General features: G+C 36.9%; 4 protein-coding genes across 4 annotated transcripts; 2 read left to right on the forward strand and 2 right to left on the reverse strand.

The window, feature by feature from the left end:
• Positions 1 to 3,594: 3,594 nt before the first annotated feature.
• Positions 3,595 to 4,928, reverse strand: LOC6042625 (cytochrome c oxidase assembly factor 7 homolog). Its single transcript, XM_001870652.2, has 2 exons — positions 4,699 to 4,928; positions 3,595 to 4,621 (listed from the first exon to the last, which is right to left on the reverse strand). Exons 1-2 carry the CDS (start codon positions 4,796 to 4,798, stop codon positions 3,906 to 3,908), a joined length of 816 nt encoding a protein of 271 aa, XP_001870687.2. The 5' UTR covers positions 4,799 to 4,928; the 3' UTR covers positions 3,595 to 3,905.
• Positions 4,929 to 7,544: 2,616 nt separating this feature from the next.
• LOC6042624 lies at positions 7,545 to 9,819 on the forward strand. Its single transcript, XM_038252610.1, has 4 exons — positions 7,545 to 7,740; positions 7,815 to 9,195; positions 9,331 to 9,525; positions 9,588 to 9,819. The coding sequence occupies exons 1-4, from the start codon at positions 7,655 to 7,657 to the stop codon at positions 9,705 to 9,707; spliced, it is 1,782 nt and encodes a 593-aa protein (XP_038108538.1). The 5' UTR covers positions 7,545 to 7,654; the 3' UTR covers positions 9,708 to 9,819.
• Positions 9,820 to 12,157: 2,338 nt separating this feature from the next.
• LOC6042623 lies at positions 12,158 to 73,298 on the reverse strand. Its single transcript, XM_038252609.1, is given in 5 exon segments — positions 12,158 to 13,145; positions 13,148 to 13,915; positions 18,964 to 19,225; positions 71,756 to 71,787; positions 71,790 to 73,298. Coding segments are annotated over 5 exon segments (1,887 nt in total). The 5' UTR covers positions 72,268 to 73,298; the 3' UTR covers positions 12,158 to 12,798.
• A 39,101-nt stretch (positions 73,299 to 112,399) lies between these two features.
• Positions 112,400 to 115,550, forward strand: LOC6054402 (lactoylglutathione lyase). The gene is made up of 5 exons (XM_038252620.1): positions 112,400 to 112,547; positions 112,630 to 112,735; positions 114,728 to 114,864; positions 114,930 to 115,016; positions 115,078 to 115,550. The coding sequence occupies exons 2-5, from the start codon at positions 112,664 to 112,666 to the stop codon at positions 115,319 to 115,321; spliced, it is 540 nt and encodes a 179-aa protein (XP_038108548.1). The 5' UTR covers positions 112,400 to 112,547; positions 112,630 to 112,663; the 3' UTR covers positions 115,322 to 115,550.
• The last annotated feature ends 6,941 nt before the right edge of the window (positions 115,551 to 122,491 follow it).

Consider the following 122,491-nt stretch of genomic DNA (forward strand, 5'->3'; position numbering starts at 1 on the left):
AGTAATTCCCATGTAAACTTTAACCCTGATGCGCGCAGCCAGTTTACAACCAAATGAGCTGATATTTGGCATGAGAGTCCCTATGGGCATGCCCTACAAGGGGAACTATACTAAAACTTGATCCGAGAACTTTTTGAAAAACGTACCCACCCTACTAAGTATACTAACGATATTCCAGTATACTTGTTAGTATACTAACCGAAAAGCAATAAACTGTCAGTATACTAAGATACTCTCAGTATATTGGTAAGTATACTGGCGATATGTAAAGGAAATAATAAGTATACTAACATATATTTTGATATACTGGTCAACATAATAATTATAGCTCTAAGAGTTTCCATCCCCTTGGTTTTTAGTGATTAAGGTATCGTTTAGATTTATCCAAACCAATCTTCATATAGAACTAATCAACCTGAAACTATCATTTTTTTTTAAATTTTACATTCCGTAGCCCTTTAAATTTGAATATAATCGTAAACCAGCATATAGAAATTAGAAATGTCAAAGAAATTAATTTAAAACAATCAACATTAGAGTCTAGTTGAACGCCAAATGTTCAGTGATCAGATTTTCATCAATTCGAATATTGAAATAAATTTATCTAAATTTAAAAAAAAAATAAAGGTTTTGTGAAAGTTCTCATTGCTCACATTCCTTTTTGAGTGTTTTGACATTTTAAATCCCTCTAAATTTATGAATCCCTTTAAAAACTCAACCAACCATGAAAGTTACTTTGTTTGTGCCTGACAGGTAGACATGCAAGTATGTCCAAATTACCCCCATAGCATGTTCTATCAAAAATTGCAATTTTTGATGATAAAATAGATAAAATGCACAATATTTATACGTACATATCTCAGGCATCGGCCAAGTAACCCCCTTAAACAAAAATGGTCCACTTTGTTGCCATATAATCCCTGCAAAACCTTATTTCCCAACCCTCAAAAATTAGAACTTATGGCAGTGCCAACCTGGCTTTGGAAACTTTTACATATTATACCAACACTATTTAACCTATTCCAACTTTTTTGGTTTGTCCATACTCCTAGGCCATTACTAGTACTAGCCTTATCACCTCAATTGCCGTTTTCACTTTATATCCGAAGAAAAGGTAATTTTTAAAGGGGTGTACAAATTACCCCAAACTCCCCTACAAACACACAAGCTCAAACCGAACTATCAACCTTTCTTTAAGCAGGACTATCTCAGATATTTTGATGGAAATATTGCGCCTTGCAACAATTTCTAGAGTTTTGTGTCAATCGTGCTAGGCCTAGATTTTTTCCTCACACTGCTTTGCAGGACTGAGAACTGTCAACTTTGCGCACTTTGCACCTCAGTAGAGTGCTGCGGGAAAATTTTCATCACAGTTGGCAAACTGATTTTCCATCACACTATCAAAACAAAACAAGTGTAATGCATCGACTTCTGACCACAATCTAGTAACCAAGCTGTGGTAGCCGAGGCAGTAAGTCATTGAGATGGTCTGTTAAAGGTTCCTGGCTCGATTCTCGTAGTTGAAACCTTTGTGTTTTATTACAGGTTATTTTTTTCTAATGAGCTCGAGGGCATAATTCTATCGGCCACCTCGAGATGTGTTTCGCTTAGTCCGTAAACGATACCATGAATTGGCTATAAATTTAACAGAGTTCTGGTTAAAACCAATACTTGGTAGACGAAAGATGCCTTTACATTTTTCAGTAAAAACAGTTATTACCCTATTGGTGCTAGAACCAAAATAACATATTTTTAAAAAGACTTTATTAGAAAAGATTACATGTATTAAATGGCATTGGTACATCGGACAAGCTCCAGGGTAGCGAAGGGTAACAAACACCCTCTCCATCGGCGAAACTCCGAGCATTCGTCCATCTCGTATTGGTCATATTGATCGGTAGCGTTATCCCGAGCAGCTTCCCTCTGACGCTGTATGTCGCCTCCCCATATGAAGACCGTAGAGAACGATAACCCTCAAGCCACTGGTCTTCATCGCCATGAAGGGCCCCCTCTCGGCAGCGCAGGATCAGCGGGTGCTGAAGACGCCTGTCCGCAACGTAGCCAGCAACGCCCGCTGGTTGTCCACCACCCGTCCGGCAAATTGTCAAAGATCCATCGTAAGCCTCCGCAACACCGCTGCATCCCAACAACGGAGACCACGATTCCGGAACAAACCTTCGTCCTTTAAATCATTTAGCCAGTCCGTAAAACTTTCTCTGGGCTGGACGAGCCAATAGTTTCTGAATTTCCAAAAATAAATAAATAAACATAAACAGCCTGCCATAGCAACGGATATCTTCGTCATCACTGTGAACAAAAATCACTGTGATGAAAAAATACTGTGATGAAAATAATTGCGCAACACTCTAGTAAAGTGCAAAATGCGCAATATTGTCCGAATCTTCCATGCGAACTATCGCTGGATAGGTTTTTATCAGACCTTGCTGATGAGCCAGAAAGAGGATTGTCAAAAGAAAATAGTAATAAAGATGGTTTGTTGAACATGTTTAGAGGGAATCTTGCTATTTTGACCGAATTAATTGACTTTATGAACTTGACTTTTTTTTAAACTAGTAATGATTTTTTGAGCAATGTTTTTTGTCTAGAATATTTTTAATAATGACAATTTTGATGATTTTTTTGTGTATATTTTCTAAACTATTTTTTGTAAAATTAATGACACGAACAAAATCAGTTATATTTTTAAAACTAAATCGACGGAGTTTTTGCCTTCCTCACCTTACTGAGGAAAGGCTATAAAATCACTCGAAAACTGAACTTCTCAATTAGACCTCCTAGACCCACCTTCATGTATACCTATCGACACAGAATCGAATTCTGAGCAAATGTCTGTGTGTGTGTGTGTGTGTAGGGATGTGGGTCTGTGCACCAAAAAATATGCACTCGATTATCTCAGCACTGGCTTAACCGATTTGGACCGTTTTGGTCTCATTCGATTCGTCTTGGGGTCCCATAAGTCCCTATTGAAAATTATGAAGTTTAGTAAAGTACTTCAAAAGTTATGCTAAAAAAACGATTTTGACTAAAGTCCGGAAGATTGTAAAAAGGGTGGTTTTTGTAAGAAACCCCAGCATGTTATACATTTTTAGAAAGGTATTTAAAAGACCTTTCCAACGCGACCAATACATTGAAGATCTGACAACCCTATCAAAAGTTATTAGCAATTAAGTGTTATTTATGCACTTTTTGGAAGCCGGATCTCAGATATCACGATGAAAACGTTGTCCGGATCTATCATGCAACCCGTCGTTGAACAGGTAATCAAAAGATCTTTCCAACGCGTCCAAAACACTGAAGATCTGACAACCCTATCAAAAGTTATAAGCACTTAAGAGTTATTTATACACTTTTTGGAGGCTAGTTCTCAGATATTTAGATGAAAACGTATTCCAAATATATCATGCGACCTATCTTTGGATAGATAATTTAAAAACCTTCCCACGAGCGTGTCTATTTTGGATAGCATTACCCTTTGAATGAGAGGAAGGCACCAACCACCTAAGGGTGGATTAAGTAACGTTTTTTTAATAGACGTTGGGCTTTCTTTCCATCCTGTTTCTACGTAGAACACCATTTCTCACGCACATTTCTAAGCGATATTCTATTTGCCAACAACGAGGGGGGAACCGTTCCAGTTCCAACAACTCCATCAAGAACTGAACGACAAACATTGATCGTCTCCATTTTGTTTGAATAAACTCAGTTAATCAAGGAAAAAAAAACCGCAAACCTTTGTTGACTTTTTGTGATTTGAGACTGTAGCCGGAGCAAAAATGTGTTTTCGTGGATTGTAAAAATATACTTGCGTGTATTTCCGGATTGACAAGCAGACATACGCTGGGAGGGAGGCGACGTGGAATGTCTTGTTTTTCCTGTCCGCTCGTCTACGTCGGGTTCAGTCCCTGCTGGAAGTTGAGCTTCTGCTGCTCTTTCTTGATTTCGTCTTGCATTTCCAGCGCCAGTTGCTTGTACTTTTCCGCCTTTTTTTCGTCCCGCGGGATTCCGTCACCCTTGGCGTACATCTGACTGAGGTTGGCACACGCGTACATGTTGCGCAGCTCGCACGCCTTGTACGCAAACTCGAACGCCTTCTGCATGTCCCGCTCGACGACGTACGCACCCTCGGGAAGGGTTGGCAGCGAGGCGGAGGATGCTGGTTTGTCTTTCTGGTGGGCGGACTTTTGCTGGTGCAGTTCCTGCTCTTTCGCTTTGAACTCGTCCTTGACGACGCCGGAGATGTGCATGCCGGACAGGTAGAAGCAGGCGTTTGCGTTGTTCATTTCACAGCTCTTGGTCAGATATTGGAACGCCTTGCCGACGTCTCGTTTCATTTCTTTGGGAATCGATTTGGACACGAGGAGGAGGCCCGAGTGGAGACACGCGTCCGGGTCGTTCAGCTGGCAGCCTTTTTCGTAGTACTGGTACGCCTTCACCGGGTCACCTTTGTCCGAGGCACGGCCCTTGCCCAGGAAGCTGTAATTTCCATACTTTAAGCAACTCTTGGCGTAACCGTAATCGTCACAGTTGGACCGGTAAACCTTTCCCGCCTTGTCAAAGTCCTTTTTGATTCCCTCCAGGTAATCGCCCAGCAGGTGGCACACTAAAAAGAACCTCAAACAATCAAAATCCCTTCTCTTCCAAAAGCTGTTGTGTAACAATGCGAAATGTTTTGTTTACCGTCAGCTTTTTTCTCCGAGTAACAACCGAACCGGTACTCGATGCCCAGTTTGTCCAGATACTCCTTGACGTCGGACTCGTTTTTCAGGTCGAACGACATCGTTCTCTAGGTGTGATCTATGTGGTCCGTAGTATCCGGATTCCGGCAGAATCGGATCGGGTGATTGTTGTTTTGCTCCACGGTCCGGCCTGCGCGACGATTTCACGAGAATGACAGCTGACTTCTGTCAGAATTGATTTGCTCTGTTCAGCCGTGGTTGCACTGAGCACACTATGCAAAAAGAATAGACAAATCCTGGGATGGGATAAACAGAGAGAAAAAAACCTATTGTCAAACTAAACCACTTTCAACATGGCCGCTTCTGTCAACCTAAACCACTCCTTTCTTATTAGGAGAAAATGAGAAGTATTGTAATTTGAGTTGAGAAAAATTAAAAAAAAAAATAAATCAATTTCACAAATAATTGTAAATTGCATTAATAGATTGTTTAAAATATTTTCAATTGAAAGGCATTTATTACTATCATACACCAAATGTTGACTTATCAGCATTTTCATTTTAAAAAACAATACATTTCATGAACTGACTATTCTTTTGCCCATTTAAAACTATTGTTATTTTTTCGCGTTACATAGAAATGTCATCTAGATTGAACAATATTAAACCTGTGATTCCCATGAAATTAAAATGTGGCGTGAAGAAACAACATCGTACTGGATTTAAAAAGCAAACACAAATAATGGCCACAGTTTAGCCTATTTGATTTTTTTTCGCACTTTTTTATTTCAACTCATTGCCACAAATTGAAAAACAAACTTTTTTGCTCTTTGAAGTGAATGAATTGGTACAAATTTGAATTCTTGCCAGCCATTTCTTTCGATTCTGACACCTTAGGGCGTGCGACCTATGGAATGTTAACTTTCTTCAAAGTTGAGTAAAAATTGCCGTTGAATTCGACGTGCTCCTCTTTGAGGAACTGGGAAAGATTTATTTACTTTCTTTGCGTAACGGGACAACGACAGGAGCAGATCTAGGAAAAAATCTCCCCTCCCATTTAATGACTTGCAGGCTCGCTTGTAGGCTTTTTAGGATTTTTTTAGATTGAAGTAAGAAAACGCATTTAAATCGTATTGCATTTTTCACATCCAAATGAAAATTAAAAAACTTACTTATAAAAAACACATAAAAAATGAAGAAGTGAACATTTTTTGACTCATCTTTGATTTGCCAACCATTTCAAGTGATTTGTATCCGGCAGCTCCTTATGAACGGATCCACCGTAAAACGATGGAACATAAACTCAGGATTCTCCACCCACGTCCAACCGCAAATTTTAACAGCCAAATTCAAAAAAAATCTGCGATGGAAAACTAAACAACATTTCAACCAAAGAAAAAGTCATCCGCATGCTTGAGCACTGAGTTGAAAAACATCATCAAGAAAATTTGAATTGTCAAGCTATCTGAATCACAGATTGCTTGATATTTGTTTTCGAACACAAATTTTCTTGCAAAAAACAGAAGAAGAATACAAACGTAAACACTCAAAAAGAAGACTCTATCCAGCCGTCCCGTCCCAGGACAAATCCAGCGAAAGCTCAACGCTGCTTTTTGATGGTGAGAAATTTGACAGCTCCCATACTAAATGTCTCGATTTTCATACTTTTTGTTAATTTTCTTCTAAAATAAAACACTTAACATATGAAAACTATATATTTTTGGTGCCCAAAATTCCTGCTGAATCGAATGGTGTACTTATCTCAATTGCAAATTTTTTGAACAGGTTTTATTTTAATAATATTCTAGACACATTTTGTGCACCTAATCAATCAATACTTTTATCATAAATAATCATTTTATTGCTTAAAAATTTAGTTTTTCTGAGCTCCCATATTCAAATACATGGAAGCTGTCATTTCTAACACCATTGGCCACCTAGCGGCCATTTCAAACTGGATACGTCTATACTTATTTAATGTTTATGTTATTTACCCTCACTGATACTGAAAATCGCACTTTTCATACGATTTTTTCAGTTCGACTACGATTATGACACTTGGGTCCTAAGGGAGCGTTCTTTTATTACGTAACGCGAAAAATCGGACTTTTAGACCCCCTCCCCCCCCACGTAACAAAATTTCCATACAAATTTTAAAAATTTTGTACGGAGCGTAACACGGCCTCCGACCCCCCTTCCCCCTACTGCGTTACGTAATAAAAGAACGCTCCCTAAAGCCCTAGGTCAATTTTTATGTACAATGGTATACATAAACCACGCTAAAACACCAATTCTGATTACTTTTTTTTATTTTAACGCAAAAAAAAAAAATGACAAGACAACCTTTTTTCGATGGATCATCTTGTCTGTTTGTCTGTGATTTAACCTCAAAATTTTGCACTAAGTTAATTTACGGGTACCACGATATCTCCAGATTGGATGGACCAAATTGGCTAAAATTTTTGATAAAGTCCAAGGAAACGGCCGTCGAAATAGGCGGCAGATCAGATGAGATCATAACAATGTCAAACAATTATTCCTGATGTCAGAGAAGCGATCAAAAATCAAGATTTCAATCCATAATTTTTCCATGAATTGAAAATTTCACACCGATTGGAAACCGCTAGGTCTATCAACGACCATTTCCAATGTACGTGAAAAGATGCCAGAAAATTCAGTTAGCAGCAGCTAAATCCACAATAAATTGTACATAAATAAGAACCCATAACTGTCTTATTGCAACAAAACTCATTTCTGAGTAAAAGCAGTGATGTTGTTCGATCCAACTTTAATTCAATCACTAGTTTTCTTTCAACGTGTAGTAAGCAATCTGTCAGAATGAGTTTTTTTTAGATCACGTCATGTGCTTTTTCACAGTTGCATCGCTTTAATTTGAAAAATACACGAATTTCAATTTAAATTTGAAAGAATTTGGTGACAAATAAAAGGTGCTTCATAATGTCCAGCTTCATTGGCAACTACTTGCGCTACAACCGGCTCTCGAGGAACGTCTCGATCCAGCAGCGAATCATGGAGCATCGAGAGTAAGTTTGCTTATTTTAGTCTGTCGATTCGTCGGCCAGAATTTTATGTTACGGATTTTTCTCGTTATACACAGACAATACAACAGCAGCCCGCTGATCATAATCGACCTCATGTATTATGACCAGCTGGGTGGCTACCTGCACCGCTCGTCCAACGAGGTCAAGATGCGCGATCTGTGCGGCATGTCCCGGCAGCGATTGTTCCAGCTGGAAAACTTTGTGGCGCAGATGAAACGTTGGGGCGCCAAGCTGATCTTTATCACGAACGGACCCTTTCTGGACATAAGCGGCCAGATCATTCCGGACGAGGACGACTCGAAGGGCAGCAGCAAGGACTGGCGGTACGCTTACCAGTGTGGGATTTCGGATTACTTGGTAGAGGCGCACTACAGCCGGGTGGCCGCGGATGCCCGTTTCATTCCGATCGAGCGCATCTGGACGGAATCGGTGGCAAAGATTGCCCGCCGGTACGGGAAGATCTTGTGGTCCTGGGACAATACGCGCCACCAGGAGATTGCCAAGTACGCGAGCGTGCACGAGGCGTTGGCGATTATATCGAAGAACTACGCCCTGTTGATGTACAGCGGGCTTGCGTTTCCGCGGTACAAGCTGTGGTCGCTGGTCGATTCGAACGAAGCGACAATGGAGACGGAGGAGTTTGATCCGTTGCTGGTGCGTCGCACGCTGCGGTTGTCGGCGAAGCAGCTGAGGTTGCTGGGGGCTTTTGTGGATTATTACAACGGGACGCCAACGTTTGCCAACTTTTTGGAACGAATGAAGATCGACGACAATAAGCGCACCTTGTTCAACAGCTTGGCTAACTTTGTCAAGAAGTCCGCCGGGAACCTGCAGGAGCTGGACTATCTCAAGTTTGCGCGGGATCTGTTTGGCGAGGAGCGATACATTGAAAAATTCGATGAGCTCAAGTCCGTTTGCGAGAGCTATAACGTGGACAAAATCTTGCTGTCCACGGAGCAGAACAACGACTCGATCAGCATGCAGCTGAAGAAGCAGGATTCTTTCAACTACGACATCTACCATGGAATCAAGATTACCATTTCTATTACGTTCGTGGATTACCGCTACTGGCAGCTGAACGGTGAAATTGACCTGTTCGAGATCTTCATGACGCTGTACCAGCGCATCAGCGGAGTGCTCCTCCAGCACAAGAACGACCCGCAGCTGGTGCGCTACGTTAACATAAAACGTAGCCACGAGGAAGAGTACGGCACCGAAGAGCTGATCCCGGACTTTCCCAAGGACTTTGTCGTGCCCTCGCTGGAGTACATGTTCGAGCACGCGGGCCTTATGCGGAGCTCCATTCCGGACTTTAACATGCGACTGCTGCGCTTCATCACGGGGCTGCAGTTCGGTGCCGACCAGCTGGAGTTCTTCTGCAAGACGGACCAGCGCAGCCAGCTGCAGGACAGCGTCACGCTGCGGTACATGGTCTCGGTGAGTTGGTGGTGGGGCAAAGTATTTTGTTCTAAAGCGATCTAGTTTTGAAGAAATTAAGAAAATGAGCTTTCCGTTCACTGTTGTGCTGAACGAGAAGCAAGTTGCAATACTAACCATGCACACCTTTGACAGCTCAACATGCTGACCGCGTTCGAGGCGGACATCTTCCTGGTGACGATGCACAAGTGTCGCCTGGAGCCGCCGTACAATTTGCCGCTGCCAGAGGAGCTGAACCTGCGCGCGTTCCATCTGTACTTTACGTACATAAAGCTGCGCACGCTCATCAAGCACAGCTTCTACACGGCCGGGCTGGACGATTCGTTTATGGTGGGTTGCTCTCGAAGGCGTTTGATGAGTTTCTCGTTACAAATGAGCGTTTGGTTTTGCAGGACGAATGCTACCTGGACGGAGTGGCGTTCCAAACCATGTTCCAGAAGTGGAGTGAAGCCGGAGCTAGCGACGAGTTTCGCTACGAAGTCGATCGCTTCAAGAACTATCGGCTGTACTGAAAGATGAGGAGGATGACGTCGATTCTTAACAGGTACCGTTTATTTGCGTACATTTCGAACTGACTAATAATAATAAGAGCTGTTGACAGCGAACTGAAAATGCCGAATTTAACCCATGAATTGAATTGTTTCTAGTTTGTAGATGTCGTTATAAGTGTAACGTTTCGAAAGCGTTAGACGAACGTGGGTTTTTGGTCGATGGCTGTGATATAAAAAAAGGAAAAAGTGAATATATTTGCTGTGTTTTCTGCTAGACACTTTCTAGAACTATAAACAGTATTTATTCCAACATTTTTCGGTTTCGTTCAGTTGCTGTTTCAGGATGGCATGACAAAATAAGTATAATTTATTATCTTCCTTACGATTTCTAGAAAATTATCCTAAAATATGTTTAGTTTTTAGTTGCGTGGGATGAATACGATTCTTTGTGTGTTCAGGAGGTCGCTGTAGGGGGTAAAATGGGGCGGTCAATAAATTAACTTGTACATCATCGGTTCACATATATACAAAAAATACAACTCAGTTTGCTGATCGTATGTGTGTGCGCGCACACAAAACAACCCTATCAAAACTTAACTTAAACTTCTCTCTCCCTAACTATTGTTCCTTTGGCTAACTGTTTTTCACACTACTTAATCCTGGCGAGACATTGCGAATATGGAAAGTTTAACTTACACAGTCTAACTAGCACACACTTGATTCCTCGAAAAAGTAAAAAAAGAAAGCTTCTTTCTAGCGCACATTTTATTCACAAATAAATATTTCTTCTTTCGACCTATAAATACACAATAAACGTGGCAACATTCACACAACTACAGTCAGGAGGGCGATGAATGATCTGTTTGTTTTTTTTTTGACGAAGCACACAATTACACAACCTTAATAAATACGCGCTCTGTGTTCGTGTGAGTGTCTGAATTAAGATAGAGAGAGAGAGTGAGGGAGGGTCCTAGAACCTATCGCAACACGTGTGTGTTCTAAGTATTCTTGTTTGTTTGTGTGTGTTTGCTGTTTTGGAGACATTTGTTTTTTGGCATTGTATGTGTTTTTTTGGGTTCTTTCGTCAGTGTGAGTGTCTTCGGGATATTCCATTTATTGTTCATCTAATTGTTAATATTTTTGGTGGAAATTAAAAAAAAAATGTTATTTTTTTTCTTTCCTTACAAAACCAATCGAGTCCGAATTCAAAATTGTTTGCTTAAAAACTTTTCATTGTGTTTTTTTTTGCAAGTATACTGAAGAACTGGCAACAGTATCTAAAGATTAAAGCGATTTAAAATTTTCAAAATCCCAAAATAACGGGTGTGGAATCTTTAAAAATATAACTTTCAGAATCGCTCTTGAAGTATTTTTTGCAACTGTAATAATTTCAAAGCCTGTGTCTTTCCTTTCTCATTATCTTTTTTCAAGAAATAAAGGCAAAATTTTTGTAAAAAAATAAATATAGTTGACCCTTCTTAATTTTTTGATCTCGAAAATGAAATTAATTTTGGAAATTTAGAAACAAGAAATCTTAAAAAAATGTCCATTTTTTTTGGAAATAAAACATTTAAGTGCATCAAGATTTTTTTTATATTCTTAGAAAAGCCTTGAACAAATACTCACTATAAATTTTCGACTCTTTTTTGAACGTGAAATGGGAGTTTTCTGAACATATTTAGACCCAGCACTGAATTGTTGTCTGAAAATTCATGCTCAAACTCATTTCTATTCAACGAATCATTTTTGCGGTTAACTTTACGCAGTTAGTCTGTTTAGAAAAGATGATCAGGGAAACTGAATTTTTTTTATTTTTTTTTTAAATATTAAAAATAACTCACTCATAAATTCTAGATACTTTCATTTTAGCAATTATAAAAATGATTTTAAAAATTTGAAAAAAAATCAACAATCCTAAAATAAAAAAAATAGGGATTTCAAAAAAAAAACAAATATTTAAAATAAAAATTTAGGAATTTGAAATTCAGAAATTTTAAAATATATTTTGGGGGAAATCTCGTATGTTTCTCAGGTTAAGAACTCGATCCTAATTCCGTTAATTTTCTTATACTCTCTATTTAAACTTTTTTTTTGCAAAACTATTGATAGAAATTTGCTTGCTCACTTCATATAAAGCTATTCATTGTTTGATATGATTTGAAAACGCTTTTTAAAAGCTATAATCGAACGCCATAATGGTGATATGCCAAAAATTTAAGAACCTAAGAAAAAATACAAAAATTAAAAATTTCAAACAGTAAAAAAATAAAATAAAAAAAATAAAAAAAAATGGACATGCAAAAGTTAGAAAATCCAAATTAGAAAATTATAAAATTCAAAAATTACAAAGTTAAAAAAAATTGCAAAAAAAATCCAGAAAAGTGTCTACATGGTTTTTGAATAGTTAATGGAATAAAAATAGTTGCATTATTTTCTAATTTAATAATTTTTTTTATCATGCACTTGAAATTTAAAAGGGAAAGTTTTTATGAAATTTTGAAGGCTCAGCAAAATTTGAATAATTTTAAGTTTTAAATCTTATTTTCAGTGAAAACTAAAATACTGCAAAAGACTCAAACTAAATTGATTTATTTCTGTGACCTTTTTCAAATCAAGATTGAATTTTCAAAAGGTCCGATCTGCATAGGAAACCCATGCCGGATAGGTTGTTTTGAAATTGTAATCTAGAAATGATCGCTGAGTAATTTGAATCGATCAGCAAAATTATAAAAGTTTAGTAAAATGTGTTTCATAATGTTACATATTATGATCTTGTTTTGAAGATAAATTTTCAACAGTTTTTTCAGGTATTTAAAGTAAAGTGAAAGCATTTTTTCGAGGATTTGAAGACGTTGAAATTCAATACCAAAAGGAATTCCAAATCTAATTGTTTTATCCTCGAAAACTGCACATCACTGACGAATCTCCTAACTCTTGAATGTTTCCTTAAATCTTTATCAGTTTGTGTAACTTTCTTGTTTTAAATTGCATTTTCTCAGACGATAGGTTTGTGTGTTGCTTGTGTGTGTTGCGTCGTAACGATTATAATACTATACGTTTCCATCAGCTCTAAATGCACAGTGATAAGTCGTCCAGTCGCGCGTTCCGCACCTCACGAACAGGCGCACTCCGTAACGCGCATGCCCACCCAGGTGGTCACTTTGAGCCGCTGCGGATTTTTGGGGTCCGCGTGCAGCACATCGATGTGGTCCAGCCGAACCGGCGCGCAGCACGGCTTCGGGACATCGTACTTGACGTGTTCGTGCAGCAGCGACTGAATCAGCGCGTGGTGACTGCCCGGGTTGTACTTGTACGGGCACCGGCCCCGGCAGAAGCCCGCGTCGAAGATCTTCGGCTGGATGATGAACTCGAAGCCCTCGATGTCCCGGAAGTCCACCAGCAGTGGGTGCCGGCAGCAGCGCTTGTTGTTCGGCGTGCAGGTCGCCGTCTTGGGAGGGTCATGTAGTCACGCATCGTTGGGCGGTACCGCTGAACGCCGGCCTTGGAGCGTTTCTCGCGCTGGACGAGCTTGCCGACCACGTTCAGGACGGGAGTTTCGTCGTAACCGGCGAAGAACGGCGACGAGTCGTGGATCACGAAGATGTCGTTGTTGTAGCAGTTTTCGCAGTAGATTTCCAGCCCGAGATTCTTGCGCGAGCCGTCCAGCCAGGTGCGCACGGCTTCGTCCAGGGGCAGCTGGAACCACTTTTTATCACCGTCGGCCAAATCCTCCACCGCAATCGTCCTGGACGTCAGCAGGTGGCGCTGGTACGGCTCAACCAGCTGGTACACAAACAAGTGGACGTTCTTGCCCGACGACCCGTGGTGACCGTTGTGCTGTTGATTGTTGTGCTTGAATTTGACCCGACCCCGGCGGCGTCCGTGATGGGGCGGACTCGTCGTCGGCGTCGTCTTACCGGCCGATGTGCTGCGTTCGCTGTTTGGCGACCGCGTCAACATTATGTTGAGTGATGATTCTTCAATGTTCTCCGGTGAGATTGGCGGCAGATTGGACAGGGTCTGCTGGTGGTGACGGTGGTGGTGCTGGGGATGCTGCTGATTGCCGTTGGAGGTGGGATCGTGGAAGAAGGAGGGCGAGCTGAGAGCGGGCAGGTCGCCGCCGGTGCTGGAACTGTTTCTGGTTGGTATATCGAACCGGATATAGACCAGGTCGTAGTCGTTCTTGACCGAGCGCTTGCGGCGCAGGTTCTGGTGATTCAGCTTGGAATCTGCAATGAGAGAGGGAGAAGATGATAAGGCTGAGTAAAGTGATGATCGCAAATAGACTTTTTCTTGATTTTTTTTTGAATTCGACAAATCTTCGTTCCTCCGTGCATTTTCTTTGTCGTTTTGTTTAAGAGCGAGTCCACGAGCAAAGCATACCCATCTCGCATCGACCTCACCAATCTGCCTGAAATTTGCAGGGGTTGTTTGTACATATAAAACTAGCATCTGGCCAAAATATGAGCACTCTAGGTCAACGGGAAGTGGGGCAAATCGGGACACAAAGTTTGAAGGTGCAAAAACGTAAAAATCTTAAAAAGGCTATAACTTAGGCAAAATTCAATTTAATTTCAAAATTCAAAATGCATCTTAAAGGGCTTCAAAAATGCAACAAAATGCAGGGTAGAGCATCCCAATTGGTTAATTCTAAAAAGAGTTATTGGCATTTTAGTGAAAAAATAGCATAATTTTCAAACTCAAATAAAAAAGTGTTCCATCCAGATATCAACTCGGTTCGACCTGCAGCTTGTAGGGGACATCTGGGACTACCATCTGAGACTGAAACCGCTTTGGGTTAGGCAGTTTAACATATTGAATAGACACTTTTACTTTTAGTGAATTTTGTGGTAGTAAATTTTTACTCGGAGGACCCCTTAGATCCCATTTTCTGGTGATAATTTTATCATAATCGTGTTCCTGAGACAATTTCACATTAGAAACATGCATAAAAATATTCATTTTCATCCATTTTAACCCTTTAAAAAATGAAAGTGAAAAAAAAACTTTGATTCACATTTATTGAAAATCAAGTTCGTTTCCAAGGATACTAGATGACACCAGAAAAAAAGCAGCTTCTTATTTTTTTATCTTTCATTTTTTAAAGGGCTAAAATGGATGATAATATACATTTTTATGTATGTTTCTATAGTGAAATTGTCTCAGGAACACGAATATGATAAAATTATCACCATAAAATGGGATCTAAGGGGTCCTCCGAGCAAAAATTTACTATCAAAAAATTCACTAAAAGTAAAAGTGTCTATTTGATATGTTAAACTGCCTTACCCAAAGCGGACTCAGTCTCAGATGGTAGTCCCAGATGTCCCCTACAAGCTGCAGGTCGATCCGAGTTGATATCTGGATGGAACACTTTTTCATTTGAGTTTGAAAATTATGCTATTTTTTCACTAAAATGCCAATAACTCTTTTTAGAATTAACCAATTGGGATGCTCTACCCTGCATTTTGTTGCATTTTTAAAGCCCTTTAAGATGCATTTTGAATTTTGAAATTAAATTGAATTTTGCCTAAGTTATAGCCTTTTTAAGATTTTTACGTTTTTGCACCTTCAAACTTTGTGTCCCGATTTGCCCCACTTCCCGTTGACCTAGAGTGCTCATATTTTGGCCAGATGCTAGTTTTATATGTACAAACAACCCCTGCAAATTTCAGGCAGATTGGTGAGGTCCAAACGACGTCCCATACAAAGGGGTATGCCCTGTTCGTGGACTCGCTCTTAATTTGTTTCATTGGGGTATTCAAACAATTTTGTTATAATACAAAATGGGAATATCTAGAGTTTTTTTTATGAAAGACAATAGCTTATAGGATCTTAAAAAAAACTCAAGATATGTATTGTGAGATTTTACAGTTTCTTTCCTTTTTTGGACTAAATACAGTAATTGTTTGCTAACCGGGTTAAACGAAAAGTTACGAGAAGTCCACCGATGAGGTCGCTAATAAAATTCAACAACAAAAATTGATAAAATAAACCACGTGGAAACTTTTTGTTGGAAATCTCTACCCCTTCGTGGATAATTGGTTCCTAAAATAAGGTTTAGATTGCTGATATGATTGTTCACAACGATAAAGCTTATTTTTTCGAGTACAATGACCCTTTGTATGACAACAAAAACTTTAAAATGGATTTTTAAATCAATATAAAAAAAATCTCGTGGTTCTTCTTGACAGAAAATGTCCTACTTGACAGCTCGTTCCAAGGGGATCATAATTGATTCATCGAAAAAATATTGTCTTGTCAATAATTAAGGTGAAAAAAGTGATCAGAAATGGTTTTCAATCGTTTTTTTTAACAGTTGTATATAAAAATTGACCTAGGGCTTTAGGACCCAATTATCTATAAAAACTGATTTATTTAATTTACAATCGAAAAATCCTTTTTTTAATGTGCTTCGTTTAGAAAACTTTCATCAAGGTTGAAATTTTAAATCAAATTAAAATTATTTTTCAAGGAAACTAAATAAAAGTTTTTTTTTTAAGTTAATTTATTGGAATTTGATCTGAAAAGGGCATAGAAGACAAATATTTATGTAGTTCCCAAGCCAATTTGTTGTTAATAGCTTGATCATTAAATCAAACATCTGCGAAATTAAAAAAAACAAAATCAGCAAAATTGGATGTTTAAATTTCTATTTAAACGGTAAAAAATAAGTTCTTTCGATTTGGGGATTTCAAATGTCCAAATGTCCAAAATGCTCTAAATATGCCCCAAAGCCACCAAAATTGTCAAAAATTATACAAGAAAGTAATAAAATAGAACACAGAATATTTCTGAAGATTTATGTTAAGATACAGTCCAGACTCGATTAGCCGAAGGCATCGGATAAATTTCACTTCGGATAATGAAATCTTCGGATAATCGAATCACGAAATTTTTTTTTCGTTGTCTTATTTATGATTAAGTATTTCTTATTAACAACTCTTAAATTAATTTATCATGCTAATTCTTCAAGCCGAATGAGTACAGAAATTAACAGTGCGAGGAAAAAGCTACCGCACATCTGGCGCGCCGGGGAATCGAACCCCGCTCTTTCGCATACCGTGCGAGCGCGTACACCACTTCGCCAACGCGCCGTGCTTGCCGAGGCAAGTTCAGCTAGTTGTTTTGTGATCTACCGTTCTCCACCGATCGTACAGTTGCTTTGGAGAATTTGAACGGTGCGCGTCGCGGTCAACACGCCGGATTTTCGTTGCCGTTTCCGTCTTTGTTGTCCCTCCGATTGTGTGTGTATTTCGACCCGGGTGATTTCGCGATGTTGACAGTTGCTTTGGAGAATTTGAACGGTGCGCGTCGCGGTCATCTCGCAGGATTTTCGATGCCGTTGCCGTCTTTGTTGTCCCCCCGATTGTGTGTGTATTTCGGTCCGGGCGGTTTCGCGTTTTCGCATTTTAGTTGGTTTTATCTTTCCACAGACGGCTGTCTAAGATTGAATCATTTATGCTAAACTCAACACCAAATAACCGGGAATAGTCTCATCCGCATACTCCGACTGTTTGCCTTGAGAATGCATAATACATCACACCATTAAACAAAATTTATTGATTATTGGGTCGCATCATCATCCTCTATGTTGAATCCTGGCCATTACCCTTACCCACTAACAATATCCCAAGTAGAAGTAGTTTTCCGGCACACGTGGGGTGTGGATATCGTATAGAACCCACCCTTTGTAGCAACCTGTGCTAACTAACATTCCCGTCCCAATCCCCCGAGATCTACAAACTGACATGGCGGGCGCCGTTGGTGGCCAACGACTGTTACCTATTTGCTCCAGATCTAGTTTTAATGATCTTGATGTTTTATCTTTTCAGCGCATTCATACATGCTGTTGATAAGGGAAACACCATTAGATCGTTCAAGCGTATGGTCGGTTGTATTGATAGGATATTACGGTCCTGTTCAGCAACGGAGAAGGACAACCATGGGTGGTCTCTCATGCTCATGCTCATGCTTGTCTTTTCCTGAACCATTTTTTATATTTAATTAAAAAAAATGGTTTTTTCTAAAATTTTGCATTTTTTCGATTTTTGAAACAATGAAATTGTAGAATTTCTGAAACATTAACTGCCGCTCGAAGCTAGTCCGTCCCATATGTAATTTCGTCAATTTTGAGGTAATAATGCAGTTTGGTTCGAAATCATGTAAACTATCAGAAAAACCAATAAAATGTAGTACTTTGTTCTAGAAATCCGAAGAAAATCCACTTTTTCGTGAAATTCTAACACGTAGCCTTATGGGCGGGACAACTCTGACACGCGTTTTTCTCGGCTTGCTGTTTTTACATATGGGACGGGCACGATTAGAGCGGCAGTTAATAGCTTGTTAGAATAGTGTTATTTTAACAATCATTGTTAAGAAATGAGGTTACAGTTTGCAGTTTTTTAAAAATAAAAATGAAGTCGTGTTTTACATTTTACACATGCTGCCCAATAGGGTGACAAGAAAATTTGAAAATTTAGAAAAATCAGAAGAGATATCCCCTGGCTCGATTTTTTAGGCATTAATAATTAACTGTGCTAATTTTTGAGCCAAATCGGTTAAGGTTAAGGGGTCTCTTTTTATCGTTGATATTTATATGGGGAAAATCGCCAAAATGTATGGAGAAATACATTGCTTCAGGACTTTGGCAGCAGGTGACGCAGGTCTCGCTCAAAATTGTCCAAGAGAGATTTTCTTGTAAAAAAATTAATTTCCTACAATTTTGTTAAAGGGTGCAAGAAGATCCGAGTTGATCCTGATGAGTTATTAGCAATGCGAGGAGAAGAAATCGGCTTATAAACTTGAACGTATATAAGGGGTATGTAAGAAAATACTTTTTCCTAAAAAAATCACAAAAAATCAGGATCAACTCGATTCGTTTTGCACAGCTCAAAATTAGCACAGATACTTATTGTTGCCTAAGGAATCGAATCAGAGGGTATCCCTGACGTCGATTATTTTTTATTGTCAGTTGTCACCCTACTGCCCAATCATTCATAAACATCCCAGATCAACCATTCGTTCATGCATCAATGGACAGCGTGAGACAATCAAACAATCCGCCTCAGACATTCAGTCAGCCGGCTCTCACGTGATTCATGAATTGAAGTCCTAAAATCTCATTGGCTTTTTACGATCGGGCCATATCGAACCAATATTTTTATTTGCCAACTAAACCGTGACGATAAAGTAGGTATTTAATTAAAAGTCATAAACATGCGTCATAATCCGCAAATAATCGGCACTTCTTTCTGAACTTTTCCCCATTCCGTACCTGAATTCGGGAAGCTGTAGAGATGCCGCGTCTCGACGACACGCTGGCTGCTGTCGTCTTCGTCCTCCACGATATCTTCCTGATCTTCCTCAATTTCCTCCTCCTCAAACTCCCCATCAGTCTCATCATCTTGCTGACGCAAGGCCTGCCGCCGGGGCCTCCGCTGGCTCCTCGGGAGTTCGAGCTGGCCGCTACTGCGTCGATTAACTCGTTCCAGGTACTCTCGATATTTGGTTTCGTATTCTTGCTGACTAACGTTCATCTGTGCGGAGAGAGTAGGGGAAAGAGAAAGCAACATGGTTAGGACGTTGGGCGAAGAAGATCATACGGTTTTATTGGGGCTTTTAAGCATTGATGGAGGGCAATCAAAGACCAGAGAGAGTCACGCGGTCTGTCTGTTGTGTTGTGTGATCGCTGGGGTGTTTGTTTGGCAAACAAGGTTTGCGTTGCAGGTTCGAGAATCCTTTTTTTTTGCTGGAAGTCGGTGCTTGTTGACCGTTTTATGCTAATTGGTTTGACTTGGTCAATTTCAATTTTAAATCTTGATCCGAAAGCACTTGGCAACCGGGGCTTGGGACTTGGGTAATCGGTTTGTATATTTTGTTTGTGTTGTGTGCGCAATCCTTAATTTGCAGGCGGCTTTCCCTGGAATACCTGATGGAGGAAATTTATACGCATTCTATGTAGATGACCCGGTGACATCGTAGCTGCTGGTGATTTTTCGTATCACTTAAATTTGGGAATAAGAATTTATAATGAGCACTGGTCTTTAAAAAATTTCACTAGGTTTTGCATGCCTTCATTTATGAATGTTTTTAAAAATTAGGTTATCAGTCCGAATCTGTACTAATATTTAAGTTTAGGACAGGTATTGATATCATACGAGACATATTCCGGAAAAAAGTGAAACATTTCGTGACGTTTCAATGCCGAATTTTAGTAGAAAATTTTAGTTCAAGTAAGAAAAACGTTTGGATATCCTGAAAATTTCTACAAAATATTTTAATATTTTGATTTTTTATGACTATGGATAGAGATGAGAGGTAATAAAAAAGCAATATTTTCCAAAAAAGATTTTTGTAATATTTCGACGATTCCACAAGCAGTGGTTGTAAATGAGTGATAGAATAAACTATCTTTTGATGATTCCTGCGCCAAAACGTCAGAAGGTAGGGTTAGTGAATTTTCACGATTTCGCGGACAGCGTGAAATTCGTGAAATTTGAAGATTTCCGTGAAATCCCGTGAAATTTATCAATTTTTCTCAGACCAATTCTTTAAAATAATAATGTAATCGAAATTTCATTCATAAAAGACTTAAATTTTATTAGTTTTCAATTGAAATATGTGATATGAACCATTTAAAAAAATGTTAGCAAAACCAAAATTAACATGAAATTGATACAACATTTACTAAGAAGTGAATGCTGCGAAAACTTAAACGATGTTAACAAAAAATCAGTCAAAGAAAAAAATATATTCACGTATTTTTTACAAACTCTGTCTTTTTCAACCGAAACATGTTAAATTCGATTAAACAAGTGAATTGTGATATTTTTTTAAAAATTGCACAGTTTTTTTTTCTTTAAATGTTATTGATTTTTTTAGAGATCAATTAAAAGCATACATTTTTTTTAAGTAACATTCAGTGAAAGAAGTCGTCTTTCCCTTTTCCTCCGGTCAATGAGTAAACGGAGGAGCAAAAAAACAGATAGAAAAATTCTAATTCATCAGAGCAAAGAAACATATTGAGAAAATAGATTGCTCTTTATTTGATACTCTAAAAAATATTTCATAAATTCTATTTAGGAAACTAAATAAATTTAGCAATATTTTCATTAATTTTGAAAGATGTTAAAAGATTTATGCTTGGTTATTCAACATTAAATTAATATTTATTAGTTGTTTTTTTTCTATTCAGTTTTTTTTATCTTTAAAGTCACCTTTAAGAAAATTTCACCTGTTTAATTTTCACGATATTTAAATACTTGGGTGGATGGCTCCCGTGGAAATTTATAAAAAAATGTTTATTTTCTGTTCGGATTTTGAATAAAATTTTGATTTTGTTACAGATTAAATTACTTTTGCCTATCGATTTTAAATTTAGTTTTTGAAAAGTGCGATGAAAACCGATCCCGATGATGCTATGAGACGCGGGTTCGATTCCCGCCTTATCCACTGAGCTTCTATCGGATGGTGAAGTAAAACGTCGGTCCCGGTTTCTCCTGTCTCGTCAGAGGCGCTGGAGCAGAAATCCCACGTTAGAGGACGGCCATGCCCCGGGGGGCGTAGTGCCAATAGTTTCGTTTTTTTTCGATGAAAACTCTAAAAATATGTTCAACTGGGCAAAATGCCATAAAAAAAAGTTAAAGCTGTTTTGTTGAATTTGGCTTTGATATGAATTTCAATAAAATGTAAAGGATAAAATAGTAGCAAATCAGCGAAAACTGTTTAGCTATATAAGTCGAACATTAAAAAAGCAGCTCAATTAATGATAATTTTCATACCCTACATTTTAGTTTCAAAGTAGATATAGAGCCCATCCATAAACCAAGTGGATTTTTTTTAAATTACTAAAAGTTTTTTTTATTGCCACGTTGAACGTTAAGAATTTTTATTTTTATTGAAAACAATGTATAATTAAGCAAAAAAAGTAGTTTCTGTATGTTTAACATAAGATTTTGATAGTTATTTTAACATTTTTCACGTTCCGCGAAATTTCCGTGAAATTTGGTGTTTTAAAATTAAGGTCCCCGTGAAATTTATAATTTTTTAGCGTGAAAAATCACTAAGCCTAGTCAGAGGGTATAGCGACCGTCACTATAGCTTGTGAGATCTCTTTTATCTCGTGCTTGCCAGCAAGAGCATTCTCTTCCTATCACTCTTTTTTTTTCATTTGTTTTCTCTGGAAACACGCAATAGAGACCGGTAATTTTTGGTGTCGAGAATTTCGCGACGGAAAAAAAGAAAAGATAAAGTTAAGAGACGAAATTTAGGCCATGATGATTGTAGTTGTTATAAAATTATTTAAATGTTAAAAAATTTGCATCTTTAGCAAAAAAAAATCTGATCGATTTCATATCTTTGCATATCAGGCACAATATTAAAAAAAAAAAGATTATAAACACCCATTTTTACGATTATTTTTTTTTATATTATAATTCAAATTGCGGAGAACAATTTTGGGATTTTGGAGATTTTTGGAGATGTTTCAAATGACAACAATGCCATATTCTAAGCTATGGCACAAGTTGATAAACATTTGTCAGCCCAAGTTATGATGTTCAAAAACGTCGAAATCAAGGCTGATTTTTTGATGATTTTTCATAGTTTTGAACTTTGAGTCACTTTCAGATAAATTCTCTCGGGGAACTGTTTTTTTTCAACAGTGACAATTTTTCAACCTTTTTCTCAACAAGTTGCTTCAAAAATATTGCTGATTTGACTAATATTAATAGTCATTTCTGGAGCAACACGAGACAAGGGCGGATTAGCATTTTGACAGTTTGAACTATATTGCTATTTCTCAAGCTTCAGGTAACTTTTTCTCAAAATTCCAAGTGGGAATTGTTTCGTGACCTCATTGCTATCATTGAACACTATTTATTTTGAAAAATAGTTGCACTTTGCCTGGGAAATTGTAAAATAGTTGCAGCGGTCAAAATGCTTACGCGCCCTTTTCAAATGTTGCTCCAGATTTATAGTATATTCCTCAAATTTATGTCAAATTGATCCATTGTATTTTTTCTAAATCTTTCAGAAGGTTCAATCACGATATGCTGCGTAATAAATTGAGCAAAGTCAAATTTCCAACGACTAATAAGCTGAAAAACATCTCGCAACATTCAATGAACTTCTACGAACGGAGTCATCGAACCCGTCTCCGGCTGAATGCTCCCTTCTTTTTTCTTCTAACATTATTTCGTAAAGTTTATTCTACACCAAAGTATCAAACAAAAACGCATTCAATCACACCGCTGTGACACCAGCCAGCCAGCAGCCATCCTGCGCATCCATTCATTAACAAGAGTTTCTACTCAGGAAAAAAGGTAGACCCTCGTAATCTCGGCTGGACGTAACGAATCTTCACTACCTTAAACTAGTTCGTTCCTGCGCTGCACCGACAAGTGTCCCCCGACATTGACGACACCAACCTGTTGTCGCATTCTTGGAACAAGAGGAGGCATTTCGTCACACCTTGCATACAGCAAAAAAGTAAGGTGCTTAAGAAAGAAGCAGGTTGTAAAAGCCGGTAACTGCTAAAATATTTACCTACTCATGCAGGACCGGCCTCTTTTCTTTGCGATCGTTTACCTCAAACTTTTTTCTTTTCTCTCTCTTGTTCTTATGATGCTTATGAGATGCAAAAACTGTCTCCCCTGTGGTTCCTTTCACCTTAAGACGACGATATCATCAGCCCATCAAACACGACATGACAACACTTATCGAGCCTTTTTTTCCTACCCTCCGATGTACTTGACAAGCTCAGTTGATCCCTAAAGGCAATTACTTCTCAGAAGACGACAAAGGTAATTGATTTTACGGAAAATTACTATGTTTGTGCAAATTTTTATAGCCAAAAAGCCTTCCAAATTTCCAGTACACATCCACTATTCCAAATAGTTCCCCAGGTGATTTCATTGCCAGCTGGACCACACGCAGCAACAGGCACCTTCAAGTTATCACATGTTTCAATTAGAGAGAAGAAGTGCACAAAAGAGTGACAATCGCCGCGCTAATCAAGAGTATTTCCAGCTAACTCGACATTGCGTCAAACGACGAACCCAAATTCGAAAAAAAATCACACTTCAGTTGGTTCCCTCCAGATGTTACTGGCAGAGGGCCTCAAATTTCGAACGATACACAAACCGTTGATTTCCAACACAAATATTCGATCTGGTTTCGCGCACCGCACACGTTACACGCAGGTTCGATTTGGGATTCAGATGTTCTCCTCGCACCGTGTCATTTGAATAGTTCCACTCGCTCTGTGGCTTATCAGCAAGTTTAAGCGGTTCACTTTGCATGCCGAATTATGCAATATTAAGAGAATGGAAATTTGGGCTGCTGTCCAGCGACGGAATATGGAATGCATCATTACACGGGATCACAAAAAAATAATAAAAGATTTTAGAGCAATTCTCTGAGATTTCCATACAAATTTGGCAGCTGTCCATACAAAAATGATATATGAAAATTCAAAAATCTGTATCTTTTGAAGGAAACACTGAAAAAAAAAAATTATACAAGGCAAAAAATTGTGATTTTTATTTTTAAGTTTTGTCACTGATTCGAAATATTGGTCGCAACATTTTTTCAACATAATTTTTAGATGTTAAATCGAATTTGCAATCAAGAAGTATTCTAGTGAAATTTTGATAAAGTGCACCGTTTTCAAGTTATAACCATTTTAAGGTAACTAGACTGAGAAAATTTTCTATAATTTTCATTTTTGAACTTTGTTCGGATCTTTTCCGAATACTTAATTACCTATTTTTTTAAATCAAGACTAACATCTCAAAAGGGCGTAATATTGAATGTTTGGCCCTTTTCAAATGTTAGTCTTGATTATTGTTTTTTGAATATCTGGAGTTTTTTTTTATAACTTGAACACTTTTGAAAAAAAAAATTGAATAGCTGAGTATAGCTTCTCAATATTTTGCTTTTTTGAACTTTGTTGATACTACCCTTAGTTGCTGAGATATTGCCATGCAAAGATTTAAAAAAGAAAAAAAAATCATGTTTTCTGAGTCTCACCAATTAATCTATTATTTTCTAATGTCGATATCTCAGCAACTAATGGTGCGATTTTCAATGTTAAAATATGAAACATACCAAATTTTCAGTTTTTGCTTTTACGGTGTTTTTTAATACCCCTGACTCTAGGCAGTTTCAAAAACACCCAAAAAACAAAAACTGGAAATTTAGTTTATTGGACCTTTTCAAAAAAAAAAAAAAAAACCAGGACATATTGTTTTCGAAAAGATAACAATTTTACGAATGTTTCATATTTTCATTAGTTGCTGACATATCGATATTAGAAAATAGTGGATTGTTTGGTGAGACTTAGAAAACATGATTTTTTTTTTAGATCTTTGCATGACAATATCTCAGCAACTAGTATCAACAAAGTTCAAAAAAGCAAAATATTCAGAATTTTCTCAGCTTTTCAAAAAATATTTTTTTCAAAAGTGGGCAAACATAGGCACTAATTAAAAATGAAAAACTGCGACTATTTTCTAAAAAGCTACCTAAAAATGGTTATAACTTAAAAACGGTGCACTTAATCAAAATTTCACTGATATACTTCTTGATTGCAAATTCGATTTCACATCGAGAAATAAAGTTAAACCAATATTTCGATTTTTTGAAAAAATCAGTATTGATTTAAAAATTATGCTTAGTTAGAGATTTTTTTGGCAGTGCTGGAAATTTCTGAAAAGTTGGCATTTGATGTCTCCTAAAACATCATGAAAAAATGAAATGAAAAAATTAAAAATATTGTTTTTTTTTAAATCAAGTTTTTGTGACAAAAAGTGAAATTAAAAATCACCATTTTTTACCGTGAACCATTTTTTCAGTGTAGTCCTTATTCATACCTAAAACTTTGCCCAAGACACCAAATCGATAAAAGAATTTGATTTTGAATTTTCATATATCATTATTGTATGGACAACTGCCAAATTTGTATGGAAAATTATACGGACAAACTAATGATGCAAAATGGCTCTTTAGACATAACGAAGGTACCAAAAAAGTTTCAGCCGGATTCAAAAATTAAAATTAGTAAAAAAAAGACCGATTTTGTAGAGAACTGCTTTTTAGTAAAAATTGTTAAAATATAAGAAACATTAAAATTTGAGTTGGGTTCTAGATGTTTTTTTGCTAATATTCTGTGTTCAATTCCAAAGACCAAATTTTAAAGCGATCGACCGGGATTTGATCCCTGAACCATCTACTTGTGGGGACAGAATCTACACGAAAAAAAATCAATTCCCGGAATCATGAATTATGTTCATGAATTTGAGAACCACGGAGGAATATATTTACGTTTATAGTGCAAATGCACGATACTCATGAATAATTTCCTTCGTGGTTCCCGCATTTGTGAACAACAATTCACAATTAAAGGAATTGATTTTTTCGGTGTATGGAGCTGGCTCCCAAAATTCAAAACTTGCCAACGTTCGTCAACAAAATGAAGAGTCTCTTCACCAATTTCAAGTCAAGAGCCTACAAAAAAGTGACATCGAATCCATCACAGCCTCAAACGTGTCAATCGGTCTCGTCGACGCTTTTCAACGCTTCAGTAATCGCTCGAGAGGCAATTCTACCTTAAAATATTTTGACAGCACCTGCCACAGATTTGTTTATCTACTCGGAGTGAAATATTTTATTAGCACTTGCGTTGCGTGAGTGACCCTTAAGACTTTAGCCTCTGCGAAATGGTCAGTTCTCGGTCGATCTCGGTCCAAGATGTGCGTGTGTGAGCATAACCTTGGGGGACCATCACTGTCGCGCTGTACCGCGCTGCACAATCCGGTCGCGATGATCGCCAAGGCCACAGGCAAAACGAGATATGCCTTCACCGATACCTTATATCTGGACGGACATCTCATTTCTTCCACTTTTATGCGCCAACAACAACTACAAAACTGTTGTTGTTCAAAGTGGCTTCTTCGGTTCGGCACTTTGGCCTGATGTCTCTCTGTGTTGTGATGTAGGTACTTCTGGGTATTAATAGTCAATATTTTAACTGTCACTCATGTGTTGAAATGACAAAGTCCGGCGCGGAACGGTGTCTTCTTCGGGACGGTCCAGAGGTTTCGAGCAATGTCCATCTTCCCTTCAGCCGTTGTCGTTTATTATCTCATCCAACTCATATTGGTTTTGGAGATGAAATGATGATGTACTGGAAGGGTCATTCCCTTTGGCCACGAGAGGTATTGCTGCAATTGCATAACTTTATTTATTCATGAAAAAGACGGCGAGGTTTGACAGAAACGCCGATTTTGTTGATATAAATCAATGAGTCTGGTTTATTCCGAGTCATGATGCAATACACCGACTGATAAGAGTTGATTTCGAAATTTTTGAGGTGGCGTGAGAATTCTATTATCTGACAGGGTTTGTCATTCACAAAAGTGCGTGAGCTTCTTAGGGAGTGTGTCGGATGTAACCGAGTTTCACTTGATCGATTTTAACTGTTACTTATCTGCACACTCATTGTTTTGGGGTTAGCGATTGCAATCCTATCTTACAATTGTAAGGTTTAGTGAAATGCCTTTGAAATATTTCAAATCACATTTGAGCAGTTCTCTACGGAATCGGTCTTTTTTCTTTAATTTTATTTTTTGTTTTTTTTTAATCCGGTTGAAACTTTTTTGGTGTCTTCGGTATGCCCAAAGAAGCCATTTTGCATCATTAATTTGTCCACATAATTTTCCATACAAATTTGGCAGCTGTCCATACAAAAATGATATGTGAAAATTCAAAAATCTGTATCTTTTGAAGGAATTTTTTGATCGATTTGGTGTCTTGGGCAAAGTTGTAGGTATGGATATGGACTACACTGAAAAAAAATGATACACGGTAAAATTTTTTTTGGTGATTTTTTATCTAACTTTTTGTCACTAAAACTTGATTTGCAAAAAAAACACTATTATTATTTTTTTTTAAATTTTTGGTATGTTTTAGAGGACATCAAATGCCAACTTTTCAGAAATTTCCAGAATGGGCAAAAAATCTTTGACCGAGTTATGATTTTTTGAATCAATACAGATTTTTTCTAAAATTCGAAATATTGGTCGCAAAAATTTTTCAACTTCATTTTTCGATGTAAAATCGAATTTGCAATCAAAAAGTGTTTTAGTGAATTTTTGATAAAGTGCACCGTTTTCAAGTTATAACCATTTTTAGGTAACTTTTCTGAAAATAGTCGCAGTTTTTCATTTTTTAAAATTAATGCCCATGTTTGCCCACCTTTGAAAAAAATAATTTTGAAAAGCTGAGAAAATTCTCTATATTTTGCTTTTCCGGACTTTGTTGATACGACCCTAAGTTGCTGAGATATTGCCATGCAAAGGTTTAAAAATAAAAAAAGATGTTTTCTAAGTCTCACCCAAACAACCCACCAGTTTCTAATGTCGATATCTCAGCAACTAATGGTCCGATTTACAATGTTAAAATATGAAACATTCGTAAAATTTTCCGATCTTTTCGAAAAAAATATTTTTAAAAATTTTAAATCAAGGTTAACATTTTAAAAAGACCAAAAATTCAATATTACGCCCTTTTGATATGTTAGTCTTAATTTAAAAATTTTCAAAATATTTTTTTTCGAAAAGATCGGAAAATTTCACGAATATTTCATATTTTAAAATTGTAAATCGGACCATTAGTTGCTGAGATATCGACATTAGAAACGGGTGGGTTGTTTGGGTGAGACTTAGAAAACATCAATTTTCTTGTTTTTAAACCTTTGCATGGCAATATCTTAGCAACTAAGGGTCGTATCAACAAAGTCCAAAAAAGCAAAATATAGATTTTTCTATATAATTTTCTCAGCTTTTCAAAATTATTTTTTTCAAATGTGGGCAAACATGGGCACTAATTTTAAAAAATGAAAAACTGCGACTATTTTCAAAAAAGTTACCTTAAAATGGTTATAACTTGAAAACGGTACACTTTCTCAAAAATTCACTAAAACACTTTTTGATTGCAAATTCGATTTTACATCGAAAAATAAAGTTGAAAAATTTTTGCGACCAATATTTCGAATTTTTGAAAAAATCTGTATTGATTCAAAAAATCATAACTCGGTCAAAGATTTTTTACCCATTCTGCAAATTTCTGAAAAGTTGGCATTTGATGTCCTCTAAAACATATCAAAAAATAAAAAAAAATAAAAATAGTGTTTTTTGCAAATCAAGTTTTAGTGACAAAAAGTTAAATAAAAAATCATCAAATTTTTTTTTCCCTGTATCATTTTTTTCAGTGTAGTCTATATCCATACCTACAACTTTGCCCAAGACACCAAATCGATCAAAAAATCAAAAGATACAGATTTTTGAATTTTCACATATCATTTTTGTATGGACAGCTGCCAAATTTGTATGGAAAATTATGTGGACAACCTAATGATGCAAAATGGCTTCTTTGGGCATACCGAAGGCACCAAAAAAGTTTCAGCCGGATTAAAAAATATAGAAAAAATCGAATGACCGAAATCTCAGAGAATTGCTCATTTTCAAACCACCATATTTATGCATATTTTTAATCAGTTTAATCAAAATAAAATTAGGTCATGATTTTTTTACCGTTTCTGAAACAATTGAAGTAATTTGTTCCTTCAAATTGACTTGACTGGTTTAAAGAGGTCAAAATGCACTTGGTGAGTTACGCCAACCAAGCCAGAACTGTCGAGTTTATCTGAAAATCAACAAACAAAATTGGTTTTGTGCATAACTATTGAAAGACTGAATTCAACTTTACAATTTTCAATGTCAATCTATGAGACCAAAAACTGGACCGAACGGAACCATTCCGGACAAAATTCGTTCAGCCAGTGTTGCCATATCTTCAAAGTTAGCCATATTGTTTTTATAGCATTATAGGTTGTAGGTTAAAAAATGTAGAAATAGTTTCAAGAGGAAAAATTTATAACACTAAAATATAAAGTAGAGATTATTTCATAGAGTAACATTAAAACTATCTTTTGTTGATTTTTAGAAGCTGGAAAATTATTTGCATGTCTTAAATGGAACACAAACAAAATTCCTTCATGGCCCTTACCATGATTCCAGATGTCCTCTCTTTTTCAAATTAGTTACTTCAATGTGCAAACACGACAATTAACGTTGACAAATCATCCGCCAAATCCCTCCATGAACGCACTAATGTTCAATGCATATGCTCTCTCTCGAACCGACTGCGTCTCACATTCCTCACACACATCTGTTTTCAATCCTCCCATGCCGATGGGAGGACCATTGTCGCCCGGCCAGCCTGGCCAGAGATATTCCAACTGCGATAAGCTTTTCTGGCCCTTTGGTCCGAAAAATATTCAAAAAAACGGGCGGTAATTACCCAAAATCCTAAAGTAAACATCCCGTGCGCCGGTGCCTGTTTTCGTTGTACGAGGTCCAAAACTGCACACTTTCACCCAGAATCTGTGACGCCTGACTCGACTTTCCCAGATCGACGATCCGGAAGATCATGTCCCGGCCTTTCGTTAGAATAACACCCGAAAATGCGCAGTGTTGTTCGGCGTCGGCGGCGTAACGATCCAAGGGGATTATCCCTGTACTTACAGACGGATTAGGGCCAGTCTGCAGAGAGATCGGCGGAGGAAGCACGCGAGACTTGCAATCGCTTGGTGGAGATCAGCTTTTTTTTTGTTTTTCTTTGCGCCGAAACCCAATTCGTCACGGCTGTGTAAATTTTCTTCCCTTTTTTTAGACATTCTTGTGTTTATGGCAGAGACCCTCAAGGGGAACTCCCGCTGGTTGTGCTGGGTCCCTCAACGGAAGGGAGGAGAACTTTTTTAGTGCCCAAAATTGCAACCCGTGACGGTTAGTAGACCACCCTGCAAGGCGTTAATTGCAACGAATTAAATTTGACCTTGGATTAACTTGAAGTATTCCGTGAATTTAGTTACTGGGACACGATCGTTGGAAACATTTCGAGATTTACCTAAATCATACAAACTTAGGCTATTGAACAACTTTGTTTACGACGCGGCAATCAATCATACCAGACTTACCAACTCGTAACTCGGCCCCTCGAAATCGGTCAATGGCCACTATGCCCGCTAATGAGCACTTCCAGCGCACTATTTTATTGGTTTTCGTCGAAGGTGATAAATTTAATTGCAAGTGGCACGAAAAGTGCATTGCACCTCAGGGCTGTAATTTTCCCTCCAGTTTCCAGGTACGGGCTAGTTTGTGCCAGAAGAAAGAACTTTGTGGCTATAAAACCGGAGAAGTTGCGTTACGCACTTTTTATTTGTTTAAGGGGCGTTGATTTCAGGGAACTCTCTGTGTCAGTGGCGCTTTTCCGGAATGCACGTGGTCGTTTATTTAGAGCTATAAAATTGCACTAGAATGGCACTTAAAAGCGGTCATGTACGTACACGCGCTGGAATGTAATAAAAACACGACGCTGGACGGTAATTAGTCCTCGGGAATGATTGATCTCGGAATCGATGAGAGGTTCCGGAACAGTCACTTTGTGTTCCAGGTAAAAAGATTTGTCATCAGAGATTCGGACAAAAAATGTTACTTGAGTGCCAAACCAAACAATTTGCTCTCATTTTGAGAGTGGCAGCTCCCAATGAGAGAGAAAACGTAAGAGAGCTGCCGTTTGACATCTCGTGGTACAATTTTCTCGTTTGGGTATAAATACCAACTTAGATATTTTTGCGAGCCATAATGGCGACGCCAGTTCTGCCAATCTTATCAGAATAAACAATAGACCAATCTACAATGCTTAAAAATTGACAATCGGAACCGATTACTTTGATTGCAATCACGACCACTGCGAGTGACTAGCAATATCAGGACGAAACTGAAAAAATACCTGGAAATTCAACAAAAATTTACTCATCAAGTTCCGGAACTTCAGGGAAGCGCCCAAAACCCTGGTGACAGCGCGCAGGTCAGCTCGGCTTAGTTCTTCGCGCCAATCGATATATGGCGTGACAGCGGCCCGTAATGCAGAGGTGTGTCACAAGATCACCAGCGACGACGGTGTGTCAAATGATTGATGGATTCTGCCTGAAAGCCCGAAATAAAAGCCGCGGGCGACCATTGTTGGGTATCTCCAAGGGAGAGTACTACTTTTTATTTCTTGACTCGTCGCCGATCCGGGAATTCCTCCCCGCACAATCAAGCGGGGAATGGATGATGGTTGAAAATATTTGCGATACGATTATGATTGTTGATTCATTCACCTAGGGCGAGAGTTTATCGTTTCCACAGAAGACACCTCTGTAAAGATTGACGCGTGCTAATTTGGCTTCCGGATTTCCGTGAGGCACAGGTGTCTGGTTTTGACGGATCTACTGCTCTCTTGTTCAAAGCTTGCTTGGATACTTATCTCGTTAGCAGAAGAGAGCACAGAGGCATTGAAATGCTCTGAAAAAGAACTCTCTTTATCACAGCACTAATCCTAATGGTAGCAAACTGTCAAACTGCAAAGAAGACTATATGATCTCATCATTTGTTGACAGAATAGCTGACAGTGGATATCAGTAGCATGGTAATCACTAAACGTTACCGGAGTTTGGTTTGGGTGTACACTAGATGAGATTGGTTGACTAGTTTTAAACTTATTCAAACAAAAATACCCATTTCCTCAACATGTTCTCACCCATATCCCTACTGTTGATTTAGAACTTGAATTGACAACGGGAAAAAAGGTGTTCCGAACGTGCCCGGTAGCCCTGCGTCAGGATTACCACTATTTCCGGGCCCGATCAAGCGTAACGCGCACCGCTTTGTGGCCGATGCCTTCTAAACCCAGAAGTTAGTTTTCCCCCTTCCGTCAAAAACCTTCATATACGTGATAGCCATATAGCACCAGAACGGCTTTTTGGAATTTTTATTGACTTTTTGCCTAAAACCAACAGCTTCTAAACCACCCGCTAATGCCAACGACCCTGGCCTGCAACGTGATTTATTTACCTTTACTATGCGCATACATGCCGTGCGTTAAAAGCTAGAAGGACCACTTTTAGAACCCTCCACCCCGTCCAGGCGGTGTGGCCCAGATCTAACACCCCAGCTTATTTGACTAATCTCCGATAAACCGCCGGAATCATATACGAGCGCGTGCCTCCCCAGCCGGTTGCTGATCATGGCCCGTGTCTTCAAAGTCAATAAAACTCACATTCGAGGGCCCTTGCCTAGTGACCTGCGGCAATAACCCCTCCAAGACTTGGCGGCAGATGCGCCGTTCGGTTCTGTTGTGACGGCAAACTTCAACATATTTGCCACACATGGAACGACGCCCTTAAGAGGTGGCTTAAATTATAAATCAAACAGCTTTTTCGAAATGAAATACGAAACTCGTTTAATCGGAAGCTCCCGAGCGGGGCTTGGAGGTGTTGAAATTCAATCATCATCTCGTCAGACGCGAGCCAAGAATTGGAGCTGCGGTGAGGAAATGAGTCGCTTCTTAACTGCCGTTTTACGGCGATATGATGTATACGCCATTTTGGACATTTTCAATTTTTTTGAACAGTCTGATAAAGAATCTTAAAAGCTACCTCCTGACGAAAGAATTTTTCAAAAAACTGCTCTGGGGCTCATTTTATTAAGCAAACAAACAATGATGTATGCGCCAATTTTACTCATCATGATGTATGTATACATTGATAAAAGTCAAATTAAATACTGTTTAAATGTTGATTTGTGGTTTTGGGACCAAATCAAGACTTGGCAATATTTGATTACATTATTTCGATTTAATTCTTAAAGGGACGTCCATTAGGCGTCATCCATAAAGTACGTCACGTTCTGAGGGAAGAGGGGGGTTTTGAGCAAACGTGACATTGCGTGTTAAAAGCATAGGGAAATCGTGACAAAGGGGGGTGGAGTAGATTTTGGCTGATTTTAATGTGACGTACTTAATGGATGGCACCTTATCCACATCCACGTAGACACTTTTTTGAAAATTCTAGACCCACCCACCTCCCTTGCGGACAATTGTTCATGCAAAAAATGTGTTTATGGAGCGTAGACAATCGCTAAGGGAGCGTTCTTAAATTACGTAACGCAAAAAATCGGTAACCCCCTCGTAACAAAATGTCCATACAAATTTTAAAAATGTTGCATGGATCGTAACACGGCCTCCGACCCCCTCCCCCAGCTGCGTTACGTAATACAAGAACGCTCCCTAAAACCCTCCCCCTTAAAGTATCCACGTGGACAATTCATTAAAGAATCCGCTCAACTGTAAAAATAGCTGGCACAACAAATATAGCCAGCTTTGATCGAGCAATGTATACATACATCATTGGGAAGGAAAAGTAGTGATTTTTTATTGCTATTTTTTCGGCCAAATGATGTTTGTGGTTTAAAATCGTAGAGAATAGGAAAAAACAAGAAATTTTGTAGGGGCCACATTTTTATTGTACTTTTCAACAGTTTCTACAGAGCAGACCTTAAATTAGTCATTTTAAATTGAAAAAATGAACAAAAACAGTAAATCGTGTCTACACCCAGAACTGGGCATCGGCATACAAGAGGATAAAGAGCACGATTCGGTAGTAAAATGGTACTGTGTGCGGACGGAGAGGATAAATCCCGAAATTACCGAGAGTACTTTACTCATGGTTTATTTTCCACAAAGGTTCATCTATCAAAAAAAAGTACCGGTACCAAAACTCGAACCCAAGACCTTCGGCATATGGAACCGTGCCTTTGCCGTATGGGCCACCATGGTTCGGTGACTAAGTGGTGGTCGTTTGTCCATATAAGCCACTCATAGGATGAACTGTTCCAATGAACGAATGAACACGCGAGAGGACTATACTCTCGCAATATAGCACTTTCCTCACGTTTCTTTTCGTGAGGACTATCCCCTCGTTCTTTAACTTTGGGTGTACAGCAAAATCACCTCAATGGCGTATACATCATATCGCCGTAAAACGGCAGTTAAGTGAGTGATCATTTGGTCGGGCGGGCTGAGCGATCTTGATCTTGGGTTGATGATTTATGATGCTGCCGGCCGAATCTTTGGCGTGGTGTTTGATAGATTGGCTCGTAAAATTGACGCTAAGAATATCGTAAAATGGGAATTACAGCATTACTTGATAATCTAAGAGAAGTGAATCTGCAGAAATTGATTGTTTTCGTCGTTGCACACTATGATAATGGCAGAAAAGTTGACAACTTAAGAGCGAGTTTTTCACCGATGTGAAACAGGTCGTATCGAGGTGCTCCGATTTGGATGAAACTTTCAGGGTTTGTTTGTCTATACATGAGATGAACTCATGCCAAATATGAGCCCTCTACGACAAAGGGAAGTGGGTTAAAACGGTGCTGTATCAAGTAGGCGAAAACCTGTTTTACCCCTAATCCAACAAATTGTTAAAAAATATTTAAATTCATTCTAAATGGCAATTTTTCTAATCAAATTTAAAACTCCAATACTTCTAACTTACGTGAAATTGTCCGAGGATTCCGAATATGACAAAATTGAGACCAAAAAGTGCCGTCTTGCTGGCCTACAGGGCAAAAACTAACGTTGTAAAATGTTTGTTTTAGAAAAATCGTAAAACTATGAGAAAAACTGCGATTGGCCAAAAAGTTAACACCGTAGGCTTATAGTCGATGAAATTCCCTAACTTTTGACCTATGGGAGTATGGATGTTGGAGGCTGTTGCCAAAAGTTATTAAGGTTTTAAAAAAATCCATTTTTAACAGTAATTTGCAAAAGCTATGAGAAAAAGTCGAACCAATCTTGGATGTCTATGGCACATTTTGAAGTGCTTCAAAAGACCTTTCGAATGCAGTTGAGAGAGTTGGAATTGATGAAGTTTTACGGAAATGCGAGCAACTTTAAGATTTTTTATGTTTTTTGGACCTCAAACTTCAACGCCCGTTTTACCCCACTTCCCTTTGTCGTAGAGGGCTCATATTTGGCATGAGTTCATCTCATGTATAGACAAACAAACCCTGAAAGTTTCATCCAAATCGGAGCACCTCGATACGACCTCTAGAACAAACCGAGCAGAATCTACAAATACTGCCTCTTAAGATACTTCTATGGCACGTTCTGAAATGGGAAAAGATGTTTCATCTAGAGGCATTCATTTCGAGAAATTTCGGATTACTGAGATGAAGTTCATTATCAAAACATAAATAACAAAAAATCTTCTTCACTGTTAAGCTGTATGTTTTCATTGTATAACTTCGTTTGTTACTTTTTAGAGGCAGTTCTGTCATTCGTTCATCGAAAAGAATCTTAATTACCATCCTGTTATCCCGCAGTGCGACTGGATCGTTTAAGGGGGGCAATTACCGGTTACGAAAGGTAAACACACTCTCGGCCCGCCGCTAATCATTGCATGCCGCCATCGACCACCGACACCGCGGCCGCCAGTACGCGATGTAATAAGTTTATAAATTTAAACATCAATCGCTGCTAATTGATATTTATCGAGTCTGCAGTGTATACAGTTTGTCGCGGCAACGGCGGCAATTTTTTTCTCTCCCTTGTCAAAACTTTCAAATGTAAATTTATGCGTCAATCTTCTGAGATGACCAACGCAACGGTCGCACCGGCAAAGGGTGATGACAGGACCCGGGTCACCACAACTCAATTCCTCTCAGCCTTAACCCTCTGCTTTCCATTTTGAAGAAGCAATGTGTAAATACATCTGCTGGGTATTATTTTAAAAAAATCGACTGTCATGTACACGGAGAAAAATGGGTTTCCAAAATGGGAACGTTCGTTCATGAAATGGGGAACCACGAACAAAATGTTCGAATTTCATGGTACGGTTTTCACTTTTTTTCGATTTTGGAAACTCATTTTTCTCCGTGTATAGACACTGAATCCCAGTTATATTCACGCAGAAAATATTTTGTAGAATCAGCCTGTACGAGGTTTGAATCAACAAAATTTTTGTTGAATATAATCAACGCCGATTTTGCGTTGAAACAAACCTTGATTTTCTCGATTCCACAAAAGTCTTTTGTTGTTTCGAAAAAGCTGCTTTGACGTTTAGCGTTGATTCAACAAAAATAATGATTTTCAAATCAACAAAACGTTTTGTTGATTCAAATATGCCTTATTTTTCTGCGTGTTGACATTCAATGTCAGTAAACCGCTCGTACTTGATACTTGTCGGCATCAATACAGCTTCACCAAAAGGATAAAGATAAAAGATAAAGATTCAAGTTGTTGTGGCTCAGAGGTAAAGAGATAAGTATGCATGCAAAGAGCGTCGGTTCGAATCTCGTTAAAAGTAAAATGTTTTTTTTTTTGCTCTGACGTCTTTTTTTTGACATCTGTGGCCAGAGTATCGACTAAAGTCTTCAAATCTCAGATTGAAGTCGTGGAGGGTTAACTAAGTATTCACGCGACACGCAGATGTTTGTGTACAGTAGATTTCACTCAGGTATTTCTAATATGGGCAGCGTTTTTCTCAAGCAGTTCGAAGCTTATTAGGGCCGGTCAAACGCACCTTCACGCCGCCGTGGCACCCTTTTGTGTCACCCTTCTCTTGTCCAAGACCCTCGGAAAGGTGTTGCATTATTAATATGTCCGCGCGGCTCTTTCTAAGCGACGAAGGGGAGACTTGTGTAGCACAACAGCAAACAATAAATATAAATTGTGCAACAAGTGTGGCGATGATTGCGCCGAGTGACTAGTTGAGCCGTTTCAAAATGAGTAACGACAGTTTTGTATCAAGATGGCAGGCTTAGCGCGGTCTTCTGGTAGGAGGAGGTAAGCGAGCATCTAATCCGATGAATTTATGGTTATCGGATTGGACGTTTAATGGCGTGTTCTACCACGAGGTGAGGTGTGGACACGCTAATAGTTGCGGATGTGTTGTAGATCTTAAAGAATTTATTGTGATGTTGAGAATTGTAAACAAACAAACAATAAACACAACCTATTCTAGTGTTTTGAATGTAGTTGCACCATTTTTTCAGAAAATATTCTACAACATGAACAGTTTGATTAGTACCAAAAATCAGACCATTATATTCTTCGATTGGTATACCTTTTTTTTCTAGAATAATTATGGCTTATTTAACCCTGCATCGCTCCGATGTATTATAGAATTTGTTTCAAAATCGATTAATTTGTAGATCCAAAAGTGTCAATCCAATTCAGTTAAACTGAAAAATATTTCTTGATTTTATCTGAATTCATTACACTATCGAAACACGAAAAAGCTGTAAAAAAGGTTCTTTCTTCTACTCCAACTTCACAGGCAGGGATTAGAAGAAAGGCCTTATTATCAACCGTCAAAATCGTAAAACAAATATGGAAATGATTAGCTTGATGGTTGCTGGTCATTCCCAAGCCTAAAACCCCATCTCAAACACACCCGCAGGATAACAGATCCTTCAAATTAAGCCACTCACGCCGGCGGCGCTAATGGATCCTCGAGACTTCCTTTCCACTGCGCTGCACACAAAGCCAAGGATTCTTCTAATCCGCCAGCATCCTACCGTCGAGCAGGTAGAAAGAAGCCTTGTGGGATTCCCCTTTACCCTGAACCTTCAATCCTGACCTGACGCGATAAGTCCGCGCCGACACGACGACGTTATTGACGTAATCTTCAGGAATTTCCCAAACACCTGAAGAGAAGCACTCAAAATTTCAAAGTCGGACGCCACCGTCCGGACATCATCATCGTTTCGTCATTGAGGCGTCGTCATCGCGGGGGGTGCTAATCATTAGTGTCAACGATTTTACGCTTAATTGAAGGTGTAACACTCGCCTTCCCCTGCTGACTCTCTCTAGTAAGGTCCCTCGACCGTAGCGATGGAGCGCGCGCACGCGCCTACCGGAGAATCTCAAGGGGGGATCACCCGTCGAAAGAATCAACATTAGCAGTGGGGTTAGGCTAGCGCCTAGGTTGATTTCATTGGTAATGTATTCTATCGCAATTCAATTTCACCCCATATGGCCCCACAATGGTTAATGACTATCGAGAATTGATTAGTTGACAAAGAGAAGGAGGTTGGAACACTTTTTTATGACTAATGTTTGGTTTGAAAATATTTGTACGGATACATCCGGATATGGATAGTGGTGATGCTTGGAGCTATTCTCGTTTAATGATGATGGAGTTACTTACATTAGAAAATTACGAAAGGTAATATCATTCGGAAGAAGTTATATGATTAATTCAAATAGTTTAAATTCTTATCGCGAGAGTAATTAAATTTAAATTAAAATCCGGCTTCAGAAAAGTACATAATTGGGTCCTAAAATCAAGCTTAAATTGCTGAGATTATTGTTTACAGCGAAAAAGCTTTTTTTTCTGAGTACAATGACCATGTGGTCGTACAACAAAGGGTTTGAAATAGATTTCATTTCAAGTATTTGTCTTCCAAAAATATGCTACAATTTTAATATTCATTTAAAAAAAGCATTAAAAATTTGCAGTAAACTTTTGTAAATACTTTTTTGACGTTTATTTATGTTTTCGAATCTTTTCTATTAATTTTGAATTTTGGGACCAAAGATTGGGAATAGCTGTGAAACCTTGATATATAGGAATAGGTACAGTATGGTAAAAAAGTATTGACACCCCTTGGGCACTATGCACATTTTGTGATGAAACATGTTAACAATTCAAAGTTTGCATTTTGCTACAAAAAGCTCATGAAAAGATGATTTCTATAAAAAGTTATATAACAAATACTACTACAAAAATCAAAAGAGGTGCAAAAAAAGTTTGTACACCTTTCGAAAAACTAACATAAATAAAGCTATATGTTGACAAATCACCATAAATCCAGTCTCCCAATTCTAAATAGGCATCCTTGACTGATTCAAAAAATAATTTTGAATTGAATTTAAAGTTTACTAACTACTTAGTATAAGAGTTTATATAACTCTGGAAATTTTATATAAAACTTATCTTAACTTAAATTAAAACTTTCAATTTAACTAAATGTCAATATATTACCACAGAATTGCTAAACAAACATTTTTGAGTGGGTATAACACCGCTTGTATTGATAGAATAGATTTTTCGTTGGAATTTCGTACCAACCCATCTGTATCTTTTGATATCTTTTGATACACCCATCTAGGTTTTCTATAAAACCCATCCCATTATTCTACTAGATTCATTTTATAAATCTAGTTTAAAAAAGTAACATTGGTGAAAAATCTTATCACATAAATTGATCAATAAATTACATTCACCGAATTTTTTATCAACTGGTTGAATCTAGACATATAAATTGGTGATGTAAATGTAACGATCGCATTTTTTAGATCGTCAATCTACTGAAAACGAGTTGAAAGTTAGATTTTGATGGAAACCATGAAAGGTCGCACCCTGTAAGTCAACAACTTCAAAAGATAGCCCTCATCAAGTAAAACAAGTTTTCCTGAGATATTATTGGGCTAGGAAATTAAATAAAAAAGGTAACAATTTATTTAACTTAATTTCCCCATTCGGAACCACGTGAAATGGTAGCAAAACTATTTAAATTGTTATAAACGACTTTTTTTGCGGTAGCATAACTTTATCTAATAGATACATGATTTAAAGTTCATTAAATACAATTTACAATTTAAAAAAATATTAAAGTTAATAGATTTTTTTATTTATCCTACAGGTTATTCTTTATTTTTTTCTGTATTATCATTTTATAAATCTAGTTTAAAAAAGTAACAGTGTTAAAAAAATTTATCACATAAATTGACCAATAAATTACAATCATCGTGTCAATCAAATGGTTGAATCTAGACATATAAATCGGTGATCTAAATGCAACGATCGCATTTTTTAGATACACAGCAAAAAAAAGTTGAATTTTGGAATGTTGAAAATTTGGCAGGTTGAATTTTACTCATTTTTTGAGTAATATTACTCAAAAAATGTGTAAAAATGTGAACCTGATAAATATTCATCAGAAACTGATGAAAATTCACAAATTCCTGATGTAATATTACACATTATTTTTGCCACAAGATCTGTCACCATTTCCTGATGAATATTACCATCATTTTTTTTTCTGTGTAGTCAAAAATAATGTTCAGAGTTAGATTTTGATGGAAACCTTGAAAGGTCGCACCCGTAAGTCAAAACATTATAAGATAGCCCTCATCAAGTAAAAAAAGTCTTCGTAAGATACCATTGGGCTATCAAGTTAAATAAAAAAGGTAACAGTTTATTTAACTTAATTTCCCCATTCCGAACACTGTGCAATGGAAGCAAAACTATACAAATGGTTATAAACGACCTTTTTATATAAAATATATTTTCTCTTAACTTTAACTTTCAATTTAAATTAACATCATTTTTTTGTCAGTTTCAGTTATGATTTAGAAATCATAATTTTGATTTGATTTTATTTAGAAATTCATAATTTAGAAAAAAACATCGTTTGAAGTGTATTTTGATCATGTAGGTAAATACTTCAACTACAATGTTAAAATTTTATGTTTGCTATTCAAATTTTTCAAGGAGAAGTTGTTTGGTCCTCATCTAAAAAGAAAGCTCTGGAATGTTGCAGAATGTATAAAGATTAGATGATTCAAAATCCACAACAGGTGAATCAGAATCCATGAGAAATTCAAGGAAAGTAATGATTTACTTTGAAACTTTGAGTTAATTTATTTATCCTACCTTTGATGGACAACCCGTTTGAAGTCCGGCCATAAAGCGACTTCCAAATGTAAATTCACCCAAGTCATACGATATAATGTACCCAATACCTGAGCGCTTAGTCACTGGGCCCCCAAATACCCACAACTTAACAAATAGACAGATCGATGATTACGCCAGATGACAGATCACCTCACCTCACTTTGGGGGCGATGGGTATTTTTGGCATCTGCGGCTGCTGCTGATCTGGCTTTGACCATCCGATCATAAATCATGTGGCCACGAGGCACGCGTCATGCGCTTGTTTGGGGGCGCTTTCTTGATGCTTTGTTGGATGAATTGGGGTTTTTTTTTTGGGGCTTCCCCTCAATTTTTAAAGTTGGGCAATTGTTTTTGATGTTTGTTCGATCATTTATTCTTCACATAAATGAAAAATTAAAAAATAGCTCAGATTATCTTGCGTAACAAAAACTGAACTCAAAAAAATCCGATTGACCCACCACAGCGAAAATCGACCCTTATTGCACCACCACCATGTCCCACCAATGAATGCTTGTCGTCCGTCCCACGTGGGCAGCCGCCACCCAGAAGTGTCGTGAAGGTGTTAAATATTTTAGCGCATCGCATCGCAGATCAGGTGAACCGCGCGCGCGAGGGAAAATGCGATCCACGCGAGACATCAAGACGCTACCCACGGCCGGCGATGGCGTTGCGTTTTGAATATTGGGACGGTCAAGATGACTGTCGTAAAATTGAGTAAAATTTATGCTTACTTTATATTACTTTTTTAATCAATGTAAATATGATTTTTTCAAACATATTTTGAATCATCATAAAAAACACCGAACAATATTTTTTTAGGTCTCTCAAAATTGCTGACTTATATTCGTCAAATTTTATCGACATTTTCACAAGAAACATTTTTTTAAATATTTGAAAGTAAATCAATTCCTCCTCATTCCACAGTACCTCCGCATTGTCTAGCGCGATCATGGTTGAAAATATTTTGATTATCTCCACGTTTTCACAACCAATCTGGGGGTGTGAATTGCCTGTGACCTTCCCATTGCTTCTCCCCACCCGCAAAGTCCACCGCAAAAACGACCGCCCAGCCGAATACGAGGGGGTAGTGAATGGCCCCGGAAAAATGCACGGAATTTCCACAAACCCCGCGGCGAAAAACACGCACACCTGCACGGCAAATGCTACCTTCTCTAGATTTGCGTGATCTGATCGCAAATAGTTTTGTTTACAATTTTGTATGGAAGCCTTTCATTTTTGGTAGGGGGAAATTGCGTACGTTTAGCAATTTCTATTTTCTGAAATTTCCAAAAAAGTTACACGTGGTTTATTGATGGTCCCACTGATTTTTGTCATTTTTGACACCTGAACATTTTAAGTTGCCCTGATCCTTGCTTTGAGTGCCTATCACAACCCAGTAAGAATTGTAGGCCCGTTTCAGGTCTAAGGGCACACATTAGGTAAATGTAGAGCGTCCAATTTCCCGGAGTTACAAAATTCCCGGGAAATCCCGGGAATTCCCGGGAAATTTGAAATTTAACGAAAATTATTCTAATCCTGTTTCTGATTAATCTTCTGCAACGAAATTGTATAGAACAACAACTTTAATGGTCAAAATGAGTGTGAGGATCAATTAATGGCTTGACTGCTTGTAAAAAATCATGCAACTTTGAGAAAATATATAAACTTTCTTATTTTGAAATCTTTCAAATCGTCCCAAATGAAAAAAAATATTATTAGTATTTTTGTTGAGAAGGATTTTTTTAAATCAATGTGTTTGGACAGTGAAAATCTATGCTCCACAACCATAAAATTGCTTTTAAATTTGTCTCAGTGACCATAAAGTAAAATAAAAAAAAAACCAAAAAATCAACTTGTGAATAAATAATCATTGCATTTACCTTAAAAATCTAATTTCTAGCGCTTTTTAACCTGAAACACTATTTTTCAAGTTGAAAATTTGATACGAAGTTGTTTTTTAATGGTTTTTCATGGTTGTATTATATTACATTAGTTACACGGAACAAAATCCGGTTTGCGGAATCGCAAACTTTGCTTCCGATTTGCTCTACCAATCGCAAACCTCCGTTCACACCCGTCAGCAGGAAACATTGCTTCCAATATCGCAAACGGTGATTTTCGATATTGCAAACGTAACGCCGTAACGCATGCCTGCCAAAAGCACGCAGCACGCAGCCACTACAATATTTACTGTTTTGAATTGACCGTTGCTTTTCAAATTTTGGATGGAAATAAGAAGAAGAAGAGATTTCAATGTTTTTATTTATTTAATCGTTATTCAAAACCAAATCAAAGCAATTCTGTGAGCGGTTAACTACGGATTTTTTTTTTTTTCGATGTGTTTTGCCTTTGGTGAAGGTTCGAACGAGTCGATTGTTCTGATCTGGCCGTCCTCGATGTCCGTGATGCAGCAGGTTACCGCTGGGTGTCGGTGCCGCCGTTGGAATGTTACTCCCCGTGACGTGAGTCCCGGTGCTAGCAGTAAGAAAAGAAGGTGGCGTGGCCGAAATGCACTCGTTGATGCTCCACTTGCCAGTCTTTGTGGCCGGCACCGCGGCAGCTATGTTTTTTTTTTTGGTAATGATTGTACAGGTCCTTCCCGTGCTCGGTGACGTCGGCGGCGGGGTCACCCGGATAGAGGCGCTGAGACCGGTGCAGCGTGCTCGGGTCGTCGATCTGGCTGATTTCCCGCGTCGCGCAGCGAGCTGTTTCGTCCTGGAGGTTGACCGCCGATCTTCACCTGGAGAATCGACTTGAGCGGAGTGGCCTCCACTAGAAGACCGTCCGACTGGAACAAGTCCCCAGAATCTCCGCCAGCAGTCGGATCTGTGAAGGTGTTCGCCGAACTCACGCTGCAATTGCGAGCCGTAGACTGCGAATGAGAAAATATATCAAAAAATCTTAAAAAGTTCTCTTAAATTATCCAATTTTTTTAAATTTTATTCTCAAAAATTCTGAAAAATCTCAAAAATTCTCAAAAAGTCTCAAAATTTCAAAAATTCCCAAAAATTCTCAAAAAACTTCAAAAATTCTCAAAAATTTTCAAAAATACTCAAAAATTCTCAAAAATCTAAAAAATTCTCAAAACTTCTCAGATTCTCAAAAATTCTCAAAAGTTTGCAAAAATTCCCAAAAATTCTCAAAAATTCTCAAAAATTCTCAAAAATTCTCAAAAATTCTCGAAAAATCTCAAAAATTATCAAAAATTATCAAAAATTCTCAAAAAATTTCAAAAATTCTCAAAAATTTTCAAAAATTCTCAAAAGCTCTCAAAAAATGTGAAATTTTTTCAAAATTTTCAAAAATTCTTAAAATTTCTCAAAAATTTTCGAAAATTCTCAAAAATTATCAAAACTTTTCGAAAATCTCAAAAACTCTCAAAAAGTTCTCTAAAATTATCTAATTTTTTTTAAATTTTCAAAAATTCTTAGAAATTTTCAAAAATTGTTAAAAACTCTCATTTTTTTTTCCAAAATTCTCAAAAATTTTCTAAAATTCTTAAAAATTCTAAAAATTCTAAAAATTCTGGAAAAAAATTCCCAAAATATTTAAAATATTCTTAAATATTCTCAAAAAATCACAAAAATTCTTTAAAATTCTCAAAACTTTTTCGAATTTCTCAAAATTTCTAAAAAACTCTCAAATTCTAAATTTTTAGAAATTTTAAAATTTCTAGAAATTTTAGACATTTTAGGAATTTCAGAAATTTCAGAAATTTTAATAATTTAAATTTTTTAAAAACAATTTAAAATTTTTAAAATTTTTAAAAATTAAAAAAAAACTTACAAAAATTCTCAATTTTTTTCAAAATATATCAAAAATTCTTAAAAAATTATCTTGAATTATCCATTTTTTTTTATTTAATTCTCAAAAATTCTCAAAAATTCTCAAAAATACTCAAAAATTCCCAAAAATTCTCAAAAAATTTCAAAAGTTCTAAAAAATTCTCGAAAATACTCAAAAATACCCGAAAATTTTCAAAAATTCTCAAAAATTCTCAAAAATTCTCAAAAAAATTCAAAAATTGTCAAAATTTTTCAAAAATTCTCGAAAATTCCTCAAAATTCTCAAAAAATCTCGAAAATTCTCAAAACTTTTCGAAAATTCTCAAAAAATCTCAAAAAAGTTCTCTAAAATTATCTTATTTTTTATTAAACTTTCAAAAATTCTTAGAAATTTTCAAAAATTGTAAAAATTCTCATTTTTTCAAAAATTCTCTAAAATTTTCTAAAATTTTTGAAAATTCTAAAAATTCCAAAAAATCTCAAAATATTTCAAATATTCTAAAATATTCTCAAAAAAATCACAAAAATTCTTTAAAATTCTCAAAACTTTTTCAATTTTCTCAAAAATTCTAAAATTCTAAATTTCTAGAAATTTTAAAATTTCAAGAAATTTTAGACATTTTAGGAATTTCAGAAATTTTAGAAATTTTAAAAATTTTAGAAATTTTAGAAATTTTAGAAATTTTAGAAATTTCAGAAATTTTAGAAATTTTAGAAATTTTAAAAGTTTTAGAAATTTTAGAAATTTTAGAAATTTTAGAAATTTTAGAAATTTTAGAAATTTTAGAAATTTTAGAAATTTTAGAAATTTTAGAAATTTTAGAAATTTTAGAAATTTTAGAAATTTTAGAAATTTTAAAAATTTTAGAAATTTTAGAAATTTTAAACTTTTTTAAAAATTTTTAGAAATTTTAAAATTTTTAGAAATTTTAGAAATTTTAGAAATTTTAGAAATTTTGGAAATTTTAGAAATTTTAGAAATTTTAGAAATTTTAGAAATTTTAGAAATTTTAGAAACTTAAGAAATTTTAGAAATTTTAGAAATTTTAGAAATTTTAGAAATTTTAGAAATTTTAGAAATTTTAGAAATTTTAGAAATTTTAGAAATTTTAGAAATTTTAGAAATTTTAGAAATTTTAGAAATTTTAGAAATTTTAGAAATTTTAGAAATTTTAGAAATTTTAGAAATTTTAGAAATTTTAGAAATTTTAGAAATTTTAGAAATTTTAGAAATTTTAGAAATTTTAGAAATTTTAGAAATTTTAGAAATTTTAGAAATTTTAGAATTTTAGAATTTTAGAATTTTAAATTTTAGAATTTTAGAATTTTAGAATTTTAGATTTTAGAATTTTAAATTTTAGAATTTTAGAATTTTAGAATTTTAGAATTTTAAATTTTAGAATTTTAGAATTTTAGAATTTTAGAATTTTAGAATTTTAAATTTTAGAATTTTAGAATTTTAGAATTTTAGAATTTTAGAATTTTAGAATTTTAGAATTTTAAATTTTAGAATTTTAAATTTTAGAATTTTAAATTTTAAATTTTAGGATTTTAGAATTTTAAATTTTAGAATTTTAGAATTTTAGAATTTTAAATTTTAAATTTTAGAATTTTAAATTTTAAATTTTAAATTTTAGAATTTTAAATTTTAAATTTTAGAATTTTAGAATTTTAAATTTTAGAATTTTAGAATTTTAGAATTTTAGAATTTTAGAATTTTAGAATTTTAGAATTTTAGAATTTTAGAATTTTAGAATTTTAGAATTTTAGAATTTTAGAATTTTAGAATTTTAGAATTTTAGAATTTTAGAATTTTAGAATTTTAGAATTTTTGAATTTTTGAATTTTTGAATTTTAGAATTTTAGAATTTGAAAATTTTAGAATTTTAGAATTGTGGATTTTTAGTATTTTAGATTTTTAGATTTTTAGAATTTTGGATTTTTTGAATTTTAGTATTTTTGAATTTTTGAATTAAATAAAATACGAAATGACAAAAACTGTAAAGAAAACTTGTACAAGCCTTATTTTTTAACAAATTTGAAAGGCTGATTTCCTTTTTAATAATCAATCTTTTATCGTCGCCATTTTGACCGCTATCTTGAAAAGTCACTTTGAAGTTGTTTAGTGGTCAAGGCCAAATAATAGAGTTTGTACTGTATCGAACATTTCTTAAATAAAAAAAAAATCTTTCATTTGTTTAAATTTTCTTTGATTTTCCAAGCTTTTTAAATCACGGCGTTTATATATTTAGCTCAATTTTTTATATTTTTTTATAATTTTACAAAATGAGGAAAGTTTTAATTATTTAGCACTTGCCTTATTATTACATAATAATTTTTTTTTTAAATTTTAGATTGCAGAAATTTTAGAAATTTTAGAAATTTTAGAAATTTTAGAAATTTTAGAAATTTTAGAAGTTTTAGAATTTTAGAATTTTAGAATTTTAGAATTTTAGAATTTTAGAATTTTAGAATTTTAGAATTTTAGAATTTTAGAATTTTAGAATTTTAGAATTTTAGAATTTTGGAATTTTAGAATTTTAGAATTTTAGAATTTTAGAATTTTAGAATTTTAGAATTTTAGAATTTTATAATTTTAGAATTTTAGAATTTTAGAATTTTAGAATTTTAGAATTTTAGAATTTTAGAATTTTAGAATTTTAGAATTTTAGAATTTTAGAATTTTAGAATTTTAGAATTTGAAAATTTTAGAATTTTAGAATTGTGGATTTTTAGTATTTTAGATTTTTAGATTTTTAGAATTTTGGATTTTTTGAATTTTAGTATTTTTGAATTTTAGAATTAAATAAAATACGAAATGACAAAAACTGTAAAGAAAACTTGTACAAGTCTTATTTTTTAACAAATTTGAAAGGCTGATTTCCTTTTTAATAATCAATCTTTTATCGTCGCCATTTTGACCGCTATCTTGAAAAGTCACTTTGAAGTTGTTTAGTGGTCAAGGCCAAATAATAGAGTTTGTACTGTATCGAACATTTCTTAAATAAAAAAAAAATCTTTCATTTGTTTAAATTTTTTTTGATTTTCCAAGCTTTTTAAATCACGGCGTTTAATATTTAGCTCAATTTTTTATATTTTTTTATAATTTTACAAAATGAGGAAAGTTTTAATTATTTAGCACTTGCCTTATTATTACATAATAATTTTTTTTTAAATTTTAGATTGCACCCAAAAACGACTGTGAATGCAAAAAAAACTTATAAATGCGCACGTGGTTCGTTTTGTGAAACTGTACAGGAAGCCACCTTTTCCGAAAATAATCGTCAATCGGATACGTTGTTTTTTCCCGCAATACCATTAATGTCCTCCTCGCAGATTTCGAACAGCTTCTGGTCTACTTCCGGAAGGGGATCGGCGGATTCTTCCGTTGTGGCCGATTTCGCTCCAAGCCGAGCTCGAAAAGTAACTGCTCTCATCATCATCGTCGGGGCAACCGGGTAATGTTGAGCAGCCAGCTTGGTTCGGCGGAGCGGATTTTCTTCAATGGCAGATTTGGTGGCCTGAAGAATGGCCGGAAAAGGAAAGCTGCAAATAAAATAGGTTTCAGTGAAAACAAGTTTTAAAGACTCATGCAACGGAATCAGCCCGACTGAGCCAAAGTCGGTTCCGACTTTTCGAAAAACGTAAGCAGCTGCTGCGTGATCATTTTTTCTTGGTTCTGGCCAAATCAATTATATTCAGCAGCTTACCTTGTTGTACTCATGGCGATTGTCCTTCTCCAAGTACCGCAGAAATACGTCGGCTGCCATTACTGCCGTGGTCAAGACGGCCCTCAAGGAGCAAACGGAACGTCGGATGATCAGAACTCCCGGCGGATGAGCAAACTGCAGGGTACCGAGGATTGACCGGATCCAGTCACGAAGTTGGATGAGGCCGTGGCTGTTGACTAACAGACCGGGTCGGGAACAGATTTTGACGAACCGAAATCGCGGCGGACAAGTCGAAAAAACAACAAAAACTTCAACGCGAGACCAACTTTTGTTTTGTTGTTTTCCTTCTTCGCGGCTGATTCTGACAGTTCGTAACGCATTGGCTGCGGCATGCTACACTCTCAAATAAGCCGGCAACAAAGCGCTTTCGATTTTGGAAGCAATTTCTTTCGTTATCGAAAACATTTTCTCCAGAATCGGCAACATTCGCGATGAATTCGCAAACGATCAATGTTTTCGGATTCATCGCATTATTTTTTCGGATCCGCAGCCCGGATTTTGTTCCGTGTATATGGTATTCAGCCTAATAAATCAATTAGATTAAAATAGTGTTGAGCATTTAAAAGTGGTTGAAATTCAACGATATTTTTTTCATATATAACCCTCTTACGCCTTTGGTAGCTCAAGTGCTTCATAAATTTATAACTTCAATCTGTAATTTCTCGAATACTTAGAAACGAATTCTTCTTACACAAACCTTTTTTAAAAATTTAATTATATCAGTTCAGTTTCCATCCATCCATGTTCAAGGTAAAAAAAAGTCAAGCAAATCTCAATGTTGATCTTGGCCGGAAGATGTAAACATCTTTTTTTCAAATGATATAACAAAAAAAAAAACACATTAAAAAAGGTTGTCAAAAATAAAATAGTTTCTATTCATTCCATAACAGCGTAAGTTTTGTTGTCCAACACATAAGCAAACAATATTCCTAGTGGTGAATGCATCAGAAATAAATATTATCTGAATTAAATCTTGACATGAAATTTACAGACAAGCTGATTTGTTAAAATGAACAGTAGATGGAACTAAAAAAAATCACATCTCCAATTATTATTTTTTGTATAATTTCAAAACATTGGTGCCAAAAAGGTAGGGAAATGTATACTTCTGCTTGAATTTCGGGAATTCCCGGGAAATTTTCAAATTTCCCGCGAAACGGGAAATATTTTTTTCCGGGAAATCCCGGGAATTCCCGGGAATTTTTTTCCCGGGACCGGAAATTGGACGCTCTACACACAAAAAAATATTTCCGAATGTTACATCATTTATGATGTAACACTTTTGCACGTCATTAAACATTTAAATTTAAACGCATTTTGATGTAAACTTGCAACAAATTATACGTAAAAACATGATTTTACGTGTGATTCAACCGTTTACGTCGAATCTCAAGTTTACATCAACTGAGTTTACATGTGATTCATTTTTTCCGTGTCGAGTAAATTCACATATTTTTTTCTGTGTAGGTAAATGTCAAAAATCAATGCTCCGTTCAAAAAGGTCAATAATAAAAAGCTTTGAATTGACAGTTTCCCCTTTTTAAACACCGACAGGATGAAAATTCGATACCAGTGCGTAGCACAATTTATGACCAACACCCGGTGGATTTTTCCTCAACCCCGAAATAAAAAACAAGAATGATAAAATTTATAAACAAAAATCCGCCCGCAACCGGAACAAGATCCGCAAATATTCGCGCACGTCACATTAAAATTCTTACTTTGTGTGTTTGTGTGTCTATTTTGGGAGTGACCACCGGTTATTTCGGTTCGCGGTCAGATTCCAGGGATGTCTGTGGCCGTGCGGAATCTGTGCCGCGCCGGGCGGGTATTTTCGGAATACGGGTAAAGAATGACGATCTTCAAAAGAAACGGGTTGGTCTAATTTTAGGAGAGGAAACCGCGGGTCTATAATTGGCAAGGTGATTAGCCGTGTAATGGCCATCTGCTAATGAATAAATTTAAAACTTATGTTTTTTTTATGAAATATGACCATCCGCTTACCCCTTGTTACCAAAAATATTGCGGAGCAAACTGTAACGCTTAATACCCTTATCGTTGTTTACAAACAATGCAGTGTTGCCAAACAAAACCCTTTTTTCGATTAGCTAGTCATAAAAGGTCATAAAGTCGCTTTGTTCAAATGTTTTGATTCATCCAAAAATTCTGATGAGCTGTCACTTTAGGCAAAATGACCTTCAGAGAAGATTGAGAGTATTTCGCTCTCAACATGTTTTATCAAATCTGGAGCTAGAATTCTCGTGAAATCCAATCCTCTGAGAACTCAGTAGGTTAGAGCAAACAGTTGTAGCAGCCCAGCGATTTGTTTGTATCAATGAACGCTTATACTCCGCGCCGCACTGAGTAAATTTTGTTTGTTTACGTTTTTGCTCTTAATATTTCATCGATCGCGCGCGGCCACAAACGTCAAAACGGGCTGGGGCATGCCACGGCCGTTGGTCATCTGTTGGTTCAGTGCGGGGCGTTTTTAATTTACGAGTTCGGCAGCTGATCCGTTGTTCCGAATTTACGCGCAGGTAAATCGACGGAATGTGGAAGTAGGAGTTTTGGTTTACAAATATCACCGGGTGAATCAGAGGGTACTATTTTGGCAGCCTCTTGCATCATACCACAATGGCCCGTTACCTTAAAAGGAAAAGTTAGAAGAATTGGTGTTGTTTAGAATCATTCAATTCAAACCAATTCTAATTTAGTGCGTTTGGTTGTCGAATTCTACAGTTCTGTTTGCCAAGGGGTATGACGAAGCATTTTTTTAAATTTAATTCGAGCAGGTGGATTTTCCTTCAAAATACCATCGGGAATTCAGAAAAATCCAATTCAAACTGCTTCGGGAAAAAATTATGTGTTTTCCCAAAGTGACCGTTTTTAAAATTAACCATCCACAACTTTGTCACGGCCATCCGCGATCTATTTCGAATCGTCCGGTTAAAGAGCGCACAATTTATGGCGGGCTAATTGCGACTATTTCTGGACCACCTCGTTCCGTGCCAATTTGGAATCAAAATATTTGCGGAATTCAAAACATACAAAACAAACGACGGTCGTTTCAATTCAAGTCTCGTTAACACTTTTCCAACCGAGTTTTTTTTTGCCTCCTTCGAAGAAACGCTCACATCCGTGATCCGTGGGGAGTCAAAATACGGCAGGGAATCCCCTATTTTTAAAGCCGGTCATCAGCGCTGTTATTTCGGGTTGACTGACAACACTGTTTACATCAGCGACCATCAATGTCATCGGGCGCGCGATGACAGGTCACCGCGCGATTGACACGCGATCACGGGAGTTTGTTTCACGTGCGTGCGACACAATGATAACTGTCACGCGAAGTGATGATACTGACATCAAAAAATTCTCAATTGAGTCATTCGCGTGATTTTATCGCAATGTTACGAAATGAGGTGGTCCAAAACGGCCCCAAATTATGTCATCGGCACGAAAAGCGATTGAGTTTTCACGTGGTGGTGCCGACAGTTCCCACGTGCTTTAGCCGTCAATGCTACATGACTGTCAAAAACACACCCGCGCCGTTTATTGGCTCCATGTGGGAAGCACGCGGTGCCCGTCATTATCACGACCGAAAAACAGCTGATTTACCAGGCACTTACCGCAGTTCTAGAGTCACGCACGGAATTATATCGAGAGGTGAATTAAAGAGTATTTTTCAAGACCTTATATGTTATTTTGAAGCTGGTTTAACTCCTGATCCTATCCATCACAGATTTATGCCAAACTGATTCGGCTAGCATCGATTCTGACAGCCGCCAAAAGTTACAGAGTTGCCATATTTTCAAAAAATCTGGACAATTTGGCCTCTTTTTGTGTCTAGAATACCAATCTATGTTAGAACACAGCTGTCATTCCCGACCGCACACACGTCAGTGGCGATTGAGTGCGGTCTTCACACAACCAATCAGATCGATAACCTCATTTTTCGGCAAAACGATACCAACGATATCGCAGATGGTCGTTCGGAAGGAAAACGATTCTGATTTTAGGAGGTGTGTTTGCATCAATCGGTTACAAAGCAAGCCCAAGGGTAATGAATCGGAATGTTGGCCTAGATAAGATTTAATAAGGATAGCGGATCAAAGTAGGCTCAAACAGGGTCCAGCATGCAATGACTTGCAAGTGCTTCTATCACAACCTAAATTTGTGAAATTTAGGCCAATCCAGCTGCAAGCAAGGGTTGTCAAAGTGGCTTACCAAATTGACGTTTTGACAAATGGCCAATCGGGTGGCGTTTGCACTGAGGAACTAATTAATTTTTTTTTTCTTTCCCACTGCAATTCAAAGCATCAGCAAAAAAAGCTAGCGTCCCCCTGGGAGTTAAGGTGAAAGTGACCAACGGCTACATTGATGAGGCCCACTTTGGTCCCGTCATGTGCATGTGTAGAGCACGCGGTTATTGCCCTACGTGATATCTCCTATCACACCTAGGAGAGGCATCATGCAGCGAGCGGACGATGGAGATGATTTATTATGGGTTTGGGCCCAAGCTGTCAAAGTCGAATTACCGGGCTCGGGAAATAGGGCACTTTGTGTAACTAGTTGACCGGAGTCGATCGCCTGCTGCGATTTAATGGCCAATTCCCTGTGCTGTAGCTTTGGTGGCCAAATGGGATTGTTTAATTGCATTCCGAACAAAATATATTGTCAGCGATTAAAGAGCTCCAGTGAAAGGGGCCTAACAACGCTGCACTGATTTTGACAGATCACTGCCATAATGGAGGTCAGCGTTACACTGAGTCATCCCTCTAGAAATGCTCAATGAAGTCAGTCCTTCTTGGACCAGCTGTCGCAAACCTTGTAACCTGTGGTTCGGCGAAAAAATGCGACACAAAAATATAAACAAACGAACGAACGCTGACAAACAAACATGATTTGCACTGTTGACGTTTGTCGCGGAATTATAGCAAACGAGCGCCCCCGCAGCTTCCGGCCCAAGTCAAAACAGACAGCGGAACGCAGGAATCTCTGGAATTTCAAATATGGCGCGACAACGGCGCCTCCTGCCGGTGTGGAAAACACATTGCTCACACACATTTAGCACGTCGCTTGGCCGCCTACTGCGATGAGCGGTTTTCCGCGAGGATCGTAAAAAAGTGTGATTGATTGGCGGTTGGGTCGTGCGATGACTTGGGAGTTTTTCTTCGCCGTCGGGGAGATCGCAACATGTTGCTATGGCCCCCGGTTAATGGTTTGATGACTTTTGACACCCCGGACAGGGGATCGTAAACAGTTTTGTTGGAGAAACGGCCGACAATTTGTTTTTTTATGGCATCGGCTAATGGTAGGCGATTTGGTGACAGTTGCGCTATAAATTTAAAGAGGGAATTTCCCAAACATTTCAGGTTTATTTGGGGTAGGAAAACATTGTGGCGACAAGTCAATTTGGAGGGAATTTCAGGAGATTTCGATCTGCGGACCGGTTTGTGCTATTTTGAATACCGCCAAAAAGATCACGTAGCAACGATCGCGCCTACGCGTCGCAGATCGTGATCTTCTAGTTTACGATTCTGTGACGTGTGACTTGTTTGCGTGACTTAAATGGTTGTTGTTGAAAACTGAAAGTTAATGAGATACGCATGCTGCAGTGAAACGTCACTTGTTCAGAAAATGTCACAGACAAGCTGACTGGATCGCTTTTGACAGTTCTTGTTAAAATTAGTTTCACTATGTGGCGCCAATGAGCAGCATACTCTCAAAAATTCATCCCAAATTCACGTCCATTTGTCTGTGCTCCTACCGCGAAACTGTTTAAGATACTTGCACTTGACTAGCAAATTATCGGAAATAGTGGGTCACGCATTCCGGAACGCACAATGGCTTGTAAGCGGCGGCTACCGCTGTGGAACCTGGAACCGGTGCCACTGCGTGTGAGAAGTTTGTTTATCAAATTACCCACGATCGCTCATTAGCACGGTCCAGCCAGTCAGTCAGTCGGTCGAGCGGGGCGGCTGAAAAACGAGTGCAATTGAAAAACGTGCTAATGAGTGATGACGCGAAATTTGTGACGTTTGCTGTGGTAGACGCCAAACTTTAAAGTGAGAGGTTTGCAAAAAAAAAATAGTTAAATAAAACTTTTGGAGAATGTGACTGTCGCTCCCCTTGTTTGTTTTAAACTGTCACAGTGACATTTAGCAACTCTCCTCTCGTTTGTTTTGGTTTTTATTGGTTAAAAGTTCGACGTTGTCAGACTAACAGGGCCTTACTGCTTTGACGCCCCTCGTTAATTTCCGAGGGGCCCGACAGTTCCATTTGAATTGTTATTGTGTTGCAAATTTCACCTCTAGGCGGATCGCGGAACGATCAAACGCAGTTCTGGGAGCCACAAATGGCGTTTTTTCATCTTCCCAAAAACTTGGACCGGCAGGTGAAGAACCAGTCCACGGCGGTGGCGTCCGATAAGGTCACCAACAGTCGTGGAGGAATCCCCGCGTGATGCGATGCTGTCGCGTTATCGTGTGGAACCTGTTTCGGGTCTTTTTGTGCAGTGGTATCAAGCAACAGTGTTGTTGTCATTTTATCACGAGTTTTATCGAGATTTTGTTAGTCATGGGTGAGAAATGTAACGTGAGGGATTTTCTATTTCGCAATTTTCGTCATTTAGATTTGACGCATAACCTTCGATAATTATGGCTATTTGACAGGTCGCGTGCCATAATGGCGTCTGCTTCAAAAACGTCTTTGTCCGTAAAATCGCGACGTTGCTGTCCGTTAATGAGCAACATTTCTGCACATCTTTTTATCGGCTACCACTTAGCGCGAGCACACAGTTCGAACCTTCGAATCTGTGATGAGCGTCAAAGTCTGATGAGCGTTTTTAGTGCCACACATTAGGCTTAATAAATTAGCAAACACTCGTACAGTTTGACAATTATTACACGTGAAACTCCCACAGCGGCTATAAAACGTAACAATCGCTTTCGTATTTACAATTATTTCGCTTGGCAAGAAGTACGGAGTTTCGCATCCGGGTTCGGACCCTTCAATTGTTTCCGAGAACTTCTATACGCTGGTAGCAAAACAAGGCACGACATGACTTGGGACCGGGTCATAAAATCGAAGATGAGGTTGTGCGAAAAAAGGAAGAGCGCATCCTTGAATCGTAAGATAAATGCAAAAAAAGTGCAATGTTGCAATTGTCTTCCAAGGACTGGAGGTGATATCCCATTTTTTTGCGTCACGTAATTAAAGAACGCTTCGAAACTTGACACATTGTGACGAGGGGTAGCTCAAAGTTAGTATTTTGTACAGATCTGAGCAGTGTTCCCAACTTACTCCTAAACAATAACTCGATCTTCACGGGGAGGTTTCCGAAACCAATGAGTTCGACAATCCGCAAGTCACGGTCACTAAATTACAACGAAAATCTTTGCCCACTCATTACCGATGTCCGGCGGTTATTGGAACCGTTCGCAAGCGTCTCGAGTCAAACTAATTATCGATTGTTTTTGGTGCATCCTCCCTGCTAATAGGGTTGTTGTCCAGCAGCCGTACAAGAACTGCACGATCGATGATGGTTCGATATTCCAAGAGAGAGAGGTGGCCACCGTCTAGACGCGGCGATCTGTCGCCTGTAGCCAGCAGTCGTCCAATGGCTGCTGGAATGCAATTTTCTGCTCTCACAGTCGTAAAACTATAATGATTAACGATCTGGTAGTTGTTCCTGACGGCTTGCTGAGTAGCCGCCGGGGTGATGTACGAGAGTCCGGGCCACCTGCTGAGATTGGCCGAAGACATACTCGAACGCTGAGTTTCCTCGGGGGGTTCGACAGGTTCGCGCTGTAATTGGCAGCTTCCCAATTCTGTTTAGGCTGAACGAGAGTCACAATCCGAGCAGGCGCTGAATCGAAGAACAATATTGGCACTAGAGCAGCTCTGTGAACACGTATAGGTTTGAACACAGGTTTGAGCTGTCAGAACTTGGACAGCACCCCAGATTTCACATGAAACTCTCTTTCAGCCCAACATCTGGTCAATCCAGCATCTAGACGTAGTGGCAGACGCCGTCCAATCAAAGGCCAAATCGATTCGATCTCTACTTAATCGGTGTGTTTACATTCTGAATTACCCCTCGAAGCCGGATCCTGTGTGCTTTTTTTCTCTCTCACCGTCTACGAAACGCATGTTCTCGCGAGCATGCACCGTGAAGCACAGTCCCGACGTAAACAAACAAACAGCGCAGAGCACAGGCACTTGCTCGCTGATCAGTCGCTAATAAGTCATGTTGCCGCGGCCGTAAACAAACTCTCAAGAATGCTCAAACATGTGTCGGAGCGATAAATGGAAAGAAAAAGAGAGAGTAGAGAGTACGCGCGCGGGATCCTGCTCATCGTCTCGTTGTTCAAGTGCACACACACGACCTACTGCGATGCGCTGCGTCGATCCTTGTCCGCCGGTTGACGGGTTACCCCGGTACCGGATAGCTTGGATTAGCGTTGGTGACGTCGTCGGCTGAACATCGCGAGGCACGGTGAAGCTGCCGTCATCAAAAGGGAACCGCGGTCGGATGCCGCACGGAGCAGAGGAAGCTTGTGGTTTGTTTTGAAATGAAGCGTCGCGTCGCGCGTCTTGCAGATCGGGTTATTGTCGGGTTTGATGTGGCGTTGGTCGGAGAGGATCGAGGGCGCTCGGAGTTGACCAGTAGCCGGCATTTTTGGCTTGATGTGGTTGAATAATTGTTGATCTTTTAAGCATCATGTGTAACCCCAATTATGATAATTTTATATTAAGTAAATTTGTTTAGGTTGGATTATGAACTGTTATTACTCTTAAATGCAGTTCACAGACTTCCCACCGTGATTACAGGTCTCACCTTACCGGAGCCAACGTCCCGAGCTGTTTGTAAACAAAGCGCCGGGTACCTCCCACCGCGCGTCACTTTGCGCTCAAACTGTCATCCTAGGGCACTCGCCTGTCCTGGCGTCGTCGTTCAAGTGGAGGAACTTTGCATAATTGAACCGATTGAACCCTGTTAATATTATATAGTGCAAACAACATAAACTAGTTCAGACAGGTCTGTCCCGCAGGGAGACCTGCTGCTGTCCCGCCATTATTGCAGTTTAAAGTGATCAGGGTAATTTGTGGCTCGGTTGGTCTCCAAGTGACAAATCTAGTTGCATGATTTATCACCTCACGGCGTTCGATTAATTGGACCAGATGGGGTGACTCAGTTGGCAGTACAAATTTTCACAGACAAAGTTGACGTTTTGGCAACATTACAGGATTTTAAACGATTTGCTGGCAACACTGCCAGATTTTGTTAGAAACTCGGCATTACCTTGACGGTTGAGAGACCTTGATCTGTCAAGGTTAATCAATCGTCAGGTAATATGTAGAGTAGCAACCCGTGAGAATCTCCCAAACTGACAAATATGTGACAAAAGTTTAGAAAAGATTACACTCAAGCTTCAAACGTCAACAATCGTGTTTTCAACGTCCGGATCGCCGGATTGTTTTGGCGATCCCGGGCTTGATTATTTTTGAGCGTTGAAAGTAGAGTAGGTACGTGCTCGATTAAAGCGGGTATCGGATTCTCATCGTTCCGTTCAACAATTGTCGTCGTTCTGTGGGAATGATTGACCGGCGCACGCCAACCCAAGCCCCATTGCATCAATTAATTTGATTCCCACTCCTTCGAGAATGGTTGAGCATTCCAGCTGGTGCACGGTTTTTAATGGGACATTTTTTACGGGGTTTTGTCTGTCCGGTAAACATGGTCCGGATGTGGCATCACAATAATCGCGGTTCGGTTTGTTGTGGGAACGATTATTGGATGATTAATAACCGAATAGAATAATAAAAAAAACATAACGATTTTGGCAACACTGCATTTGACAGTTGCATAACGTTACAGAGCGAACTCACTACTCCGAAATGTTTGCTGATTCAAATGCAACGTAAGAAGACGGAACTGTCAAAAAAGTTGCCATTTCAATATCTGTTCAACGGGTTTTGTACATTTGACAGCTGTCATTCTAATTAATCCAAATGCAGTTGTATTCGTGAATTCCGCTCATTTGAATGTTTGCTAGACACATAAACGTCAACAATTAGTTGTCAAACTGATGCCCAACTCAATTTCCATTTCATACATTTGACAGCTGTCAGTAGTTCCAAGGAACGAATCAATGAATCCGCTCTGTACTCCCTATTTTTTGTTGAGTGGCAATGCCTACTGCGTAAAATTTACCGCAAAGATGATTCGTTGAGATGGATTGAGGTTGAGCTCGAATATTCAAACAATAAGGCTAACTGTCAAATCAGTGTTGCCAAATTGGCTTCAAACGTGCTTTTTCGATGTGAAATTCTTTTTTGCCAAGATTACTCTTACAGTGTCCCCCAATCAGTCATCTTGCTTCCGAAGAAACTCTGCACTTCTCGGGACGTGATGATCTTTGCGTTAGTGGCGAAGATCTGACATCCTGTCGCATCCTCCATCGAGTCTCATTAGCAAATCTTCTCCGTTTGAGGACGGGGAACAGATCAACATTATCCCGAGCATAATCTGTCAGTGCAATGCTCGGTTGTGATGTGTGTTGTACAAAATTAATAGCATTAGTGTTCTATTTATAATCGGAATGAGAGGTGTTTGGTCGTCTTTTTGAAAGGATTTTCATCCGATTTTCCACTTAAAGGGGATGGGATCAAATCTTGGTACTTGACATTTCTCCGATTGATCAAGTATCAGGACTTATTTAGTAGACTGTATACGCACAATCAATCACTGCACTTGTCCAAAAGTACACCCCTTCACCCTAGTATCGAGCACTGAAAACACTAATATAAAACATGGCTGCCCGGTCGGCAGTGCCAAGGTTTAGTGCACAAACACACACACACAAGTCGTCGTCGAGGACTGCGCGGGAAGAAAATTATCTCAATTACGACTGCATTGAAATTTTATTTATTTATGCTTCTCTGGTCTGCCCAGCGTTTCTCTAGGCATTCTAGGCGAAAACCCGATAGGGAAAACGCCACACGACGAGTCTAGCAGGAGTGCGGGTAAGTGCTTGAAGTGTTTCATTGACTAATCAAGATCACTGAGAGGTCATGAAAATTTTATGAATAATATGGAGACTGCTTTGAAAAAATTGTTTATTGTTTTTAAAACAATCATTTGAAGAGTTTTTGAATTTTTAAAATCCCAACCTAAATTTTAGTACATCTCTACCCATAGTCCAACCACATAAGAGCATTGCTAGTCGGAGATCGTTTAAATCATGATGCACTCGAAAAAAAACTAGGAACGAGACGCGGTTATGGAATCAATTGGCTCAGCCCCACAGGGAGAGGCTGGCAAAAAAGATGGGCAAACAACTTCTTTTGGAATCGGCGGAAAAATTGGCAGCACTTGACGAGCGAAAAAAAAAATCAGCCGTAGAGAGAAAATTCCGGAAACGGGTAAAGGACGGATGATCGGAACAACACGGTTTGGTATGCCAATAATGCCGGTTGTAAGTGGAAACACTTTTGGCAGGTGCAGCAAAACCAGTGCACGTGAATGTTAATGGTTGTTGTTTTGCTTTTTTGGATGGGAAAGGATATTGAAAGTGACATGATTGTAAGGCGGTGGTCACGAAATGGTGCAATTTTCGTGTCTAGGTTCAATTTAGAGAAAATCTGAGCAAAAAGTACTAAGTACAAATCGATATATCTAAAGTAAACGAAAACATTCCATTTAGTTAATTAAATTATCGTAAACTTCTCATGTTCTTATGCATTCCGCTACCCGGAATCCATACCCGTTACCTGCTACTACTCTCTCTCTCTGTTTGAGTAAGCAATTTTGGGCCATGTGTGCGATGCACTTCAATCTTCAATCCCAAACTATCCAAACATTCAATTAGCACTGAGTACCCGAATGGCCCAGATTTCCGCCGAGTTCGATTAGGCCCGGTGCATTTACTACAATCACGCAACGGCAGCCTAACCAGAATGTCTTCTGGTAGATGTTGGTTTATCCGACTTATGTTGGTTGTATTAGCAGTTTTGTCTAATTTTTTAAGTACACCCAAACGAGGGGAGCCAAAATCAGCGATTCTGCAAAAACGAAAATGTGCAGTGAAAGATGGAGAAAATCTCGAACGAACTCTCAAAAGAACATCAGTTGTCAGTTAAACTCAGGGATGGAATAATCGCGAAATTGCGAAAAATCAATTTCACTTGCGAACTTTCTTCACCCGCGAAAGAGAGAGAGGAGGCAAATCACGCAAAAGAAAATCGCTCCCGAAATTCTCCATGAAAATCAATCTGCTAATGATTTTTTGTGAACATCCTTACTTACACTGAAACCCCAGTACTTTGACATCGATTATTGTCGAACCATCTGGACAAATTATAGCAAAAAAAGTAACTGAAGAAATGACGAAGTCGTATCTAAACACGCATTTGCCTTTATGCCCAGCAAAACTTGACAGTGTTTCCAAGCTCAAAAATACGTTTCCAGATTGATTTAGCCAAGTGTGACCAATCTCCCTATTTAGGGTCTCTATTACATACTTGAAAGTATCAGACGAAAAAAAAAAAAAAAAAAAGTGTCCAACCACTGAGATTGCACTGTAGAGCGCCATCAGATTCATACTGAAACAATTTGAAAGGATCAAAAACGTAAACAAAAATGCTTCTCTCGTTTGTGGATGCTTTATTATTATTTACATACACTTTTAGATCTTGTTTATCTAGATTTCTGGAGTTTTTTTTGAAAAGCTTCAATTAACCAAATTTTCAGTTTTTGCTTTTTGGGTGTTTTTATTGATCCTTTCACTGTAACTTGGATTTTGCCCGCAGTTTTCTCTCGCACTTTTGACAACAAGAATTCACAAAACTAGGCAACCGCTCGTTGTTTATTTACATTTCCAGTCGCAGTTTCCACCAAACTGGACTTTCGCACCTCAAAATTGCGAGTGAAAGCTGGAAAACAAGCGATTAACCTCGAGTTGCTTTGATCATTTTTGAGGAAATTCAAAACTTCCCAAGCCAGTCTGACAAGTCGCAATAGTGCGATCAGTAGCAATAATTTAGTGCGAAGTCCAAGTTAGTGGGAATTGCGCAATGATACCCCTGACTCAAATCAAAATCAAATTATTCGCTCTACAGCATTGCCTTGGCGTTCTCGATTGCGAGATTCCTACTCGAAACTAGGTGTTCGAAGGCTTGATTGTTGAGGCAATTGCAAACCTCTTTTTACACCTTAGCTTCCATCCACCCCGGGATTCGAACTGACGACCTTTGGATTGTTAGTCCAACTGCCTACCAGCGACTCCACCGAGGCAGGACCGAGGGAGACGACTCCTACACCTGGACTGAGCTAACGACCTAACCTTTTTTAGGTTAGTCCGGGACCAACATTTACTTCCCTTCCGACGGAAGGCGTGATCAGACAAATCTCGTCTCGAAAAATGCCACCGGGACCGTCTGGGATCGAACCCAGGCCGACTGGGTGAGAGGCAATCACGCTTACCCCTACACCACGGTCCCGGTACCCCTGACTCAATGCGCTTTCAAAAAAACCCAAAAAGAAAATAAATCGTAAATTTGGTTTATGTTGTTTGGTGTTATCTAAAAAAAAAATCTCCAGATTTGATTGTCACAATGTTTGCAAACAAAATTCGTGGTCGAAAAGTGACACATGTCGACATATTTGGCGGCGTTTGACCTTTTTCATGCAAAAGTGTTACATTCTAGACTTGATATCCGAAGCCTAAATTTTCCGAGGTCTCATGGAAATTTGTATCATGATTGTTTCAATCGAATGATCCTTATTTTTTACATCAAATTTGAGTTCAGCATGGTCGAGAACAAATGTTTTTTGAGCCTTTTCGAATGATAAGGTTGACTTGAAAATCTTGCAAATAGTTTTATTTTATTTTTGCTATTTTGGTGATGTAGAAAAAATCTCGTTTTTCCTGTGTATTTTTTTTATCGTAGGCTGTGTCTCAGCAACTATTGCTCCAATCTTCAATATCTTTGAGGCATATTTTTAGGACATTTTCTGATATTTTCGAATCAAATATTTTCAGAGATGGTCAATTTTAGTTATGGCCTTATGACTTTTGAATGTAATTAAAAAGTAACAGTATCAACAACAAATCAATTTTAGTAGATATTACTTAAAAACTGTGCACGATATAGAAGGTTATGTAAATAATCTAACAAAAATATATTTTTGAAATTTTTCGACGTTTCATCACGTTTTTTAAAAACGATGTTTTTTCGAAAAATTGGCAACACTGCCAAATGAATTGTGACCAAAGTGTGCCATACACAGAAAAAATAATGTAAATTTGGAAGCTGTAATTTTTGAAGGTTGAATATTACCTCTTTTATGATGTAATTTTACCTCAATTTAGACTGAAAAAGTGACATTACACCAGAAAAGTGGTAAAATTACACATTTCCAGAGGTAAAATTACACCTTTTTTCTGACATAAAAGATGTACCCCTTCCCAGATGTAATATAACCATGATTTTTTTTCTGTGTAGCTAAAGAGATTATTTTTTTTGTCATTTCTAGAGTTTTTTTTCCTAAAAATCTAAAAATGATTTTTCAAAAATATTTACTTTGCGGAATCCATTTTTTGTGTGTGAGAAGTCGAATTAAACCATTAAAATTTTTATTTCAGCTTCCTTCCCAAAAAATCAGATAGTTAAAAATAATATCGCTGAAAATTATTTAAAAACTTACCTTTGAGTTTTTTTTGCAAATTTTAAATTTTGTGACTGATTGGAAAAAGCTTCAAAATATCAAAAGTTGGGTTTGAAACTTGATTTTTTTTAACGAACTATTTTTATTTCTGAGAAGTCTTATGCATTACTTACGACTTAACAATTCTAAAGACACAGATTTTTGAATACTTTAATAGCCCTTATTGTATGAATAGCTGCCTAAATTGTATGAAAACTTGTATGGAAGTTCTAATGATGCAAAATAACTTCTTTCATCATTGGAAAAGTACATACAAAATTTCATCCAAATCATAAAATACAAAAAAGCCAAGAAAATTGCTCCATGTTCACCCAAAATTCAGAATCGAGATAATCGTTCTCTCAAAATTTATTGAGGGCTCAGTGCCAAAATCGATAGAATAATGGTACCAACTCACACCATCATAACAAATGAGTTCATTCGTTAGTTGAATCAATAAATCTCCAACAAGTGTCATACATCGACTTTTGACTTCTCCATGGTCACCAAGCTGTGGTGGCCGAGGCAGCTAAGTCATTGGATTGGTTTGTCAAAGGTCTCTGGTTCGATTCCCGTTGTCTACACTTTTGGTTTTTTGTTTGACGGATGAACTTTTTTTGCAAATGAACCTCGAGAGAATAGTTCTATCGCCCATCTCGAGCTGTGTTCTCTGCGTCCGTGAATGGTACCACTATTCTCTCGACTCGAGACCATCATTCTCTCGGACTAGCGCTGCCAGTTTTGGGTGTTGAATTAGGAAATTCCTAGATAGTTCATAGCTGAGCTCAATGACATTAGACAACCGAATTTTTTTTTCGTGGTTCGATCTTCCGAATATTTTTTTCCGAGGACTTCGGATATTGAAATCTGTACTGGATGGAATTCTTTTAGAAAATTTTAAAATCTCTTTAATTATTTTCTTTTTCTTTCGTGAGATTGTTTGGGCACTATGCCTAGCAGTCAATAATTTGGTTTGAATGTAGCATACGCTGTCAAAGAACTTTCATTTGAGTGTATTCTTCCGAATATCACTTCTCATCTCAAATCTGAACATTTGCGCCTCCTCATCCGTCCGTGACTTGCCGCTCCAGCTATAATGACATCCCCAAATTGGCCGATTAAAGGGCACGCGGAGGAGCTGGCTGAGTTAATCATCTTGCAAAATTAACCAATTTTGAATTCACGGGTTTAATTTGGCACGAACAATTACGATGAGGTGTGTGTGTGTGCGCAGCAAAAAAAAAAAATCACCATCAAATCATGAATGATAGCACACGTGGCCACACACACACACCCGTCAAGATTCGTTCCGGAACCAATTAAACACGCTCTGCCGTGAAGCGATTACACAATCGGCGAACCACCCCCGGGGGACGTGGTTCAATTCGATAATTGGCCCATTTTGCCCCACTTGTGTTTTCGTTTGGGGGATGACTTTCTCCGCGCCGCCAGGTTTTACCTTGAACACCGTCAACCGCCAACCACGTTGAGGTTAGGAGAGCCACTTGTAAGGGTGATGAGGGTATTGTTGGCGTGATTCTATTCTCGGCACAACTTTAGGCTTTCATGAGCAGTATGTTGCCATAGGTCGAATTAATGGGTCAAATGGTACGAAAATGGGTACATAAACCGTCCAAAATAGGTTGCTCTCCCCTAGTGCACCTCTCTATATAGAAAACCGATCGTTCCGTAAAGTGTTAGATGATGAATTTAATTTTAATTATGCATAAACTAGTCCAGAGGCGTATTGCATGTAAAGTGCATACATGTAAACAAACAGACACACACACACACACTTGCACTTTTTACGACGACGACTCGTCTTGACTGGACCAGTTTCGCCCGCTTCCTCCGGCCATGTGACGTGACGTGACGCTGCGCGGGAGAATATTTTCTAATTATAATTGAATCAAATTAAGAAGCCGGCGGCCTGGCTCGTCTCCGACGACACCGACTGACAGATCCCGCAGGAGATGAAATTGGCCAGTTGATCGAATAAAATCAGATTAGTCGCCACGCCGGTGAGTGTCAAAGAGGCCCGGGATGTTCACACCTCCGGTCTCATTTCCTGGGAGGGACGCCCCCACATTTCTCACCACCTGCTTTGTTTTCGTACAAACAAGACGCTGCCTAACTATAGGCGTTTTGCGCTCGGTGAGCGCCATCTAGACCTAGAAATGCAAGCCTGGCAATCAATTCGCGTTTTCCCGCCGGACCAGTCAGTCACAGCAGTCGATGGAAGTGTGCTGTCAATCATCATCATCGACGACGTTGTCGTGTCTGGTAACGTGATGCCATTTTCACTGCAGCAGGTTGCAGGGTAGACGGAACGAACGAGCGTAAAACTCGGTGACTCGGTCATTCCGGTTGATGGGCATCATGATTCGTGTGCCAGTGCAATGTTTTGTGTGCGCTATTTTGTTTGCCCCCATCATGGACCACCTTGAAGTGGTTGGGCCTTTTTTTTTGCTGCTGCCGTTCTGTCGGGGAAAGCATGTGAACCAAATAAATCGTTCTATTGGCATCATGGGTTGAATCGATTTTTTGTTTGCTGTCGAGAACTATGACGACCATAACTGGGATGCACTTGAACTTGCAACCCACTTCTGGTCTGGTCTGCGGGGATGACGGAGGAAGATGTGGCGGCGGCGGTGGCAGAGAATATGCTGATTCGGTTCCAAGAGTTTACAGGCTCTTGACATTTTGGTTGACCATTTGGCTGTCAAACAATCAATGGAAAGACATTGTGCTGGTCTTTTTTGAAAAAAAAAGTCTGTCAGTTTTGCTTGTTTATCAGTCAATGCAAAAGACAAAAGAGCAATTCCTTGCCAACTAGGGAATCAGTTGTACCTGACCCTCTCCGATATCAATGAAACTTTGTGGACATGTCATCCTGATCTTACATAAGCCACTTTTTTATATAGAGACACATGTATCCGAGATTAACAATTGAGAAGGGCGTAAGTTACTTAAATATTTTTATATTGCGTTATTTAAATATTGCTGTATCTCGAAGATGTTGCATCGGATCAAAAAGCGGTTAGAGACAAGGAGCGAAATTTGACGGGCTTTCTAAAAAAAAAACACACTGAAAGAAAAATACACGCTACTTCTATGAGATTTTTTGATTTTTATGTTTAAAAGCCACCTTTTTCAAAATTTTTGTGAAGATAGTTTAAATAGCATAGCACATTGATAAGTTAATAAAATTAGGTAAATTTGCATACTAAGTTACTTTTTCACCGAATCCAGTCGTTGAGAAAAAGTTTGAACGGTAAACTATCTGAGCAGTTCTCTCAGATTTCGGGCATTCGATTTTTTTTTGTATTTTTTAATCCGACTGTAACTTTTTTGGGGCCTTCGGTATGCCCAAAAAACCATTTTGCATCATTAGTTTGTTCATATAATTTTCCATACAAATTTGGCAGCTGTCCATACAAAAATGGAGCCTAACATTTCAAAAGGGCACATAACTTTTGTAAACAATAGTGTATCCCTTTCACTCAAATGACAGTTTACATAAGGTGTGAAAGGGACACACATTTGGTTAAAAAAGTTATGTGCCCTAATGAAATAGCAATCACGAAATGATGTATGAAAATTCAAAAATCTGTATCTTTTGAAGCAATTTTTTCATCGATTTGGTGTCTTCGGCAAAGTTGTAGGTATGGATGGCGTAGTATTGAATAATTGACTCATTTGAAGTGTTAGTCTTGGTTGAAAAATTTGAAAATATTTTTTCGAATAGATCGGAAAATTTCACAAATGTTTCATATTTTAACATTGAAAATCGGACCATTAGTTGCTGAGATATTGACATTAAAAAATGGTGGGTTGTTTGGGTGAGGCTTAGAAAACTTCAATTTTCCTGTTTTTAAACCTTTGCATGGCAATACCTCTGCAAAAAAGTTCAAAAAAGCAAAATGTAGAGAATTTTTTCACCTTTTCAAAAATATTTTTTTCAAATGTGAGCAAACATGCGCACTTATTTAAAAAAATGAAAAACCGCGACAATTTTCAAAAAAGTCATCTAACTTGAAAACAGTGCACTTTATCAAAAATTCACTAAAGTACTTTTTGATTGAAAATTTGATTTTGCATCGAAAAATGAAGTTGAAAATTTTTTGCGACCTCTAAAACATATTAAAAAAAAAACAAAAAATTGTGTTTTTTTACAAATCAAGTTTTAGTGATAAAAAGTTAAATAAAAAATCACCAAAAACATTTTAACGTGTATCATTTTTCCCAGTGTAGTCCATATTTATATCTACAACTTTGCCGAAGACACCAAAATCGATGAAAAAAATCCTTCAAAAGATACCGATTTTTTTAATTTTCATGCATCATTTTTGTATGACCAGCTGCCAAATTTGTATGGCAAATTATATGAACAAACTAATGATGCAAAATGGCTTCTTTGGGCACCAAAAAAGTTTCAGTCGGATAAAAAAATACAAAAAATAAAAGACCGATTTCGTAGAGAATTGCTCATCTGTAAAAAATAACGATAGAAAACAGTAGGTTTTATCTTTATACGATGACCGAAACTCTTGGGAATTGCAACAGCCAAAACTTTATAAAATGTCAGAATAAATATGAAAACACACTTTTGAAAAAGTTTTATTTGATATTTCTTTGTTTTCAACTTAAAAAAGTGGAGCTTAAAATAAAAAAAATAAACTTGTTCAAAACGAAACGTTTGAGGATATTATTTTGCGTTGATTTCTCACTTACAAAAATATTTAAAAATAGATCCTTTAATTTTCAGATCAGTTAAAAAATGCAAGCCTACAAAAATCAAATTTCAATCAAAAAATTTCATTGCGAGGCTGGCAATTTTAACAGAAATATATTGAGGAAATTTTCAAGGGGCCTTTTTTCTATAAAAGGTTAATAAAATGAGAAAAATCGGTCAATTTCGAGAAATTCTAACCTAAAAGTGACTGTAATTTTTTGCTTTTTGATTGCAAATTTAATTTTGCTTTATAAATCAACTTTGACCGGATTTTTGATATTTGAGCAATTCTCTACCAAAACCGCAAATGGATTTTATTTGTATTTTTTGATTTGGCTCAAACTTTGTGTGGGCCTTCCCTATGGCCAAATATGCTATTTTGTGTCATTGGTTCACCCATACAAGTCTTCATACAATTTTGGCAGCTGTCCATACAAAAATGGTATGTAAATATTCAAACAGCTGTAACTTTTGAGTGAATTTTCTGATCAATTTGGTGTCTTCGGCAAAGTTGTAGGTATTGTTGAGGACTTTTGAGAAAAAATAGGTAAAAAAAAATTGCAGATTTTTTATATTTTCGAGATTTTTGATATGGTTTAGGGACAAAAAAATCCGCAACTTTTGAGCCATAGAAAACACGGTCAAAAAATCTGCCGCCGAGTTATGAATTTTGAAAAATAGTGATTTTTGAAAAAAATTGAAGTTTCATGCAAAAACAAGTTTGACATTACTTTTAATGCAAAATTGAATTTGCAATCGAAAATACAGATTTTTGATAAAGATATAGCCACCGAAAGTTTGATTTTAGTGAAATATTTGCAGTTTTTCAATTTTTAAAAATAGTTACCATGAGTGACCATTTCTAAAAATATTTTTTTTGAAAAGTTCAGAAAATTTGCTATAAAATTGTCTAAGAGACATTGAAGATTGGACCTCTGGTTGCTGAAATACAGCGGCTAAAAGAAAAAGAAACACGAAAATTGAAGTTTTCTAAGTCTCACCCAATCAGCCCACCATTTTCTAATGACGATATCTCAGCAATTAATGGTCCGATTTTCAATGTTAATACATGAAACATTCGTGAAATTTTCCGATCTTTTCGAAAAAAATATTTTGAAAATTTTTAAATCAAGACTAGCATTTTAAATGGGCGTAATATTCAATATTTGGCCCTTTTAAAAAAAATTCGAAAAGATCGGAAAATTTCACGAATGTTTCGTATATTAACATTGAAAATCGGACCATTAATTGCTGAGATATCGTCATTAGAAAAAGGTGGGTTGTTTTGGTGAGATTTAGAAAACTTCAATTTTCGTGTTTCTTTTTCTTTTAGCCGCTGTATTTCAGCAACCAGAGGTCCAATCTTCAATGTCTCTTAGACAATTTTATAGCAAATTTTCTGAACTTTTCAAAAAAAATATTTTTAGAAATGTTCACTCATGGTCACTATTTTTAAAAATTGAAAAACTGCAAATATTTCGCTAAAATCAAACTTTCGGTGGCTATATCTTGAAAACGAAGCCCTTTATCAAAAAATCTGTAAAGTACTTTTCGATTGCAAATTCAATTTTGCATTAAAAAGTAATGTCAAACTTGTTTTTGCATGAAACTTCATTTTTTTTTTCCAAAAATCACTATTTTTTCAAAAATTCATAACTAGGCGGCAGATTTTTTGACCATGTTTCTCTATAGCTCAAAAGTTGCGGATTTTTGTCCCCTAAAACATATCAAAAAATCTCGAAAATCAAAAAATACGTATTTTGGGAAATTGAGTTTTAGTAAAAAAAATGTTGATAAAAAAATCTGCAATTTTTTTTTCCGTGTACCTATTTTTTTCTCAAAAGTTCTCAACAATACCTACAAATTTGCCGAAGACACCAAATTGATCAGAAAATTCACTCAAAAGTTACAGCTGTTTGAATATTTACATACCATTTTTGTATGGACAGCAGCCAAAATTGTATGGAGACTTGTATGGGTGAACCAATGACGCAAATTAGCTTATTTAGTCATAGGGAAGGCCCCCACAAAGTTTGAGTCAAATAAAAAAATACAAAAAATAAAAATGGTCGAAATCGGCCGATTTCGTAGAGAGTTGCTCATTTGTAAAAAAAATCATAAAATAATATTAATTACATTACAAAATTTACATTCCTGTTACGGGTAAATCCCATTTAAAATTCATTCGGAATTTATCGCCAAAGTTGCGTCCAAAGAAAGTAGATTTGCGACAACTTAGAAAATTACTCAAATGTGGAGTTTATTCACACAAAATCAATCTTAAAATTCGTTATACAGATTATGTTATTGATTTTAATGTTTGAAATTTAGGAAAGCTTATGTGGAAAATTGTTCTTTGGGTTATTTTGAGCATCGGTGGCAATTAATTAGCCTAACTGGTGGATATAATTATTTTAGCAATTCCGTCGTGAAACTTTTTACTTTTCCTGTCATTCTTGAACGACGAAATAGCCTACTTTTCTGTACCAAAAATAACAGAATCGAATAGCAACACTTTTCAAAATAAATGCTGAAAAGTTTTACTTTTCAGCACTCAAATGGGTGCTGAAAAGTTGAACTTTTCAGCACTTGTTTCGAAAAGTAACACTTTTCAACATTTTTTTGATTTAAATGATTTATTGACAAAATACATGAAAATTTTACATGAAATTTCACTCAGTGTGTGTTTTTTGGAATTGCAAAAAATGTTGTATGGAACTCGTTGCAAAACTTGATGTTTTCAGCACTCTTCGTATTTATCCAACTCGGTGAACCTCGTTGGATAAATGTACGACTCGTGCTGAAAAAATCCTCTTTTTGCAACTTGTTTCATAAACTACTATTTCATGCAAAAATGACTGTTTTTATACATACTTAGGTCCTGTTCTGGTAGAATTGGTTTTAATTCCCTTCAATCTATTTTAGCAACCCGCTAAGATCACCATCTCCATGCAAACGCAAATGCAATTTTTTCTCTTGGGAAAAAGTTGTAGAAAATTCTACAAGAATTTCTTTTTGGATTTCAATCACAGTAAAGATACTCAATATCGTAAATTACAATTTTCATTTTAAATGGCATTTGCCATCTCAACAGTCTTTGTTTCTAACACCCCACCATTCTTTTGACTGTTTTAGCAGGATATTCCACAAGCAGATCCATTTAAGATGCATTCCAATTCCCCCGCCGCGGTATCAACATGATTACGTGCTTTTCGCGACCACTCGATAAGATTCAGCAGTCGAAACCCTGCCAATCGTTTTCGCATTTCGCTAATTCGACTCGCTTGTTTTCTCTCCACGCAGATCAACGACATCGTTCCTATAGTCTATCTTGATCTGATAATTAAACCCTGCCCGATTATGAAACATCCCATAGGGTTATGATCTTCCAGATCTCGGTGACGTCTGGCTTTGGGACGCGCACTCCACAGGAAGCAAACAATTTAATATCCATTCCTTGTCGTATAGAACTTACCGCTCGCACGTCGGGAATCGCGCTCAGCCCGAGCCCTCCATGACGATCTCCTGCAGCCTGGTGCGGTTCACCGCCGCAGTACCGCTCGCTGCTGCTGCACTTGCACTTTCCACTTGAGAGTCGTCGCGGTAGACTACGTTACTAAAACTACTAGAAGAACTACTACTGGTGAGTTGACTGCCGCCGCTACTGCTGCTGTAGACTTCGGCGGCGGCGGCCGCGGCCTCCGCTACGTGGGTTCTGCACGCCCGGTTATCACAGATAGATAGGAACAATAAAATCAGGAATTTCGATAAATTACTGCTAGTGGTGTAGTAGCAGGCGCTACTCTTGGATGGATGCTGCTGGTGCTGGTAGTGGTGCGGATACCGGCGGGAGTGCTTCTTGTGTGGCAGCGGATGTGACGCGTGCCGTGTCCGCTTGAAGCAGAAGCAGTACACTTCGGCCATGGTGGCGGGTAGATTTGGGTTCGAGTTCTGGTGGGCACTACCGTTTCGCGCTAGTTCATCCATAGTTCATAGCTACTTCCGATAAAGTAGAGTCTCAGTAGGCGCTGCGATTAAAGCAGGCTTTGAAGTCTGGAATGCTGCACCGCTTGTTACGATCTGCCGTATTACTCGGAGCAAGTTGGCGTAGTCGTTCTGAATGTTCTTCTGGATCGACGGCGGCGCATGGGAGTACCTCGTTGGCCGCCAAACCGAATTAGGTCCGTCGGTTGAGGTTATGCTAATTCGACGATGATAATAACCAGCTATCTGCGAGACTAGCGTGCGCTCGAGCACTGCAATTTGCCGGAGTTGTCGAACTGTCGAACACGCACAATTCTTCGTCTCACGCTCGAGTTGCACAGTTTCTTCTCCGGCACCTGATCTCTTCAAGTGAAACTTGTTTCTTCCTCACTCCACGCGATATCTTGATAAGGATCAAGTGATTTTCGTGTTTTGTTGTCGCACACCAGCCAACCTGCTGCTCCTCGAAATTCTGGTGCGCCGTCGAACTTGTCAGAAATGTTTTAATTTTATCTCTCTTCTCTTATATTTGCCTTTGCACTGTTATTTTATTTATTTGCTCTTGTTTCCACATACACACATCACTCGCGGGTGTACTTCTTCACTTTTTCCTCTCGATATTCTCCTCCAACTGCGACACACTGCACTTGCACTTGCTTAGTGCAACCGGCTTGCCCCACACCGCCTCCTCTCAAATTTGATTTATTTTTACTTGACGTTCTGGTTCTCGAAATGTTGCCGCCAAGAAATGGCTCGAAAATTTTAATCTACTTTAGCCAATAAATCACGCGCGTAATCCAAATTTACTCTTTTTTTCTCGGCTGCCTTTCCGTCAACTGTTTTTCTTCCTCTAAAAACAAACTATTTCCCAAAAAAAAACGCAACGAAATTCTCCTTCTTTTTACGTGCACTTTTTTTTTTAAACCACGCGAAACCGGCCAAATCGGCTTAAAATCGTCGCAATTCAAAGGGTCTCAAGCGCGTGACGACGCGACGCGTAACGCAACTCGCAAAACTCGATGTGGTCTGCTTGCGTGCCGAGCGCGAACTGTTGCCTCGGCGGCGCTGGTCCGCGTTACTTAACATGAAATTTTCCTCCTCGACGAGCGACGTCGAAGCTGCTGTGGAAAGTCGTCGAAAGGCGCCAAAACAAAACGTGCGAGAGAGAAGAGAAAACAGGAGCGAACTCTCTGGCGCGCGCGTCCAAGGAGGCTGTGATTGGCTGGTTGGGTAGCGCGCGCAACGCAAACTGGGAGAGCGGGAGAGAATTTATGCTGCGACTCTTGTGAGAGCGAGGAAACGCGAGAGAGAAATGAAAAACGCACATGCTTTTAGTGGGCCACGCGGTCGTGCCTCGCGGTGAGGCAAGGATAACGATTTGTTTATGTGTGGCGCTGAATGTTGTTGGCGTGGGATGCAAATGCAATGCGGCAAGTGCGTGTAAAAAGCTGTTAAATATCATCACCATTTGGGCGGGAACGTGACTCAGTAGCACAAGTGATATTTTAAGCGTGGTTTTTTGTGTTTATAATTACCGTAAATGGTTAGAGCAGGCTTTAGGAATTCCTTAAAAAAGATATACGGAATGGAATTAGTCACTATCTCACTTGGATGGCAATGTCCTGAGCGAAAGGTATGGAAAAGGCATTTAAGGAACTTTTTGGTCTTTTGCACTTAAATTTTAATAGGTGTTGAAATAGGCGATGTCAGTTTTTTGACACCAGCTTCAATTTCCGGTAAATGATAGCAGTGAGATCGTCCAGACTCATTTACACTGCAAGCCATCGAATGGTGGATTTATCCGTAAAAAGTTTCCATTCTTTCATCATCATTTACGAAAACAGTGCTCAAACATTTTACTGTTAAAATAGTCTGAATTTATTGTTAATTGTCTTGCAGATCCCCTTGAGAGTTGAATTAAAAAAATATTGATAATCAATTAATTTATATAATTTAAAAATGTTTGAACAGAAATCTTGGGGCACTTGACTATGATTAAGAGCGAGTTTGTTTTTTAGATCGTGTCACGGATCGTTTTGCAATCTGTTGTTTCAAAAGAACTAAGTTTCTACAAAAAAAATCTTACTAATATCAAACATATTTTTGTACACGCCTAATCGTGGTGTTAAAATTGATTTAAAAACAGGAAAATGTATTTTAAATTGATTCTCCGAAACATTGAAATTTTTTAACTAGGTTTATAAAATATTTATTTGGATGTAACTATTTCCATGCTTTTCCATACAAGCCTTCATACAATTTTTAGGGCTGATTGTCTAAAATGACATACCCTAAAATCTGTATCTTTAGAAGGGATTTTCTGAACGATTTGGTGTCTTGGGCAAAGATGTAAGTTTTGATTTGGACTTTTCAGAAAAAAATGGGTACACGCCTAAGAAATCGTGATTTTTTATTTGACTTTTTTCACTGAATGTATATGACGGTAAAAATCTGGTACATACAAGAGCAATATTTTTTTGAAAAATGAGCATGTTTTCGAAAATTAACCATAAAATCATGCACAATTTAAAAAATCCTTTTAAGAACCAAAATCAAACTTGCACCGTTATCAAGGTGGCATTTTTAGGTTGAAATTCACGTGTTTTTGCAATTTAATAAAATATTTTCTAGGCCCGGTAAAAAATATAATTTAACTGAAAAAAGACATATGATAACGCATGACAAATAACTTTTGCGAGAAAGAGAAGCATATTCTGATGCAAACAAACCGATTTTCTACAATGTTCCTTTTAAAAAAATTGTTGATGGATGGTTTTTTAAAATATATCAGGTTGCTAAAGTATAGCCTCTGAATTAAAAAAAAACTTATAAAATACACTGAAACATCGATAGTTTGCCGTGGTGTCGCTTGTTTGCTATCTTGTGACACGATCCATATTTTTACATCAGATGTGTCACAAGATAGCACACAAGCGACGATGTATTGTTATAAAACCAGTGGAGTCCATTATTTTTAGTTTGACTCTCATTTTACATGTGAGCTCCACCCACAACTTTTGTTTTGATAGTGTCTGTGAGCAAGCTCAAAAGTGTCGAACAAAAAGTGACTACATCCAATTTGCTGATTTTCACTATTTAAACAACTTATTTTGCCAAACTTTTGTTTCTAACTTGCTTGCTCAATAGTTGCAGTTACAACTCTGGAAAAAAATATTTTTGAAGAGCTGAGAAATTTTTTTTATTTTGCCATGTAAAGATTTAAAACTAGGAAAATTGAAGTTTTTTTAAGTCTTTCCCAAACAACCCACCATTTTCTAAAGTCGATATCTCAGCAACTATTGGTCTGATTTTCAATGCTAAAATATGAAACACTTGTGCAAATTACTGATCTTTAAAAAAATGTTTGTAATTTTTTTGAATCATGACCAACATTTCTAAAGGCCCAAACATCCAATATTACGCCCTTTTGAAATGTTAGTCTTGATTAAAATAAAAAAATAAATTATTTTTTTCGAAATGATCAGAAAATTTCACGAATGTTTCATATTTTAACATTGAAAATCATACCATTAGTATAGTATAGAATTGTTGATTAGTAAATTTCGAACTTGTAAGAAATTGGACGAAAAATACACGCGTACGAGAATTTTGGATTGTTATGTTCAAAAGTGAAATTTGGATGATGGGCTTCGATTGTTTTTTTCGTTTAAGATTTTGAAAAGGTAGTCTAACATGTAATCTAACAATAATGGTCTACTAAATTTCTTTTGAGAAGTGGTCGAGATTCGAATTTTCATAAAAGTCTCCTTGTTGGTCACTGTTCTAAGTCTTAGGGAGCGTTCTTTTATTACGTAATGCAGTAGGGGGGAGGGGGGGGTCTAAAAATGTGTTTTTTTGCGTTACGTAATAAAAGAACGCATCCTTATCGTTTAAAAGGTACTGCGATTTTTTGTATCAAAATCAAATTATTCGCTCTACAGCTTTGCCTTGGCGTTCTCGATTGCGAGATTCTTACTAGAAACTAAGTGTCCGAAAGCTTGATTGTTGAGGCAATTGCAAATCTCTTTTACACCTTAGCCTCAATCCACCTCGGGATTTAATCTGACGACCTTTGGTTTGTGAGTCCAACTGCCTACCAGCGACTCCACCGAGGCAGGACCCAGGGAGACGACTCCTAGACCTGGACTGAGCTATCGACCTAACCCTTTAGATTAGACCGGGGCCAACATTTACTCCCCATCCGACGGAAGGCGTGGTCAGACAAATCTCGTCTCGAAAAATGCCACCGGGACCTTCTGGGATCAAACCCAGGCCGACTGGGTGAGAGGCAACCACGCTTACCCCTACATCACGGTCCCCGGTAACTTTTTCAAAACTTTTTTTTCGTAAAATCGCGATAACTCGTGATGTTTATAAGCAAACCCCTTATGTCTACATATCAAAATTTTTGTAATTGTCTGCTCTACAACTTTGTAGAACATTGTTACACTCTAAAAAAACCCTGCAAAGTTAGAAAAAACACGAAATTTTAAAATGAAAAATTTTGTTCTAAATGAAAAAATGACCCTGGTGGATGTTCCAAAAAAAATTACAGTCGAGTAGCGGAAAATGGAAGAATTTTTAAAACTTTTTTTGTGTTTTTTTCGACGAAAATACGTTTTTTTCGGAATTCTGAGTACGCCATCAAATCGGGCGTCTAATTTTACATGAAAGTCCCTTTGACACCAAATTTCTATCTCATCACCGTTTCAGGCTGAAAATTATTGAAAACAACTCTTTTTTCGCATGTTCAAAAATGGAAGGAGTCGTACCGCCCCTCCGTCACGAGATATCAAAAACGGACCTCGGATTCGTGATCAGGGACAAAAGTTACCCCTTAGGACAAAGTTTCACGCAAATCGAAGAGTGGTCGGGGCAACTGCTGTGTGAGTTGGCGGAGAATTACCCTAAAAATAATGAAAAATCTGATAAACAGAAATGGCGTATATTTTTCATTAAATGGCTTTTAGTGGCAGTTATATATGAATTTGGAGCTTCAGTATTTTACTTAAAAAAATTTGCTTGAGTTTTTTTTTCAATTTTCAATGTTTCTAGTTTCCAAAGAAGTGTTGAAGATAAACAAGAAAAGTTCTCATGCATCCAAATCATTAAATCTTAAAACTTCGATTTTGTCACGTTCGTCTTGCGCTCCACTCCTAGATCAACTTCCTCGTCCATCGCTCTCGTTTCACATATCAAGAGGTACAGAACTAGACACAACTCTGGTAAGGCCTGCCCGGCTGGCGTCAAGGTCAGATTACAATCTGGAATCGTCCCGCGCGCGCTAAATGATGCATTTTATTCCCATTTCTGCCGAAATTCAAACACTCGTCTTTTTCTCTCTCTCTGTTTGGGGAGTGCAGTTCGAGCATCTTTCCCATTAAGGGCCTGCCTGCCTCTCTGCTCGATCGATTAAGTTGTTGTTGTTGCCACGGGGGAAATTCGATACATTAGCCATTAAGAGAATTTCGATTGTGGGAATGGACGATTCTAACGTGGGGTGACGGCGATTATTTGATAGAACCAATAAATATGTGAATAGTTTGGTGTTACTTTGAGGATGAAAATGGCAAATAAGTGGTGCAATTTAATGCGAAAGGGAGTGGTGGAACGGAAAAGAATGAAGGAGGTGTGATGCAGCTGATGGCAGTTCAAAGGATTGGTTCAATATTTTCATTCAAGGCTTTTTGTAAAATACATCAAATGTTGCAATGCTAACGTTGACGTACTCTGTTAAAAGGTTTCACCACTTGATTAATCACGAAATTTGAACCCAAATTCGATTCAGACCGCTCGGAGCAGCTGTTGAGAAATTTCAGCAGTGGCAAAGATTGCAAGATAATTCCACCTCGATTTGTAATCTTTGCGGTATTAGGTGCTTAAAAATAAGACTTTACGCCACGCGCCTTTCGGTGGCATGTCTAGACGTGTTTGAGTTGGAAATTATTATTCATAGAATTAAACATTGATCGGTTTTGCGTGAAACTTGGCGAGGATTTACTGCTGATGGAATTTTTCAACAAAAATTATAAATTTTCGCCGAATCAACTAAATAATTACTTGTGCAGATTTCCGTAAATTTGACAAAATTTGATTTTTTAGAATATTTTAATTTGAAATAAATTTGTTCTGTCCATTCCTTAGTCATTTATTTTTCTTTACAGATTCAAGTTTGTCCAAATCTATAGACAAACATGATATAAAAATATTTGAAAAAAAAAAAAATGCAAAAATGATTTGAAAATATATTGAGAAAATTTTTATTACCAGTATATATAAAATATTAGTTGAAAAATCTTGATTTCTAGAGAAATATTGGATAACTTTAGTGAACAACTCACTACCAAAACCGGAAATGGATTTTTTTTTGTATTTTCTAATTTGGCTCCAACTTTGTTTTCGCCATTCTTATGACCAAAGAAGCTTTTTTGTGTCATAGGTAAACCCATACAAAAAAAATGAATGGAATTTTGATTTTTTTTTCCAAAACACACTATTTTTTCAAAAATGTATAACTCGGCGGCAGAATTTTTGACCATACACTGAAAAAAATAAAAGTACTAAATTCTAGGAATTTTGGCTCCTTTCCTTATTAAGTAATCCAAAAAAGCCGATTACTAAATAAGGAAAAGAGGCAAAGTTCCTAGAATAAAGGAATTTGGTACTATTTTTTTTACTTCTCTATGGCTCAAAAATTGCGAGCTTTAACCTCTAAAACATATCAAATATATCAAAAATAAAAAAATACGTATTTTGAAAATTTTGTTTTTGTTAAGAAAAAAGTTAATTTAAAAAATGAAAAAAATATTAAATCCGTGTACCTATTTTTTCTGAATATTCCTCAACAATACCTACCACTTTTCCTTTATGTCTTATTCATCAGAAAATTCATTCAAAGGTCACCGATTATGTAGAGAATTGCTCTAGTTTAGGTTACAATATCTAGACTTTTTTTAAAAATGGTTCCTTAATCAAAATTTTACTTTTTTTGCTTTTTGGGTGTTTTAAGAACTGCCTTGAGTCAGGGGTATTAAAAACCATCCAAAAAGCAAAAAATAAAATTTTGTTTATACTGTCGTCTCTCTGGCTGTCGATTTTCTCGATATCAATATTGCTCCCGCTGTCAATAAATGTTGGATTCCCTGCAAGGAGCATGCTTTAATTTTTCGTTCTATAATGTGCTACTTTCCGCTTTGGACAGTCCCTTCAATATTGACAAACATTTTTTTTAAATAAAACTCCAGATTTGTACATTTTTTTTTTTGAATATTTTTGAACGCATGTTTTACAGAATTTAAATAGCAGTTTATGCAACAAGGTGCAAAAAAAAAAGGATTTTTTCAGCACGAGTCGTACATTTATCCAACGAGGTTCACTGAGTTGGATAAATACGACGTGTGATAAAAAAAAATCAAGTTTTGCAACGAGTTCCATACAACGTTTTTTGCAATTCCGAAAAACACACAATGTCCATGCATTAAGTCAATGAATCGTTTAAATCAAAAAATGTTGAAAAGTATTACTTTTCCTAACAAGTCTGGAGATTTTTTTTTTGAAAAGGTTCAATAAACCAATTTTCCAGTTTTTGCTTTTTGGGTGTTTTTGAAATAGCCTTGAGCCAGGGGTATTAAAAAACACCCAAAAATCAAAAACTGAAAATTTGGTTTATTGACCTTTTAAAAAAAAAAACTCCAGAAGTGCTGAAAAGTTCAACTTTTCAGCATCCATTTCAGTTTGTTTTGAAAAGAGTTACCGATCATCACCAGTACTATTCGATTCTGTGATCTCTGTGATTCTGTGATTTTGAAAAGAGTTACTATTCGATTCTGTGATTTTTGGCACAGAAAAGTAGGCTGTTTCGTCGTTCAAGAATGACAGGAAAAGGAAGTACTTTCAAGATAGAATAGCAAAAAGTTTTTATTGAGATATTAAACGAGAAATTAATTCGTAAATCATACCCACCCTAGTTTGTGGTATCTTCCCCCATAGTCAATCGAAACCAGCTGATGCAATGGACTTTCGAATGAACGAATATTTCCGATAACAAACGAAGCAGGAAAAAAAACGCTTATATTGCTCCCTAGATTAGCGTACCAGATTTTCCATAATGTGAGAGATCTCAAATACTTCAACCCACCCAAATTTAATCTTCCAAAAAGCGCTGGGGCCAAATAGTCGGTCAACTGCGGGTCTTATCTAATCTTCAGACGAAATGTTTTGAAAACAGCACGATATTCCCCGTGCCTCTATAATCCAACAGGGGGAACTCCCAAATAATGTCTCGTGTTCAAGAAGAAACAAGAGTTTCGAATTTGTTGGTGATGTTATACCACGCGTAAGTTACTCACGCGTTAATCCTGGGATTAGTCATATTTCGGACAAAACTGCTGCCTCCTTTACTGGGACTGTTAATTTAGTAATGAAATTTAACCCTTTGCTTTTTTAACGCCACGCCACTAATTGTAGTGGGGTTCTTTCAATTAACGGTTATTACTCATGGCCGGAGCACTAATTTAGTGTGTTTTTTACTCTCACTCTTGCTTTTTGGTCTGCTTTTATGCTAACACGCTTAATCCCTATGACTAAGCCAAAAAGCCATATTTAGTCAGAAGCCCGAAAAACATTTTGATTCACTTGCCAGTTGATATATCTAAGAGAAAAAACTAATAATGCGATGCATTACTAATGAGTCGTAGTAGTTTATTGATTAGTTTTCTTTTCTCCCACTTCTGGTTGCACTAAACCAAGTTGTAGAGATTTATGTGTAAATTTATTGCCGAACAAGAATCGATTTGGGAATGCTCATAATAACAAAACAAAAATCACTAAAAAGAGAGAAAGTGAAACTCGCAAGAAATCAATACATCAAGCAAGCAAATTTCCCCTAAATAGTGGCTTGATCGCACTGAGTGCCCAGATTTGGCGATAATTAAACTTTTAAAAATGTAACAGCCATTCGCCATTCACATAAATCACACACGGAAACCTATTTGTGATTTTTCGTGTTTGCTCCCCCCATTCAGGATTAAATTCGATAGCGAGATTTTTTCCCCCGAACTGTCCACTCGCCATTGACCCATTGAAAATGTGTGTCTTTGGAGCGTGGCTGTCGAATTTGGGTTCATTTTTAGTTTTGTTAGGGTGTGTTTGGTGTAATTTTGATTAATCCAAAAAAAATATGAACATATTTAAAAAAATACTTTACATTTAAAAATTAATAACAAATCATAAATAAATATTTTCCGAAAATTGAACCATCCTAAAGAACGCACACCTACGAAGCAAAAAAAATCCCATTAAAACCGGATGGAAATGTCCACCGGTCGTCCACCCGGGGCCGGGGCCAACTTATGCTGCTGCACCGGTCATATCGGCCGCCAATAGGACGAATGCGTTTCGTTTGCTGATAAGAGGGCCGCAGCCCTTCAGTTTCTCCTCTTTCCGTTGGCCAACCCCGCCGCCAAGGGCTGTAACTCATACATAGTTGACCCAGATTTCCTCCCCAGAGCGAGCCCTCGAAGGCTTGAAATATGGAAGCCGGAAAGAGTGGCCAAATTTCTCCCCGATTTTTCATTTGGCCTTGTTTTGGGTTAACGGTTTTTGTGTTGGAAAGTGATGAATCAGTCCAATTTTAAGACTTAAATTTACTAACCTTTTGGAAACATTCCGTTTATGGATTAAATTGGTTAATTACAGGAATTTGAAATCGTTTTTTTTTCTATTCCTAATAAAAAAACACTCTTAAACTATCATTGCACAATTCAGTGCGTTTTTGCTAAACATTTTTATTAAATTTAAATAATCTTGATCAATTTTGTTAAGCCCACTTTGTATCTTTAGTTTCTCTAAACAACTTTCAATATCATCCTTACAAAAAAGAAATAAAAAAAATCATTAGAAACGAATTCGATATGGGTAATTCTCTACCAACTCACACGAAATCGGGAAAAGTTGCCCCGACCCCTCTTCGATTTACGTGAAACTTTGTCCTAAGGGGTAACTTTTGTCCCTGATCACGAATCCGAGGTCTGTTTTTTGATATCTCGTGACGGAGGGGCGGTACGACCCCTTCCATTTTTGAACATGCGAAAAAAGAGATGTTTTTCAATAATTTGCAGCCTGAAACGGTGATGAGATAGAAATTTGGTGTCAAAGGGACTTTTATGTAAAATTAGACGCCCGATTTGATGGCGTACTCAAAATTCCGAAAAAAAGTATTTTTCATCGAAAAAAACACAAAAAAAGTTTTAAAAATTCTCCCATTTTCCTTTACTCGACTGTAAAAAAATTTGGAACATGTCATTTTATGGGAAATTTAATGTACTATTCGAATCTACATTGACCCAGGAGGGTCATTTTTTCATTTAGAACAAAATTTTTCATTTTAAAATTTCGTGTTTTTTCTAACTTTGCAGGGTTATTTTTTAGAGTGTAACAATGTTCTACAAAGTTGTAGAGCAGACAATTACAAAAATTTTGATGTATAGACATAAGGGGTTTGCTTATAAACATCACGAGTTATCGCGATTTTACGAAAAAAAGTTTTGAAAAAGTTGGTCGTCATCGATCATGGCCGTTCATGGTCACCCGCGACAGACACGGACGACGAAACAAAGAGAAACGCCAAAAGTAACTTTTTCAAAACATTTTTTTGTAAAATCGCGATAACTCGTGATGTTTATAAGCAAACCCCTTATGTCTATATATCAAAATTTGTCTGCTTTACAACTTTGTAGAACATTGTTACACTCTAAAAAATAACCCTGCAAAGTTAGAAAAAACACGAAATTTTAAAATGAAAAAAATTGTTCTAAATGAAAAAATGACCCTTCTGGGTCAATGTAGATTCGAAAAGTACATTAAATTTCCCATAAAATGACATGTTCCAAATTTTTTTACAGTCGAGTAACGGAAAATGGCACAATTTTTAAAAATTTTTTAGTGTTTTTTTTCGATGAAAAATACTTTTTTCGGAATTCTGAGTACGCCATCAAATCGGGCGTCTAATTTTACATAAAAGTCCCTTTGACACCAAATTTCTATCCCATCACCGTTTCAGGCTGCAAATTATTGAAAAACACCTCTTTTTTCGCATGTTCAAAAATGGAAGGGGTCGTACCGCCCCTCCGTCACGAGATATCAAAAAACGGACCTCGGATTCGTGATCAGGGACAAAAGTTACCCCTTAGGACAAAGTTTCACGCAAATCGAAGAGGGGTCGGGGCAACTGCTGTGTGAGTTGGCGGAGAACCCATATCGATTTGGTGATGGAATTCTTCAAGTTTATTTTGTAGCTTTAATTCAACCGACTGAAATTCCTTTTTCTCCAAATACTTGATCCAAATATCTGCTAGATAACAGCGAAATTATGGAAAAATATCAATAACAAATTTATTTGTCGCCTTTCTTTACAGTTTTCAAAAATCATGATTTTTTGAAAAATTGGCAATTCTGACTTATGAATTTTGAATCATGCCATGCCTTTTATGTCTTCTTAAACCAGATTTTTTAAAAAATGCTTGTTTTTACTCAATTTTTTTTGTGTGAACAATAAACAAAACAAAAAAAACTGAATATTAGAGAAACCCCTGGCTCGATTTCTTAAATTATGTTTTGACACGCACGATAGGACATGACACGGGGTTATCGGCAATTTTAATAAAAAAGATGAATTGCCTAGAATCATAAAATCAAACTTCATGCCAACAAACTGTTTCTAGTACCATATAAACACAGCAAAAAATCCGATTGTAAAATCGCATGCAAAAGCATGCACTTCACCTTCGTCAATAAAGACACTTAATATTACACACTGCATGTACAATTTTTCTACACACGAAAAAAAAGTTGCAACCGACGGGATTCAAACCCAGCACCAAAAGTGAGGACTGGCGCCTTAGCCCGCTCGGCCATCAGACCGATGAAGAAACGTAAGTATAAATGCATATATGGGCATGACATTTCGTTCAAGTAGGTTTGCCATACTGATGGGCTACATATTTCAGGGTGTAATATTACATAGAATTTTATAAAATAATGCAAAATTTATTTTAAACCCAGGCCTTTTACACGCTGCTGGATTTCTACTTTATTTGCTGTGAATGCTGAATATTTTAATTAATTATTTCATAAGACATTTTGAGAAATCATGGCTAATCACTCGATGCTACTTCGACAACTTGAATGTAGATGGTGCTAGTGATAGTTTGCTTCAGAAATATGAAGAAAATTTGTTCCTGGTGTCATGTCCGTTCGTCCGTGGTTTTATGCTTAATTAAATTAAGCATCGATTTTCCTTTTTCCTTTCCCAATAAATAACAAAAAAACTTTAAAGATTTGGCTCAAAATTTGCTCAGATGTTGAATTTTGCCTAAGGAATGAAGTCAAAGGGGTATCATTTATGATTTTACAAAATTTTCCATTTTGCTTGCCACCTTAGTGATTACTTAGATTTTTTTGAGAATAATTTCTTTTTTTCTGAGAAGTCCTGCCCAAATAACATTTGAAGCTTTATCAAAGCTGTCACAAACGCTATAAACCATATCAGCCAAAACCAACACAAAAAACACTTAGTCGTTACAGGATTCCCAGAACCCCGATAAACCTCCAGTAATCCAGCTGCGTGTAAAAGGCCTGGGTGTAAAATAAATATTGCATTATTTTATGCAATTTTACGTGATTTTACACCCTGAAACATATAGCCCATCAGTATGGGAAACCTACTTGACTGAAATGTCAAGCTCATAAATGCGTTTATCCTTACAGCTCTTTATCGGTCTGATGGCCGAGTGGGCTAAGGCGCCAGTCCTTACTGTTGGTGCTGGGTTTGAATCCCGTCGGTTGCTACTTTTTTTGTGTTTGCAAAAATTGTACATGCATTGTGTAATATTAAGTGTTTATTTTGACGAATGTGATGTGCATGCTTTGATATGCGATTTTACCATCGGATTTTTTGCTGTGTATTTATAAAATCTACATAGGAGCTCAAAGCTTTACAACCTTTCAAATCTTTGATAAAACTATTGTTAAAACCCAGTCACGAGTTATTGAAAATGATGTAAATGGCAAAAAACTAATGTCTTGCCAAATGATAACATGGAGATGGTTTGCAAAAATGGCGATGAAGAAATCTAGAGTTTTTTTTAATAGGTCCTATAAACATCTGAAAGGTAATAGCTTATAGGAACTTTAAAAAAAAAACTCTAGGAGTACAATATATATGTTGGAGATAATTTGAATAATTTGAAAGATTATTTCTGCTTTTTAGGAGCTTACGGTTTTAAGTCAGAACAAGACCAGCTCTTTGGTTTTTAAGATGCATGTAATAAAACCGTTTGGCATGACATTGCCATCGGGTTTATAAAACTCTCTTCAAACTTTCATAAAACCTAATTGAAAGCCATTTGGCAATTATTGGCACCAGGTTTTATGTCCGAGGCATAAAACTTTCTTAGAACCATTGAATCAGTTCATGCATATTGATTGCTGTGAATGTCAACATAAAACTTATAAGCAATCAAGATGCTACCATAAAACCTCCATAAAACTAGGTGGTGGCTAGTTGGTTTAAAAATGTTACTTGGGTGAGCATTATTTATAAATTTTTCCAAGTAACAAAATTGATAAGAAAATTCATTCTCAAGATACATACAGATTTTTCAAATATGTCTTTTTGTAGCAGAATAGTAGTTTATGCAACAAGTTGCAAAAAGAGGATTTTTTCAGCACGAGTTGTACATTTATCCAACGAGGTTCACCGAGTTGGATAAATACGAAGAGTGCTGAAAAAATCAAGTTTTGCAACGAGTTCCATACAACATTTTTTGCAATTCCAAAAAACACACACTGAGTGAAGTTGTATGTCAAATTTTCATGTATTTTGTCAATAAATCGTTTAAATCAAAAATTTTTTGAAAAGTGTTTTAGTACGAATAAATGAGACGCGATTTACGATTAACAATGATTCCACTTTATTCAGACACGTCCTTTCAGGTCCGTACTCGCGACAAGAATGAATGAGGAAGATAGAGAGAGACAGGAAAGATGAATGACATTTAAAGGGGAGCGTCCACGAAATGCGTGACGCGGGGATGTTCATAAAAACCGTTACATAATATAACATCCTCCCTTTCCTAACAAAAACTAAATTGTAAATTTTTAAAGGTTTGATGGAAATAAATAAATCAAAGCTTTTTATCTCTCGAGGACTCCCGTTCGCTGTCTGCTCAACACTGACGAATTTGAGCATGGGGCGTTCAACTCCTGGGTTCCTTACGCGGCTACGCTGGGTGCCAGCATCTTGCTCGGCAACCAACACACGGCAGATCTTGAATCAGCTGCTGATGGTCCTCTCCGGTTTCTCCGCTTCGGCCACCACGACGAAAAGAACGGACTCGGTTGATCTCCAACACTGGCTCTTCCGACAGAGACGAAGATTCAGACACGGTGTCGCAAAACTGTACAAGCTTCAGTATCTTGCACACTCGCTGATAGCAAGGAATGTGCGATCCATTCACTACCTGGAGAAGAAGCTTGTATTTGCGGCCCTCGCGCCGACAGGGAACAACGATCGCACCGAGGACAGGAATCTCTGCTCCACTGAAGTTTTTGAGGCGGCAGTCTGACGGTAGTAGCTTTGGTCTGGCACATCCGGTCATCGTTGTTACCCAAGTGTAACCCACGAGACTTGTGTTTGCACCAGTGTCCAAATTGCAGCGGGATGTTTGCCACTTACCGTCGACGTAGAAATCTTATTTTTTTTAAATCTGGTGACCCAACGGACGTGAACAACTACAGACCTTTTTTTTTTAATTTATATTTATTCAAATTTCTTTTCCATGTACATTCATTCAGTTAAAATATTATTGAGTGTCCAATCACAAACGATGACTTTTCACCTCAATTTTAAATACTAGCAACTTTCATTTATTCATGAAATATTGTAGCTTTCGCTATTCAGTGATTTCAAATGTAGGAGGTCCTACATGTACAAAAGGGAAAAGGGATACCTTAAAACTAACTTATAAACTATATAAAGAGCGGATCAATGCAGCTGAAGACTGCAATGATTTTTGTCGAAATGCATCAATTATCTTATTGGACATAACATCCAAAGTGTCAACTTCGGCTAATTGATGAAGTTCACTGGTGCTGAACCAGGGAGGAAGTTTCAGAATCATTTTCAGAATTTTGTTCTGAATCCTCTGAAGTTTTTTCTTCCTGGTTAAGCAACAGCTTGTCCAGATCGGCACAGCATAAAGCATGGCAGGTCTGAAAATTTGTTTATAAATTAACAGTTTATTCTTGAGACAAAGTCTAGAATTCCTGTTTATAAGTGGATACAAACATTTAATATATTTGTTACATTTAACCTGGATACTTTCAATGTGATCCTTGTAAGTAAGGTTTTGTCAAAACCAAGTCCAAGATATTTCACTTGATCCTCCCACTTTAAATTTACCTCATTCATCTTTATAATGTGATGACTTTTTGGTTTAAGAAAATCAGCCCTTGGTTTGTGAGGGAAAATAATAAGTTGAGTTTTTGCAGCATTTGGAGTAATTTTCCATTCTTTCAAATAAGAATTGAAAATATCCAAGCTTTTGTAATCTTCTTGTGATGACACGAAGGCTTCTGCCTTTGGCGGAGATGCTTGTGTCATCAGCAAAAGTGATTTCTGACATCCTGGGGCAAATCAGGCAAGTCAGAAGTAAAAATATTGTATAAAATTGGACCCAAAATGCTTCCTTGAGGGACGCCAGCACGTACAGGTAGTTGATCAGATTTGCTATTCTGATAACATACCTGCAGAGTACGATCCGTCAAATAATTTTGAATAATTTTCACGATATAAATCGGAAAATTAAACCTTTTCAATTTCGCAATCAAACCTTTATGCCAAACACTGTCAAATGCTTTTTCTATGTCTAGAAGAGCAGCGCCAGTAGAATAGCCCTCAGATTTGTTGCTTCGAATTAAATTTGAAACTCTCAACAACTGATGAGTAGTTGAATGCCCAAGGCGAAATCCAAACTGCTCATCAGCGAAAATTGAATTTTCATTAATGTGCGTCATCATTCTATTAAGAATTATTCTTTCGAATAATTTACTAATAGATGAAAGCAAACTAATGGGCCGATAGCTTGAGGCTTCAGCAGGATTTTTATCCGGTTTCAAAATCGGAATTACTTTGGCATTTTTCCAACTACTGGGAAAATATGCCAAATCAAAACATTTGTTGAAAATTTTGACCAAGCAACTTAAAGTTGCTTCTGGTAATTTTTAATTAAAATGTAAAAATGCCATCCTCACCAGGGGCTTTCATATTTTTAAATTTTTGATAATAGATTTTATTTCATTCAGATCCGTATTAAAAACTTCATCTGATGAAAATTCTTGTTCAACAATATTCTGAAATTCTATTGAAATTTGATTTTCAATAGGACTCAAAACATTCAAGTTGAAATTATGAGCACTCTCAAACTGCTGAGCAAGTTTTGAGCTTTTCCCCATTAGTTAATAGAATATTATCACCATCTTTTAAAGAAGGGATGGGTTTTGAGGTTTCTTAAGAACCTTTGAAAGTTTCAAAAGGTTTGGAATAAGGTTTAATTTGTTCGACATCTCTTGCGAACTTTTCATTTCGCAGGAGAGTGAATCTGTGGTCAATAACCTTTTGCAAATCTTTTGAATTCGCTTCAGTGCAGGATCACGAGAACGTTGATACTGTCTTCGGCGAACATTTTCAGACGAATCAGAAGCTGAAGATCGTCATCAATAATGGGAGAATCAAATTTGACTTGGACTTTAGGAATAGCAATATTCCTAGCATCCAAAATTGCATTAGTTAAAGATTCCAAGGCTGAATCAATATCAGCTTTGGTTTCTAAAACAAAATCATGATTTAAATTATTCTCAATATGATGCTGATACCTGTCCCAATTAGCTTTGTGGTAATTAAACACAGAACTATTGGGTCTGGTAACTGCTTCATGAGAAAGTGAAAAAGTTACTGGAAGATGATCAGAATCAAAATCAGCATGAGTCACTAAAGGACCACAATACTGACTTTGATTTGTCAAAACCAAATCAATTGTTGATGGATTTCTAACAGAAGAAAAGCAAGTTGGCCCATTCGGGTATAAAACCGAATAAAGACCAGAAGTGCAATCTCTGAACAGAATTTTACCATTGGAATTTACTTTTGAATTATTCCAAGATTGGTGTTTGGCATTAAAATCACCGATGATCAAAAATCGAGATCTATGCCGAGTAAGTTTATTCAAATCCCCTTTGAAATAATTTTTATTTTCCCCAGTGCATTGGAATGGCAAATATGCAGCTGCAATCATAATTTTCCCAAAGAAGTTTCAAGTTCAATGCCCAAACTTTCAATAACTTTTAACTTAAAGTCACGTAACGTGCTATAAGTCATACTACGGTGGATAACTATTGCAACTCCACCGCCATTTCGATTCATTCGGTTATTAGTTATAACTTTATAATCTGGATCACTTTTCAAATAAGTGCCAGTTTTTAAAAATGTTTCGGTTATAACAGCAACATGCACGTTATGAACTCGTAAAAAGTTGAAAAATTCATTTTCTTTCGCTTTTAAAGAGCGAGCATTAAAATTCATAATATTGATGGAATTACTTAGATCCATGATTAAACTTCAGGGTAAGAACAACATCATTCGCAAATTTTAATCCAATCTGGATTGCTTCCATCATGGATGTAGCATTACTCATTGTTTGAATCAAACCAAACAGTGAGTTTTGCAAAAAGTCATTTTTCAAACGTAACATCGCCGAGATCAGAAGATCCCAAAGCGTTGCCAGCAGAAAAATTTTCAAATGAGATTTGAGGTACCTGCCCAATTTCAGAAAGATTGGTAGAAGATTTAAAATTCGTGGATGAACCCGAAACGACGTTAGCATAAGAAATGCCATTGTTGTTACCTAACTTTTCCACGGTAGGGGTTTTTTTAGAATTGTTCGAGTGAGACAGCACGAACGTTTGATTTAAAGATGCAGGTACAACCTGACTTTGAGAAAATTTCGGTTTGGATTTCGGCTGATGCTTAGCACGAGAATCCAAAACCTTTTTTCTGATGGGGCAATCCCAGAAATTTGATTTGTGATTTCCACCACAATTTGCACATTTAAATTGGGTGACTTCTTTCACGGGACAATTGTCCTTGTCGTGAGAAGAATCCCCGCAAACCATGCATTTTGGAACCATGGCGCAATGATCAGTACCGTGACCGAATGCCTGGCAACGCCGGCACTGGGTCAGATTCTGGCCATTACCGCCATGTTTCTTAAAATGCTCCCACTTTACCCGTACATGGAACAAAAACTGAACTTTGTCCAAAAGTTTCAAATTGTTGATTTCATTTCTGTTGAAATGAATCAGATAAAATTGTGAAGTCAAACCAAAGCGAGAAATATTCCCGTTTGATTTTTTCTTCATTGGTATTACTTGGGATGGGGCAAAGCCAAGCAACACCTTAAGTTCGTTTTTGATCTCATCCACCGACAAGTCGTTGGAGAGACCTTTCAAGACCGCCTTGAATGGCCGAGCATTCTTGGTCTCATACGTGTAGAAATTGTGTTTGTGGTTTTTCAAATAACCAACAAAAGTTTGGTGATCTTGTAAAGATTCCGTCAACAAGCGACATTCTCCTCTTCGACCAAGCTGGAACGAAACCTTCAAATTGCAAGTTTCCTTGCAATTCTTCAGTTGCGTTCGAAAGCTGGCCAAATCGGAGACGGAAGTCACAACAATTGGCGGAGCCTTTACTCGTTCTCGACGGCAGAAGGCTCAGTACGAGGAGAAGGTTCCTTGTCATCAGTTTCGGATAAAACACCGAAACTGTTTGTCAATGGAATTGGAGGATTGACCTCACATTCAGAATCAGAATCAGACCTCAGAAGAGGCTGTTTTCTTTTTCTGTTTCCGTTAGCCGGTTTAGCGTTCAAACGCTTCACCGACGTAACGACCAAATCTTCAGAAGATTTGCGTTTACCTTTGTTTTGACGCATTTTGCAAGCAAAGTTCTCTTAAAAGATGGCTTCGTTTGTAAAATACAACAAAATTTCAGGCGGGGTTAGTCTTGAAAAGACTGTTTAGAATTTTGGAAAATAACTCAGGTAGTCTTTAAAAAGACTGTGAATTTTGTTTTGAAATAACTCTGAGCTTAGGTAGTAAAAAATACCGCAGCTCTAGTGTCCGTTCACCATGAAGGTTCGCAAGACACTGTCGACGTAGAAATCCAGCTCCGCCGTCACATGGCCTCCAAGTTCTGGCGAGTTCTCGATCTTGCCGATCACTGCGCTTGCTTCACTGCCGCTGCTCGACTCGTTGCTGTCCGACTCCTCACTGTGATCTTCCAGAGAATCTCGAACCTTGTGCACGTTCCGCTTGCTCTTTGATCGTTTTCGCCGATCCGACTTGCACACTCTTTCAAAATGGTTCTTTCGGCCACAGTGGTTACACCTCTTACCAAAAGCAGGGCAGACTCCTTTTTCAAACTCGTGCCATTCGCCGCAAAACTTGCACTCCTTCTTCTTCCGAATCTTCTTGACCTCTTCACAAGTGCGGCCCACAACTTGGCCGTAGGTCACAACAAGTTCCTCTGCGCGGCACATGTCGACGGCCGCATCTTCCTTCAGGTCCTGCATGCCCAGCATCCTGGTCCGAAGATTTGGCCACTTGTTCGATGTGACGATCTTGAACCGCAGCATTTCTTTCTCAAGAGCTCCGAACTGGCATGACTTCGACAGAACCTTCAGCTTCATCAGGTAGTCGTCGATGCTTTCGTCCGACTCTTGCGAAAGGCCAAAGAAATTGATCCAGTCGACGAACTTGTTCCGTTTGCGCACTACCTTTTCCTTGATCGCTGCCAGAGCAAGTTCCGGATCATCCGTCTCTGCAACCGTAAGCTCAAAGTTGAAGTACTTTTGGCGCGCTGCACTTCCGATCACTGACAGAAGGATGCTCGTTTTCTGCTTCTTCATCGTGTCCGGCCAACCATCCATCCCAGCGGCGGATGCGTAGTTCTTCCAATTCTGCTTGAAAAACTCAAAGTTTGCCTCCATGTTTCCAGCCAGCTCCAGCGGAGGGGGAAGCGGCAAAGCGGGGCCCGCCGAACTTCCAGCGGCCGGCGTTGTTGAATGCTTCACGACCATTTTTTGCAACGATGCAATGAGCTCCGCTTGCGCCTTCTCCTGATGCTTCATAAACATCTTAAACTGCTCAGCGTCCATTTTTCTCGAATTTTCTTCTCCACTTCACTTCCGAGAAATCTCCAACAGTTCGAAGACGCGCACAAAGAAATATGGCCGCCGGACAGGATCGCACACGTTCGCAACAAAGAGCGCAACTTTTCCGATCACTTCCGCGTATGATTCTTTGGCCGCCCGACGTTGAATCTCCTCACAGGAACCTTCCGCGTTATACCGATGACGCCGGAAAACCACTAGTTGTCCGCGAAAACTTCTGACACCATGTTTTAGTACGAATAAATGAGACGCGATTTACGATTAACAATGATTCCACTTTATTCAGACACGTCCTTTCAGGTCCGTACTCGCGACAAGAATGAATGAGGAAGATAGAGAGAGACAGGAAAGATGAATGACATTTAAAGGGGAGCGTCAACGAAATGCGTGACGCGGGGATGTTCATAAAAACCGTTACATAATATAACAAAAAGTGTTACTTTTCAAAACAAGTGCTGAAAAGTTCAACTTTTCAGCACCCATTTGTGTGCTGAAAAGTAGAACTTTTCAGCATTTATTTTGAAAAGTGTTGCTATTCGATTCTGTTATTTTTGGTACAGAAAAGTAGGCTATTTCGTCGTTCAAGAATGACAGGAAAAGTAAGTAGTTTCACGACGGAATTGCAAAAAATATTGTTTTGGAGTATATATCATCTGTATATTATCTTCAAAAAAAATATTTAAATTCTAATAAGCCAATCAAAAACTTTAACTCAAACTTGTTTATTTAGGACGAGATTGTTTACTTTACACACAATTGAAAAATCGATGTTCTTGGAAAGTTAACTGTTTTTTTTTTTAAGAAATGTGTAAAATATTATTTATACGATGTACGGATTTTTTATATGATTTTTAAGTAAAATGTAAATGAACATCAAACAGTTGTCAAAATTTCACATTGTGTGCCAAAAACATGTTTTTTTTAAAGATATTTCCATTTGAACAAAATTATGTTTCATTGTTACTAAAAAAAAGAAAACCTGTCTTGGTTGATTAAAACTAAGTAAAAGCTTCTAGTTTGTATCCACTAGGTGGATCGCATCAGATTTTTACGTTGCTCCGGTATTTACGTGCTTCACTGATGAGATCTACATTTTTCATGTCGTCGCACGTGGCCCTTGATGGTGGCCATCGACATTGCATTGATGACACTGAATCAAAATTTCATGTTTCAAAGAGAATTTAAAAATCGTTGAAACAGTGATAACAAACTTCAATCGTAGGCCATCGATTCAATTCTCGAAAGTTGTATTTTAAATTCGTTTTTCGTAACTGTGCCCTCCGTCCGAGGCCTGCATTTCGTGTAATGCAACTTTCACAGAGTTGCATATCGCGAACGGATTATCCGTTCCCGTGCTCACCGGAACACCGACGACAATGATGAAGGTCCCAGATTTTTTTTGTCTGCTTCTGTCATTTGTGACGCAAGAATTCAACCGAACCCCGATCCGATAAGGGCATCCCGGTTGACGTCAAAATGGATTTCCGCCACGCATGCAGGTGTAAAGGGTTGATCCACTCTGGGCGAAGAGGAAAGCGGAAGGGAACCTAAATCCCGGTCGCAGTGAAAGTGATACCAATTTGGTACCATCATCGTTGGCTTGATATCGGAGTTATGGCGTGGCGCCCCGAGCTTGCGCCACCAACAACAGAAAATTGGTGTCACACACATTCCTAACACCGGCAAATGTGAATTAATTAATTAATGATTTTTTTTTTCGGTAGTAATCCACTCTTTCCCTTTTTGTTGTTCCTGGGGAGCGCGATTTGTTTGGATTATCTTGGAATGGGGCGAGGGTCGTCGTGGACGTTGCACTATTTGCATATCGGTTTTTGTTTGAGGAACGTAGTTTGCTGTTATCGTGGTACTGAATACACACTTGCTACACAAAGCTTCAATGGAGATGGGCTGATTTTTTTATATTTTTGTTTGGAATTTGGTTTTCATTAAAAAAATAAAAATGCAAATTTGGTTTTCTTAAAATTTTCTTAAATGAATAGGGCGTCCAATTTTCCCGGGTTTTGGATTTCCCGGGAAACGGGAATTTTTTTTTAAATCTCGGGAATTCCCGGGATCCTGGCAAGTTTTGGAAACATTCATAAAATCTATGTTTTCATTATATTTGTTATGATTTCAAGTTTTAAATCCGTAGTAACAGTTCAATAGGGCGAATCTGCGTTTGTAAACAAGCAGTCTAGCCCCCTCTTACTACGGAAATCATAAAATAAGCACAATACTGACGGTTTCCACGCGAAATCGACCACTCAAAATCCGGACCATCTCCGATCTTAATAAAACTTGCTGGATCGTTTGTCCTACTCAAATCAACAACTCCTGTGCACTCAGTTTAGTAATTCACAATGGCATTTGACTCTTAGGAATTCTTTTAGTTTTAAATTATTGGTAATTACTTTTAAATTGAAAAAATCATATCTTTCGAAGCAGATGTTCAAAAAATCGATCGAAAGTGTGTTTTAACGAAAATCGTGCGCTCTTTTCAATGAAAATATTTCCAAAAGCCGAAAATTTCATTTTCGATAAAAAAACAGCCAAAATCGAATTTTCTTCGAAAATCAGGCTGAATACACCCTTAGATTCAAATTTTGCCATTACCATTCGAAAGAGCGGACAATTTCCTACATTTCTTCCATAGACACCAAGTTGGAGCGAAAGCGTTTTCGAGTGGTTTGTAAATAAAAACCTTTTTTCGTTTTTTTATTTTTTTCCAAAAAACTAAATTACATGTGTTATGGCAAATTTTGTAACAGATCCCATTTTTAAACTTAAAATAAAGTTCTGCTTCCGTGTTTTTGAGTTTTTCCTTGACTTACCAGTTTCAAATACATATAAAAGGAACGAAATAATTACTAAAGATAACCAAAAAAGGTGCACTTAAGGTAAAATTTCCTGAACCTCTTTTATTATGGAAAAATGTTTGTCTCACTCGTCAGTGTTGTTAATAAAAAAATCAAAAAAAAAATTTCTTATTTTATTTTCCAAATTCATCTGGAAACATCATTTATTCGTGTTTATCAAAACTATTTGCGTAGATTTGAAGCTAATTATATCAAGAATAAATTTGCAGAATAAACATGCTATTTCATCAAATCTCTGAAAAGTTACAACAATTTTTGTATAGAAAAGCTGCGATTTTTGGCTGTTTTTTGATCGAAAATGAAATTTTCGACTTTTGGAAATATTTTCATTGAAAAGAGCGCACGATTTTCGTTAAAACACACTTTCGATCGATTTTTTGAACATCTGCTTCGAAAGATATGATTTTTTCAATTCAAAAGTAATTACCAATAATTTAAAACTAAAAGAATTCCTAAGAGTCAAATGCCATTGTGAATTACTAAACTGAGTGCACAGGAGTTGTTGATTTGAGTAGGACAAACGATCCAGCAAGTTTTATTAAGATCGGGAATGGTACGGTTCAAAATCGTATTTTTATGGTCGATTTCGCGTGGAAACCGTCTACTATTAATTGGTGATAATCTACATTTCTATCTAAAAAGAAATTAAACATGTTTTTTGTTCTTTGTTGTTCTTTGGATTTTGATTGAAATAAAAATTTCTATCCAATGTGATTCAAATTAAATAAGTCGTCAATAAATATAACGTCATGATTCGAAATCCGGACACTTAGTAGCATATCATTTTTATTGAAGCTGGCAAAAAATCATGTAATAAGTTGGAAATGTAGAAATATCATCAGGATGCAGTTAGTGAACTACCCTAATTTTCAACAAAACCAAAAGTTGCTCCTTTCCATTTGCAACAACTCTTCTAAAGACACCAAAGCTCCAAAACTTTACTATTTTTCGGAAAATCCGTTTTCCACTTAATTTTACGATATGGACTACTGTGCGCTGGAAACAAATTTTAATGCTATAAATTTGAATTTTAATCGATTATTAAGTTTTCAACTAACTAATTCTAAAAACCAAATCTGAATTTCCAGACTAAAATTCGTTTTTTTTTCAATTTCGAAAATTCCCGGGACAAAAAACTTTTCTGGTTTCTTCTATATGCTCAAAGAAGCCATCAGTTTGTCCATATCATTTTCGATACGCATTTGGCAAATGTCCGTACATAAATTTTATGTAAAAATTAAAAATCTGTATCTTTGGTAGGATTTTATTGATCGATTTGAAGTCTCTGGCTAATTTGTAGGCATGGAAAAAATATCACCAAAAAAATGATACATGGAAAAAAATCGAATTGTTTTTTATTGGAGCTCCCGAGATATCGGTGATAAAAAATGAGGGCTTATTGGACAACACCTGGAAAATCTAAATTTTATTGATTTTTAATCTTTGTACTGATTTTCCTCAGCTATTCGAAAATACTTCTTTTAAAATTGGCAAACATGGGCAAAAATTCAAAACAGCTTTGCCGGATGACCTAAAACGATCGCAAAAATCCTTCAACAGGCTTATAGGCTTGTAGGCCGTTTAAAAAAACTCTTGAAATAAATTTTTAATTACATTGAATATATACATTTTTAAATATGTTTTGCAAACGAAAGAGTGACGTTTGAAATAAAAATAAACAACATTATTTTTTCACTCGAATATATTTTGTATAAGTTTTAGGAACAAGAAAATAACATTCCAGCTGGTTCTAAAAAGTTTTAGTATGTTTAGCATTTGAAATTGCTTTAAACATATTTTTTTCAATTTTCAATCAATTTTTTATTTTTCCAACATAAATGTCAGTATTTCGTTTTTATTTTTTTTTAATTCTCTCAAAAGTCTTCAGAAATCAGTTGTGAAAAACTTTTTTGCTTGAGTTTTACAATTTTTCTAACGTTTTATGAAATATTAGGATCAGTTAGATTAGTAGTTCGTCATCAGAAAGCCTAATAAAAAAATATAGCAAAGTATTACACGTTAATTTGATTAATCATCTACCTACCAGCCAGCAACTAATCAACTCCTTTGCCGACACAAGTGACCTCAACAATGACGTCATAATGTCGAAAAACCGCGCACACACACAGCACATTTCACCGCTGAAGCTCTCACACCTGCCGCTAATTTGATGAGATGATCCCATGTGATCCCAGCACGTCAAAACGATGCCATCATCACTTTTCCTGTACAACTATGACGCCTTTGGTTGCGTGTTCGACCTTCATCAGTAAGCGCTCAGGACTCACTCATTTTTCTCACTTTTCCCAGGTGTTGCTACCGTTTGACACGAACAATCGGTATACAATGCTGGTAAACAGGAAATATATCGCAGAACATTGGGAAATGGGGTCAGGACGAACGATGGCCAGAGGTCACGTGCTGAAAACATTGAAATTGTTTGTTTTAAGGGCAATTGTAAATTTTGGAAAAAATTTCAAAAGTTTGGGGATTTCCTCAGAATTTAGGTTATGTCAAATTATATTTTCTTTAAAAGTTATCTCTTATACTATTTTGTAGAACAAGTAATCTCCTACTCGAAATTGTGACCGTTGGTATCGATGGGGTGTTAATTGGCATTTCACCTTCCACGTGGTAATTTACAATACATCGACAGCTTGTTCTGTTCATTCATTCAACAGCACGTGAATCAGTTCAATAAAATCCTTCGACCACAGCCGTCGATTGGCCTCTCCAAAGGTCATTTTCCGTCTGTGTTTGATGTGACCTAGAGGAGTGGGTGAAACTAAGCGAGCCACTGTGAAAAACATTTTATGAAACAATCAAATGAACACCAATAAATTTATAAATGTTTTTAGAGTCATTTGAAAAGGCTCAACAAATTTGAAAACATTAAACCACAATTATTAGTGTGTCTTATTACGGGAACACTATAAATTGCCGAAAAACCGCGCGATTTCTTATCGCGCAGGAATTGTGCAGATTTTTCCGAACAATGGGAAAACCGCTTGCCATCGATGTAATAAAGTGCGAAAGGTCACGGAAACCGTGATGCGTGGGGAAATCCTCGCTGGGCAGCTGGTTTGGCTGCTGATTTTAATGGGTTTTTGGTAGAGCGATACCGGGTTATTATTGGAGAAAGAATAATGGGCTGCAGCCGTGTCGATTGAATGAGGTATTAGAACATATAGTGAAGGTCGAAAACGTGAGATTGATTAGACGTACTTGATTGATAAAGTTTAGATTTATTTCCAATATTCTAATTTTTTATTGAGTTTTCATTATTTTAAGCTTTTTGGCGTTTAAATGTCTACACTTAAATACGATGCGTGTGGAAAACTTAGATTGATTCGACTTGGTATAATTTCCTCTGTCGGAACTAAAACTGATTTAAAAAAAAACTGATGACAAATTTAACCAAACCACAAATGTTATTTTAGTTCAATCCATAATGATAACTAAAATTTGGCAATATTGAGTAAAGTGACAAAACTTTTTATTCAAATATTTTAACTCTGTTAAACATACAATTCCATTACAATCATTCTCTTCACAATTTATGATTTAAATTTTTTCAAACACAAAACAGTTTTATGTATATTAGGCTTATATTGCTGAAAATTTAAATTTTTATTAACAAACTTCTACCATCGTACAAAATTTTTCTTATATTGCATATTTTTTTTTGCATTATTAAATTTTTATTCAAATAAAGGATTTTTAATCTATTCACAAATTAGCAGTTTTCTACGAAATCGTTCTTTTTTTATTAATTTTAATTTTTCTATTTTTTTATCCGGCTGAAACTTGTTTGGTGCCTTCTGTATGTCCAATGAAGCCAATTTGTATCATTAGTTTGTCCATATAATTTCCAATACAAATTTGACAGCTGAGCAGTTCTCTAGGATTTCGGTCATTCGATTTTTTTTGTATTTTTTAATCCGACTGAAACTTTTTTGGTGCCTTCGGTATGCCCAAAGAAGCCATTTTGCATCATTAGTTTGTCCATATAATTTTCCATACAAATTTGGCAGCTGTCCATACAAAAATGATGTATGAAAATTCAAAAATCTGTATCTTTTGAAGGAATTTTTTGATCGATTTGGTGTCTTCGGCAAAGTTGTAGGTATGGATACGGACTACACTAGAAAAAAATAATACACGGTAAAAAAAATTTGGTGATTTTTTTATTTAACTTTTTGTCACTAAAACTTGATTTACAAAAAAACACTATTTTTAATTTTTTTTATTTTTTGATATGTTTTAGAGGACATAAAATGCCAACTTTTCAGAAATTTCCAGGTTGTGCAAAAAATCATTGACCGAGTTATGAATTTTAATCAATACTGATTTTTCAAAAATCGAAATTTTGGTCGTAAAAATTTTTCAACTTCATTTTCGATGTAAAATCAAATTTGCAATCAAAAAGTACTTTAGTGAAATTTTGATAAAGTGCACCGTTTTCAAGTTATAGCCATATTTAAGTGACTTTTTTGAAAATAGTCGCAGTTTTTCATTTTTTTAAATTAGTGCACATGTTTGCCCAGTTTTGAAAAAAATATTTTTGAAAAGCTGAAAATTCTCTATATTTTGCTTATTCGGACTTTGTTGATACGACCTTTAGTTGCTGAGATATTGCAATGCAAAGGTTTAAAAACAGGAAAATTGATGATTTCTAAGTCTCACCCAAACAACCCACCATTTTCTATCGTCAATATCTCAGCAACTAATGGTCCGATTTTCAATGTTAATATATGAAACATTTGTGAAATTTTCCGATCTTTTCGAAAAAAATATTTTCAAAATTTTCAAATCAAGACTAACATTTCAAAAGGCCAAACATTCAATATTACGCCCTTTTAAAATGTTAGTCTTGATTTGAAAATTTTTCGAAAAGATCGGAAAATACAATTGTTCATATATTAACATTGAAAATCGGACCATTAGTTGCTGAGATATTGACGATAAAAATGGTGGAGTTGTTTGGTGAAACAAACATCAATTTTCCTGTTTTTAAACGCTTGCAATATCTCGGCAACAAAGTCGTAATAAAAGTCAATAAGAAAATATTTCTCAGCTTTCAAATATTTTTTCAAAACTGGGCAATGCACAATTTTAAAAATAAAAACTGCGACTATTTTCAAAAAAGTCACTAAATATGGCTATAACGAAAACGACCACTTATCAAATTGAACCGGATTAAAGATTTACGACAAAATTTCGATTTTTGAAAAAATCAGTATTGATTAAAAAATTCATAACTCGGTCAATGATTTTTTGCACAACCTGGAAATTTCTGAAAAGTTGGCATTTTATGTCCTCTAAAACATATCAAAAAATAAAAAAAATTAAAAACCGAAGGCACCAAAAAAGTTTCAGTCGGATTAAAAAATACAAAAATTAAAATTGAAGAAAAAAGACCGATTTCGTAGAGAATTGCTCAGCTGTCCAAAGAAAAATGATTTATGAAATTTCAAAAAATCTGTATCTTTTGAAGGAATTTTTTGATCTATTTGGTGTCTTCCGCAAAGTTTTAGGTACGAATAAGGACTACACTGAAAAAAAATTATACACGTTATTTTTTTTTGGTGATTTTCAATTTCGCTTTTTTTTACAAAAAAAAAACACTATTTTTATTTATTTTTTTCATTTTCTGATATATTTTAGGGGACATAAAATGCAAATTTTTCAGAAATTTACAGAATGGGCAAAACATCTTCGACTGAGTTATGAATTTTTGAGTCAATACTGTTTTTTTTAAATCCAAATACTGGTCGCAAACATTTTTCGATCTTTTCGAAAACAATATTTTCAAAAAAATTAAATCAAAACTAACATTTTAAAAGGGCGTAATATTGAATGTTTGGCCCTTTTGTTTATCCGGCTGAAATTTGTTTGGTGCCTTCTGTATGTCCAATGAAGCCAATTTGTATCATTAGTTTGTCCATATAATTTCCAATACAAATTTGACAGCTGTCCAAAGAAAAATGATTTATGAAATTTCAAAAATCTATATCTTTTGAAGGATGTTTTTGATCTATTTGGTGTCTTCCGCAAAGTTTTAGGTACGAATAAGGACTACACTGAAAAAAAATTATACACGTTAAATTTTTTTGGTGATTTTTAATTTCGCTTTTTTTGCAAAAAAACACTATTTTTTTTTCATTTTCTGATATATTTTAGGGGACATAAAATGCCAATTTTCCAGAAATTTACAGAATGGGCAAAAAATCTTCGATTGAGTTATGAATTTTTAAGTCAATACTGATTTTTTTTTAAAAAATCCAAATACTGGTCGCAAACATTTTTCGATCTTTTCGAAAACAATATTTTCAAAATTATTAAATCAAAACTAACATTTCAAGAGGGCGTAATATCGAATGTTTGGCCCTTTTGAAATGTTAGTCTTGATTTAAAATGTTTCATATTTTGACATTAAAAATCGAACCATTAGTTGCTGAGATATCGACAACAGAAATGGTGGGTTGTTTGGGTGAGACTAAGAAAACATCAATTTTCCTGTTTTAAACCATTGCATGGCAATATCTCAGCAACTATGGGTCGTAACAACAAAGTTCAAAAAAGTAAAATCTAGAGAATTTTCTCAGCTTTTCAGAAATATATTTTCAAATGTGGGCAAACATGGGCACTTATTTAAAAAAAAATAATAGCTGAGACTATTTTCAAAAAAGTTACCTAAAACTGGCTATAACATGAAATTGGTGCACTTTATCAAAATTTCACTTAAGTACTTATTGATTGCAAATTCGATTTTATCGAAGTTGAAAATTTTTTGCGACCGGTATTTCATTTTTTTGAAAAAATCAGTATTGATTCAAAAATTCATAACTCGGTCGAAGATTTTTTGCCATTTCGGAAATTTCTGAAAAGTTGGCATTTTACGTCCCCTAAAACATATCAGAAATTGAAAAAAAATAAAGTAGTGTTTAAAAAAAAACAAAGTTTTAATGGTAAAAAGTAAAATAAAAAATCACCAAAAAAATTTACCGTGTATTATTTTTTTCAGTGTAGCCCTTACTCATACCTACAACTTAGCCATGTAAAAAAAAGAAAAAAAATCAAAAATAGTGACAAAATTGAAATAAAAATTATTTTTTTAGTGTAGTCTTTATCCATACCTACAACTTTGCCGAAGACACCAAATCGATAAAAAAAATTCCTTCAAAAGATACAGATTTTTGAATTGATGCAAAATGGCTTCTTTGGGCAAACGGAAGGCATAAAAAAAGTTTCATCCGGATTAGAAAATACAAAAAAAAATGACCGAATTCTCAGAGAATTGCTCAAATGCGAACAATGGAAAATTCTTTCCATTGATTCATTGATATTTTGAAATTTTTAATTTTGTTTGCATTAGTAATGTATAAAGCATTTTGTGATATTTTGCTTAGGCCGTTGCAAATATTTTTCAAAGTTTATTTCTGTTCGAAAAATCAGGGGGCAAAAAAAACATGTTTTCGTAAAACTGGAAAATTTTAATGGAAATTGAAGTCTAATCAACTGAAAACAATCTAGAATGCATTTTCTGCATTGATGATCATATTTACTGACCATGTTCGCATAAATGTCCCATATGCAAAAACAGCAAGCTGAGAAAAACGCATTTGAAGTTTGTCCCATACATAAGGCTATGTGTTAAATTTTCGCGAAAAAACTGGATTTCCTCCTGATTTCTAAAACAAAGTACTGGATGTTATAGGCTCTTTTAAAAGAGCACACGATTTTGAACCAAACTGCATCAAAAACTCGAAATCGATGAAAATGCATATGGGACATTTATGCGATCAGGGGCAGTTTAGCTCGTTTAAAAATGTTTTGAACTTTTATGAAATTACAATGAAGTTACAATTACAGCACCACAAATACTTTTTTTCTAACAAAATAAAATTTTCGTTATTTAATTTTTTAACCTTTTTTGCCTTTTTTCAAGCTTCAAAAAATATCTGCAACGGCCTTACAAATAAAAAAAGACTTGAGACATTTGAATAAACCTGGATGTAGAGGTCGGATCAATCTCATATTTTGGTCAATGTTAGAACACATTAAAAGAAAGAAAATGCATCAAAAAGCTCATAAAAATATGCTGATGACAAAAAAAAAAAAAAAATACAAAAATCGTTGAAAGTTAAAAACCAAAAATGACTCATTGATGACTACTCTAACCAACTCTACTGAGGTGCAAAGTGCGCAAAGTTGACAGTTCTTAGTCCTGCAGAGCAGTGTGATGAAAAAAATCTAGGTTGACGATTGACACAAAACTATAGAAATTGCTGAAAGGCGCAATATGTTTTGCAACATTTTCAATTGCATGTAGGGGAGAGTGGGGAGACTTGATCCCCGGGGAGACTTGATCCCAAGCCTGTATCTCGTCAGCATGTGGGTAAAACAATTAGCTTTGTTCTAGAAAGTTGTGCGAAATTGACCAAAACTCATTGTAGAAAACAAAGAAAAACAATAAAAAATGTTTAGATTGAGTTACACACATTTTTCGAAGAAGTGCTGCAAAAAACTTCCAAGAGATCTTTTTTCTTTGTTTTGATTAGTATAGAAAACACTCAAAAATTATTCAAAAAAATATGTTTTATACATGAATTGTTTGATAAACATATCAACTCCAAAACCCTTACACATTTGACGTTGAATTTATCGTCATACTATTTTTACAATCAATTGTTTTAAAAAGTGCATTTAGGGAGACTTGATCCCTGCATTTTTACAGTCACTGGAATCAGCCTCAAGATTAAATAATTTGGCTGGGTTTTCGTACATAGTTTCCTTTAGTATAGTTGTACATAACTAACTGCAGTTTGAACCATTTTTCAAAAGTTTTGTAAACAAAAATTACCAGCTTTTGTAAACATGCTCAATTTTGGTCTAAAAAAGAAAATTTTAAGTTTTTAAATATTTTACATGCTAAACTTGTTATATTTTTAACTCAAACGTACAGGTTTAATGTGAAATTGCTGTATCTTATAGAAAATTAAAAGTTTGGATTAATAAGAAACATTTTGCTTAAGATTTCTTCAAAATGTTGAAAGGGGGATCAAATTACCCCCAACATTTTGAAAATGCCGGTTTAAAATATTTTTTTAAAACGCTTGTCATTATTCTAAGAGTTTATCTGATGAAATACCCTTATCAGCCAAACATAGTTGAATGTTTAAGCTTTCAATTCATGCAAAAAAAAATCATAGTTTTGTGAGAAATTGACAAAGTTATGTGCGATACAAAAAAAGGGGATCAAGTCTCCCCACTCTCCCCTAAATACACACCACATTTTTCCGCTAAAATTCAAAAAAACTTTTTACTAAATTTTCGTCAACTGAAACATCAGTAAACGAGTCAGTAATTCAGGTTCAGTAATTTAGATTTTACTGAATTCTCATTTAATTGATATTTGTCACTTTGACAAAACAACTGAAATTTCAGTAAAAGAAGCTCGAATTATGAAGAATCCAGTAATTTTTTTTGTTTGACAGATAATTTGCTGAAGATTCAGTAACCTTTGCTTATATTTCAGTTATCAAGATTTGCTATAAAAAATGTTTTCAATACTGTTTTTGAGACATATATTTTTTTATCAGATATTTTTCCAATCCATTTTCATGCGTTTGTTTCTAAAGATCACTATGTACAAAATTTTAAAAATCAAACACAAGAAGATTTTTACTTGGCAGCAACAACTACAAGTCATAAGTGATATTTTAGTTTGACAGATTTACTGTTACTGATTTCTCAGCACTGTTTACGTTCATTGCCGAAATCCAGCAAAAGCGATTATTACTGAATTGCATTCAGTTATTCATTTTGCAAAAACGGCATTCCAAAATTTGCTGTGTATGTAGTTTCATTGTGTTTTCAACAATTTGTCACATTGATGGCAGAAGACTGACAGAACACATTTACAAACAATTTGTTTTGCCTTTATCTCAGCAGGCGATCTTTTACAAGCAGCACAGCCTACAGGGTGTCTGATGGTCCTAAAACGGTAGAATTTTTCGCTATTGATACTCACATTCCAGAAAAAACTGCATTCAAGTAGCTTAGCCGCTTTCAGGGAAATGAGATCCCAAGCGGCATTGTTGTGGCACACGTTCCAAGGAAGTTCTTTTGAAGGAGAAGGGTACAAATGCAGCAGCATGTGACAAAAACTTTGCACCTTTTGGCGCACGTGAGACTCAATTCATTGAAAATCGGATGTTTGAACCGTTTTATGATGCAGATCAAATGGCTTCAGGGAAGAGAAGGTCGCCGTTAGCAATTCGACTCGTTTCACCCCCTCAGGATACGGAAGTGGAAGATTCCACCGAAAAGTGCTAATTATTACAAATTATAATACGACGTGTCAACGGAAACTGAACTACGACCACGTGTTCCAGTTCACGTCACCAGGTGTGTGGTGAGCTACGGCTGGAACTTGCGACGAACGGTATTTGCTCAAAATCATGACGTATTTGGTCGCTAAGTCGTCACCGTTTTTTTTTTTTTTTCAAACGGAGGCCGGTATCTAGTCTAGCGATAACATCACCACCATTGTCGTTTTGACACGTGGACAAGAGAAAGGGGGAAATAGAGGAGGAGGAACAAGAGCTTAGTAGCAGCAGTGATAAACGTTGGTGAACTTTAGCGGCTTGGCACGCGAAAGGTTGAGCTTTCTGAATGGAGTCGCAGACGTTGTGAGTGTGTGTGTGCTGAGAGAGAACCAACCTGCAAACAGTTTGAATAATGATAAGACTTCATTGGTAGAGATAAAAGTTCAGGAAGGTTAATACTAATTAGCTGTATTACGGAGAACTTGTGTTTTTGGCTAATTTTTGGATTATGTTGCTTACCTGGAGGAAACAAGTGAGGAACTGGCTTTCCACACAAATAATGCCCGATGGAAAATAATAAATTAAAAATAGTAGACAGAAAAGACAGAAGAGACAGAAAAAAGGCCAAAGAAAGGTTGAAGATGATTTTTTATACAACATTTCATAACACTCATTCATTAAAGAAAACGTTGCCTTGCCCTGTTAGTTGGATAGAATCTACCAGTTGCTTCGAAAAATAGATCGCCATCCAGTGGCCATGGTATTTCGACTGAAAGGCTAAATTTTCCCCCTGATCTGGACCACTAGCGGGCGGGATGCCTCTTGTTTCTGGGAAACTCCAGTGAGAAATGCGTTCCCATAGGCCGATTAATTCTGGTGATTTCCGGTGAAAGGTCACACTCTACCGATTCCTTCTGCCAGAAGTCGTGCCACGAATGGCAAGCGTTATTAATTCTTTCAGTAATTTGTAGACTTTTTTTTCTGAAAACAAATATCATCCTCAAAACGAGGTTGTTTATTGCATTTTCTGCGTTAAATGGAGCGTGTTCAAAGTAAAATAAATATTACTTAAACTACTTAAGTGACGCATTTAGCACATTATCAACTCTGGACAGAGACTTTGAAATAAAAATAAACAAAAATCACGGAGACCGTAAAATATCGAAACTCGGTAAATGGACGATAAACAAATTGGTCAGTTGATCAAACCCAGCGTTAATCAATTAGCCAAATCAAATCAATTTTTTCAACTCTACCGAACTTTTATATTGGTGAAAATTAGTGCAATTTGCACGTTTTTTTGGGTGTGTCAATAAAAAATGTTTAATGTTCATAAGTAAAACGTAAAATTTCAATTCAATTCAATTAGTTTTTATTAGTAAATAATCAATTCACAATTTCGTAATTCTTATAACCTAATAGAGTTTTGGAGTACCTTTCAACTATGATTTGTACTATAGTTCATTTTGATGTAATTGGATATTCTAACAATGGATTTGCCAACAGAAGGAAAATTATTTAAAAAAAACCTTCTAAATTTGCTAAGGAAAAGGATAGAGATAGAAAAGCTTAAAACTAGATCACAGTTTGTTTTGTCTTTTGACGTCGAAAAACTTCGCTGCACAAGGCAGCTTATCCGTTGTAGATATACTTCATGATAAGCTCACTCAGAGCTTGGAATTGTTCTGCCTTGTTCCGGCAGGCACGAAAGCGCGTGAGCATCTCTCCAGCAAGAGCGAAAAACTCGGGAAGCGTGAAGAGATCATCTCCGGTAACGTCTGCTTGTCCCGGTGAAGTACCGCTCCCAGAAGCGGCTACTCTAGCATACGAACCTCCCCACCGGGAGGAACGCTGGGTTGGTCGATGGAATGCTCCGCCGCCAGCTGCTGCAGCGTTCGTGCTCGAAGTCTTTGCAGGTTGGCGGGACGCTAGCGCTTTCTTCTTCTTGTCCTGCTCCTCGAGGTACTTTTTCCGCGCGGCACAGCCACGGAAATTCGCCGTGTGGTTTCCACTACAGTTCGCGCACTTGACGCGCGCTTTGTGCTGCTGGGCGTTTTCCCCCAGCTGGTCTTTCCGCGGAAGATTGCACCTTTCGGTGAAGTGGGTCTCATTGCACTTAACGCACCGGGGCGGAAGATTACAGTTTCTTGAACCGTGTCCGAATTTTTGACATCGGTGGCATTGCGCTGCGTCGGTCGGATTCTTCGTGTAGAATCGCCACGTCACGAAAAAGCCGTCCAGTGCTTTGATCTGCCGTAGGTCCTGGATTTTGACCGACCCACGATCGAAGTACAGGAGGTACAATGTGTACGTACCTGTCACCGTTGTCGATTTCGAGAGCACCTTAACCTCTCGAGGCTTAACCTTGACGCCCGACAGGTGTTCTTCCAGGTCGGAGATCGGGCGGTCCGGATATCCCTGAAGGACGATCTTCACTGGGACCTTCTCTGCTGGGTCAAATGTGAAATTCTGTTTTTTATGCGTAATCACTTGCACAGAAGTTTTGCTAATTTTGAGACAATATTGGAGTCCCTCAAGCAACTCGTCAACATCGTCCGCCAACGTATCCAAAACAAAAATTGGAGGTGGTCGTCGTTCCTTCGGAGGGTTACACTTTTTCTGCTTTCCTTGCTTGCGCGCAAGTTCATCATCGTCATCGTCGTCGCCAGCACTGCTGCTGTCACTGGCGGTGTTTTTTCTTCTCCACTCAGCATCTCAAATTCGTTGCTGGTGGGAACGTTGGAAGTGGTTGTTGTCGTAGTGCTGGTGGACTGCTGCTGCTGCTGCTGGAAGTACTTCCGGATGCCAGGTCGATTGTCTCGTCCGTACTGGGGACTCACGTGGACGGTATGACACGTGTAAAAAAGAAGGATCGGTGACGTCACCGGGCACGCTCCCGTGCGCGATGGCGGTCGATGCGGCGTTGGTATGTTTACCTTTCTGCACTCTGCCGGTAGATGAACTTCGCGAGTTTTGTGAGGCCGCACTCGAACTGCCACGGCCACGGCCGGCCCTTGGCATGCTGGAGCAGCAAACTCGCGGGTAAACACTGTTAATTACGGCGAAAAAATCGAAAAGTTTGAGGAGCTCCGAACAGTTGACTGTTGCTGGCTGGTGTTGCCAGTCCCGATGGAAAAACGTAAAATTTAAACAAGTAAATTTCTTTGATTCAATTCAGTTTTATTCAATTTTCAATTCGGTTTTATTGGTGAATAATCAAGATACAATAAGTTATTTTGAAGTGCATAACAGAGTTTTGGAGTTCCTTACAGCTGTGTGTTGCATCATAATCCATTTAGGAACAATTATTTCTTTAACTAAGGCACTAGCAAGAGTAAGAAAAAAACTATAAAAAAAACTTACAGAAATTGCAAAGGAAAGGGGATAGAGGAAGAGAAAGCTTATATCTAGATCACAGGTAATTTATCCTTTGTAGATGTATTTGATCATCAGTTCCCCAAGGGCCAGGAATTGTTCTGCCTTGTTCCGGCAGCTCCGAAACCGCGTCATCATCTCCCCGCGAGAGCAAAGAACTCCGGCAGGGTGAAGAGATCTTCCCCGGTGACTTCTTGCTGGGCCGTACTGCCGCTACCGGCAGTGACCACGCTGGCGAACGAACGCCCCCAACCAGGAGGGAACGCTGAGTTTTCCACTGGAACCGTACGCTGTCCAGCTGCAGGAACGGCTGCGCTCGTACTTCGCTGAGGAGGGTGGGACGCTTTCTTATTCCTCTTTTCCTGCTCCTCGAGGTAGGCCTTGCGCGCGACGCATCCGCGGTAATTGCCGGTATGGTTGCCGTCACAGTTCGCGCACTTTACGCGCGGCTTGGTTTGTTCTGCCTTGTCCCCCAAGTCCGCCTTTCGTGGCAGTGCGCACGCCTGAGAGTGTGACTCACCGCACTTCACGCAGCGGGGCCGGAGGTTGCAGTTCCGCGAGCCGTGGCCGAATTTCTGGCACCGGTGGCATTGCGCTACGTCCGTCGGGTTTTGGTGTAAAACCGCCAGTTTACCCAAAAACCGTCCAACGTTTTAGTCCGCCGCAGGTCTTGGATCTTGACGGTGCCGCGGTCGAAGTACAACAGGTACAGTGTGTGTACCTGTTACCGTTGTCTTGCGCGAGAGCACTTTAATCTCCGCGGTTTTATTCCGGCGTCCGAAAGGTGACCCTTCAGGTCGGAGATCGGACGGTCTTGATAACCCTGCAAGACGACCTTAACAGGGGGCTTCTCGGGGTTGTATGTGTAGAAGTTGAAGTTGCTACGCTTCAATTCTTCAAACACCAGGTCGAAATTCTTTTTGGTCAGTGTGATCACTTGCACTGCCGACTTACCGATTTTCAGACAATATCCGAGGCCTTCCAGCAACTCGTCAACATCGTCCGCTAACGTGTCCAAAACAAAAATTGGAGGTGGTCTACGTTCCGCTGGAGATTTGTTCTTTTTTGACGTCGGCACTTTTTTCCGTGCACGACCATCATCGTCGTCGTCGTCGTCGGTAGTGCTGCTACCGTCAGAGTTGTTATTTTCTTCGTCGTCGCTCAGCATCTGGAACTCGTTCCTGATGGGGATGTTGGCGGATGTTGATGTGCCACTGGTTGTGGCACCGGAAGTACCGGAACGGGTTCGCACTGGTGATCTTGGGATATATCCGGGATGTAGTAACTTTTTGTCGATGCCTTCAGCGCTGACGCTCCCCTGCGCGATGGCGGCCGACACGGCGTTGGTTTGTTTACCTTTTTGCACACGGCCGGTAGACGAACTTCGCGGGTTTTTCGAGGCCGCACTCGAACTGCCACGGCCACGGCCGGCTTTTGGCATGCTGGAGAAGCAAACTCGCGAGTAACACGGAGCGTACACGGAGGGAGCTGATTCAGTTTTATTCATTTCAGTTTTATTCATGAATAATTAAGTTTAGTTAAGCTTTGACGTTCTTTTAAGTTGTGGGTTTAATTATAGTTCCTATTGATTGAAATTTTACAGCTTTTGTTTTTTCAACAATCTGTGAAAAAACGTATTTCAATAAGCTACAATGAAATAAGAATTCTTCTTGAAAAAGAGTAAATTATAGTTGAACATCTAAATACATATTTCTTTTAAGCTTGTTTCGATAAAATGTAGTACATCAACAATTTCTCACGCTTCTCGGGGAATAGCTGTTATAATAGTAAATTATAAAAATATTATTGTTGAACTCCATTTAGTTAAACAAAACTACCGACTTCTTTTGATTGATAAATGTTATGTTGAATGTCTTTTGTTATGTTGGAAAAGGCTCAAAAAATCGAAAAAATTGCGTAGTATAAATCTAGAGTGCTTTTTATAAAGGTCCTATAAGCTATTGTGTTTCATATGTCTATAAGACCTTTGAAATGAAACTCTTGAAAATTTTTGATAAATTTTATTATTTGTATGCTAAAATATCTATTGAGAAAACCAGCTTTACAAAAATATTCTTTTTGTTAAAATTAAATGTATTTCTTCGCGGTCCAAAAATTCAAAATTTGAAAAAAGTGCTTTAAAAAAAATGTTTTTTCGGTGCTGGCCATTGGAATTTTCATAGAAAATCAAAATATTATTAATATTATTAACGAATATGATTATAAAAGATAGCAAAAAAACATGTCTAGAGTTTTTTTTAATAGGTCCTATAAACATAAGAAAGACAATAGCTTATAGGACCTTTTCAAAAAAAACTCTGGATTTTTTTCTTTGCCACATCGGAATTTTACAAAAATGAAATATTTCATAACGAGCACAACAATGCTAAATATTTTCACAGACAAATGCAATGGCCTTATGATTCAACAATTTTACAATTCAATCAATTAAAAATTTAAAGGCGATTGACATAATCTTTTTTTATAAAAGACTGCTTGAAAAACATTTTACCAATATTTTTTTACTGTCCAATTAAACTGTTTTTTTATCATCTATTTTTTTCAGGTCGATGTTAGACTTAGGCATGAAGTATGATAATAATATATTTCAAAGATTTTTTTTGATATTTCGTTGACTTTTGTAGTTAAACTGTGATATTTTCTCAAGCATTTGAACTTCCTTTTTTAATCCTTTTGTCTTGATACATGATGCATTTATTTTTCAACTATAATATAAAACACCGTTCATAGTGTACTGTGTTATTTTCGGAGCAAGACATTGGAAGAAAGAGAACCTCTCGTTTCTCGCTTTAAATCTACCTCCATCCCGCTTGACCAGGAAAAAGAGTATCTATAAAGAATCGCGGGAGAAATTGAGAGAAACGAGAGTTTTTCATTTGCTTACTGTCTTGCCACGATGGACTAGTTTGACGATTCAGTAGATGATTTCTTTAATTTAAATAAAGTTACAACACAACAATTAATTATCACATTGAATCATTTTCAATTTTGAACAAATGGTTAAATAATAGTTTAAAACTTTTTTTTTTATATATTCCTCTGACGCTTAACTCACAAAAAGTTCTACAACTGAAATGCCGCTCCTTTTTTCTCTCCACTCTCAAAGTTCCCTCGTCCAACGAGTTCCACCACCTAGGTCCCACACTGATACTCTCAAAACTCACCACATTGCCGGCTCGAGTTATTCCTTGGCCATGCCTCACGTGCGCACACACATTTAAAGCTCCCGGTTTTGGTGTTCAAGTCAGTCAGACTCTGACTGCATTATTCTGTATTAGGTTAGCTCTCCACAACCACACCATCAGATCACGGTCTGGTCTGTTTGACTGTTGTGTTACTTCATTCCCCGAATGGTACGTGTGAGTGCCGGTCGCCTTTTTTCTTACTTCGTGGTAAGTGTTTTAGATTTTTTTTATTTGCAAATTTTTATATTTACGTGGATTTTATTTGCTAATAGACTTTTTTACTTTCTAGTGTTTCGTTACTTCGTAGAAGTGCCATTTCCAGGATGGGTGAAGCCCAGGGATTGACCGACATGGAAGCCAAGCAGCTGTTGAAGCTTCCTGATGCAGAAACTAAGGTATTGTTATTGGAGAAAGGGTAGCGAGGTCACTTATTTTGGGGGAGCAGATGAATTGTTGTTAGGGTAAACGGCCTTGTTTTGGTACTAATTGGTACATGAAAGATTTTTATTACAATCAATAGTCTGAAAAGTTTGCAAAGGACTTAGTTTACAAATTACAATACCCTTTACCCTAATTACTCCGATGGTGTCATGCTATTTAGCTTTCCACGCCGCACCACCGATTTAAGCGGCTGTGACTTAAACTTAAACGTTGCCTAGCTAAGTCAGAAAAACTTTCAAGTCACCTTCTGTGCACTTGTGCAGCAATCAAATCAGGTTTCTTATCTCCGCTGGACGTGAACAAATTCAAATTCTACACGCAATGTGTTTGTCCAAGTCACTATCTAACTCAAGATAATGGCTGCTGGCTAGAAGAGTAATGAACTCGCGATATGGTCATTAAAAAGTGTGTGTTCTTTTATGACTCTACTTTGGAACCGAAAATGGAATATAAAGTCATTAAAATCTAAAAGAGACGATAAAAGTCGTGCAATTTAAATTGCAAAAAAAAAAAAAAACGCAAACAAACGTACCCATTTGCGACGATGATATTTTGCATCTGTTTAGTTCTGGTCTCACAATTACCTAACCAAGCCTAACTTGGTTGTAAGTGCGTAAATGATCACATAGTTGATTCGCTTCCGTACACATAGAAGATGTCGCTATTATTGAGTAATGGGTGTTGTCACCACAAAGTGATGTGAGCGGTCGGGTTGGACTTGTTTGTTTATACTTGGTTGGTGGTGTGCACACAAGTTAGTGGGATGAATGCATTCTGATTGCATTTTGCGATTTGTGATGATCGTGTCACTTTATTATAATATTATCTTTAGTTCGTTTTAAAGAAATAAAACGATCAAACATAATAAATACTATATTTTCAACGGTAAATTTATTGAAATACTATGGTTATACAATATTTTCAATTAATTATTATTTCAAAAAAATGATTAATATGTTTTTATTTTTAATTGGGTACTACCCTATGTAAATTTTTATGTACAACGGTAAAAAACACGATTTAAAACCATTTCTAATCACTTTTTTTCATTTTATTGCAAAAAAAATTGACAAGACAACATTTTTTCGATGGATCAACTATGGTCCCCTTGAAACGAGCTGTCAAGTAAGAGCTTTTCTGTCAAGAAGGACCGCGAGGTTGATTTTTCAAAATTGATTAAAAAATCCATTTTAAACTCTTTGTGGTCGTACAAAGGGTCATTGTATTCAGAAAAATAAGCTTTATCACTGTCAGCATCAGCATCAGTATCAGCAATCTATGCTTCATTTTAGGACCCAATTCATAGAAGTGAAAATTAAGTCAGTTCAATTGTCATAACTAAATTTATAGAAAAGTTGAAAGTTAATATTTGTAGTAAAAATCTTAGAAATATAGTTAGAATATTATTTTCAATACAGTCCAGACTTGATTATCCGAACTGAACCGATTTGGACTGGTTTGGTCTCATTCGATCCGTTTTGGAGTTTTATATTATAAAGTTTAGTCAATTACTTCAAAAGTTAAGTTTAAAAAAGCTTTTTGCTACAGTCCAGAAGATTGTAAAAAAATGGTTTTGGTAAGAAAACCCATCTTGTTATATATTTTTAGATAGGTATTTGATGAGCCAATTAGGCCAGAAAACTGGAGAACTGACAACCCTATCAAAAACTATGAGCGCATAAGTGATATTTTAGTATCTTTTGGTGGCCGAATCTCAGATATTTGGAGGACAATGATGTTTGGATTCATAATGCGACCAGTCATTTGTTGTATAGACCTTTTAAATGAGCTTAAAACATATTTTTTTCAATTTTAATCGTATAACTGTGATATTTATTGTCAGTCTTTGGGACGTTTTAGGTAAAAAATTGCAAGGCAAATTATTGGATCAACATTTATTGTGATTGCGAATGAACACAAAGTCTTTTTAACTTCTTCCATTCCAGGACTTCATTTTCCAGCAAACGATGTACCGCATCAAGGACCCCCGCGCCTCCATTCCGTTCTACAACGAGGTGCTGGGAATGAACCTGCTGTGCAAGCTGGACTTTCCCGAGGCACAATTTTCGCTGTACTTTATGGGGTAAGACAGTGAGACGTGGACACATGCTTGAATAACTTATTAGCGTATCGATGAAATTTTTACAGCTACGAGAACATTACCAACCAGCCTGCCGACAAGAAGCAGTGTACCGCTTGGGCCATGAGCCGTAAGGCCACCCTGGAGTTGACACAGTGAGGATTTTAAAGTTTGATAAAATTGTACATTTACACCAATCTTTAATTTTACTTTCAGCAACTGGGGCACCGAATCCGATCCGGACCAAAAGTACCACACCGGAAACAGCGAGCCACGAGGCTTTGGCCACATCGGAATCATGGTGCCGGATGTGGAGAAGGCTTGCGAGCGGTTCGATAAGCTAGGCGTGGAGTACATCAAGCGTCCCGAGGATGGCCGCATGAAGGGGCTGGCCTTCATCAAGGATCCGGACGGTTATTGGATCGAGATCTTCAACGCGACCAAGGTGGCCGGATTGTAGATCTTCTGTGCCTTAACGAAATTTGGGGTTTGAAAGCAGTTTATGCTTGATGTTTGTGAGGTACCGGTTTTATTGTTTCCGTTGAACCAGAATTGGAGTTGTTGATTCCATTTCGATTGTTTTTAAGGGTACTTGTATGCAGATGAGTTTGCTTAATATTTATTTGAGATTTGTTTTGTTCACGAACGTACGGTCCCAGTGACAATAAATCGGAGATGAGAATGCGAAATTATCGATTATCTTTAACAACAATATCACATGTTTCAAAAAAATAATACAATTGAGTAAGAATTATGGTTAGAATATTTACAAATTGTAGCCGTATTGATAAAGTGATATTATGGAGGATTTTTTTAAGAAACATTTAATCGCACTAATTCAGCGGCTCATGTCAGGCTGACAATTTGAAAAGAAGAGTCAATTACCGCCAAATTTTGAACCGACATATGAAAATTAGGCCATGTTAACTTAAAAAAAAGGAATTTATCAGTTTGACAATACATTGGTTTTAATGAAATATTTCAAAACACCTATAAATGAAAGGTTTCATTAAGCCATCTATATGCCGATAGCGAAATCATCTAATTTTCAAGAAGAATGTAATAAAGAAATGAAGCAGATAGTAAAATTTTACTTTTTAGAGAATTTAAAGAAAACACATTTGTTTGTCAGCAGTTAACATTCAAAAATCGATTTCTGTCGAATACAAAAAAAAATGAGGCTTGTTGTTCATCTTTCAATTTTGTACATAAATTGAAACATTTCACCGGAAAAATATAAAAATGTATGTAATTCTGACATTCGACATAATAAGATTAGTCCTTGAGACGACATTTCAAAACTGAGTAAAGGACGTATTAGACTACGACAAACAAACAAACAAACAAACAAACTTTTAGAAAGTTTGTCAGTTTGCTTGCTAAGTATGTTTGCCTGCATTTGTTTGCAGAAACGTCAGACGGCATAAATTTTGTGTTGTTTACGAGTTTGGTAAACTATCAAACACAATAAAGTGCGAATTTGTTTGTTGTAGTCGAATGCGTCATCAATGAAACGTTTTACTAAATTGAAATTAAACATTAAAAAATATATATATTTCAGGGGACAATTATGACAGAACATTGAATTGATTTAAAACATTTCATTTTATCAATTATGCTATATGATATGACTTTTCCAATGCAGATAGGACCTGTTGGAAAATCACGTTGGAATTATACAGTTTCAATTTTTGTCTTAATTTGGTGTGGACGATGACGTTGATTTTTGCGGAATGAGAACAAGAAATTGTGATGTTTATTATCTGAGCATTAAGTAATTGGGAAAAGAACCAATTCCACCTAAACGAGATTCTCAACACATGAAAGTCTTCCGTTGCAAGCCTCGATCTCACCATTAATAAAGGAGTTGGAAGACGGGAAGTATTTATACTCCACATTTTGAGGGGTAAGGGAAATTCTATACGATATCCTCAGGTTATTTTCGCTTAGAATTGATTTTGAGATTAGGAATTGTCTAAGGAGCCAAAAACAATGATTTGTAAAATGTGCAACAACAAAATAAATATGATTAGCGATATTTTAAAACAAACATTCCGAAATGGCGTAACCATGCTTGAAAACAAACTTTCGAGGTAATCAGTGCAGCTGAGTGCAAAATGCAATTTTCAGAATAAAATTCAATTCAAAGAATGCGGGCTATTGTTCATAGCTTTAATATTTATGCTGAAAATTTATTTGCAATGGTTCTATTTTGATGTGGTAGATATGCCAGAAAACAAGATAATTCATTAGCAAACATAAACATACATGGATATTTAGATTCACACATCAATTAAACATTACCCAAATGCCATTCACAACCATGGTCTCAATTTGAAATTGTAATGTTCAGCTTTGATTCTTTAAGAAGAGTACACATTTTCTGCCCAGCCTTACCAAGACAGATGTTAAACCAGAGTTGAATAAATCAACCCAACTGACGGACTGCGCGAACCAAGACGCAAACGCTCGCTAGAAAATCAATCAAGTTATTTTCCATTCTCAATCAAACTTTGCTTGACCAATCGTTGGACCGAGCTGCTTTTCGAAATTTAAACTCATTGCGCGCGCATTTCTCTCTCCGCTTTCAAAGAAAATTACGGTTAGTATAAGTCCCTCTCTTTCGTGGAGAGTATTGCTTTTCACCCACATCCTCTCTCACTTTTATTGCGGTTTGTTTTGGTTTTCAGTTGATCTTATTTTGAATGATTGTTTGTGTTTCAGCATATAATTTTGTTCATAGGATCGCAACCCATCGCTCGGAGAGGAATATCTTTAGTTGAAGGTTTGAGCAATCTATATTCATATATACCACGCCGGCTGGGATGAGGCGAAGGTATCCGCGTCTCCATCACTCTTCTCTCCTTAGTCACATTCTGTAAGTTGACTGACTGTCGGTACCGTAGTAGATGCATGTTCCGACTGTCATGAAAGAAATTTCAATATTTTTTTAATTGATGGATTTTGTTAAAAATAAAAAAACATTGATGATTTGGCAACCCTGTTCCAAGTTTTGACCACTTAAGGGTTATTTATGTACTTTCAGAAGCCAGATCTCGGTTATCTGTATGTAAAATATATCCAGATCTATAATTCGACCCATCGCTAGAAAGGTAATCAAAAAACTTTTCAAGCGAGTCCAAAACATTAAGGATCTTGCAACCCTGTTTCAAGTTTTGGCCATTTAAGTGATATTTATATACTTACCAGAAACCGGATCTTACCTAACTGTATGTAAACTACAGTATGTAAAAAAAGTATTTACACCCCTTGGGCACAACGCACATTTTGTGATGAAACATGTAAATAATTTAAAGTATGGTAGAAACCTAGTACTACGTTTTGTTCAGAAACTCACGCCGAACATTTTGCTACAATAAGCTAAAGAAAAGATGATTTCTGGAGTTTTTTTTGAAAAGGTCCAATAAACCAAATTTTCAGTTTTTGCTTTTTGGGTGTTTTTTAATACCCCTGACTCAAGGCGGTTTCAAAAACACCCAAAAAGCAAAAACTGAAAAATTGGTTTATTGGACCTTTCAAAAAAACTCCAGATTTCTATAAAAAAGATATATAACAAATACTACTACAAAAATAAAAAAAAGGTGCAAAAAAAGTTTGTACATCTTTCAAAAAATTAACATAAACAAAGTTATTTGTTGACAAATCACAAACAATTGACAAACGTGGGTTTTATATAAAACCTAGATGTTTAGGTACCAAAAATTCGAAAATTTTATGCCCTTTCCGATGCCACATAGGTTGACTTGTGTATCGTGCACCGGTTCGAATTTCCCGACGACGTAATTCCGGGTTGGTACGAAATTCCAACGAAAATCCATTCTATCGATACAGAGACCCCCAAAACGGTGTTATACCCTTTTACTTTTATACTAAGTAGTTAATAAACTTTATATTCAATCCAAATTATTTTTTAAATCAGTCAAAGATGCCTATTCGAAGTTGCAAGACTGGATACATGGTGATTTGTCAACAAATAACTTTGTTTATGTTAAGAGGCAGTATTTGTAGATTCTGCTCGGTTTGTTCTAGAGGTGGTATCGAGGTGCTCCGATTTAGATGAAACTTTCAGGGTTTGTTTATCTATACATGAGATGAACTCATGCCAAATATGAGCCGTCTACGACAAAGGGAAGTGGGGTAAAACGGGCATTGATGTTTGAGGTCCAAAACACATGAAAATTCTTAAAATTGCTCGCATTTCCGTAAAACTTCATCAATTCCAACTCTCTTAGATGCATTCGAAAGGTCTTTTGAAGCCCTTCAAAATGTGCTATAGACACCCAGGATTGGTTTGACTTTTTCTCATAGCTTTTGCAAATTAGTGTTAAAAATTGTTTTTTTTTAAAACCTTAATAACTTTTGGCAACAGCCTTCAACACCCATACTCCCATAGGTCAAAAGTTAGGGAATTTCATGGACTATAAGCCTACGGTATTAACTTTTTGGCCAATCGCAGTTTTTCTCATAGTTTTACGATTTTTCTAGAACAAACATTTTACAACGTTAGTTTTTGCCCTGTAGGCCAAGAAGAAGGTACTTTTGGTCTCAATTTTGTCATATTCGGAATCTTCGGACAATTTCACGTAAGTTAGAAGTATTGGAGTTGTAATTTTGATTTAAAAATAATTAAATAAAACATTTTTGAAAAAGAGATTTTATTTACCCTATGATCAATACGTCAAATGCTGTATCAAGTAGGCGAAAACTTGTTTTACCCTAATCCGACAAAATTCTAAATAATATTTTAATTAATTCTAAATGGCATTTTTTCCAATCAAATTCAAAATTCCAAAACCACAATCTAATGTAAAATTTTCTGAGGATTCCGAATATATGACAAAATTGAGACCAACAAGTGCCGTCTTCTTGGCCTACAGGGCAAAAACTAACGTTGTGAAATTTTTGTTCTAGTAAAATCGTAAAACTATGAGAAAAACTGCGATTGGCCAAAAAGTTAATACCGTTGGCTTATAGTCCATAAAATTCCCTAACTTTTGACCTATGGGAGTATGGGTGTTGGAAGCTGTTGCCAAAAGTTATTAAGGGTTTAAAAATCCATTTTAACACTAATTTGCAAAAGCTATGAGAAAAGTCAAACCAATCCTGGGTGTCTATAGCACATTTTGAAGGGCTTCAAAAGACCTTTCGAATGCATCTAAGAGAGTTGGAATTGATGAAGTTTTACGGAAATGCGAGCAATTTTAAGATTTTTCATGTTTTTGGACCTCAAACTTCAATGCCCGTTTTACTTCCCTTTGTCGTAGGGGCTCATATTTGGCATGAGTTCATGTCATGTATAGACAAACAAACCCTGAAAGTTTCATCCAAATCAGAGCACCTCGATACGACCTCTAGAACAAACCGAGAAGAATCTACAAATACTGCCTCTTAATTTTTCGAACGGTGTACAAACTTTTTTTGCACCTTTTTTGATTTTTGTAGTAGTATTTGTTATATATCTTTTTGGAGAAATCATCTTTTCATTAGTTTTTTGTAGCAAAATGTTCGGCATGAGTTTCTGAACAAAACGTAGTGCTAGGTTTCGACCAAACTTTAAATTGTTTACATGTTTCATCTCAAAATGTGCATTGTGCCCAAGGGGTGTAAATACTTTTTATACATACTGTATGTCCGAATTGTTTGTTGTTTGGATAAACGAAAGACCTTGCTAGCCATTCTAAAATAAATCTATTTAAAATTTACCTGCGTTTAACATCATTTCCAGCAACAGTATCGCAAAAAGTTGTTTTTCGCTAAACTTTTTGTTTTTGTCAAATCTTACATTTTTCGAAAACTAATGATTACAAAACAACTTAACAAGTGTAAAATGCATTTTAGAACACTTGTTAATTCAATTTCTTAATTTGATTGCCCCACCCTCCTCCACCCCGCCCAGAATCGTGGGATAAAAACTTTTAAAAATATTTGCATCGGCCTTAGAACTATTAAAAAAATATGTTTTCAAAACAAGTAACTTTTTCAGTTTTGGTTGGATTCCCAGTTAGATTCGTTTTATTGAAATTTTCGAAATTAATGGTAAAATATGAAACTGCTGTAAAAATTAATGATCGTTTCAATAAAAAAAATCCTTTTTTTAGATCAAGCATAACTTTTGAAAAGGTCTATTGTTTTACTCATTTCATATTTCAGACCAAATTTTCAAAATTTTGAAATTATTTTTTTGAACAAACCAAAAGTTTTTGAGAAATAAACTGTCGTTTAGAAATCCCATCTCAAGATACAGATTTTCATATATTTACGCAGCTGTCAAGTTTGTTTTGCGAAATCATGCAAATTGCTTATTTGGACATAGTGAATCGTTGGGCTAAGTTTTAACCGAATCAAAACCTACAAAGCTTTCGTGAGCAATTCTCTACCAAAACCGGAAGTAGGTTTTATTTGTATTTTTCTATTTGGCTCAAACTTTGTGGATGCCTTCCCTATGACCAAAGAAGCAATTTTGTGTCATTGGTTCACCCATACAAGTCTCCATACAATTTTGGCAGCTGTCCATACAAAAATGGTACGTAAATATTCGAATATCTGTTACTTTTGAATGAATTTTTGGTTCATTTCTGGTGGATTTCTGGTGTATTCGACAAAGTTTTAGGTATTGATGAGGACTACTTTTTTTTCGCGTGTAAAAAAAAAATCGCCAAAAATTCCGCGGAGGCTGTTTTCGATCGCAGAAATTACAGATTTGATCAAATTAAGTTCTGCAACGGTCTAGAATCATCTAGACACCCTAGCAAATCACTGGAAAGAAGAATCATCTTGATTGGTTGAGTTATGCCCGAGAACCATTGAGTTGAAGTTACCGTTTCAACTTTTTTGGGAGGCTTGGGCGTCCGTGTAAGTTGGACATGCGTTGGGCGTTCCAGTGTTAAAGAAAAAGAAACACGAAAATTGAAGTTTTCTAAGTCTTACCCAAACAACCCACAATTTTCTAATGTCTAAATCTCAGCAGCTAATGGTCCGATTTTCAATGTTAAAACATGAAACGTTCGTGAAATTTTCCGATCTTTTCGAAAAAAATATTTTGAATTTGTTTAAACCAAGGCTAACATTTTAAATCGGCGTAATATTTAATGTTTGGCCCTTTCAAAATGTTAGTCCTGATTTAAAAAATTTCAAAATATTTTTTTCGGAAAAATCGGAAAATTTCACGAATGTTTCATGTTTTAACATTCAAAATCAGACCATCAGTTGCGAAGATATCAACATTAGAAAATGGTGGGTTGTTTTAGTGAGATTTAGAAAACTTAAATTTTCGTGTTTTTTTTTTGTTTAAGCCGCTGTATCTCAGCAACCAGAGGTCCGATCTTCAATGTCTCTTAGAAAATTTTATAGTAAATTTTCTGAACTTTAAAAAAAAAATATTTTTAGAAATGGTCACTCTTGGTCACAATTTTTAAAAATCGAAAAACTTCAAATATTTCGCTAAAATCAAACATTCGGTGGCTATATCTTGAAAACAGAGCCTTTTATCAAAAAATCTGTAGAGTACTTTTCGATTGGAAATTTAATTTTGCATTGAAAAATTACGTCAAATTTTGTTTTTGCATAAAATTTCGATTTTTTCCAAAAATCTTTTTTTTTTCAAAAAATT

This window comes from Culex quinquefasciatus, chromosome 2 (genome assembly GCF_015732765.1).
Source record: "Culex quinquefasciatus strain JHB chromosome 2, VPISU_Cqui_1.0_pri_paternal, whole genome shotgun sequence".
NCBI lineage: Eukaryota > Metazoa > Arthropoda > Insecta > Diptera > Culicidae > Culex > Culex quinquefasciatus.

Bases quoted from the DNA above. Each gene is read 5' to 3' on its own strand.
- LOC6042624 (XM_038252610.1), top strand. From the start codon at position 7,655: ATGTCCAGCTTCATTGGCAACTACTTGCGCTACAACCGGCTCTCGAGG. The intron at 7,741-7,814 runs GTAAGTTTGCTT...CGTTATACACAG, and splicing joins CGAATCATGGAGCATCGAGA to ACAATACAACAGCAGCCCGC. The intron at 9,526-9,587 runs GTGGGTTGCTCT...TTGGTTTTGCAG, and splicing joins GGCTGGACGATTCGTTTATG to GACGAATGCTACCTGGACGG.
- LOC6054402 (XM_038252620.1), top strand. From the start codon at position 112,664: ATGGGTGAAGCCCAGGGATTGACCGACATGGAAGCCAAGCAGCTGTTG. The intron at 112,736-114,727 runs GTATTGTTATTG...CTTCCATTCCAG, and splicing joins TTCCTGATGCAGAAACTAAG to GACTTCATTTTCCAGCAAAC. The intron at 115,017-115,077 runs GTGAGGATTTTA...TTTTACTTTCAG, and splicing joins GCCACCCTGGAGTTGACACA to CAACTGGGGCACCGAATCCG.
- LOC6042625 (XM_001870652.2), bottom strand. From the start codon at position 4,798: ATGTCGTTCGACCTGAAAAACGAGTCCGACGTCAAGGAGTATCTGGAC. The intron at 4,622-4,698 runs GTAAACAAAACA...GGTTCTTTTTAG, and splicing joins CTCGGAGAAAAAAGCTGACG to TGTGCCACCTGCTGGGCGAT.